This window comes from Oryctolagus cuniculus, chromosome 6 (genome assembly GCF_964237555.1).
Source record: "Oryctolagus cuniculus chromosome 6, mOryCun1.1, whole genome shotgun sequence".
Lineage (NCBI taxonomy): Eukaryota > Metazoa > Chordata > Mammalia > Lagomorpha > Leporidae > Oryctolagus > Oryctolagus cuniculus.
This window is the reverse complement of record NC_091437.1, coordinates 127,450,243-127,572,138: the sequence shown is the minus strand read 5'-3', so window position 1 is coordinate 127,572,138 and position 121,896 is coordinate 127,450,243. Positions and strand designations below refer to the sequence as shown.

The 121,896-nt window shown below is 46.6% G+C and overlaps 2 protein-coding genes and 1 pseudogene across 10 annotated transcripts in view; 2 read left to right on the top strand and 1 right to left on the bottom strand.

The window, feature by feature from the left end:
- The first annotated feature begins 1,777 nt into the window (after positions 1-1,777).
- On the top strand, positions 1,778-94,267 carry RRM2B (ribonucleotide reductase regulatory TP53 inducible subunit M2B). Of its 8 annotated transcripts, none has more exons than XR_011389281.1 (10): positions 2,162-2,549; positions 13,983-14,123; positions 17,970-18,086; positions 19,519-19,652; positions 20,116-20,210; positions 25,573-25,706; positions 30,789-30,893; positions 33,935-34,048; positions 37,342-38,847; positions 40,072-42,016. XR_011389281.1 is itself a non-coding variant. In XM_070075379.1 (9 exons), exons 2-9 carry the CDS (start codon positions 14,082-14,084, stop codon positions 37,492-37,494), a joined length of 894 nt encoding a protein of 297 aa, XP_069931480.1. In that variant the 5' UTR covers positions 1,778-2,027; positions 13,983-14,081; the 3' UTR covers positions 37,495-42,016. The 8 variants fall into 8 exon arrangements, 6 of the variants coding, with proteins under 6 accessions (XP_069931480.1, XP_008254027.1, XP_051700648.1 ...); XR_011389282.1 differs by having other exon boundaries at positions 2,400-2,544; XM_070075379.1 differs by lacking the exon at positions 2,162-2,549 and adding an exon at positions 1,778-2,027 and having other exon boundaries at positions 37,342-42,016.
- LOC138849958 (serine/threonine-protein kinase A-Raf pseudogene) lies at positions 9,198-11,691 on the bottom strand (annotated as a pseudogene).
- A 22,486-nt stretch (positions 94,268-116,753) lies between the features above and the next one.
- Positions 116,754-121,896, top strand: part of NCALD (neurocalcin delta) — a 432,942-nt gene continuing 427,799 nt past the window's right edge. For both annotated transcript variants that reach the window (XM_008255798.4, XM_070075374.1), the window contains exon 1: positions 116,754-116,892. The gene's annotated coding sequence lies outside the window, so the exon portion shown is untranslated. The remainder of the gene's footprint in view (positions 116,893-121,896) is intronic.

The window sequence follows — 121,896 nt, the reverse complement described above, 5'->3', positions numbered from 1 at the left end:
TTATGCTGTGCCCATTTTTGGAAAACATAATAACCCATATAGGCCATATGAACTTGCAGGATCCTCTTACTCTCAGGGATCTTTCAGTTACACATTTAGTGTTTTACATTTGCTCTCAATAACAAACATCTGGAGGCAGGAACTAATATATATTGTTTACTCTTATAAACAGTGTAATTTGCTTCAGTATTTAAGAATATTGTTCTAAAAATTGAGAGAAACTGGGAGCAAATAGCTTGTGAAACAATGAGATTCATAACATACATTAAATGTGAACCTGATTCTTGGCTTTGGCCTAGCCCTGGCTGTTAGAAGCATTTGGGAAGTGAACCTGTGGATAGAAGATCTCTCCCTCTCTGCCACTCTGCCTTTCAAACAAATAAATCTTTCAAAACAAAAGAGAGAGAAATCAATAAAAGTCTGTGAATGATGAGGGTTGTCAATGAGGCAACTCAGGTTCCAATTTGACAGGCAGCTAATCAATGAAACAGACACACTAATCTGGTCTCACTCTGACAATCCCTAAGCCTTCAGCCATTGCTTTCCCAAAGGCATTAACAAGGAGCTGGATCAGAACCGGAGCAGCCAGGAGTGGAACTGGGACAGGGATATGGGATTGCGGATGGTGACTTAATCCACTGCACCACAGTGTCGGCCTCAGAGGGGATGTTCTTGTGGTCACATGTAGCCGTGTGTATAAGTCTCTGTAGCTGCAGCTCAGAAACATGCTCCAAAATAGGTTGTACCTTATGTCGTAAGACTGGGGCTCCTCCTGGGGTGGAAATCTTAGTATTTACATGAAGTAAAGCGTGGCCTCAGGGTGCTCTTGACCCATCCGTGCAGGCACTGCTCTTGCAGTAGGGCCTGGACCTGTCCCGCGTGGCTGGGGACTGTATCTCCTCCGAATGTGACTGAAAACCTGAAAGGATTTGGGAGGTCATCAGGAGCTTTTTAGGGTCTTGAAATAGAGATGAGTCACAACAAAGACTGTTGAGCTGCTTGGGGCATTAGCCGCCGTTAGTTCATTTGCCATCCTATGAAATGATCTAATTTCATTGAGACTGACGTTCCTCACAAAATGTAGGTGACCATAATTTAAAAGTTAATACATAAAACTATTTCAGTCGGCATTTGACCCCTAGTAATTGCTTTAAGGAAGGCCAACTTTCTCCCTGCTCTAGGGTCGGTTTCAGGAAGAATTTTCAGTCGTTTACAAAGCTTAAGCTTTTTTTTCCTTCTTTTTTTTTCTTCTTCAGGCGGCACGCCACGAAACAGGTCCCCGGATGTCCAAGTCATGGCAAGGTCTCTCAATAATTCCGCTTCAAGCTACTGAAACAAATCTCTGTCAGCTTTGCGAGGCCAACTGGGTTTCCTTTAGTTGTAGTTCTCTTCAGATACTCCCCCTTAGGGTAACTCTGTCACCTTGAGGAGTGCACCCTCAGGCACCCTCGCCACCACGTTTGCGTCCGGACAAAGGGCACGTAGCCTGGAGGCTCCGGCGCCTGCGTCATTCCGGCCACATCCCCTCGGTGCCCGCGTCTGCGGCGTGAGGGAAACTGAATGCTGAAGATTAGATGACTTAACCCTCATAAAGCGCCTAGTGCAGTGCCAGGCACTTCGGACGGGCTCAAGAAATATCGCTGAGAGCTTAGTTGGTTGAAACAATGCCCCACGGGTTTACAAGCTCCAAGTATCTTCCTGAATGTGGTCATTCCCCCCTCGCTGCTCCTGTCAAGCACCCATCACACATCGACTCTCCCCCAACCGCTTCTCTCTGGCCGTTGAACTCGCCAACGCGACTTTCTTCTTCAGGCGCCAACACAGGCTTTCTTCCTCAATAGTTTATCTACGCTGTGGCTTCACTCCGTTACCTCACACGTCCACAGCGCTTTCTCCTCGCCTGCTCCTGTGGACTGGACGGGCTAGGACGGGCCGTGGAAGCTCCGTTCCCTGGTGACGCGCGCCGGGCTGCCGGGGAACCTCAGCCCCAGGCCCGGCCCGGCCCGGCCCGGCCCGGCCAGCACTGGGTGAGCGCCCCGGGCGAGGGGCGGGGCGAGCCGAAGAGGCGTGGCCCTGAGGAGGGGTGGGTGTGGCTCTGCCGGCGCCCCGCAGGCGCAGGAAGTGGTGTCGACGCACTGAAGGGAGGGCAGCCGGAGTGGGCGGGGCCCCGAGGCCGGTGTGCCGGGCAGACCGGGCCCGGGCGCCCACCGGGGAGGGGGTGCCGGCTCGGTGGAGTGGCACTGGGCCTGCTGGAGTGGGCGGGGCCCTGAGGCGGGGGCGGAGCCCGCTTGGCGGAGTGGGAGGGATCTGCGGGAGAGGGCGAGCCCTTGCAGGGGGGCGGGGCAAGGCCGGTGCAAGCAGAGCCGGGCCATAGGCTGACAGACAGCCGGGCCAGCGCAAGGGGCGGGGCGGGCCCGCGGCCACCTGGGTCCTGTCACAGTTAGAGGTGGCTTTCGGCGCTCAGTTCCCTGGGCACCAGCTGCACTGGCGGAGTCTGCGCGATGGGCGACCCGGAAAGGCCGGAAGCGGCCAGGCCCGAGCAGGGTGAGGTAAATGTTGCTGTCGCTTCTTTCCCCGCCCCGCAGTCACGCCTGGCCCTTCCGTTGTAAATTGCCGCGGGGAGCTGCAAGTTGGGGATACGCAGTAGGGAATTTTTGTTGGTTGACGTCAGAAGCCCCTGGGCCGGCGGGTCGTGGTTGGGAGCGCCCGGGAGGCGTCCCGGGGGAGCGGCGGGGAGGGAGCCGGGTTTCCGCTCGGCCGCTCGGCTCCGAGGCCGAGGCCCCGGGGTGAAGCGCACCCCGCGTTGGTCCGGGAAACTGAGGCGAGGAGGGCGGAATGTGGCAGGTCGACCGGGATGGTCTAAGGGAGTGGAAACTGACACAGGTGTATAGGGGAGGTGGCCGAGGGGACGGATCCTCCAAACACCATGAAGAACAAAATGAGGCGGCCAGTTGGGCGCTGGTCGTGCTACTTTGAATCTTGGGGGCGTCACTTTCTCCATTTACACAGTGGAAGTGATACTAAGCTCACAGAATAAGTAAAATACTTTATGCAAAGTGCCACGGAAGTTGTGGGTTCCTGATAAACCTGTCACTTGTCCAGGCTCAGACGTCTGTAGTTACAGTAAAGAGCAGGGCTATATGGCCCCTTAAGCTGTGGCTCCGTAATTTGCAAACTCTGTTATATTGCAAATACTTATAACCCGTTTGTGAACAAGAGAAATGCTTTTTGTGCTTAAGCGGGTTGCTCTGTGTGTTATCTTTGAGTTATTACTGTGAAGATTGGGCATTTCAGCACAGAGATTTATGCTGAGCCCTACATTTCTTTAGAAATGTTTAGAAAGTTTAAATTCCAGATTTGGGATTTGATTTGACTTGCTTTTGGTTTTGTGAACATTTAGTAACAAATCAACAAATTGCACATACCCCTCAAATGCTTCTTCCTCTTTTGATACAAATACTGTACAGTTAGTACCAATATCCTCACTCAGATGGAAAAATTTGGATTGTGCTAAAGGCACCAGTAGTTGTTCAGGCTTAACACCTGGAAGTCAACTTAAAAAAAAAAAAAAAGCTCATTTGTTTTCATCTGTTTGAAAGACACACTCCCCAAATGCCCACAATGGCGTGGCTGAAGCCAGAATCCTGGGATTCCATCCGGGACTCCCACATGGGTGGCAGGAACCAGATGACTGGGCCCTTCATTACTGCTTTCCAGATGCCTGAACAGGGAGCTGGCTGAACTGCAGAGCGGCAGGTGCTGGAATGGCTGTCGGTCTAATACGGTGTGCTCCTTAACCCAGTGCTCCTTAACCCACGCGCCCACCCCATCAGTGTGGTACAGACACAGACTGGGGCAGAATTTTGGTTTGCGAATAAATTTTACATAATGAACACCTGGAGCAAAAGCTTACTAGTTGAGGTCCTAAAGGGTGCTTAAAACACACTTTAGGTGGGATGGCTCCATTTGAGATCTGCATCGCAATCACCTGGAGTACTTTGTTAGAAATGTAAATTACTGGGTCCACACCCCAGACCTAGTAAATCAAAACCTTTTGAGATGGGTCTGAATGTGAATGCTTAACAAACACTTCAGGTGATTCTGGTGTACATCTTTTAAGAAACTCCATACATGGGCTTGAAGTGGGTTTATGATCTCTTCAAATTTTTTGTAGCTTTTCTCGAAATTAACAGTTACTTATCTAATTCATCATCCCTATTCTGCAGGTGAGAAAGTTTAGGCCAGGAAACATTAAATAACATGTCCAGGAGTCAGCAATAGAGACAGATTTAAAATCAAGTTCTTGTGCCTCTATAGTATTCCATCAACTTTGTCAGATTTGGTGGGAATGGAAGAATTGAAATTGGGACGTTTACTGAAAATTTTGAGGGTTCTGGCCGTATATTTAGATAAGAATTCTAAATATTGGCTGCTTGTAAATGAAACAAGCAACGTGGTACAGTTTTTAAGCATTTATTTAGTGAGAGAAATACGCAGAAAAGTGAGGGCTTTATTTAGGGGAGAAAGAAGTCTAGAAACTAAGTTGGGTCTATACCAGGCAGTAGCAGGCCAGGAGCCCCTTGGAGCGCGCCTGTAGTTTGGTTCAGCCACAGCTGCTGGAAGAAAAGCAGAGAAGGCTGTGGGTCGGGAGGCACAGGACTACATTGACAGGGCCCACCATGCTCCAGGCCTTTTATTCAGAATGAAAATGAGAATGAGGCCTACAAATAGTATATAGTATGACATCACAAATAGTATATACTATGACATCACAAATATTCCACTAAGTGGGGGAAGTAGAAGAGAGATACAAGCAGATGGAAGTGGTGGAACTGGGGCTGGATGGGAGGTAGGAGCCATGTAAGATGCCACATTGCCCTGGCATGCCCAGGCATGCTGCAGGGATGCCTGCAGACCAGCAGAAACTGAAGGACTATTTTAGAAAGGACAGGAATGTTGCGAAGGGATGCCCACTGGCAAACTGCATTTCAGTCTTTCACCACTTTATACCTGCACAGCAGCAACTTAACTGTCTCTCTACCTCCAGCATTACCTGTCTCAGGAAGTGACCAGTTGAGGCCGGTTTTGCAAGTGGTGAGGAGAGTTCACTAGAGCAGTGGTGCACAGAGAGAAGTGAACAGTTAGGTTTATTAAGATACGGCGAGGAAGCAGTGGGTGAGCTCACAACAGCTGCAGTGTGAACTCTGCTCTGGGAGAAATGTAGTGAAGCAGATTGTCACCTCCAGGGACTTTTCCATCACTAGTGGTTTCCTTATTGCTGGGGATTTTTACCAGGGGCTTCCTTATTGCCAGGGCCACATTACCTGTCGTCCAATCCTATTTACCATTGCCAACTCACTTCATTAAACAAGTGCTTCCATGTTAATTTCCCCAATAAAAACTTCCAAAAGGGTCTTAATAACTATTAAAAAAATGGCCAATCTCTCAGGCTGGCAAAGTCTCTTTGAAGCTGATTGCCACATCTTAAATTCAGGTCCCCTTTTGCAGCTCTAGAATTGATACTGTAGTCCCTAGCAAAATCTAGTTGTTCTCTTTTCTAATTCAGCTTCACATAGATGTCGATTATTCTTCCTGATGCCACCTCTACTCATCCTAATTCCTATGTAGAAATGCTCTATGACCATCCATAGGAACGATTTTCAAACTATGCCCCACAATGAATGCTGGCACCTGGGGTCTGGGGGGGTGAGTGGGGAACAATTGGAGTTTGAGCCTCCAGGCCCCAGATATTTGAAAATTGTTGGCCTGTAAAATTAATTCCTAATCTCTTAGCCTGAATGATATACAGAATCTAGATACTTTACAGGATTTTTTTTAAACTGGTGACCCTTTGCTTTATCCGAATCAGATCATGTCTGCCTTTCCTTTTGTTTGTCCTGCACCCATTTCAGTGTTTTCACCCCAGCTGGCTCCTTGTCTATCTGTTAATTAAACACCGGCATTCTCTAAGACTGCATCTGCAGTTGTCTAGCTTCTCTATGGATTCTCCCTACATAATCCCATCCCTTCCCTTGGCAGCCCCAGTGGGATCTCCATCACTTCTGTGTCGTTGTGGTGTATTTTCTGCTGGACACTAGATGTCTTGAAGCCAAATTATCGTTTTTACCGGCTACACTGCTTTAGGGCTTTTGTGTTTGTAACCTGCTGATGTATCTTGGGTTGCTGGAAGAAGGTGCTTCAAATTCTATTTACCATCTGATGTGAGAAAGAAATTTTTCCTGATTTATTGTTATTCTCAAGGTACTAAGACCCTTCTGTGTGCCTCTTCTTTCTTATTATGATCAAGTGCACCTGATGTCTGGAGCTGAAAATATCAAGCACATCTTAACTTGTCCTTATGTTGTTGTCCCAAATCCAACTTTTTTTAAAAAAAGATTTATTTATTTATTTGAAAGAGTTACACAGAGGAGAGGCAGAGAGAGAGAGAGGAGAGAGAGAGAGAGAGATCTTCCATCAGATGGTTCACTCCCCAGTTGGCCGCAACGGCCAGAGCTGCGCCGATCTGAAGCCAAGAGCCAGGAGCTTCTTCCGTGCAGGGGCCCAAGAACTTGGAACATCCCCTGCTGCTTTCCCAGGCACATTAGCAGGGAGCTGGATCGGAAGTGAAGCAGCTGGCACTGGAACTGGTGCCTATAGGGGATGCCGGCACTTCAGGCGGCAGCTTAACCCACTGTGCCACGGCACTGCCTCCCCCTAGTCCAAATTTTTAGCAAGAATAATTATACTCTGAATATTTCTAAACTCAGTCTCTTCTTGTATATGTTTCTACTGTTGAAATCCCAGTTCAGGCAAGAGATGGATAGTTCAATAATCTTTTTCTTTTTTTTTTAAGGCCTTATTTATTTGTTTGAGAGGTAGAGTTACAGACAGAGAGGAAGACAGAAAAGTCTTCCATCCACTGGTTCACTCCCCAAATGGCTGCAGTGGCTGGAGCTGGGCTGATCCAAGGCCAGGAGCCAGGAGCTTCTTCTGGGCCTCCCACCCAGGTGCAGCACTTGGGCCATCTTCCACTGCTTTCCTAGGCCATAGCAGATAGCTGGATAGGAAAAGGAGCAGCCAGGACTCAAACCGGTGCCCATATGAAGTGCCAGGACTGCAGGTGGCGGCTTTATCTTCGACACCACAGTGCCAGCCGCATTCCATATCTTTTAATTGTTCTGTGAACTTATAATTTCATTTCTAGCCACATTTTGACAAAAGTAATCCTAAACACAGATCTGATTATGTTACTTGCATGATCAAAACCCTGTAGCAGATCCCAATTGTCTAGAGACCAGGTGCCAAAATGTCGTATGTCAAAGTAGGCCACTTGGATCTACTCCAAAATTAAAAAAAAAAAAAAAACAAAACTTTTTTTTTGTTTTCTTTTGTCAAAATGATGACACTGAGGTAAAGAAAGTATCAAAAATGGTTATAAGAAAATTGCTATGGCAAAATTCACATTTTTACATTCAAGGCCATTCTATGGGCTTTGACACATGAGCCCATTCACCAAACAAAATTGATATTCTCCAAACCCAGCTGATGAAACCTACCTTTTTATATTTTATTAGTGTTAATGCTTATAACATTGTTTACGAAATCAATCCGTGGAATCATGAGACCATTTTGATGAACTCATTATTTATTTATTTACTTATTTATTTTTGCCCAGCAGAATTCTGTGTTTCTTGGTGAAGAAAGAGGGGAGTCCTTGAATGGCAGGGGACACACAAACAAGGGGACCCCCAAGTCCACATGGTGTGCTGGGAGCTTCAAAATCCAGTGGAAGGCACATCAGGCACAAATTCCAGAGAGGTTCTGAGTGGAATCCCTGCCACAAATCCCAGCCATTGGGGATGGAGGAGCTCCCCAAATTTACAAGTATCTCCAAAGCCAAGAGCAAAACAAATTACAGAGAAGGCAGGTGTCTCAGTAGTCTCTGGTCTCTGGGGGCAATCCCCCAATAACAGATGAACTGGAAGAGTACTTTGGGGCCCCCCTTATCTTCCAGAGTGGGGCATGGGGAATCCTGAGACAGTATTAAAGTAGAGAAGTAACACTGGTTGGTTGGTGGGTGGGCAGGGCTCCTTGCGTGGCAGGCTGAGATTGGCCCTCGCTGGCTGAGGGTGGGGCCTAAGGCACAAGGCAGCCTTCGTGGAGGAGGCAGGCAAGCTGCTGTCAGGCTGGGTGTGTGCAAGGATGGTTTGGAGGCACTCAGCTCAGCCTTGGGGAGTGACTGTTGCAGCAGTTCGACCGCCCCTCATGCTGGAACTTGAGGCAGTCAGCAGGTGCTGCATGGCCTTGGAGCAGTTGCTGGGGATTTTTGCCGAGGTTCCAGCCATGGCCCACCATAAAGATGATCTGGTCACGGCTGCCAATGTGGCTGTAAGGCAGTGAGCCAGTCCTGAGTTGGTGGAGTAAGACCCCGAAGGCACAGACAGCTGACTGGAAGCTGTAGGGTTTCAGGTCCTGCATACAGATCACCTCAGCTGCCATACGGGGCACGGAGCCCGAGGGCTGCTCCGAGAGCTGGGCCCTGACTCCCCACGTCTGCACGGTAGGCCAGGCTGGAGTTGCCCGATCACCACGGTGAGCCCTTCGTGTGGGAAGATGCTGTTAGACTTGAGATCTCGGTGGATGATGTTCTTGGCATGGAGGCAGTCTGCCGGGCCATGTCGGTGAGCTGGATCATGTCAGAGCCCACGGCAGCCACGTGTAGGTGGTGGTAGAGGCTGGAGCCCTCCCACCGCTGTGTGGTGATGGCAAAGCCTGGTTGGGTCGTGAAGCCGCAAATGGCAGTGTCTTCCTGAACACCTGCATCTCAATCAATCTCAAGGTGGCTGGGCCACCTTGAGCACATGCCACCATCCACAAAACACTGTGCCCAGTGAGCCCATCCCAGTCCTACAGCAGCTGCACCTCACTGGGGGGCACCTCCCAGTAATAGCTCGAGTCCCAGTACCCCAGGTTCTTCACTTTTTTCTTGTTGCCCGTGGATTTCCACTCCTGCCACCCTGATGGTGATTTGGAATGTGGGGACCTCCTCCCTGAAGACATGCTGACCAGGCTAGGGCTCCCACCAGGGGCTCCATCACCACCACCCCTACCACCAGCGGCATCAGTGCTGTGACTGAGCAGCGAGCTAGCTGCATGAGGCTGGACTCCGTGGGGGCTGTGGTGCAGACCATGTGGACCTTGGGAGTGGATGGGGAGCGGGGGGTGCTGACAGGGGGCATTGGCCAGGGCAGGGAAGGGGAAATGCTCTGGGTCATGGTGCTGGGTGCAAGAGCTGGGACCCGAGCGGCTCATTCAGGGGCTGATTGGAAGGAGCCTCATGCTGCCTGGAGCCTCCAGACAGATCAGTGCTGTGGTAGAGCTGTCGGCACTCCTGTCCACACACACTGTGGGGACCTTGGAGGGACAATGCTGGTGCAACTTGTAGCCACAGGTTTGGAAACCATGGGACAGAAGCTTAAGGCAGGAGTCACAGAATGCCAAGCTAAAGAACACCTTCTGTACAAAACTGCATGATCAGAGGGCCGTCTTTGAGGACCTTGACAATGAGCTCCCCTCCATCTAAGGGGGGCAATGGCTGTTTCCCAGGCGGTGGATGCCTTTCTCTCCTTGATGAGTCAGCAGACTACACAGCAGTCCTGACTGAGACCCCGCACTTGAGGGCTTGGCCTACAGGGTGCAGACACTCAAGCCACCCCGGACAGTTACCACCATGTGTTGCTTGTTGGGCAGGTACACCTTGATGATGCCCACTGCCCAGGATAGCTTGGCCCCATTGGCAGGGGGACCTCTTGGCAGCTCTTTGGAGCCTAAGACTTTGTCAAGACGGGCTGACATACTTCTGGGCAGGCACCCTGAGTCTCCTATCACACCGCTACAGCCCCCACTGCCTCCATGCTGGGCCTGTTTTGTTTTTATTTTAAATTGCACTTTAGATAATAGATGAATATTTATGTCAAGCATAGCAAACATTTTCTTTGCATATTTATAAACATTTCTTTTAATCAACTTACTACTAACCTGTTGATTTATCAGTGCTGTAAAGTATCCTGAGACACATAGGTTTTAGAAAAGCTATGGCCAGAAGCTAGTTCTAGGGGTCGGCATTGTGGTACAGTGTGTTAAGCTGCCACCTGTGATGTCTGCATCCCATATAGGCACTAGTTTGAGTCCCAGCAGCTCCACTTCTAATCTAGCTCTGTGCTCATGCATGTGGGAAAGCCATGAAGATGGCCCAACTACTTGAGCCCCTGAAACCCCTGTGGGAGGAGGAGTTCCTGGCTCCTGGCTTTGTCCTAGCCCAGCCCTGGCTGTTGCAGCCATTTGGGAGGTGAGCCAGCGGGTTGAAGATACCGCTCTCTCTCTGTCTCTAACTCTGCCTTTCAAATAAATAAATAAATCTTAAATAAAGGCTTTTCTAGGGTACTCACATACTTCTGTTCCCACCCCATTCGAGTTATACTTTAGCAGAAACAGTTGTCTTTATTTCCTATCCTATTTATACCAGTTATACATTTTACCAACTATGCTTGTAACTATTGTAATTTAATTAAATATCATGTAAACTAATAAGTATGCAAAAAAAGATGTTTCTATGAAAAGAAAGCTGTAGAAAACTCAATGAAGGTGAGTTGTTAAAGAAATTGTAGGGGCAGGCACTTGGCCTAGTGGTTAAGATGCCAGCTGCTTCCTGCATCCTATATCCAAGTACCTGAGTGTTATACCTGCCTCTCCAGACTCCAGTTTCATGCCAGTGCAGACCCTTGGAGATAGCAATGATGATGACTGCTTGAGTTCCTGCCATTCACATTGGAGACCTAGGTTGGGTTTCTGACTCCTGACTTTGGCTTGGCCCAGCCCTGGCTGTTGCAGTCATTTGGGGAGTGAATCTGCAAATGGAAGATTGTTCTCCCTATCTCTCTGTGGCTCTGCCTTTCAAATAGGTGAAAATCAATAAGTAAATAAGAATTGATATGATTGGTTACAAGCGCCCATATGGGTTGCTGACACTGCAGGCACCGGCTTTAGCTACTACGCCACAGCACCAGCCTCTAAAAACATATTTAGAAGTGAATTTTCATTGGGTGTTTGTGACATTAGAGGGACCAAAGGGTTCTGCAGAGTACATTTTTAAAAAAAGTCACTGGAACATGCTGTCTGCCACCTTTCAGGTTTTGTCTGCTTCTGTTGTCCCCCACTTATAATAAAGTCCAGATTTAGAAAATTCCAGTTCTTTTTTTTTTTTTTTTTTTTTTTTTTTTGACAGGCAGAGTGGACAGTGAGAGAGAGACAGAGAGAAAGGTCTTCCTTTGCCATTGGTTCGCCCTCCAATGGCCGCCGTGGCCAGCGCACTGCGCTGATCCGAAGGTAGGAGCCAGGTGCTTCTCCTGGTCTCCCATGGGGTGCAGGGCCCAAGGACTTGGGCCATCCTCCACTGCACTCCCAGGCCACAGCAGAGAGCTGGCCTGGAAGAGGGGCAACCGGGACAGAATCCGGTGCCCCGACCGGGACTAGAACCCGGTGTGCTGGCACCACAAGGCGGAGGATTAGCCTATTGAGCCGCAGTGCCGGCCTGAAAATTCCAGTTCTTAAAAATATCCCATGGAGGGCCACTCGCCATCTTGTGGGCCAAAGAAATAAAAGCCTCCAGTCTGCTCAAAAGAAAAAAAAAAAAAAGAAAGGAAAAAAAAAAAAACACAAAAAGTCACATGGCATTAAGTCTTTTTTTCCACATTTTCTTTCTTTGAAAATATTTGTTCTTAGCTCAGATCTGCAGAGGGTACCCTGGAAGCCCTAGAGCTGAAGAATGCATGAACTTCCTGAAATTGTGCTAAAATGTGTTTTTGTGCATTTTTCTAAGTGTTGTGAAATAAGCAATAACTTTCAGAATATTCTTCTAATCCAGCTTTTCCTGTTAGTCTGCATGTTATCAAGATAGAACAAGAAGAATGTATATGCAAATGTGACTTTCATTATAATTTATATACTAATCCAGCAATTTCATAGATCTTAACACTGATCAATTATTTATCAGCATTTAAAAACTCTGTTCAGGACCTGTGCTGTGGTGTAGTGGGTAAAGCCACCGCCTATGATGCCAACATCCCATACAGGTGCCAGTTCATGCCCTGGCTATTCCATTTCCTATCCAGATGAAGCTCCTGGCTCCTGGCTTTGGCCTGGCCCAGCATGGCCTGTTGTTGCCATCTGGGGAGTGAACCAGCAGATGAAGGATCTCTCTTCTCTCTGCCTCTCCCCTTCTCTCTGTAACTCTGCCTTTCAAATAAATAAACAAATCTTTATCAAGGGGCCTGACACTGGTACAGCAGGTTAGGTCATCGTTTGCAAGGCCGTTCCAGTCCTGGCTGCTCAGCTTCTTATCCAGCTGTCTGCTAATGCACCTGGAAATACCGCAGAAGATGGCTCAGTGCCTGGGCCCCTGCTACCCATGTGGGAAAGCAGGATGTAGTTCCTGGCTCCTGGTTCTGGCCTAGGCCAGCCATGGCTGTTGTTTGGTGAGTTAACTGGCAGTTGAGATATCTCTCTGCCTTTCAAATAAACTAAGTTAATTAATTTTAAAAAAGCCCCATTCACTTCAGGATCAGAGTACTTAGTGCTGTGATGTCTTTCCAAACTTTCAGTATGACTGATACCTAATTCTCAGTGACGAAATATGATGAAAAGAAGAAAGTGAAGATTGGGCTTCAAATGCTGCACATGATAATAAAAGCGTTTAGAGGCATCCATGGAAGAGCAATGCGGGCCGAGACAAGTTTGAAATACTCTGTTAACCATAGACCTCTGCTGTTTAGATAGAGCTTCAGTTCCAGTTCATCTCAGTTACACTGAGTATTTCCCTGCAGTTCTCTAATAATTTTGTGAGTGAAGAAGATATCGATTGATCAAATACTCATTATGATTCTTTGAATAAAGGAACAGCCTTTAAAATGCCAACTAGCTGTTGCGACCATTTGGGGAGTGAACCGCAGATGGAAAACCCATGTCTCTCTCTGCCTCTGCCTCTGCTTCTCTGTAACTCTACATTTCAAATAAATAAATAAATCTTAAAAAAAAAAAAACCACCAGAAATAGGAGTAACTATATGGAAAGGATGTGATGAGCAAGGGTTGGTTGTTGGTTCGGAGTTTCAGATAAGTAATATAGTGTTCAATTAAACTTAGAAAAATGTTGAAATAAAGTAGCTTGTGGCAGTAGCCCACTCATGCTTGCATTCTATGTCAGAGAAGCACTGAGGGGTCATTTTGTCCGTAAACTTAGAAATTTACCCACAATGATACTTAACTGGTCTATTTTTGTACTTATTCTCAAAATTATTATTATGATGTGTTTTAAAAATTTTTCATGTATTTCTTTGACAAGCAGAGGGAGGGAGGGAGAGAGTAAAAGAGAGAAAGAAAATTAGTTCCCTTCTACTTGTTCACTTCGTAAAGGCCAATAATGGCCTGGACTGAGCCTGGCCAAGGCCAAGAGCCAGGAACTCAACCCAGGTCTTCCATGTGGGTGGCAGGGACCTGGTCAGTTGAGCCATCCCTGCATCAGTAGGTCAGTAGGTAGCTGGAGTCAGGAGCCGAAGCCGGGCACTTTGAATCCAGGTACTTTGTTATGTGGTAACAGTATCTTAATCAGTAAGCCAAACGCCTTCCCCTGCAGCATTTTTTGAGTGCTTATTATACACCAGGCTTAAAGGACTTCTAATCCTCAGAAGAAACCTATGAGGCAGGTATTATTTTACCGCTGAGGTTCAGAGAAGTGAAGGCACACCCTATGGTCACCAACTATCCAAACACTATTATGGGGCAGTTCTCAGATATTCATAAGGGTCAACCTCAGACAGGTTGGCTCTGAAACCTGTGCTGTTTCCCTGACTTCCCCAGATGTACGTGTAGGTATACATGAAGAGGAAGAGTCCACGTAACATGGTCTTTGTACTTTGCTTTTTAAAGAAGTTATCTCCAGATACCAACGAAGATGAAGAGCCGCTGCTGAAGAAGAGTTCCCGCCGCTTCGTCATCTTTCCGATCCAGTACCCCGACATATGGAAAATGTACAAGCAAGCACAGGCATCCTTCTGGACTGCAGAAGAGGTACGTGGCGTGACCCACGTTGGCATTCATGTCAGCTCCTGAAACAGCCTTCTCCGGCTTTTGGGTTTAGACTGCTTTCTATGAGCATGCTTCTTTCTGCAAAAAATGGCATCTCATTCTGCCAGATGTTTACTTCTTATAATATTGTAGAACATATTCTGTTTTTAAACACACCTTTGCTTTGCTGTAACCAAATAAGACTAGCCTTTACTTATAATAAGCAGAATAAAATTGCAGTTGTAGTTAAAAAAAAAAAAGAGTAAAAGCCTGGAGGGCCCTGCTTTGAACTGAGACACTCATCTGGTTGTACAGAAGGATCTGGCACATGGAGTTTGCCCTTCCAGGCACGTAGTCACCCCCTGAGTCTGCCAGGCGGAAACCACAGTGCTCCTCTCAATCTGACCCTGCCATCGCCACATCATAGCCGACACAGCTGCCCCTAACAGGACAGCTGTAGAATGCTTTCTGTCAATGTGACAGATTCTACCTAGGAAATGAGTTGAGCAAAAGAAATTAGAATATGTTTGCTTGTTTAGTGAGGACAGTTGATCATGCAAGTGATTGATTGCTCTGTAATCTAACGGAACACACGAATAGTTATTTCATCTTTTTTTTTTTATAAAACAGACTTTTAAAATATTTTTAAAAGGTTTAGTTATTTACTTGAGAGGTAGAGTTACAGACAGAGAGAGGGAGAGACAGAAAAGTCTTCTATCCACTGGTTCATTCCCCAAATGGCTGCAGTGACTGGAGTTGGGACAATCCAAAGCCAGGAGCCATGGAGCTTCTTCCAGGTCTACCACTTGGATGCAGGGACCCAAGAACTTGGACCATCTTCTACTGCTTTCCCAGGCCATCAACAGTGAGTTGGATTGGAAAGTAGTGCAACCTGGACTCGAACCAGCACCCATATGGGATGCCAGTGCCACAGGCAGATGCTTAACCTACTAAGCCACAGCACCAGCCCCTGTCTTCATATTTAAATATGATGGATGATGCCTGCATTGCATTCTTGATCTATAGATTGTGTGGGGTGTGTGTGTGTGTGCATGTCTGTAGATATATCTATGTGGGTGGATCTATTTGCTTGTTTTTCGAGAGATTCTGTACTTTGAATTGATTTTACACTTTGAACACAAGCTGTTAACAATATAGCATCTGGAGCCTAGGTGAAAGCCTGCTGTGCCACTTACTCTAGCTATGGAATTGGAAATGTTGCTTAACCTCGTGTATCTCTTCAGTAAATTAGTCTGTACTAAATAGTACCTAGCTCATTGTGTTTTAATGAATTATTTAGAATGGTACTTGGTACTTAGTAAGTACTAAATAAATGCAAATATTATTTTATCCATAGAATGGGGAAGATTTGACTTAGAAATCAGTAAGCACTCAGTTGGAACTTTCTTTTACACTAATTTCACCACAGACCCATCTTTCATACATTGTATTGTTAGATTGTCAACATCTTTGTTATAAATGAGTTGCCAGATAGAGCGAAAAGCCAAACCCAAACCAATACCTCATGTTTTCAAAACTGGGTCATAATGCTTGGCACACCTGACTGCCTCTAACCGTCTGTGGTTTTTAGAAAGTTTTTGGTTAGCCAAGGTTCAAAAAACAAGTGGAGTACACAGGTGGCTTTTTCATTCATCATATTAAAGAGGGACTTGTAGTACTTGGATTTCTTGAAATTCATTTGGAAATGTAGTATATGTTCTATTACTAAGAATCACTCATTTTAAAACTAAAATAGGTTGATACAAATTTCATAATAAGATTCAAATATGTAGTTTCAAGGAAAGTCAAATAAATTATTAGTTCTACATATTTTTCATTAAAGCAATTGTGTAAGTTCCCATCTCATCAGCTTTAGAGTCCATTATTTTATTAGTGGTTGAGTTTAATTCCTAAATATGGCTGACCAGTAGAAACCCTGATTCAGAAGACAAAAGGTCTGGGGCTTGGTATTTTCTTCTTCTTCTTTTTCTTCTTCTTCTCTTAATTTTTTTAAAATTTACTCAGGTGATTCTGATAATAAACTAGTTTGGCACCAATATTCAGATGGCAGAATTGAGTGTTTTCTCTGATGCAATAAGATTGAGCGTGAAGGTTTACATTTCCAGAAGGGAATACAACCAATATAGTATAAAACTTGAAACTGAGCATTCAAAGAGATAAACATAATATTAAAGAGTAAGAACTTTATAATATTAAATTTTAATATTGGAGTATAATGCATAAGAAACAGGAATATGTCAATTAAGCTCTTTTTTTGTTTTTAAGAGTTTATTTATTTATTTGCTAGAGTTACAGTGAGAGGGAGAGACAGAAAGAGGTCTTCCATCCACTGGTTCACTCCCCAGATGGCTGCAACGGCCAAAGCTGGGCCGATCTGAAGCCAGGAGCCTCTTCCTGGTCTCCCATGTGGGAATAGAGTCCCAAGCGTTCGGGCCATCTTCTGCTGCTTTCCCAGGCCATAGCAGAGAGCCAGATTGGAAAAAGAGCAGCAGGGACTAGAACCGGCACTCATATGGGATGCTGGCGCCGCAGGTGGCAGATTAACCTACTGCTCCACAGCGCTGGTCTGAGTTAAGCTCTTGATAGAGCAGAACTTAATGGGACACAGTTATTTATTACAAAGGACAATTATATATTTTAAATGTTTATGAAGTTACTATGAAAAAGTAAAGAAATTTTTCTAATACAAAGTGGTATCTACAAGTATTGTGGACTAAATATATGTATCTCCCTAATATTCATACATTGAGCCCTAATCCTTACTATAATAATGTTTCAAGGAGGGACATTGGGAAATGATTAAGTCATGAGGACAGATTCCCCCATGAATGAAATGCAAGTGCCCTTGTTCTTTCCTTCATTTTTCCACTAGGACAATTTTAATATCTCTAAGTTTTTAATTTTAATTTTAATCTTTAATTTTAATATCTCTAAAGTACATCCTGGCCAACTTGTCCATTATCCAGAAATTCAGATTCCTTCATAATGTTTTTTCAGAAACTGAATCTTATTATTTATATTTAAGGGTTGCAACATGATGTTATAAGATACATATCAATGAGACCTTCAGAGAGTTCATGGAAAATGAAGTTTATTTTGATATAAAAATTTGAAATCCATGCTTAGTTTTTTCATAATATGTATTTTTTCATGAACTTTTTGAAGACTCCCTGTGTGGATGTGTGTAGTAAAATGGTTAAGAAAGTCTAAGAAATTAACATATCCGTCATCTCACAGTTTGGGCAAAATTAACTATAATCTCATTTAGCAAAAATCCTGATTATAATATATTGTTATTAGCATAATGTTTTTATTTTGTTTTGTTCTTTTGTAATGTGTGTGTGTGTGTGTTTAAGATTTATTTATTTACTTGAGAGGCAGAGTTACAGATGGAGAGAGGGAGAGACAGCGAGAGAGGTCTTCCATCCACTGGTTCATTCTCCAAATGACCACAACAACTGGAGCTAGGCTAATCCAAAGCAAGGAGCCAGAAGGTTCTACTGGGTCTCCCACGTGGGTGCAGGAACCCAAGCACTTGGGCCATCTTCTACTGCTTCCTTGGGCCATCTTCTGCTTCCTCAGGCCATCAGCAGGGATCTGGATCAGAAGTGGAGCAGCTGGGACTCTAACCAGTGCCCATATGGGATGCCAGTGCTACAGGCAGATGCTTAGACTACTATGCCACAGTGCAGGCCCCTCTTTTGCAATGTTAACATTTTTGCTCACAGTTTGCTGGTAATGGGTTCTCCCTCCTTAATTTTGGAGTGAAAGTGAATTTTTTAAGTACTTTAACTGCAAGTTAAAAATTTTGAAAATTTCTTATTCCAGGTTGACTTATCAAAGGATCTCCCTCACTGGAACAGACTTACATCAGATGAGAAATATTTTATCTCTCATGTCTTAGCCTTTTTTGCAGCCAGTGATGGAATTGTAAATGAAAATTTGGTAAGTTTTTTTTTTTAATTTTATTTTTCAGTCCATTCATTAATTATATCCGTAGAATAATTAGATTGACCCTGAGAAAAGATATCTTAGAATAGGCCAAATATTTTCAAGGATTAAGTGTCAGAGGAAAGGAATGTATAAGCATATTTCTGTCACTTGACCAGCCGAATATCATAAAATGAAGCATAAACTGTACTAATCGAGACTACTTAAAATGCATGAACATGTGTTTGATTGTTTACCCTCAGATAATGATACTAATAGAGCATCCATGCCTACATAACCTTCTGGATCTCTGCAGTAGAACACTAGATTGTAGCTCTCCATTCAAAAACTTGTATGTTGTTGGTCAGGAGATATAAGATAAGAACTTTTATCTTGAACTAGAAGAGGCTTTATTTATTTATTTATTAAGAAATCTTTTATTTAATGAATTTTATAGGTACAGCTTTAAGGATATAGTGGTTCTTCTCCCCCCACACCTGCCCTCCCACCCCTACTCCTTTCCCACCTCCTACTCCCTCTCCCATCCCATTCTTCATTAAAATTGTTTTTAATTAACTTTATATACAGAAGACCAACTCTATACTAAGTAAAGATTTCAACAATTTGCATTCACACACACACAAAACATAAAGTACTGTTTGAGACCAAGTTTTATAGTTAATTCTTATAGTACAACTCATTAATGACAAAGGCCCTACATGGGGATTAAGTGCACAGTGATTTCTGTTGTTGGTTTATCAATTAACTTATTTATGACATCAGTGATCACCTGAGGCTCTTGACATGAGTTGCTGAGGCTATGGAAGACTTTTGTGTCCACAAACTCCGTCAGTATTTAGGCAGTGCCATAAACAAAGTGGAAGTTCTCTCCTCCCTCCAGAGAAAAGTACACCCTTCTTTGATGGTCCCTTCTTTTCACTGGGGTCTCACTCACAGAGCATTTTTTGTCACAGTGTCTTGGCTTTCCATGCCTGAAATGCTCTCATGGGCTTTTCAACCAGATCCAAATGCCTAAAGGGCTGATTCTAGTGCTGTTTAGGGCAATTGTCATTATATGAGTCTGCTGTGTGGACTGCCAGAAAAGTCTTTAATAGGTCTATCTACTATTGAGAAAAAGTGACAACATGAATTCTACAAAGGAAGATCACTATTTTGGGTAGATGTTCTAAAATTTATTTGGTTTTGTAGGTGGTATTTTCACCCAAGAGACCAATTCATTTAATTGCTTAAAAATACATTTTCCCACTAATATATGGTGAAAAGTTGATAGAAAAACAGTATTGCTTAAGATACTGCTTAAGAGAATCCATAGTCTTTCTGACCTGTTTGCTGCCGTTCTGATGTCCAGATTCTAGCTGGTAGAGTTTAACGCAGGTTCAGTGGGAGTCCACAGGACTAGATGTATCTGTTTCCCTTGTTTTCTCAGGTGGAGCGCTTTAGTCAGGAGGTGCAGGTTCCAGAGGCTCGCTGTTTCTATGGCTTCCAAATCCTCATTGAGAATGTCCACTCAGAGATGTACAGTTTGCTAATAGACACTTACATCAGAGATCCCAAGAAAAGGTATTATTGCTGGAATCTTACTTACAAAGGTTTATCCTGTTGTTTTATTATGTTAAAAGCAAAATCTATTTCAAAAATAAATATTAAGAAAAGTTTATTTAAATATGGACACTTATGAATATAATATTTTCTATTGCCTAATAATGTGTTGGGTTAAAAACTTACATAGAACTAGTGCATCTTTAGTATTGTATCTTTGAAAGTTATTTATTAGCACATTCTGTTTGGAAACAGAATGTTCACATTGTTGGTTTTGTGTTAAATAATTTCTGAGTCACTGATTTTGAATTTAATTTTCATTTCTATATTTTATGGACATGAAAAAATAAACTACAAATCTGATAGTATGTGAAAGAGTTACAATTATTGTCTCTGAATTGTTAAAATGGTTGACTAGGAAAAGCAAAACAAAAAGAAAAACAAGTGAGTGACTTTGTCTGTCTTAATTCTCTTGTTTTTACAGGGAATTTTTATTTAATGCAATTGAAACAATGCCATATGTTAAGAAAAAAGCAGATTGGGCCCTGCGATGGATAGCAGATAGAAAATCTACTTTTGGTATGTTTCTCTAATTTATATATCATCAAATTTACCACAGGAGATATGATACTATTTTATATGGTATGACTGTCAGCACTAATCCAAGTCCTAAAATGGGAAAAAGAAGACAAATGTCTCAATATGTACTTTTACTTAGAATCATTATTCATAGTAGTTAATTAGAAAGTGATGGTAAAATAAAGCACTTATCTATTCTTTTTAGTAAGTCAGAAGTTGAAAAGTTAAGATATCAATGCATTATGACAAGTAAGTATCAGTCACATAGAATCTATCAGGGGTATTGTAGCAATTCAGTTTGTACCTGATTTTAAGAATATTTATTTTAGAATTTTTTTTTCTTTTTTTCCATTGGTTTTTATTTTGTTTTGTTTTTGTTCTTTAGAAATTTTAAACAAGTCAATCGTAATATTTTTGGTGGACAAATATCTAGATTCTAAAAAACTAAAGATTAGTGCACTCAACCAGAACAAGAGACATTTTGCGGTAACGGGCTTATATTTTACACACACACAAAAATTGAATTGAAGCACCTTTACAGATGTGTTGAGATCCCAGAACATTTATTTTTACTTATTATTAAAATATATATTTTATTTATTTATTATAGAGATAAAGAGAGAACAGAGAAGGAGAGTGAGTGACAGAGCTTTCATCCGTTGACTTGCTCTCAAAGCCCACAAGGGGCAAGGGTGGGCTGGGCTGAAGCCAGGAGCTAGGAACTCAATCCAGGTCCCCCATGTGGGTGGCAGAGACTCTACTACTTGAGTCATCTACTGCTGCCTCCCAGGGCACACATTAGCAGGAAGCTGGAATCGGAGCCTGGACTTGAACCCAGGTACTCCATTCGGGATGCAGGTATTCCTAGCTGGTGTCTTACCAGTCAAGCCAAATGCCTTCCACCCGTAACAGTTTTTAAAGGAAGTGATTAAGACTGTATCTATTACAAAGTAGTTGCTCAATAAATATTTAAACTTAATGAAAATATTGATATATTTCTTTGAATAAGTATGTATATTATTCTTATCTGTTTCATAAATTTTACTCTACTTCCTGGTTTTATTCATTATGTAGGGAAGCACATCTCAAAATTTTTATTCTCTAGTCTCTTTGCACTGTTAAAAGTCACTGAGAACTCCAAAGTACTTTTATTTTTATAAATTATGTCTATTGATATTTCCATATTAGAAATTAAAACTGAGATTAAAATAGTTATTGGTTTACTTTAAAATAACAATAATTAGCCCATTACATTTTAACATAAATTGTACATTTTTATTTTTGAAAACCCTACATTTTCCAAAAAGTGAGCATAGCATGCTTTTATATTTTCACAAAGCTTTTTGCTGTCTGACTTATTAGAGAAAGCTGGATTATCCTATCTGCTTTTGCATTCAGTTTGCTGCAGTTATGTTATTTTGGTTAAAGTACATGAAGAAAATTCAATTTCATTCAAATATGTAGTTAGAAAAGAGAGGAGTCTTTTAGTAAGCTTTTCAGATTATTGTGGATTTGTCATGTAGCCTGTGGAAAATAACACCAAGCACTCATGAAAGATTGGTAGTAAAATAAATACTATTCCAGTGTTATTATGAACAATTTTTTTGAAGATTTATTTATTTGAAAGGCAGAGTGAGAGCAAGAGCGAGAGCAAGAGATTTTCCATCTACAGCTTCACTCTCCAAATGGCTGCAACAGCCAGGAGTAAGGAATTCCATGTGGGTCTCCTACATGAGTGTAAGGGGTCCAAGTACTTGAGCCTCATCCACTGCCTTCCCAGGGGCATTAACTGGAGGCTAACTGAGAAGCAGGGCAGCCAAGACTCTAACCAAGATTCAGTATGGGATGCTGGCATTGCACATGGCAACTTAACTTATTGTGCCACGATGCCAGCCCCATGAAAATATTTTTGACTTCACAGATCTTCTTGTTCTGTGGCACTCAGGGACTCCTGGAGCACACCAGAGAGCCAGTGACACTGCAAGTATGGGCCAGTGTGTAGTACACCAGGGGAGAAATATGTTTGCATTGCTTTCAGTTCAAGAGTGAGAAACACAGTGGTTTTCAATGTGCATAAAAATAATTCAGAGGGGCTGGCACTGTGACCCAGCAAGTTAACCCCCTGGCCTGAAGCGTTGGCATCGCATATGGGCGCCGGTTCTAGTCCCGGCTGCTCCTCTTCCAATCCAGCTCTCTGCTATGGCCTGGGAAAGCAGTTGAGGATGGCCCAAGTCCTTGGGCCCCTGCACCCACATGGGAGACCCACAGAAGAAGCTCCTGGCTTTGGATCAGTGCAGCTCCGGCCATTGCAGCCAATTAGGGAGTGAACCATCGGATGGAAGACCTCTCTCTCTCTCTCTCTCTCTGCCTCTCTTTTCCCTGTGTAACTCTGACTTTCAAATAAAAATAAATAAATTAAAAAAAAATCATCCAGAGAATTTGTGGAAAAACCCTGGAGAATCCAGGTGGGGCTGAAGAATCTGCAGTTTACACTAAACTGGTTCTCTTGCAGATAAATGATTTGGGAAGCACACTTTGGGGAAAATGGGCTCGAGACAAAAAAAGAAGGGAAATAGGCCAGTGTTGAAAATGTTCGCATGGCTAGGCACTGGTGGGAAACCACGATGGGGCACGGGAGGCAGGTGTTCCGTGACAGCACCGGAGAAAGTCAAGGTGAAAAGAAGGAGGACAGGTAGAGCGCAGGCAGCATGCAGCCACCGGGCTTCAGTTAGCCTTGCTGCTTCATCCCCAGGCACCTCCGCTCAGGGTTCCGACTCAGGGTCTCAGAGGAGAGAACTCGCTCTGAGTAGTGACCTAGGGGAGTGGGATACGTGGGGAGCAGAGTAAGAAGGGAAGGGGAAAGGAGTGAGGAGCGCATTGGGGGTGGCGCCGAAAGCCAGTAGCGTGGAAATACCCCCTCGCTTTGCCGGTTATACTTCCTTTAAGCAGCAGGAGGAGCGGACTCATGAACCTCCCCGGCCACCTGCAGCCTTCCGGGGCCAGATCTTTGTCCTGGGACTGACGAAGGCAGCTCTTGCATCTGGCTTAGGGCTCTGCCTCTCGGTTTTGGTGACTTCTCCGTGCCTCCTACACCAAGTAGGACCCAGTAAAACAACTGCTGTTGCCTTGCATTCAGGTTCCTATAATTCTTTAGTTTTTAGCTAAAGAGAGGCCAACAATATGCATTGAAAAAAGTATTAGTTGTTTTAAAGTTTATATGTGACAGGAAGATTCAATCTCTGTAGTGCTAAAATTTTTAATTATATACTTGCATAGTTTTAAAAAATTCAGACATTCCGTTTCATTTTAAAATATCCTTAAAGAACTTTAAAACAATTGTATAGATTGAACCTTTCCATATGTAATGAAACTGCATTTGAAAACGCAAAAAAAAAAAAAAACTTGTTATGCAATGTTAGTGCCTTGCATTATAAAGAGCAGCTGTATCTTAAAAGTGCGTCTTTCCCTTTTCTAAAACAAGTCATGAGACCGTTATGTTTATTATGGTTTTTAGATGAGTTAACTGTAAGTCTGTTTTTAGTTCACATATAGGATTATTCTCAAAAAATGTGTAAAATTACCCCTTAGTAATTCTTTAACCCTCTCCAACAAAGAATAGCCTTCCATAACTATTTGTCAAAATTTTTGTTGTTTAATATTCACATGAATGCATAGAACAATTAACATAGCATTTTCCCCTTCTCACAATGTTTCTATTTTAATTATAGTCTAGTTACCTTACAGATAATTATCTAGAACATAACCTTAATGTCAAGAAATGTATCCGTTATAACTATCCACTGTTTTATTAGTAAAATGAAAACATAGTAAGGTATACGTTAAGTTGATAAAACTTTTTTATAGTTATTATATTTTCAGCTATTAATAGACAATTTGAATGACTAAGTATTTGATATAATCTATGTATCTGATAGGGTTTAAAATAATCAGGGAAAAGAAAGACAAACCAAAGCATTACTCAGAGATAACCAGAAATACTTAAACTTAGTCATCTTCCTTTTTAAATTTAAATATAATTAATTATACTTGTTCTAGAAACTATATTCAGTTTCTGTGTCAAAATTTTATAGTTTCCATAGAAATGGATTTTAATGTCTTTTATCATTTAGTTCTTACTGTATAGTTTCCATTGTGCCCTTCAGGGCACATTTGTTAAGTACCTGCAGTTACTGAGATATAAACTACCATGTCATCTGTGAAAGGTTTGTAGCTCTTACACACACTAAGCTGTCTTTATCTCACAGTCTTAGACAGACCAACTCTCTCCTTTTACATGTATAGAAGAAAAATACTTCTCTTGGGCATGTGTGGTGTGGTGACATCAGGGCCATGCAAATACTTTTGGGTTAAACTATAATCATCTAATAAAGATAGCGGTTCAGATATGATGCCAGTGTAGACGTTTTAGGGGATGGGCTTCTACAGAGTTCTCCTAACAGTGAGTAACCTTTCAAGTCGGCCGTTCTGTGTTTAGCAGGAGACAATCATTTTTTGCTTATATGATGAGACATTTTATCCAGTAGATGTCTTTGCTTGGGTTTATCTATTTTTTCAATTATAGATGCACGGCAATATTTTTTTTTTTTGACAGGCAGAGTAGACAGTGAGAGAGAGACAGAGAGAAAGGTCTTCCTTTTTGCTGTTGGTTCACCCTCCAATGGCTGCTGCAGCCGGCGCATTGCGCTGATCCGAAGGCAGGAGCCAGGTGCTTCTCTTGGTCTCCCATGCGGGTGCAGGGCCCAAGCACTTGGGCCATCCTCCACTGCACTCCCTGGCCACAGCAGAGAGCTGGTCTGGAAGAGGGGCAACCGGGACAGAATCCGGTGCCCCGACCGGGACTAGAACCCGGTGTGCCGGCGCCGCAAGGCGGAGGATTAGCCTATTGAACCACGGCGCCGGCCCGGCAATATTTTCAACTAGTCTGTAGGGTAGCATAGGTCTCTAAAAATAAGGCTCAGCAACCTTCCCTCCTCCCAGAAGCAGACATTTGTGGTAAAGTCTGCCTTTTACTTTCCACTCTTAGACACAATATGTATGTGCACACACATGTATGTCCTTGCACCCACAGGCATGTGTGGTACGCAGGCTAGCCTCTTCTTTCAGAGTATGCAGGGCCATTTGTTATCCGGACACCGAGTCTACAGGACCCCACTTCCCGCTGTGTTAGGGAGAGGTGGAACAGTGCCTCCTCTGAAGACTCTTGGCCATGGAACTAACTTACTAATTTTGTCTCTTAGCAAAATAGCTGTGGTATTGTGCAAATAAAGCTGTAGCTCTATAAACCTGCAAATGTCTGTCGTATATGATATTTCAGAAAGTGCAACTATTTCATGTCTCCCAGGGGAAAGGGTGGTGGCCTTTGCTGCTGTAGAAGGGATTTTCTTCTCGGGATCTTTTGCTGCTATATTCTGGCTAAAGAAGAGAGGTCTGATGCCTGGACTCACTTTTTCCAATGAGCTCATCAGCAGAGATGAAGTAAGGGTGAAGTGTTTTTTTTCTGTTATTGTTATGTTTGAATTCATATTTGGTGTTCATTTATTTATCTTTCCCCTGGAAAATGCTTATGGTGATACAAGTATCCTGGTAATTAAAAGAAAATTGAAGACACTGCATTTTCCTCCTGTGTCTCTAACCATTCTTCCTCAGTCTCCTCTGCTCACCCTTATCTCTCTGTGTCCTCCTGAATTCCTGCCTTGGCTTCACTCCTTTTCTGTGTGTAACCTTCTGGCTGATCTTATTTATCCCATGGAATAAACTGTTATCTAAATGCTTACAGCTTTCCCAAATTTGACTTTCTTTAAAAAAAGAAAAGATTTATTTATCTACTTGAAAGTCAGAGTCACAGAGAAGAAGAGGGAGAGGGAGAGGGAGAGAGAAAGAGAGAGAGAGGTCTTTCATCCATTGTCCATTGGACCACTCCCCAAATGGCTGCAATGGCTGGGGCTGGGCCAGGCCAAAGTCAGGAGCCAAGAGCTTCCTCCGGGTCGCCCGTGTGGGTGCAGGGGCCCAAGCACTTGGACCATCTTCCACTGCTTTTCCCAGGCCATTAGCAGGGAGCTGGAAGTGGAGCAGCTATGACATGAACTGGTGCCCATATAGGATGCCAGCACTGCAGGCAGAGGCTTCACCTGTTATGTCACAGTGCTGGCACACCCAAATTTGTCTTTATCCCAAGTATTTTTTCCCAAACTCCAAATCCATATTGGTATATCCAAGTGCATGTTAGACTTTTTCTCCTGGAAGGCCTAAGAAACCTAGTATTTCAGAAATCAAACTTACCATGTAAAACCCAAGACATGTTTTTCCTTCTGTTTTCCCTGTCTCTTGGGATTATTCATTTATCCAGTCATCCAGTTTGAAATCTGGGAGTCGTTTTAGATTGGTTCTTTAATGGAAAGCCAAGATACTGTGGCCAAAAAAAATGTCCTCCAGGAAGGATCTCCGTGAATGAGACCCCAGTGGAAAGAAGTGGCCATCAAAGAAGGAGGTACTTTTCTCTGAAGGGAGGAGAGAACTTCCACTTTGCGTATGGCCCTGCCTAAATACTGACGAAGTTTGTGGACTCAAAAGGTTTCCATAGCCTAGGCAGCTCATGGCAAGAGCCTTGGGTGGTCACTGACATCATACATAAGATTGTTAATTGTTAAATTAACAGCAGGAGTCACTGCGCACTTACTCCCCATGCAGGACCTCTGTCCTCAATGAATCATACTATGAGATTTAACTGTAAAACTTCTTCTCAAGCAGTTTTTATATTTGTGTGTATGTGTGTGTGCATGCAAATAGTTGAAATCTTTACTTAGTATAGAGTTGGTCTTCTGTGTATAAAGTTAATCGAAAATGAATGGAGAATGAGACTGTAAATGGGAAAGGGAGGAGGAAGTAGGGCTAGGAGGGCAGGTATGGTGGGAAGAATCACTGTATTCTTAAAGATGTACTCATAAAATTTATACTTACTAAATAGAATGTTTCTAAAAAAAGAGAGGGAGAAAAATAGATTGGTCCTTTTTTTTTTAAAAAAGAAATATTTATTTATGTATTTGAAAGAGTTACAGAGAAAGGGACAGACAGATCTTCATCTGCTGGTTCACTCCCCAGATGGCCACAATGGCTAGGGCTGGACCAGGCCAAAGCCAGAAGCCAGGAACTTCATCCAGGTTTCCCATGTGGATGTCAGAGGCCCCAGCACTTGGGCCATCTGCTGCTGCTTTTCTCAGGCTATTAATTTGGAAGTGGAGCAGCCAGGATATGCACCAGCACTCATATGGGATGCTGGCCTAACAGGCGGTGGCTTTACCTGGTGCACTGGCTCCACTTCTTTTCTTTTTCAGCCACATCCATCAATAACTAAATATTGTTTCCTGTGTTAATCCATTTTGTGTTGCTATAACAGAACACTCAAGGTTGGGTAATATATATTACAAGAGGTTTATTTGGCTTATGATTTTGGTGCCTGGGAGTCCACACAGCCTGGTGCCAGCCTGCAGCAAGGACCTCCCTTGCTTGTGGAGGAGCAGAAAGGGAACCGCCATGTGCAGAGGAAACCAAGCACGCAGGATGGCTTTACAGTTTCACAGCATGCTCTTTAGTTAACTGTTTCAGTCACGGAGACCTGACCCACTTCTGCCAGACAGCACTAATCCATTCATGAGTGTGGGACCTCCATGACCTAATTACCTTCCACTAGGCCGCATCTCTCAAAGGTTCCACCGCCTGCACATCACCACACTGGGCACCCAGCCTCCAGCGCAGGAACCTGTGGCAGACAGACCACATGCAGTGCACAGCATGCTCGCTGCCGCGTGCCCTCCCTGTCTTCCCTTCATTTTTCCCCACGAAAGGCAATTCAGAACTCTTCAGACACAAGTAGATAAAATGCCCCACTCTTTCTTTTATGTTTCTGATTGAAAATGAAAACTCTTTAGCCCATGATATATATTGCAGTTCGCTTGCTCTCCTCTTTGCTAGATCCTGTGCTCCTCAGAGCAGAGACTTGGTCTATCTTACCTTTCTGTTCTCATTGGTTTAGCCCATTACAGCCAATCAGTTCACATTGATTGTACTAATGATCTTGACTCCTCAACTTATTTCTAAGAGAGAGGGACACACACACACACACACACACACACACGCATGCACACATGCATACACACACAGATCTTCCATATGCTGGTTCACTCCCCAAGTGGCTTCAGCAGCCAGCACTGGGCCAAGCTGAAGCCAGGAGCCAGAAACTCCATCCAGGTCTCCCATGTTGGTGCAGGGGCCCAACAACTTGGGCCATCTTTTGCTGCTTTTCCTGGTGCATTATCAGGGAGCTGGATTGGAAATGGAGCAGCCAAGACTCAAATGGTGCCCATATGTGTACTGGCTTTGCAGGCAGAGGCTTAACCCATTGCACCACCACACTGGTCCCTGCACTGTCCTCTTTATTAAATGTAAAAGTCTTACTGTTCTAAAATCTGTTATATGCTATTTCTCCTGCCTCGTGGCCTGTCAGATTTTGTGCTGTAACAAACTATTTTAATTGCTGCAGTTTTATGTTTTAATAATTGTTAGGATAAATTTCAAAACTTTCCTTTTTAAATTGTTCCTACAAGGTTCTGCTCAATTATTATTCCAGTTTGATTTTTGAATCAAAAACAATCTTACTGAGGTTTTGATTGAAAATTCTTTAAAACTTAAATTAATTTTATTCATTTATTGATTTAACAATGATTCATGCCTACCTTTTCTGTGGATTAGGTAGCTCTCTGTTGATTCTTTTTTTTTTCTTTTAAAGATTTATTTATTTGAAAGTCAGAGTTACACAGAGAGAGGAGAGGCAGAGAGAGAGAGAGAGATCTTCCATCCGCTGGTTCACTTTGACTGCAACAGCCGGAGCTGTGCTGATCCAAAGCCAGGAGCCAGGAGCTTCCGCCGGGTCTCTCACGCAGGTGCAGGTGCCCGTGCCCAAGGCATTGGACCATCTTCTACTGCTTTCCAGACCATAGCAGAGAGCTGGATCAGAAGTGGAGCAGCCGGGACTGGAACCAGTGCCCATATGGGGTGCCGGCACTGCAGGCGGTGGCTTTACCTGCTGCGCCACACTGCTGGCCTCTCTCTGTTGATTCTAATCAACACTTTCTTTAACATCTTTCAGCGGTTTATTTGACATTCTGCCGTTGGTAATTTGAATTGTACCCTGGAGACAAATCTTGGAAAAATGGTTCATTAGCAAACTTTTTTGCATTAGCTGTTCAAAGAGAGTTTTTTAAAATGAATTTTAGGTAAATAATCTTTTCAATACAATCTTTAATTTGAGGATCTTCTCTTTGAATCCTCTTTTGGTTTTTGTTAATTCATTTAGAAAAACCCAAGTAATTCTGATTTGTGATCCTTTAAACTGTACTTTCCGCACTCTTCCCTTTGGTTACCTATAAAAGGATTTGTTTTTCTTTGTAGTTCAGAAATATTAATTAACTCTACCATGACGTGAGTCTATGTTAATTTTCTTGGGAATCCCATCATCTTATATCTGGCCTCATTATCTTTTTTGTTTTGAATTTTTGAAAATTTTCTTCTGTCCTTTTGATTTTCAGCTTTATATCATCTGTTCTATGCTTTGGAGTCCTGGTTACTGTAGGTTGAATCTGCCTGGCCTGTTTTCTAGTTACTTAATATTCTGTAGCATTTATTAAATTTGCATCACTATTTTTTTCTCAGGGGTCTTTGTGGCTGAGTTGTCTGCAATGCCATGTCTGTTGTATATGGACTCAGATGGTGCTGAATTCATTTTTATCTTGAGCTATTCTTATTTAATATAAATACTATCTTTTTAAAATCTCTGACCTTTTTAAAAAAATCTCTGTCCTTTTAATACTACCTAATATTTGTCAGTCATTCTTTAATTTTTTTGGCATTTAAAAATTGATGAGTTTTTGGGACCCCCATTGTGGTATAATGAGTAAAGCTGCCACCTGTGTCACGGGCATCCTACCAGGGTACTGGTTCATGTCCCTGCTGCTCCACTTCTGATCCAACTCCCTACTAATGGCCTGGGAAAAGTAGAAGATAGCCCAAGTGTTTGGGCCTCTGCCACCCATGCGTGAGACCTGGGTGAAGCACCTGGCTCCTTCCTTCAGCCTGGCCCAGTGCTGGCTGTTGTGGCCGTCTGAGGAGTGAACCAGTGAATGGAAGAACTCACTCTCTTTGTCTCTCTTTTTCTCTCTGTAACTCTGAGTTTCAAAAATAAAAAAAATAAATCTTTTAAAAAAATTGATGAGTTTTTATTTTGGCTCTTCTTTCTTTGTTTTCCTTTTCAAAATGCTTTTGTTTGTAGGTTTTTGTTTGTAAGTTAATTCTTCTTTAATATTGATGAACCAAGATTTGTTGGCATTAGGTTGGCATTTAATGATATTTGAAGGAAATAAGTTCTTAACCCTATTAATTCTTGTTTCATTTTAAGAAATTCTATGACACATTCCTAGAAACAAATTTTTATAATGTTCTATACATGATTGTGTGCAAATGGATGGTTAAAAGTTCATTGGCAGTGTCATTTGTTTTCTGTTTTAGGGACTTCACTGTGACTTTGCTTGCCTGATGTTTCAGTATTTAGTAAATAAGCCTTCAGAAGAGAGGGTCAGAGAGATCATTGTTAATGCTGTCGAAATTGAGCAGGTAAGCAAAGTCCCTGCAGGTAGCACGTTTTTGTTTGTTTGTTTTTCCCCTGATATTTGTACCATTGTGTTAGGTTAATCAGGAAATTGTCATTTTGTAGCAATTTTATTTTATTTTTTTCTGGGCAAGCCCTTTAATGAATGAATACTGTTATGGACAATGTCAAAAGTCCTTGTTATGTAGAAGTACTGCTCTATGTCGAGAGAGCAATTCTCCAGTTGGCCACAGTATACTCCTGCTGACTCTCTCGGGGTTACAGTCCCCTGCTGATGGCTCGCGGGGACTTTGGTGAACCTGCTTGTACTCAGTCTAATGCCTCTTTCCCCGAGAATGTCTAGAAGCTGAGTTGAAGAGAGGCTACTCGAAAGGAGGGGGGTGAGACTGGGGACCCTGTTCAGAAAGCATCCCCTGGGATCCCTGAGCCGGGGCTTAGAACGTGCAGGGACCGTGGGGCCAGTACTCAGGCAGCTTCCTGCACAGTGCTTGTCGAAGCTCAGTGGTACCACAGCCTCCATGGCTCGGATCTTGGCAGTGTGCTCCCTGTACAGGAGCTGCATTGCGGCCAGGCCTCTCGGTAGGGGGCCCTACCAACCCATGGGTGTTGTTGCGTAGCTGGTGGTTGGTGCACTTGTAGTCATCTGGGCGTGCCGGGACCAGCTGCTGCCACGCCGTCGCTCTTCTCTGTGCTGCTCAGTGGAAGTGTGGCCAGCTCCTCGGTGATTTCCATACTGCTCAGGTTGCATTCCACCTCCCCATCTGGCTGACTCCATCGCTGCCTCCTCCTCTTTGGGTGGAGTTTGGCCTTTTCCTTCCTTTCTCCCTCCCTCCCCCCCTTCTCTTCCTCCTGATTTATTTATTTATTTATTCGTTTATTTATTTATTTATTTGAGAGGTGGAGAAAGAGAAAGGTCTTGCATCCACTGGTTCACTCCCCAACTGGCTGCATTGGCCAGAGCTGTGCCAGTCCAAAGCCAGGAGCCAGGAGCTTCTTCTAGTCTCCCAGGTGGTTGCAGAGGCCCAAGCACTTGGACCATCTTCTGCTGCTTTCCCAGGCATTGGCAGAAAGCTGGATCGGAAGTGAAGCAGCTGGGACTTGAACTGGCATCCATATGGGATGCTGGCGCCACAGGCTTCAGCTTTACCCACTGGGCCATGGCCTCAGCCCCTTGGTCCTTTTAGGCAGCTGGATCCCACGACTGTCATGTGGAAGCTGCCCACACCTTGTACAATGTGAGTAAGTGCCATGGAAGTCCTGTGAGGCCATTCGATGGTCACACAAGAGCTGAGGACACTCAGCCTCACTGTCATTGGTGCTTTGTGGCTGAAACCCAGGAGCAAAGTACCACAGGGAACTGAAATAGGAACGCCTTCTGGTGGCCTCGCCTCCAGGCCATCACCTGATGAAGATGGTGCCAGTACCTTGCACATACCGGATGACAGTACCACAAACTGGTAGCTTTCGATGCTGACACCTCTGTGAAAGTCCAAATGGGTACTGAAACTCGTGGGCCTGCTGCTTGCAGGTCGGGGCAGTGAGCAAGCAGCATTACTTTTCCATGGGGAAACTAAAGGGGAAACTGGCAATTTTATATGGTTAGCCTTGATGGTACGAATATGTGATGTATTGCAATTACTGTAAGTCAGTTTATAATTTGGTTTGTAAGTCAGCCTTTTTTCCCAAACTTTATATTTTATTTATTTATTTTTGAGATAATTTTTTATAAGTCAGTCTATTATATGATTATATTAAGGTTTTAAGTACACTAAAATCTGTCCCAGGCCTGTTTTTCTGTCTCGTTGATCTATCTGTCAAATTTCATGCCATAACAAACTTTATTGTATCTTTACATTTTTAGGTTTTTAGCTAATAGAGGGCAGTGATATTTTTGCTTGTTTATTTTGTATTCTCAGTAACCTAACAGGTACCTAGCTGAAGCATGCACAAAATGTTTACAGAACAAATAAGTAGGGGCTGGCGCTGTGGTGTAGTGGTAAAGCCGCTGCCTGCAGTGCCAGCATCCCATATGGGTGCCAATTTGAGACCCAGCTGCTCCACTTCCCATCCAGCTCTCTTCTATGGCCTAGGAAAACTATAGAAGATGGCCCAAGTCCACGATGGGCCCCTTGCACCCACGTGGGAGACTTGGAAGAAGCTCCTGGCTCCTGGCTTCAGATCAGCATGGCTCCAGCTTTTTGGCCAATTGGGGAATGAACCAGCAGATGGAAGATTCTCTGTCTCTTTCTCTCTCTCTGCCTCTGCCTCTCTATAGCTCTGCCTTTCAAACAAATAAATAAACCTTTAAAAAAAAAAAAAGAACAAATAAGTAACTGGATTAGTGACTAGAAAGGGCTAGGTGCTCTACTCAGGTTGTGTTTTTAATCATTCTAAAGTACTAGTTTGGAAATAGAATATTTTTTAAACACTGCATAGTTTAACATTACTGCATTGTTTTTCATATTGATGGGGGAATGGCATAAGATACATTTTGGAATCTTTAATTGTTTTAAAAACTAAATCCAAATAATTAATATGGTTTTATTTTTCCTCTATTAACACTTTATCACTGTCTTTCAGGGTAGTTGGAGTTTCATTTACCTCCCAACCCCCAGATCTGCTCTTTTTGTTTGTTTATTTTGGTCCTGTCTTTGTTAATTGAGCTTTCTCAACTCCTTTCCTTAGTGATGTTCCCCATGCTGATGAACTTTAGTGAATCTTTGTAAATTTTTCAAGATAAAACATCTTTTTCTAATGAAAAAAAAAATGAATCCAGGTCCTACATGCACTACTTTTAAAAATCCAGTAATTCGGTAGTTTCTATTTATTTTGGCTCTTTGAGAATGTGAAAGAATATGCATAGTAATATCCCATATATTTTTAAGCAAATGGACCTCATGTGCCACATCGAAACAGTTTATCCATAGTGCTTTCCTTGAACAAGATCAGTGTCTTAGAAAATAAAAGCAAAATCTTTCTTTTTGGAAAATGCGTACTTATTATTTTTTTATCTCTATACTTTACTCTGTTTTTGTTTCCCTTTCAGGAGTTTTTAACAGAAGCCTTGCCGGTTGGCCTCATTGGAATGAACTGTATTTTGATGAAGCAGTACATTGAGTTTGTAGCTGACAGGTTACTCATGGAACTTGGATTCTCAAAGGTAAGATTTTTATAACTGTGTTACTACTAATTAAATGTTATAGCCAGGTAATACCCCTAGGATATATTTTACAAAAAGCATTTGCAGTACTTTTTTACATATAATTTTTTAACATTAATTTTTTACTCATTTATTTCTTTTTGTTGTTTTTAAAAGGTTTATTTTAATGTCATAAAATTAGAAATTCATAGCAAAATTGCCAAATTTAGACTACTTAGAAGTTGAGAAAACCTTTAAAATGAGATTAAAAATAAAATATAACTTACTGAAAGTATAAACTAAATTACAGTGGTCTTACTATATATCGGAACCTTTAGAATACAGTTAGAGAGATCCTCGGCAATTATGGCCTTGAATGTGTGCGTAAGAAAACAAGACAGAATCGATCCAACTCTCTGCTGTGGCCTGGGAAAGCAATAGAAGATGGCCCTGCACCCATGTTGGAGGCCCGGAAGAAGCTCCTGACTCCTGGCTTCAGACTGGCCCAGCTCCAGCTATTACAGCTGTTTGGGGAGTGAACCAGCGGATGGAAGACCTTTTTCTCTGTCTCTTTCTCTCTCTGTCTGTAACTCTACCTCTCAAGTAAATAAATAAATAAATAAATAAATGTGTTAAAAAAAAAAGATGGCAATTTAAAATATTTGAACTGAACTTTAAACCCAAGGAGCTAGGAAAAGAATTATTGCTATGATATGTTTCGCTAAACAGATTATTTAAATTTTACAGATTCTTAAATAGGACTCACATTAATGATGTCATCAGCTTCTCTTTGGCTTTGAGATTAGTCAGTATGCATTTGAGTGCTCTTAGGTTTCAGGCACAAGCTACTTAATTCAATTTGGTCTTGATTTCCTTGCCTGTGCTGCACATGATTGGGATCTGATTTTTCTGAAAGATCTATTGTTCCGAAATCCAGTGATTCTATGGCTGTTGGCCCAGAGCTCTTTCCATTGTATCTTGTAAAATGTAGTTCAGATTTTCAGTCATTCTTAACACATAGTTTCTAACAATTTCACTGAGTTCCAGAACTCCGCCATATACAGCATATGAACTTTTCCTTTGGAGATAGTCATATATCTCTAAAGCTTTTTTGTTTAAAAGTTATTTATTTATTTGAACATCAGAGTTACACAGAGAGAGAAATAGAGGCAGAGAGAGACAGAAAAAGATAGGTCTTCCATCCACTGGTTCACTCCCCATATGGCCACAATGGCCAGAGCTGTGCGGATCCAAAGCCAGGAGCCAGGAGCTTCTTGCAGGTCTCCCACATGGGTGCAGAGGCCCAAGGACTTGAGCCATCTTCCACTGCTTTCCCAGGCCATAGCAGAGTGCTGGATCAGATGTGGAGCAGCCAGGACTCGAACCAGCACCCAAATGGGATGCCAGCACTGCATATGGTGGCTTTACCCACTACACCACAGCACTGGCCCCTATATTTAAAGCTTTATTAAGAAAGAAATCACATAGGATGCAATTTGCCCAGTAAAAATGTACAGTTCATTGGTTTTTACAAAAGTTCACAAAGTTGTTGAACATAGTAAACCAACTGTTTCTGAAAATTTTTATCACTCTGAAAGGAAATTCTCTGTTGTCACTCACTCCTCTTTTCCTTTCACTCCTCCCATCCCTAGGCAGCTACTAATCTAATTTCAGTCTCTATGGATTTGCCTGGTCTTTATATTTTCCATATCATAAAAATGGAATCATATAATAGCATTGTCTTTTGTGGCTTTCTTCCTTCTTGAGTATGTTTTCAGGGCTCATTCACGTTGTAGCATGCTTTAGTATTTTTTTAATACAGATTTTTAAAATTTGTTTTGAGAGAATTACAAAGAGAGAGGGAGAGAGAGAGAGAGACAGAGACAGCAGAGAGATCTTTCATCTGCTGGTGTACTCCTGAAATAGCTGCGGTGGCTGGGGCTGGGCCAGGCCAAAACTAGGAGTCAGGGGCTTCATTGTGGTCTCCCATGTGGCTGCACAGGCTCATTACCAGGGAGCTAGATCGGAAGTGGAGCAGCCGAGGCACAGACTGGCACCCGTATGGGATGCCTGCAGCCCAGGCAGAGCTTTACTCTCTATACCACAGTGACGGCCCCAGCCCCGGTGTTTTTTTCATGGCTAAATAATACTCTCTTGTATGGGTATACCAAAATTTATTTATGCATTCATCAATTGCTGGACATTTGGGTTATTTCCACTTTTAGGCTATTATGAATAATCCTGCTATGAACTTCAGTGTACAAGTTTTTGTGTGGGCGGCTGTTTTCATTTTTCTTGGCCATGGATCTAAGTTGAAATTGCAGGGTCACATAGTAACTCCATGTTTAATCTCTAGAAGAACAGCCAGACTGTCTTCCAAAGTGGCTGCACGATTTTACATTGCCACTGGTTTGTGAAGGCCCCAACTTCACATTCGTACCAACACCTGTTATAGCCACAGTGGGTGTAAGTGGCATCACAATTTAATCTTGCTTTGCATTTTCCTCCTGGCTAATGCTATTAAGCACTTTTCCTGTGCCTGTTGACCTTGTGTGTGAGTATATCTTCGTTGAAGGAGTGTCTGTCTGTTTGGATCTTCTGCGATTTTAAAAATCAGGTTATTAGAACAGATTCTTAGCTGGAGTGTTCATAATTCCTGCTGGGATCCTCGTAAATTCAGCAGATCTCTTTCAGTGCCCCTCTGTTAATCACGGAAATATTCCACAGTTTCCATCAAGCTGTACCGTCAGATCTGCGGCTGGAGTTCAGAAGCAGTAAGAAAGCTTGTTGGCCTTTGCCCCGCATTTGCTTGGAGACATGTAGTCACTCTGGGCAGCGTGATCATGGCCCCTTAGTGACCGTTTGTTGATTATTCTCTAATGAATGAGGAAGCATATTTAGGAGCACAGGACATTGTCTGTAGTTCAATGTTTTGTGATATTATAGATCCGTGACTACCTAATAGTAATAAACATGAAAAATGCCTGTAGTCTCTGTGGTCTAGTGGATTTCTCACGGTGTGAAAACATTTTCATTTGGTTAATATTAAATATTTCTTTTCTTGAAAAAATGCTCTTCATTCTGTTTCTTCGAGGACCCGAGATGCTAGTGTAGCTTCTTGTGGGGGTGACCATGTAGGTAACCACGTCATGTAGACTGCATCTGCCTTGAGTGCCGGTAAGGCCTGATGCAGGCCTGTGGGTGACCAGATAGGTGTCAGGAGACCTGAGCTCCGTGTTTTGTGGTCTTTGTTCTCCTTGTGGGATACTTTTTGGCTTCTTTAGATTGTCCAATAATCTCTCTTTTCTTTTCAGGTTTTCCAGGCAGAAAATCCTTTTGATTTCATGGAAAACATTTCTTTAGAAGGGAAAACAAATTTCTTTGAGAAACGAGTTTCAGAGTATCAGCGTTTTGCAGTTATGGCGGAAACCACAGATAATGTCTTCACCTTAGACGCAGATTTTTAAAACCCTCTCCTATTTTAAAACTCTGAATCCATCATTGGTAAACAGCACCCTGGTTCCCTCTGCTCCCCACCCCCCCCAACCAAACCTGAAATATCTCCTTTAAGGGGGTGGGGATTTGCTTAAAAAGGAAATGCAAACCAAACTTCAGTCATGTTTGCTTTATATCAAGACACTTGTGATCTTCCTGTGTAACAGCAAGGATGTGACCTATATTCACCGGAATATAAGATGGCATTGTATGGTGATTGACAGCATGGGGTGAAGGGTCAGATATGCATTTGAAATCCTGTCCTTATTCCTTTGTGTGACCCTTGGCAAGTCAGTTTTTCTGTCTCAGTGTTTTTATCTTTTAAATGGGTCTAATAGTAGGTCTTAAAAGTGCAATGTGGATATGAGAATTAAGATGGAAAAATACCACAACCACCACCATTTCTCATTATTGTGGTTATTAATAGTGTTAATTACAGTAATGTTGTGACAAAATGCTCTTATCTCCTTAAAGTAGTTGTGGTCTAAGATCTAAGATTTAGTGGACCTTTGCATTTTCAATATTTGGGAGAAGAGTATAAGGATTTCCTTAAAAGGAAGGTAATTCTCATTAATGTGAGAAATAACTTCTTTGAATTTCCCAGAAAGAAATTAAGTTCTCTGTTGCTTTGGGAAGGATACTTTCAAAGAATCCATAAGGTTTTCATGGCAATTGGCCTTATAAACAAAATAATTCTTTGGAAATTATAAATGTTCACTATTGGCAGACTTAGCTCTGTGATGTTTAGTCCTGGGATGCATCGGCTAGAACAGTGTTTCCTAGAGTATTCTCAGAGCTATTAGCCCTTCTGGATACTTTGTGGGAAATAAAGGAATTTAGTGGTCAAATGAGTTTGCAAATGCTATGTGCGCCATTCCAGTTCAATGTACAATTAGTACATTAAAGACTGAGAAATTCTGCAGTAAACGTATGTTAACCTGCTATTCCAGACTTTCTTAACACAGATATGCTTTTCACCTGTTAACATCTTATCCTGCTGGTGTTGTTCAGAACGTAGGATGGGGAACGCTGATCAAGCACCCATTATACATAGAGGAAGGGCTTATGGACCAAGAAAGAAAGAACACGGTAGGGGTTATTAAACTGTTCCAAATTTTATGCCAAGCTGAGGAATGTGCCTGTGATTGGCTTTGGCTTTGTTTCTTAGTTTATCTCCTTAAAACTCTTTTACACTGTTAAAAGAGAGTTTTTCTTTTTATTTTTTTAAAAAGATTTATTTATTTATATGAAAGAGTTACAGAGAGAAAAAGAGAGGGAGAGACAGACAGAGAGAGAGATCTTCCATCCTCTGGTTCACTCCCCAGGTGGCCAAATGACCAAGGCTGGGCCAGGCTGAAGCTAGGAGCCAGGAGCTTCTTCCAGGCCTCCCATGTAGATAGCAGGAACCCAAGTACTTTGGCCATCTTCTGTTGCTTTTCCCAGGCTGTTAAGCAGGGAGCTGGATCAGAAGTGGAACAGTCGGGACTCAAACTGGTCTCTTTGTGGGATGCCCTCGCTGCAGGCGGTGACTTTTTCCCCTATGCCACAGTGTTGGCCCAAGAGAGTTTTTCTAGTGGAACTATGCGTGTTGCTGGGTAGCAGATGGTAAGGGTGATAGGGGTCTCTCGAAGAGACTGAGGGGAGGCCAGGAACCAAGGTTTCTGAGAAGTCTGTCCCTCTTTAATTTTAGGAAGTATGATGAGGTCCCATTAAGCAAGGATTCCCCACTTGCAGCAAACTCTACTTTATAAAGTTCTGGAAGTTAAAATGTAGAGGTTTTCTCTTGGTGAGAGGTTTTTTTTTTTTTTTTTCATTTTTTCTGCAATTATCTAATTGACCAAAACTGGGAATTCTCAAGTGAATGCGAAAGGAGAGCCTACCTAGTTATTAGAGAAAATATCAGAAACCAGCACTGTTTGGTGTACGATTGCACTGTCTGTGTGTTCAGGGCTGGTGTTTTTACATTTCACTTTCTCTCACAATAGCCTTATGAACCTGAAGAACAGCTCTTGTCACAATATCACAGATGGAGAGAGTGAGGCTCACAGAAGTTAAAGGACTTGGCCAAGATCTCGTAGTTACTGCCCCTGCTGTATAATTTTGTGTTGAGGTTGTCATGTCTTATCTAGTTAGTTCTTTGCCATCCATCTTGATTTGATTTTTGGCTATTCCCTCATTAATTAGAATATCATATAGTATCACAGCATTAATGTATATGAAACTTTAAAGTATCAAAATACACAGAAACTTTTTGAATTATATCCAGGTGATAAGTTCAAAGATACTTATCTACTGCCATACAAAAACTTAACATTTAAAATTGATGATATCCAAGGGCAGGCGTCTGACACAGCAGTTATGATGCTGCTTAGAACACCTGCATCCCATATCAGAGTGCCTGGTTCAGGTCCCTGCTCTGCCTCCAATCCAGCTTCCTGCTACTACCTATCCTGGGAGGGCAGCAGACGGTGACTTAAGTACTTAGATTGCTGCCGTGCATATTAGAGAGCTGAATTGAGTTCCTGGCTCCTGGCTTTGGCCTGGTCCAGCCCTGACTGTTGTGGGCATTTGGTGAGTGAACCAGTGGACAGTAGAGGTATTTGTCTGTCAATCTTTCTTGCTTTGTCTTTCAAGTAAAAAAAAAAAAAAAAAAAGCATGTTAAAAAAAAAACAACTCTGCCAATTTCTGTAATAAGATCACAATGGAAGAAAAATTTTATAGAGCATATTCCTTTTGTTTTGAATCTAAATCTGTCTCATAGATCATGACAGGTGCCTTAATGTGAGGCTTATTTATAGTAGTGATAAACCTAACTGCATTTGGATGAAGACGTCTTAATATAAAATACTGGATTTTAATACACTGGTTTGTTACGGTTAGTGTTCTCTACCTTTTCTGGGCTTCCAGGTTGCACATTTATTTATGATGTTTGACACTGTAATTCTTAGTTCTTAATCAGCTGTGGAATCTCTTTTTAATATTATCTCACAGGTAAAGAAAAAAAAAGCATGTGTACAACTGTTTTCTCTTTTTTTTTGACAGGCAGAGTGGACAGTGAGAGAGAGAGAGACAGAGAAAAAGGTCTTCCTTTGCTGTTGGTTCACCCTCCAATGGCCGCCGCAGCCGGTGCGCTGCGGCCGGCGCACCGCGCTGATCCGATGGCAGGAGCCAGGAGCCAGGTGCTTTTCCTGGTCTCCCATGGGGTGCAGGGCCCAAGCACCTGGGCCATCCTCCACTGCACTCCCTGGCCACAGCAGAGGGCTGGCCTGGAAGAGGGGCAACCAGGACAGAATCCGGCGCCCTGACCGGGACTAGAACTCGGTGTGCCGGCGCCGCTAGGCGGAGGATTAGCCTAGTGAGCCGCAGCACCGGCCTGTTTTCTCTTTTTTAAGCACTCATATTTAAATCATTGCTATAGTAACTAAGGTTAATTATATAGAAATATAAGAACTTACAGTTCCATGATAGGCTCCATTTGCTAAAATTTTTCTATTGTAGCTCATAGAATTATGGCCTGGGAGGACTTGGGAAGACAGCTTGATACAGTGCTGGGTTTTTCTGTCCAATTATATACAATAATAATTATTCTTGCAGTGTAAGCTGATCCTAGCCAGGTGCCGATATATGAAACTTTTATAGTTGTCTCATTTTGGAGCATCTAGGGCTTTCTGCTTTATTTTTCCTTTGTGCATGGAGAAGGTGATGATTGAGAAGACATGGCAGTTTACATCTGTAACAACGTATTTAATATTCAGAATTTTGCATTTTTACACTTTAGCAATCACTGTCATAGAATTCCCACATTTCCTTTGTAGTAGGTGAAGCTGGAGGCTGCCTGGCCCAGCTGGTTTTCCATGATGACGCTGCTGATGGGCTGCGTGAAGGCCCAGCAGTCCTATAGTCAGGGATTGTGTTTTGAACCCAGCCGAGGGACCTGTCTGCCGCCTCAGGGAATCTTCCCCAGCAGAATCTCGGATGGTGACACAGAAGTGAAATCTATTGTCTTTGTTCCTCACCATTTCCTTTTATTCTATTTTTGTTATGGTTTGTTTTTATTTTTTCCTTTTCCCTTTAAATGGTTCTGCTATTTTGTAAACAGCTACTGATCTGAAGGAGGATCTTAGAAGAAAGAAGTTAGTTCTTCAAATACAGATGTTCTGTTAAAGAAAATGTGAAAAATGGAGGGCTGAGAATGGCTTTTTATTCTTAGGTGCAGTAAAGATTCCCAATACTGTTAACTTGTGTACTTAACTCTTTTGAGGCAACATTTTGATTTTTTCAAATATCTGGTTATTTAACAAAATTATTTGTTATCCACTGTATATGTGAAAAGCTTATTTAGGTGTGATGTAGCTAAATGCTTTTTTTGTTAAAATATCTAATTAGTCAAGCCTACTCTGCTTGTACAGAATTTGGGTTTCATCCAAAGAAAGGAGTTGTTTTGTTATTTTTTGGCTTAATATGTTGAAATAAACTATTTCATAGCTACATAATTTTTTTCTATGTCCTCTTTGAGCAAAAATGTTTCTTTATAAGTATGGGAGTTACCATAATCAAAAAATGTATATATAAGGGGTCTTTAAAATGTTCTTGTAAAATTTGTTATAAAAAAACTATGCATGTATTTAATTTTTCTAAAGATTTATTTATTTGAAAGGCAGAGTTACAGAGAGAGGTTGAGAAAGAAAGATCTTCCATTTGCTGGTTCATTCTCCAGAAGGCCACAACGTCCGGGCCAGGCTGAAGCCAGGAGCTAAGAGCTTCGTCCGGGTCTCCCAAGTAGGTACAGGGACTCAAGGACTTGCGCCAACTTCCAATCCTTTCCCAGATGCTTTAGCAGAGGGCTGGATCAGAAGTGGAGCAGATGGGTACTTGAACCGGCCCCCGTATGGGATGCTGGTATACAAGGCAGCTGTTTAACCCATTACACTACAATGATGGCCCCTAAAATTTTTTTATATGAAGAAAAAAAAAATCCTTATCTTTTACTTTTGTTTTTGTATGATTTTTTTTCTTTTCATGTATCCAAAGGACAGATTATATATAAATATATATTGTATATATGTGTGTGTGTGTATATATATATGTGTATATATATATAGAGAGAGAGAGAGAGAGAGAGAGAGAGCGCAAGCTGGGGGACTAGGCCAGGTGGAAGTCAGGAGTCAGGAACTGAATCCAGGGCTCTCTTGGGCACCAGGGAACCACCACTGGAGCCCTTACCTGCTGCTTCCGGGGTGTGCATTGTCAAGCAGGAAGCTGGAACTGGGAGTGGAGCTGGGACTCAAACATAGGCCCTTTGATATGAGCTACAGGTGTCTCAAGTGGCGTCTTTACTGCCAGGCCAAATGTCTGCCCCTCCATGAACTTTTTTTTTTAAGGTTTATTTATTTAGTTGAGTTATAGAGAGAGAGGGGGGGAGAGAGAAATCTATCCGCTGGTTCACTCCCCACCTGGCTGCAGTGGCTGGAGCTGGGCCAATCCGGAGCCAGGAGCCAGGAGCCTCCTCCAGGTCTTCACGCAGGTGCAGGGGCCCAAGGACTTGGGCCATCCTCTGCTGCCTTCCCAGGCCATCAACTGGGAGCTGGATCAGAAGTGGAGCAGCCAGGGCTCAAATCGGCGCCCATATGGGATGCCGGCACTGCAGGCAATGGCTTTACCTGCTATGCCACAGTGCTGGCTCCTCCATGAACTTTTTGAAATGTCTTCCTACAAGTATTTGCTATGTATGTGTACAGATAAACACACACTTGTACAGTTTTGTTCAACCCTTCCCTGTACCATGAGTCTTTGGCTCCATTAGGACCCCTAGTCCTCCTACTTCTCTACTTTCTCCCAATCTATGAGTCTGTGTCTCTTTTTGTCTACTAGTAATAGCACTTATATCAATACCCTACACTCTCGCACTTGCATTTTACTGTGCATAGGAAAATCCCCAACTCTGGAATGTGGCAGTCCAGCTTTTCCATGGTTGGACTCCAGCAGCCAAGTGCTGTTGGAGGGGAAGTCCAGCAATAAGGCAGCTCGGAGCCTGTGTGAGTTCCTGATGGCCTACTTCACACTGACAGTCCTACTATCTCCTGGTAAGCTTGATTTCCGTTCTCCACAATCACTTCTCCACATTTCCTCTTCTCAGTCTGTACCCTCATTCCCCAGGGATATGATGATCATCCTCTTCGTAGGATTTTGGACACACAGAGATAGTCCACAGGGACCCCAAATCAAGAACCCAAGATTGGAAGTAGAATGCAACATACATACATACATACATACATATATATATATATTAAGATTTAAAAAGAAATTCATTTGAGGGGCCACCTGCAATGCAGGGATCCCATATGGGCACCAGTTCAAATCCTGGTTGCTCCACTTCCATTCCAGCTCCCTGTAAATGTGCCTGGCAGACCCAGATGGAGTACCTGCCTCCTGGCTTCAGCTGGCCTGGCCCCAGCTGTTGTGGCCATATGTGGGGAGTGACCCAGCAGATGGAAGATCTCTTGAGAGATATCTGAAAGATTTGCAGCCTAAAGGACCCTAGTTAAAATAAATTGGTCCCTTAAAGTTAAAAAAAGGGGCGGGGGGAGGACTAGAAGGAAAAGTGACTAGAAAAAATTCAGAATATTCATGTGTTTGTCAGGATAGCAATTAATTAGATTATTTGAGAGGGCTTCAGAGGACAATCTGGGAGCTCTGAGCAGGAAACTGTAGAGATGGGGTAGTACATTGGGCTACAGGCTCAGGGTTGGCACTGTACCTACATTCAGTGAGTTAAGATCTCAGGAGCAGTTTCTTAGGATTTTTTTTTTTTTTTTGACAGGCAGAGTGGACAGTGAGAGAGAGAAAGAGAGAAAGGTCTTCCTTTGCTGTTGGTTCACCCTCCAATGGCCGTCGCGGCTGGTGCGCTGCGGCTGGCGCACCACGCTGGTCCAATGGCAGGAGCCAGGTACTTTTCCTGGTCTCCCATGGGGTGCAGGGCCCAATGACTTGGGCCATCCTCCACTGCACTCCCTGGCCACAGCAGAGAGCTGGGCTGGAAGAGGGGCAACCGGGACAGAATCCGGCGCCCCGACCGGGACTAGAACCCGGTGTGCCAGCGCCACAAGGCAGAGGATTAGCCTAGTGAGCCGCGGCGCCGGCCCTAAGGAGCAGTTTCTTAAACCAGAAAAGAATTGTGGAGAGAAGGTGGCCGTATAGCATGCTTCAGTTTGAGGGAGGCAGCAAGCTCGGGGCAGCTTTGCTGGGAAGGAGCTAGGGAATAAATACCTCAGCGTCGTCGTCTTTGCCTTGTCCTTCCAGGGATCCCCATTAGGCAAGGCAGCTGTGAGCAATCCCTATATGTAGACCTCCTGGCCTGGGTGGAGAGCGGATCCGAGGGGGAACATCTGTCATGAAGAGTTTGGAAATCACTGGGGCTCTCATCAAGGTATTACGAGAAAGAAATGAGCCCAAGAAAGAACGGGCTGGCTTGCAAGAAAAACCAAAAGGGAGGTGAGAGACTCCAGAAATTCAGTATCCAGTAGGGCTGGAAAAGCAGGCTGATTGGAAGGCCCCAAAGTAAGAGTTTTAGACTGCAAATCTCTTCAAGTAAGGACTCACTGAGACGAAGCCTTGGTGAAGATCCGAGCAGAGGTGTGAGCAGGCAATGGGAGCCCCCTGAGCAGGTGTGGACATTAGCACAGGTGGAAGGATGTTTCTTCCAGGTAACAGGAGGAAGCGGGTAGGAGGGGTACGTCTGTGCTTGGTACACTGACGTAGACATGCCTCTGTTGCCTCCATTTCCCTCGGATTGAACTCCTTGGAGAGTGGGTGTAGGGGCAGAGGGGAGAAGGTGTGGAAGACGGAGATCGCAGTGGATCCACTTGACCTTGTTTATGACATCTTCTCTAGCATCTGTGGCTGTGGGGCTGTGAAAACTGGAAAAAACTGGATTGTTCCAGGCAGACCAGGGCTGGGGGTTTCCCTGGAATTTTCTATGTGGGGTTAGGATGCGGATGAGGAGCAGTTCTGGTTACTGATCTGAGTGTTACTAGTAGTCACGTGATGAATTATGGACTCTGAGCTGAATACTAAGGCACACAGAGATGCTCATGGATTGGGAGGAAGTAGGAATTCGAGGACTGAGGGCACTGGGTTAGAACTGGGGGCGGTGGGGGGTTGCTGTGGTTTGAATGTGATTTGTTTCCCCAGTCATGCAGGAAGTTAGACCTCAGAGTCTTCTGTCCAAAGTATTAAAAGGGTGGAAGCTTCCTCCCACCATTTTAAAAAAGATTTATTTAATTATTTGAAAGAGAAAGGGAGAGACATGGGGAGAGAGATCTTCCATCTGCTGGTTCACTCCCCAAATGGCTGTATCAGCTTGGGGTGGGCCAGGCCAAAGCCAGGAGCCCGGAGCTTCTCCTGTGTCTCCCACACGGGTGTAGAGACCCAAGCACTTGGGGCATTTTCTGTTTCCCAGGCACATTAGCAGGGAGCTGGATTGGAAGTGGAGCAGCCGGGTCAGGGACCGGCGCCCATATGACTCCCACCATGTTTAGAGGTGGGGAATTGGAAGTGGTTCCATTAGCATCGGTCATTAGGGCGGAGCCTTCATAGTGGAATCCAGGTGGCTTTATAAGGAGAGAGAGGGCCCAGCACACACACATGTGCACTCCTTTTCCCTTGCCCTGTGATGCTTTGACTGCCTTGGGATCCTTAGCCATCACCAGATGAGGCCCTCGACCTCCCAACCGGGCATCTCCAAAACCGTAAGCCAAAACCAAACCTCATTGCTTTATCAAGTTCGTCTGCCTCAGATACTTCAGTATAGTAATGACTGATGGAGGGGGTGGGTCCTTGAACAGGTGTCCGGAAGGAGAGGGCATTGTGGTGCTCAGAGGAGATGTTGCACGTGGGAATTCGGGACCTGGAACATGTTGGGGGGGGCGGTGAAGAGGATGGGAGAAGGCAGTTGAGGCGCAGTGGCAGAGTCCCCGGGTGATGAGGACATCAGGATTTTGCACCGCGGGTGGCCCCTGAGGTCTTCAGGAGAGAGGTACTGTCTGGAGGACAGGGCAGAAGTAGGACAGGGCAGTGTAGCTGAAGTGCAAGTCCCCGAGGGGCAGGATCGTTGCTGAGGAGTGAGGTGCCCACAGCCTGGAGGCCCCCAGCCGTGCTCTCCCTCTGGGATCTCTGTGGTCCGTGCCCGCATGAGATAGCGACGCTCGCTTGGATCTACGTCCCCTCCAGCCTCGAGGCAGCACTGGCCTCTGGTTTCTGCTGTTTGGTGTGGGTCTCAGGGTTTGGAGCCTAACGTCTCAGAGGACCTGGACTATGCTTTGTTGGGTCTCTGAGAGACGGGGTCTAACCAGTTGAAAGCACCATGCAGATGCAATCCGCGTTCCCATCTCTGGGAGGCCTCTAAAAGTCTCTTCTAAGCCTGTCCCACAGGTGCACACACTCAGCTCCAGAGCCCCAGCTTTGCCAACGGGCCTCAGGGCTTCAACTTGCTAAGTCATTTTCCCTCCCGGAGGTCTCCCCTGCTCCTGCCTTCTCTCCTGGCTCGACTCTGTGTGCTCATGACCTCCTGTGCTTGTGGCCGTTGTCGCACACACTCTATTGAAATGGTAACTGAGCAACTTTTTTTTTTTTTTTAAGATTTTATTTATTTGAGAGGTAGAGTTACAGACAGTGTGAGGGAGAGGCAGAGATCTTCCATCCACTGGTTCACTCCCCAGATGGCCGCAATGGCTGGAGCTGGGCTTCATCCAAAGCCAGAGCCAGGAGCTTCTTCCGGGTCTCCCATGTGGGTGCAGGGACCCAAACATTTGGACATCCTCCACTGCTTTCCCAGGCCATAGCAGAGAGCTGGATTGGAAGAGGAGCAGCCGGGACTAGAACCGGTGCCCATATGGGATGCTGGTGCCGCAGGCAGAGGCTTAGCCCGTTATGCCACAGCACCGGCCCCAGCCGAGCAACTTTCAGGGAGGGAGCCCGCTGTTTATTCCTGTAGCGCCCTGTCCTGCGTGACGAGCAGCGGTGCCCAGGGAATCTTTCTTCAACGAGGAATGACGGCCATAGCTAGCTGAACCGTGAAGCCTGGTTTCGTGTAATCAGAAGCTGGAGCTGGAAACCGTCATTACAGGGCCCATGTGAGCCACCCGTGTACGCGTCCTCTCATTTAAGGCTCTGGGTAATCCTGCTGGGAAGATACTTTTTCCCTCCTCCCTCCACAAATATTTCTGTGTTGCTGGGTGCTGGGCACTGTGCTAGCTGCTGGCAATGAAGCCATAAACCAGGCAGAGTTGACCTTCGCCTTGGAGCAGAGTGGACTCCCTAAACAAGCGGAGTCTGTAGGATGTTTCCCTCGGATGCAAGGTAAGCTTCAGAGGGCTGCTACTCCTCCCTTAAAGTGAGACCGATGGAGCCAGGATTCTGTTCCAGTTCGAATCGATAGCAAAGTTCATGGCTTTCCCCAGAGTCTCCCAAACAAGATGCTGGGGCGGCTTTGATGCATATAGGGTCCCAACCCACCTCAGAGTGCTGGTGGCCTGGGGAGGGGTTGGTGAGAGCTGGCAGATGCAGGAGCAGCTTCTGCCCCACGGGCAAGGACCAGAGGGCTAGCTGCGGCTGGCAGGCAGGTCTATTGCCCTGGGTGGGGTGGGAGGGATCCGGTGGGCGGGCCTGATGAAGAAATTTAGCAAAACTGATTGCTTCTAGTTATCTGAAGGGGAAGAATTGTTTCAGCGCCTTGTCAATTGTAGAGCTGAGAGGCACCAAACTCCATGTGCCTGGCATAGACCTGGGAGAAAACCAGAGGCCGCTGTGGCCTGCTGCCCTCCCTGGGGCATAATGCAGCAAAAGGGAGACAGCGTCAAGCCCCCCTACCCCCCGACAGGTCAGAGCTACACCTGACTGTTCCACGGGTCCCCTGTAGCCCCTGTCTGCCCTTGGGCTTCCTCAGGCCCACCTGCTTTAGGAGATGCAGAACGCGTCTGGTGAGGCCTCATTTCCCAGACTTCCACAAGGTGGAGCCCTTGAGCCACTGGCGTCTCGGCTCAGGAACTGTTCCCTCATTGCAGGAACCCAGGAGGTAGATTTTAAAGAAGGAAGGTTCCGGGCAGGAGCAAGGCCTCTGCAAACAGAAGACATCCACGCTCAGCCCTTTAGAATGCATGTGCCCAGCATGATGAGCCCTGGGGCAGTTGCACCCCTGGCTGGCTGTGCAGAGATCAAAGTCTAGGCTGGCCGTGTCACTTGCATTTGGGTACCAGTGGGAACCGGAAGAGCCCCTTTGTGTGGATGGATCCTAAGTCGTTATGAAACAACTGGCCTAACCGTACTTCTCTGTGGGTGCCTGGAGGCCTGGGCTGGTCAGATTCGACTGAGGTCTTTGTGTTTGCTTTGTTGGGTGAAGAGGGGGTGCTGAGTAATGGCAGACGCGTGGCACTCGCCCTGCAGCCCAGGAGTTGAGGGTGGGGGCACGCACTCATCCCTGGCTGCTGTGCCACAGTGAATTCCTCTGGTCCTGGACACCCAAACAAAGCCATCCGTCTTAGTTAGATGACAAGACAGGTTAGGGCATTTTCACATTCCAGATCTGGGGCCCAGGTTTCCAGCGAGCCGGGGGCGTCGGTGATGCTGTATCCTCTAAACCCTGGGCCTGTGATTCCCGTGCAACCACAGAAAGGAGCTGGAACACGGGACCCTGCACTGTGAGGTGTGGACAAGTACAGGCTTTGTTGGGTTCAAATCCTGGTGCTACTACTTCCCACTTGGGAGACTGTGGCAAGTTACCTGCCTTCTTTGTGCCTCAGCTTCTCTCTCTGAGCTGGGAAGAACAATAGCATGGACTTCTTGTTGCGTAAACATGCAGAACACATAACATAGCGCCCAAACTTGCAGTGAGCGCTGTTGCATGAGGGTTTCTACCTAGCATTAACATTCAACTCTATGCTGGAGTGATCCTGCTAGCCTAGAGAGACCTTAATGTCAACAGTTCCTTTAGGGCTGAGCTATTGGCCTCCTGCTATGTTAGCTTTAATGATTGATTTCTTCATTGTGTCTTTATTTCATCTTGCAGACCAGCTGTGCAATTTATTTGAAACTCAGAGTTACACATTGAGAGCGACACACACACACACACACACAGAGAGAGAGAGAGAGAGAGACAGAGAGAGACAGAGAGCTGCTGGTTCAGTCCCCACATGGCCCAATGACCAGGGCTGAGCCAGGCCAAAGCCAGGAGCCAGGAGCTTCGTCCAGGTCTCCCATGTAGGTGCAGGGACCCAAGGACTTGAGCCATCTTCCACTGCTTTTTCCAGGCAATTAGCAGAGAACTGGATCAAAAGTGGAGCGGCTGGGTCACAAACCAGCACCCGTATGAGATACTGGTGTTGCAGGCAGCAGCGTTACTCGCTATGCCACAGTACCGGCCCCTGGCCATTTTTTAGCATAAATTTCTAAGTGATCTTAGTTTCTAGTATCTAGCTGGGAAATACTTTCTTATACTTCCTTAACAAATAAGAGAGCATTAGGAACAAGTGAATTCGGTTCACCTTAATTATCTGTGCAGGCTTAATATCCTTTGCTGCTATTACTGGGTACATTTCCTTTTTTAAAAAAAGATTATTTTATTTGAAAGAATTATACAGAGAGTAGGAGAGGCAGAGAGAGAGGTCTTCGATCTGCTGGTTCTCTCCCCAATTGGCCACAACGGTTGGAGCTGTGCCAATTCAGAGCCAGGCGCTTCCTCGGGGTCTCCCATGCAGGTGCAGGGGCTCAAGGACTTGGGCCATCTTCTACTGCTTTCCCAGGCCACAGTAGAGAGCTGGACTGGAAGTGGAGCAGATGGGACTCGAACTGGTGCCCATATGGGATGCTGGCATTGCAGGTGGCAGCTTTACCCACTATGCCACAGCATCAGCCCCTGCCTGCATATCATTTCAAAGGTGGCACCCTTCCTTCCTGGGCCGAGGGCCACTGTGGTGGGACCTTGGTGCTGCTGCCTTTCCCCTGGGACCATGTTAGACATGCTTAGCACTCAAGCCAGCCTTTGTCCTGAAAACATGACGTTAGGCGCTCCAGCCCGCGATGCGGAGAACTCGGTGATTTCTTGAGACTGGATGACAGCTGGGATTGTTTTCCCTACTGCAGGTATGTTTGGACTGAGCAAAATGTTTGATTGCATTACTCCCGAGTGACTGGTTTCCTGTTGTGATTTTAGCTAATATTCAAGTTTCCTGTGACAGGAATAAATTACAGGGTTTATTCCATCCTGTAGCCCACATCTTTCCCAGAGAGCTTCCTGGGAGACAGTGGGACTGTGCACTCTTGCCCAGGGGCTGGGTTGGGAAGGGGCAGGTGGGCTGATGCCCCTCTTCTGGCTGAAGGGGCAGGGATGCATGGTCAGGGATCAGATGGAGGTATTGACAGGCGCACTTGGCAGGGACTAGGGTTTAAAGTGTGTGGTGTGTCAAAAAGAGTATTGAGTTGGGAGTTAACGCAGAGTAACAAAATAGTGGCCAGTCGAGATACTGTGGTCAGACAGAGGAGCAGAATCTGGGCTCCTCTATTTATAAGGTTACTTCAAAATGTTTGCAGAGAAATGTGACTAAAGGGTGTTTATTTTGATCCTCAAAGTTTTGAAATCCATGCATCAAAGGGTCTTTGGAGAGTTAATGGAAAACACATAGCATCAAAACCCGTGCACAGATTCCAGAAACTTTTTGCACCTACATAAACTATATTTTAATTCCATTTGTCCACAAACTGTATTTTCATTTCATTTTATTTGAAGTGCAGAGAGGCAGAGCCAAGAGACAGATCTTCCAGCTGCTGACTCATTCTCCAGATGCTGGCAACAGCTGGGGCTGTTCCAGGCGGACGCCAGGAACTGGGAATTCATTCTGGGTCTCTCGTGAGGGATCTGAGCACTTGAGCTGTCAGCTGCTGCCTTCCCAGGCACATCAGTGGGGAGCTGGGTTGGAAGCAGAGCAGCCGGGTCTCGAACTCGTGCTCTTCCGGGATGCTGGCTCTGCGGGTGTCTTAACTCACTGCACCACAGCGCAGGCCCTGGTAATCAGTTTGAACTCTAAATCCTGCTTGGTAACTTGGATTTTAAAAGTCTAAGGTTGGTTATGGTCAGAATGAGGTTAACAGGAGTAAATTATAGGCATCCCTCTCTTCTGTGCCTTTCCCCTCTCCTCACCCTCTGACCCTCACAGACAGGAGTCTCACCCGCAGTTAGCCCCACACTCAGTGGTGAACCACTGGAACCTTTCTCCCTAAGCTCCGGAACAAGACCGCTCTGCATGGTACCGCAGGTCCTAGCCAGGGCATCACAGGCAGGCAAACTTGATGTATTTCACACTTGGTTCTTTAGCCCTGGTAAATTCTGGGCCAGGAGTGTAGTGGGTGTCTGGGAGAATCCCAAGCCGACCTTCAGCCTGGCTGCCCCGGGGTCCCTTGGGCTTCTGGACAGAGCTTCCCCCTCCATGAGCCACAAAGCTGTCTTCCTGTTGAATCTAAAGGGATGAATTTCTTTGGACAAAAACGTTGTCCTGTTGTGATCCCTGCCCCCAATCCTCCAGGGAGAGGGGAGGGACTGCCGGGGGAGACTTTGGAGACCTTGTGTGTGCTCCTGGCAGTTGAAAAACAAAGGGGCATCTATGTCCACAACGGAGAATCCTTGAGTGCTGTGGCCGCAGGGGATGCCGGGGTAGACTTGCAAGGATTTCCCTAGACTAGGGAGAAAGAGCTGACCCAAACCTGCCTGAGTTCTGACCAGGGGGGGCTTTGGCCCGAGGGAAGGGCACCCCGGAAGTGTGAGTATGTGTGGGCGAATCGCCAGCAAAATGGCAGCTGCTGGACAGAGGAGAGCTGGCGTCACCCCCGAGCACCAGGGAAACCCTCGCCGAATCTCTAGGCCGGCCCCTAGCCCTGCGCATGCGCACACACAAAGCCTCCTTGCCAGCCAGCCAGCCCAGAGAGCGCGCATCTAGCTGAGGGAGGCACTGGTTCTTGGAAGCTGTTTGCTGTGTCTGACGCCGGCCTCTGCCCCACTGTTAGACTCAGGAGCAGCGGGCGAGGCGGGGAAGAAGCTGAGACGTGCCCCACCAAATAGCCGCTTGTGAAAATTAGGAAGGGGTCCGTGAATGAGAATGGTGGCCTTCTTCCACTCTCTTGGAGTTGTGCAGTGTCCAGCTTGCCCAACTGTGCACAATGGTCCTGAGACAAATCCAACCACATAGCTTTTTGCTACCCTGAGAAAGTAGGTTTGAACTGGAGAAGTATATATCTAATGCTAAATCAGGTTTGAAGTTTGGACTGAATATTGAAATCACAACTGGTCTGTATTTGCAATTTGTGGACCTCAGGAGAGTCTATAATCTTTTTTTTTTTAATATTTATTTATTTATTTGAAAGGCAGAGTTAGAGAGGTCTTCCCTCTGCTAGTTCACTCCCCCATGTGGCTGCAATGGCTGAAGCTGTCCAGATCCAAAGCCAGGCACCAGGAGCTTCTTCTGGTTCCCTGACCTGATAGACTTGGGCCATCCTCTACTGCTTTTGCAGAGAGCTGGATCGGAAGTTGAGCAGCTGGGACTCAAACTGGTGCCCACATGGGATGCCAGCACTGCAGGCGGGACTTTACCCGCTACATCATAGTGCCGGCCCAGAGTGTGTAATCTAAGAGTGAGCAGAACAGGCCACTGTACCTACCAAGCTATCATCCAGGGGGCAGGGAGTTAATTAAGTCAGTGGATGGCAAAAATAAAATTTTATCTTAATTATAATTTAATTTGAGACCATTTAACATATAAAAGAGGGAGGAAAGGAGAGATTCTAAAATGTTGAGTGGGTTTGACAGAATGGACTTCTGTTATAGATCAGAACAAAATTCTCTGTATGGGAAGAAGTAACAGGTTTAATTCATATATAATAGTAGGGCTTTTATTTATTTTTATTATTTATTGATTTGAAAGAGCTATAGAGAGATCTTCCATCTACTGCTTCACTCTCTAAATGGCTTCAATGGCCAGAAGTGGGCCAGGCCAAAGCCAGGAGCCAGGAGCTTTATCTGGGTCTCCCGTTTGGGCCCCCTTCCACTGCTTTTCCTAGGCCACTAGCAGGGAAATCGGCACCCTTATGGGATTCTGGCATCACGGCAGTGGCTTAGCCCGCTATGCCACAGTGCTGGCCCCTGGGGCTTCTTTATGTTGGAAGGTCACTAGCAGTCAAGGATTATAGGGAGTGCAGGATGGGAGATGCATTGGAGACTCTGGAAAGAGCCCGTCGAGGCTGCTGGGAGAGTGAAGAGGGGTCCTCTGGGAACTGGAACGGTGACACTAACGTCACAGAGAGCATAGCACACGCCACCATCTTCACTGCAGGAAGCAGCCAGGGGCAGGGTTTGGGGGAAAGTCTGGAAAAAAAACTAGATCGCTCCTTTGTTGCAGGCAAACAGACCCTGAAATCCCTTGCCAAGTCCTGGGAATGCGACTAATCTGGCTCGGGGAAGTCCTTATGGAAAACATGCAGCCCAGGTGCTTGGCTGCGTCTTCCCAAAGCTCACTGCTCTGGACTGGTTTATGAAGATGTATTTCAAGGCTCTAGTCTCTAGAAGCAACAAGGAGAACCAGCTGAGAGCAGAAATATACCTATGGGTGAGTGATGCTAAAAACAAAAAGTGTTGACTTCCATGTGAATGATGAATGTAATGCGCATGGCAGGTGTGTTCTCACTAACTTCCAGCTCCTTCTCAGGATTTTGGCAAAAGTCTTCTAGCTGAGATGGACTGATTTCAGATTGGATTCTAGCCCAGTTTTCCAAGTCCTGTTCTTCCAAATTGAAGAGTTCACGTTGGCCTTTTACGTCTCTGGTGCCTGAGTATCTCCTGAGGCGTTGTGAGATGTTTGCAGCCATGCTGTGACGTGTTCTTTTGCAGGTGCTCTGGCTTTGCCTTCTCTTGGCTCTGGGCTGTCCAGGCTGAGCTTGCTTTCATTAAACATCATCTTCTAAATTTTGCCCTCTAAAGAGCCTCTGAAGGATTTTCCTAGGCACCTGCCTATGAAAGACAAACAGCTAGACCCAGAACTCTAAAGCGGTGTTTCCCAAACGTTCACCCATCAAGACAGATGGAGAAAATATTTTTGTTATCCACCATGACAAAGATTCAGAGCCCTGACAGTGGGAATTGGGTGTGGGGTGACCATCCCAGGGCTCCAGCCATTGAATGAGCAGGGAGTCCCTGTCTTGGACTTGTAGAGAGGCTGACTCACTGTGTGTTTTTTTTTTTTTTTAATTTACTTGAAAGTCAGAGTTACACGGAGAGAGAAGGAGAGGCAGAGAGAGAGAGAGAGAGAGAGAGAGAGAGAGAGAGGTCTTCCATCTTCTGGATCACTCCCCAGATGGCCACAGTGGCCAGAGCTGTGCTGATCCAGGGCCAGGAGCCAGGAGCTTCTTCTGGGTCTCCTGCGGTGCAGGTGCCCAAGGACTTGGGCCATCTTCCACTGCTTTCCCAGGCCACAGCAGAGAGCTGGATGGGAAGTGGAGCAGCCGGGTCTCGAACCGGTGCCCATATGGGATGCTGGCACAGTAGGTGGCAGCTTTACCTGCTATGCCACAGCGCAGGCCCCACAGTTTATATGTTGATTGCCTTTCCCTACGCTTCTCTTCCTTGGAAGCACAGTAATACAGCTTCTTTTTGGCAAAGAAAAGCAGTAAACAAGCGTGAGTCTCCCTTCCAGAAGGAAATCGGTCTTTATAGGGAAGTTTTGGAGGAGACATTCAAATCCTTGCTTTCTGTTTCTATTTGCTGATGAGAAAAGCTAAAGGATTCAGTATGGTCTTGACATTCAGGAGCTAAATATTTATCATTAATCAGATGAGCTCTGCTCTGCCAGGTGGTCAAGCGCTTTGCCATGCGGTGCAGAGTAGCACAGACAGGACTCCTGTGGTGGCAGGTTGTTTTATTGAGAGAACCTATTTTTACTCGTGTGATCTATAAACTTACCGTGTGTTTGTGACCTTCAAGAACTGTGAAATAGAGTTGAAATAATTATGAGAAGACATAAAACATGACTGGTATAGGAGGTAATAACGGGTCCTAAACTGTTAGTCAATTCAGACGTAGCTGAGCTTAAAATAGACCCTGGAGAGTTTTAAATTCTGCTCCTGTCAAAAGCTCAGCTCCCTGTTCTAACGCTGTAAAAGCTACATCCTAATTTCTGGTACGTGAAACGCCCGCCCTCCGCCTGCCCTTGGGGACTGGTGAAAACAGACACCGAACCTCTGTTTATTCTGTAGTTCTGCGTTCGCAGCCAGCGCTCCTATCAACTCTGGCAGAGTTAGAGCGTTGTGGAGAGACTGTCCCTCCTGCCACCGACCAGACTCTGAATTTATTATCATTTACTTTTCCCCCTTGTAAACTCCCCCCTGGCTGTTCATAACCGGTGTTTCAGAGCCATATGCTGCTCTCTATGAACAAGAGAAATTATGCTCCTGACTAAAGAAATACCTTAGGCTATTTTTAAAAGTTCTATGACTCATGCCATCCTGCTGGGGTTAGGTAACTTGTACCCTTCCTTTAGGGAATTCTGGAGGTATGTACCTATGCTAGTGGGTGAGAGAATACGGGCTTAGCATTAGCATGGTCGTTCAGAAGGAAACCAGGTTTGGAGCCAGGGTCTGGACTGGACGCCTCTGTGGACATAAGTGCCTGTATCTTGTGGAGGGGCCAGGCCGGAAGTCCTCCATCAGGAACCTCTGTCAGTCTCTCAGTGAACACTGGGGCGTCTGGTTCCTCTCCAGGTTTTAGACTTCTGCCGGGTTGACAGGAGACTGGTTCTGAATGCAGTGATGCTTCACGCTGCCTTCTTGGTGGCTACATGGTGAGGCGGGAAGGAGGAGGAATTTGGGACAAACCTCTGGCGTGGGATCCCCGTTCTACCACCTGTTCTGTGGCCCCGGGGGAATCGATTAACTTCTGTGCCTCAGTTTCTGCATTTGTTGTGTGGGCTAAAGCACCTGTTTGGGAGGACCAAGCACTACTGGTAAGGATAAGAATGTGACGTGCCTAGGACGACGCCTGGCTGGATTGAAAGCTGTTACTGTTAGCCCTCCTCGCCCTCTCGTCTGGCCCCTCCTCTTGCTCCTTGGCCCTGGAGAGCTCGACAGCAGCTTCGGCGCTGGATGGCCCTTGTCTCCTCTGTCACCCTTACAGAGTGGTTTCTTGTTTCTGCCGCATTCACTGCTCACCCCAGGAGCTTGGCAGTGATTCCCAGATGCCCCTTCTCTCTCCTAAACTCCACATCTACACTCCCGTTGGCTCACTGGGGAGTCTACGGAGGCAGATGCCTTTCAGATCAACTCATTAGCTTTCCTGTCACTTGCAACATCATAGACAAGGTCTTTTTCATGACTGTAGCTTCTTGTTTAGGTTCTATGATCTTTTTGCTGGAAGAGATTGCTTCTTATTTGCTTTTAATGCTTAGTGTTCAGGATCGCTTTGTTTCTTGTGTAACTCTTTACTTCTGTGTTTGAAAGTTATTTTTGCTCCTTGTAGAAATCTGAGTTAGAGCCTACCCCCTCTAAGCACTTTAAAGATATGTCTCTGTTGTCTTTTGGCCTGCATGGGGTCTGGCAAGACCTCTCTGTAATGTACCTTGGTTTCTCTGCATGCATTCTGTTCTTTTTCTCTGGCTGCCTTCAATATCCTCTTTGTGGTCTGCATATTGATATTTCAATATGATGCATCGCTGTCCTTTTGGAGAGATGTCTGTCTTCTTTGGGTTCCCTGAGATTTTTAGATCTATGATTTGACGTATTTCATCAATTTTGGAAAATTCTCATTCTCTCTCTTTTTAAAAAATATTTATTTATTTGAAAGTCAGAGTCACACAGAGATAGAAGGAGAGGCAGAGAGAGAGAGAGAGGGAGGGAGAGGGAGAGGGAGAGAGAGAGGTCTTCCATCCATTGGTTCATCCCCCAATTGGCCACAACGGCTGGAGCTGAGCCGATCTGAAACCAGGAGCTTATTCTGGGTCTCCCACATGGGTACAGGGGCCCAAGGACTTGGGCCATCTTCTACTGCTTTCCCAGGCCATAGCAGAGAGCTGGATCGAAAGTGGAACAGCTGGGACTAGAACCGCCGCCCATATGGGATGTCGGCACTGCAAGCCAAGGCTTTAACCTGCTGCGCCACAGCGCCATCCCAGCCCCAGTCATTCTCTTACAGCGTTTCCATTCTCGTTCTCTTCTCCTTCTGGGTATTTAATTACATGTCTACTAGACCACTGGCCTTGGATGCTCTGTTCCGTTGTTTCATTCTTTTCCTTCTCACATTTCTGTGTAGGTAATTGTTACTGATGTACCTTTAAGCTCTTTTCCCCCCTTTTCTCAACTGAATCAGTTCTACTGATGATACCACAGAAAATATTCTTCATTTTTGTTACGGTGTGTTAAAATTTCTAAGCATTTTTTTTTGACAGGCAGAGTAGACAGTGAGAGAGAGAGAGAGAGAGAGAGAGAGAGAAGGTCTTCCTTTTGCCATTGGTTCACCCTCCAATGGCCGCCACGGCCAGCGCTCTGTGGCCGGCGCACCACGCTGATTCGATGGCAGGAGCCAGGTGCTTCTCCTGGTCTCCCATGGGGTGCAGGGCCCAAGCACCTGGGCCATCCTCCACTGCACTCCCTGGCCACAGCAGAGAGCTGGGCTGGAAGAGGGGCAACCGGGACAGAATCTGGCGCCCCGACCAGGACTAGAACCTGGTGTGCCGGCGCCGCAAGGTGGAGGATTAGCCTATTGAACCGCGGCACTGGCCCAAGCATTTCTTCTTGAATTTTCTCTGTGCTGACATTTCATGCATGTTATCCAGTCTTTCACTGGAGCATTTAGTATGTACATCACATTAAATTTATATCCTCTGTCTGATGGTTCCAACACCTGGGTCATCTCTTAGTCTGGGACTGTTTGTTGATTTGTCTTTCAGCAGTGTGTGTTTTTCCTTGTTTTTGGGTGGGTGTACTTGTGGGCCTTATGGTTTTTTACTGAATGCTGTCCATTGTACATAGAATACTAGAGCATAAGGTCTGTCATAGCTGTGCCTAGAAATGGGTGTAGAATTTCTTCCGCGAGGCTATTAGTGTGTATATGTGGTGCTGGTGGGTGAGAGAGGGTGAGTCAGTTGAATAAGGAGGAGCTGAGCTGGATTTGGGTGCTGCTGTTTCCGTGGTTATGTTCTGTCTACTACCAACTTCAAAATCCCCTGGTGTGAACCTTTCTAGAATGGTGCCAGAGAATTTTCCTTAACATTCCTGTTTCATCCTGAGCTGTCCACATTCCCCGTGCACCTGTTCCACAAAAGTGTCTCCCCATACTCTTACCTTGCCCTTGGCGATAGACTATTGTTGCTTTCTTCCTTGGCACTTGCAAGTCTGGTGGCAAAGGTCAGGGTGTTTTCTCTGGTATCTGGTGTAGCCCTGGTCTTAGGTCTTCTGTGAGAGGGTTTTAGGGTGGAGAGTCTCTCAGTCATCCTGCCTCTCCTCCTCACAGAAACCAAACTCTGTCCTATGTATTTGGCAGATCTTGTGCTCCTTGCCCAGTGGTAGAGACTTTAATTGTGTTGGGATAATGTCTGGGCCCAGAAATGTCTTTTGCTTGCTCCTCAGCTGCGGTGTACCTGTACTTACTCCATGAAAGCAAGAGAATTGGCCACTGCACATTTAGTGATTCTAGGCTTTTGGTTTGTAGATGAGAAGGGGCTGGGTAGGCTTTCCTGTTTTTCATGTTAGAGTCTCAGCGTCAGAGCTGGGGTGGGTGTGTGGTGCTAGGTAGTACCCCGACTTCTCTGTTTTGCTCACCCACCAATCTCTCATTCGTGTTTCCCATGATCAGAACCCACCAGGTTCTGAAGGCAGCTGACTGTGGCCCCTGGAAGATGCAGTCCACAGGAATCAGTCTTCCAGGGCCATTGCAGGACAGAGAGGAGTGGGCATTGGAACTGCATATGGCAGGATGGACACTAACCAGTCCACATGCGCCCGTTTTTATGATAGTATGAAAGTAAAAATAAAAGTCAAATGGCGAGAGGGTTTGAAAGGGTGGATCTGGCTTGTTTTGCAAACACATGGACACAGGAAGTCTCTGATGTAGGAGATAAAGCAGAGATCCAGACCTTGGAAGCCTCGGTGAGGGAGAAAGTGGATGAGATTGGATTGAAGGTGTGACAGAGCAGAAAGCATCAAACGCCGTGCTGAGGGAAGATGGGATGAGGATTTTTGAGACACGGTCAGAATACAGAGAAGAGCCATAGATAAAGATGGTTGAAGTGAGTGTCCAGGGATTTGTGAAGCCAGCATATTGAATGGAGAATTGGCTTAGACTTCGCTGAAACCAGGGACATTGATGGGACAGAACTGGAGAGTGGAGCTTTAACATCTGACATTGTCCTCAAGGAAGGAGGGAATGGAAAGAAGAGATTTGATTCTAGTTACAAGGAGAGGAGGTGACAGCTGTGGTCATGAAGTTGGAGCTTAAAAAGAACTGTTTTTAGATTATTATTGCACTACTTTAATAACTCCTATAATTATTACATTTGGGTCAATTTTCTGATGCCAGTATGGGTTTTGCAATCTGAAAGCATTAGTAGAGCCAAAGAATTTTAAGCTGTCTCTCCTGGTTTGGTGGTTCAGCTATCTCAAGTACTTGACACAGTATACTTCTGCCATATTGAGCTTGTAATTCGCAGATGGTGGCCAATAAATTGTTCCACATTTTTCAATGTTGTAATCAATAGCTTTTTTGTGTATCTAGCAGTAGATGACATTTATTGTCAGGCTATGTGGTGGACTCTAAGATAGCACCCATAATTTCCAACTCCTGGCACTCATGGCTTTAGGGAACACCTGTCTTCGAGTGTTGGTAAGACTTGGGGCTTGCTTCCAACCTAGAATATGATGAAGGTGTGGTATGTCACTCTTCTGATAATGCTACATTATATAAGACAGTCTTTTTCAGATTTATTTTATTTATTTGAAAGAAAGAAATACAGACACACAGAGAGATGGTTCCATCCAATGGTTCACTCCCCAAATGGCTGCAATGGCCGGAGTTGAGCTGATCTGAAGCCAGGAGCCAGGAGCTTCTTCTGGGTCTCCTACATGGGTGCAGGGCCCTAAGGACTTGGGCCATCTTCTACTGCTTTTCTATGCACATTAACAGGGAGCTAGATTGGAAGTAGAGCAGCTGGGACTCAAACTGGCTTTAACCTGCTGTACCACAGCTTCCATCCCATAAGACAAACTTACTAGCAGACTCACTGTAGAGACCTTCTCTTTTGCTAAAACTCAAGAAGTAAGAAGCTTTTAGGAGGTGAGCAGAGCCTCCATTCAAGAACCAGCAGTGCACCTTCTTTAGCTGAGCCTGTGGATGAGAATCCAGTGCTGTTGACACCATGATTGCAGCCTTGAAGAGGGCCCAGACTCCCAACCGCAGGCACTGTGAAGTGAGAAATGTGTTGTGTTGGCGCTGGTGTTTGAGGTGCAGGGGGTTGCTGCCAGCAAGGCTGGTATCCCAAATGAGTGCCAGTTGGAGTCCTGATTCCAGTCCTGGCTGCTCTGCTTTCAGTCTAGATTCCTGCTCACGTACCTGGGAAGGCAGCAGACGATTCTCAAGTTCTTGGGCTCTTGCCACCCCCGTGGGAGACCCAGATAAAGATCATGGCTCTCTCTCTCTCTCTCAGCCTCTCAAATGAGAAATAAATTTTTTAAAAAAGCTTTATTTTATTTATTTGAAAGTTACACAGAGAAGTAGAGACAGAGAGAGACAGAGAGAGAGAGGTTCTCCATCTACTGGTTCACTCCCCAAATGACCACAGTGGCCACAGCTGAGCTGATCCGAAGCCAGGAGCTAGGAGCTTCTTCCAGATCTTCCATGAAGGTGCAGGGGCCCAAAGATTTGGGCCTCCTCCTCCTTCTCCCTCCTCTCTCCTTCCTTCTTCCTTCCTTTGTCCTTCTTCCTTCCTTCTTTTTTTTTTTAAGGAAAGCTTTCATTTAATTAATACAAATTTCATAGATTCAACTTTAGGAATATAGCAGTTCCCCCCATACCTGCTCTCCCACCTCCTACTCCCTCTCTCATCCCATTCTTCATTTGAGATATATATATATATATATTTATAGATATCTTTATATATATATTTGACAGATAGAGTTAGATAGTGAGAGAGAGAGACAGAGAGAAGGTCTTCCTTCTGTTGGTTCACCCCCCAGATGGCTGCAATGGACGGAGCTATGCCGATCCGAAGCCAGGAGCCAGGTGCTTCTTCCTGGTCTCCCACATGGGTGCAGGGGCCCAAGCACTTGGGCCATTCTCCACTACCCTCCCGGGCCACAGCAGAGAGCTGGACTGGAAAAGGAGCAACTGGGACTAGAACCTGGCGCCCACATGGGATGCTGGCGCCACAGGAGGAGGATTAACCAAGTGAGCCACAGCACCAGCCCCTCATCCCATTCTTCATTAAGATTCATTTTTAATTAACTTTATACACAGAAGACCAACTCTATATTAAGTAAATATTTCAACAGTTTGCATTCACACACACATACAAATTATAAAGTACTGTTTGAGAACAAGTTCTACAGTTAATTCTTATAGTACAACTCATTAAGGAGAGAGGTTCTACATGAGGAGTAAGTGCACAGTAACTCTTATCGTTGATTTAACAGTAGACACTCTTATTTATGACATCAGTGATAACCTGAGGCTCTTGACTGAGTTGCCAAGGCTATGGAAGCCTTATGAGTCTACAAACTCCATCAGTATTTAGGCAGTGCCATAAGCAAAGTGGAAGGTCTCTCTTCCCTTCAGAGGAAATACCTCATCCTTTGATGGATTAGGCCATCTTCTACTGCTTTCCCAGGCCATAGCAGAGAGCTGTATTGGAAGTGGAGCAGCTGGGTCTTGAACTGGTGCCCCTATGGGATGTGGGCCTTGCAGGCTGAGGCTTTAACCCACTGTGCCACAGTGCCAGCCCCAGAAATAAATCTTTTTTAAAAACAAAATGTATATCACTTCAAGCTGCTAAATATGTGATGTTTTCCCCCACTGTGATATCCTAAAAACCACTATCCCCACAAAGCATGCTTCATCTAGGAATGATCTGAATATGCAAATAAAAGGGTTTGGTAGCAGTTAAGTTTAGAAGGGAATTTTTTTTTTTGGTGGATTTAAATTTGTCTTTTGCTTGAAGCATCCCCTTAAAGCTAGCAAATCTGCATATTTATCTGAGGAGTAATGTGATTTCTGTGCTAATTTTCCCATGGCATTGTTATTTGGAAGCAGAACTCTGTTTCTGAAAGAGGACCAAGAACCATTTTGGTGACTGAAATCGGAAATGTCATCAGACATTTCTCAGTGCAGATGCAAATAGTTCAGTTATGAAGACACTCCTTTTCGTGGTGCTGTGCCCGCTGCTGAAATGTAATGGGGAACAACAGGACTGTAATAGTCAGACTTTTCTAAAGCCTTTTAAGTAAAGCATTAAATCACTAGTCAGTTAATGAATGAGATCACAATGCTTTTGAAATCAGCAGTCTAGAACATGTCCTTATACCATGAACTTAGATGTGAGAATAAACATGACTTCCACCATTCTGTGGAATGTTTCCTGTCCGAGCTGTATTTGGACCTTCCTAATTCCTTCCGGAGATCGGCCCATGATGCTGAGGGTGAAGAAGATGACGAAGCCGCCGCTGCTGCTGGGTGACAGTGACGTCTCTGAGGGCGTGTTGTGTGCCAGGCAGATTTCCTTACTTAGTCCTCCTCACCACCACGTGAATAAAGGCCACGGCCGTCTGCGTTTCACAGATGGGGAGATACAGGCTCAGGGAGATTAGGTTGCTCAAGGTTCCAGCCTGGTGAGTGGCAGACAGGGTGCAGACTCGGTGTGCTGGACTCCAAAGGCCAGTAGCTCCAGGGCAAATCATGCCAATGCTTCAGGCAGAGCTGAGCCTTGATTCTAGTGGACAAGGCTGAGACAGGATCATGGGCAAAGACCTTCATATTCCTCTGCCTTATCAGATTCACCTTTTAGACATTTTTCTGACACTATCTATCTATCTATCTTCCAGTGTCAGAAAAAATATATATGTGGGTCTGCCTTAGGCTGTGGAAACTCTAATTCTACTGAAATGCTTATAAATTGGAAAGTCTTTTTAGCTCAAGTATGTCTGTATTATTAGAAGTTGCAGGTGTCTTTCCATGACTCAAATGTTGCCTTTACTTGGGAAGATAATAAAAAACCAGTTATTTACCCCAGAGCGGTGCACCTCTCGACGAGTATAAATGTGGTCATGTTTGCGTGGAGTTACTGGGTTGTACAAAATACACTTGCCCAGGACTGTGGGGATTCTCTGCAGCAGAGGTCCTCTGTGAACCACGGGAGCTGTCCATGGTGTTAGGGAGCCACACACGTTCCATGTGGTGCTGAATTTCCAGTTTTCAGTCTCTGCCCTCCTCCGCACCCTTCCTACCAGTTGAACTCAGGAGCGGCTGTGTGATTTGCTTTGTGGGCCACTTTTGAGCAGAAACTGCTAAGAACCAGCATAAGTGGTTCACAATCCCACCACGACTGGCAATGTTCCCAACTGAGCCTGCTCCCTTAGCCTCAGTCCCCAGTTGAAAATTAATGGGATCCCAGCAGCAGCCGACCCTCCCTGGATACATAGAATAAGTAGTCCTAAGCCGTAGAGTGTTGAGAGCCATTTATTGTCAGGATACAACCTCGCCTATCCTGACTGATACCCTATCCTCTTCCATTTGCTGCCATAAAACCGTCTAGGGAAAAGGCAGCCATGAAATCAAGTCTTGTGGCCATACACAGTATTCTTTGAATTTAATGTAATAAAACCCATGTGAATTACAAAACTCTTTGCCTTCTCACCTCTCCTTCTTTTGCTGCCTAGAAGCACTTGGTTTCTGGAATGTTCCACGTAGCACTCTGAGCTGTCTGGAAGGTACTTGTGAGTGTCTAAGATGTGGAGGCAGCTGTGCTATTCCAGGCCCCATGCACAATATTTCTCTTCAAAACTAACAAAGTTGTCTAAAATCAAAACGAAAGTCCAGCTGTACCCAGTGCTAACCTGAAATTAAAGTAATTCCTTCTTTTCCTTTCCATTGTATTTACTTTCTTAGAATGAGTGGAAGATTTAGATCTTATATTGGGTTCCCCTGGAAACAGAATATAAAACAGAATTATGTGCAGAAGGATTTTTTTGAAAGGGTTGCTTTTTGGATGTGTTCCTGTAAGGACATGATGAAGGCAGGGTTGGTTAGAGTGAGAAGCTGACCAGCAATGTGGTTGCAGCACTTTACAAGGAGACCTAGAGGTGAGGAAGTTGGGTCCACATGGAAGCAAAAGGGCCTGGACTTCACAGCCTTGCCTCAACCAGTCAGGGCTATGGGCTGCCCTCCAGAAAGGGGCATAATCTTTTTTTTTAAGATGTATTTATTTGAAAGGCAGAGTTACAGAGAGGCAGAGAGAGAGAGAGAAGAGGGAATCTTCCATCCACTGGTTCACTCCTAAGTTGACCACAACAGCCAGGAGCCAGGAGCTTCTTCCAGGTCTCCCACGTGGGTGCAGGGGCCCAAGCACTTGGGCCATCTTCCTCTGCTTTCTCAGGCCATAGCAGAGAGCTGGATGGGAAGTGGAGCAGCCTGGACTTGAACCAGCACTCTTATTGGTTGCTGGCACTACAGGCGGTGACTTTACCCACTACACCACAGCGCTGGCCCCAAGGGGCATAATTTTGAGCAAGATATAACCTTGTGGGGTGAAGATGATGTTCAGTGAGGGGTGTAGCTGTGAGCTGTTAGTGGCTGATATTCTGAGGAATATATACATTGGCCTTGAAGAGGAGGTCTGGGTGGGGTTCCATAGAATCCATTCCAGAAAACCCTGGGCCATTCAGACTGACTTGGTTCTGAACCCAGGGTGCCCACTGTGAGCAATCGTGGGCCTGGATTCCGTCTACTACCTTCTCTCCACGTGCTCCCCCACCCCTCAGGGAACACCCAGGGCAGCCGAGTTCCTGAGTGTCAATCTCAGAATAGGAAGCCTTGGAAAAATCTGGGTCAGCTCCCTTCTCCCCTTCCTAGCTATCTAAGTAAAGCCCTTCGAGATAGAACCTGGGGGACCACGACCAAAACCACGTGCTGTGAGGCTGCCTGCTCTTGGTCATGGTGACTCATTCAGACATGAGCTAATGATGTGCAATGCGATAACAGAAACCCCGGGGGAAACACATGCTGTCTCCCTGCCAGACGTGAAGGAGAGAGCATGGAGTTGCTCAAACTGCCACTATCACATGGGGCCAGAAATTGGAACCAACGCTGAGGACAGAGAGGGAATGGGATCATATCCTGGATACAGGTCCTGGGTGTTGCACCTGAGCCACACTGCAGTGAGTCACTACCTTCCCTTGTCTTAAACCAGTTCGAGTTTTGCTCACTGTTTTAACTGGTACGTTGAGGGAAGCAGCATTTGTGGGCAAGCAGGAAAGAATTTCCTGTGGCTTTTTTTTTTTTTTTTTTTTTTTTTTTTGTGTTCAGCCAGGGCAATGGCTGGGTTGCAGATAAGATCATCTAGCAGAGTAACCTAGGGAGCTTTTCAAATCACTCTGGCTGTCTCTCTGTATTGGGACCCATTCTGGGGTTGTTTGGGGGTATATATGTGTATGCATCTGCACACACACACACACACACACACACGAGTGTGATAAAAGTCATCTTCAGGGGATTTGGGTGCAACACAGCCCAACCTCTGGGCCCCTCAGGCTGAGTAGAACCAGACCCCTACCCCGAACACAGTGCCTTGTAAATTCCATGGGACCAGCGTGACACTGAGGCCCCCAAGTAGGAGTCCACTGATTAACTTTATTCAAGGTATTGACTATTGAACTCACAGTTGGCCTTGTGTGATGCTAAGAAAACTGCCTCCCACCCCCTGGTTCTCACTTTCATTTTATCTCCCTCTCTGCTCTTTGGACTTTCTTCAGATGGATCTTTTAGGTTCCAGGCACTCATCTAGTCACAGAACTGAGGAATTCCAGGTGTGAATTCACAGTGCAGTTCCCACTGACAGGAACTGGTCACGAGGATGCGGAAGCAGCAAAGAGCAGCTATTTAAAGCACTGAGTGGGAGGTGCACGCTGGAAAACAGGGCTTGGAAGCCTGGAGGTTTGGCTAATTCCAGCCCCTACCCCGCCCACCTTTTGTTTTCTATCAAACGGAACCAGCTCCCCTGAAGATGTCGTAGGATGGGAAGCCAGGTAGTTACCCCTGCACTTAAGCTGGCCCTTCAGAAACAAAACATGGTTTAAACAGACACAAGGAACATGTTCTTGAATTTCTCAGATGCTTTGGTTATCACAGAAGCACAGGGGGAATGAATCAAAAAACAAAACCATGAACACAGTAGTCTTGGCGGAAATCAAAATAAATCAATCAGGCAGGCTCTCTCTAAAGAACTGCCTCCCACAAGGCATGGCTGGCTGGAGGAAGAAAGTGAGGGGGAAGGCCCTAAGAGAGTAGTGATCCCAGGGAGCCATGTTTCAGCCTCTCTGGAGAGAAAAGCCTCTGGAGCCCCAGAAAGTCCCATTTTGGTATTCAAGAAAGACTTCAGAAGGGCCCCTGAGGTGACCCAGCCCTGGGCATGGCCCTCTCCGTGAGAGATGCTGTGAGATTATTTTCAAGAATGATCCTTGGCAGGCCTGGCTGAAGTTCCTTCACCCCCAGGGGCTGCCAGGTGGGCTAGGTTACAGAGAAGCAGGAGGCACCTGCTCAATGGCTTCCCCCAGAGATGGAAGCGCATGCGTAGGGTCAATGAGTACACATGGTGGACACTGCTGGACACCGTATGTTAGTAACAGGCATCATGAGAGGCAAGATGTTCTTAGCAAAGCCGTGTGACCAGAGTCAGCGCCATTGATATTTCTTGGCTCTTCTTCTTTACTGGGTCAGCCACGGTTCAGCATCCACTTCAGGAACCAGCCTAGGCACAGGTTTTTCTTCCTGAGGTATGACCACTGTTGGAACCTTCTCTGTTAACTATACTGAATGTTTAGGAGGGTGGAAGGCTGGCAGGCAGTTTGCCCCATCTGTATACATCTTGGGAAGGATCTTCTAGAAATATTTAATCCTGGTAGTGTGCAGGTCATGGCTTTAATGTGTATTGCTCTTAGTATGTAGATGTTAAGTACCAAAGCACTAGCCTTTTTTTTTTTTTTTTTGACAGGCAGAGTTAGATTGAGAGAGAGATAAAGACAGAGAGAAAGGTCTTCCTTCCATTAGTTCACCCCCAAAACGACCGCTACGGCTGGCACGCTGCGCTGATCCGAAGGCAGGAGCCAGGTGCTTCCTCCTGGTCTCCCATGTGGGTGCAGGGCCCAAGCACTTGGGTCATCCTCCACTGCCTTCCCAGGCCACAGCAGAGAGCTGGCCTGGAAGAGGAGCAACCGGGACAGAATCCGGTGCCCCAACCAGGACTAGAACCTGGGGTGCCAGTGCCGCAGGCGGAGGATTAGCCAAGTGAGCCATGGTGCCAGCCCAAAGCACTAGTCTTTTGAAAGTTGAAATTGTATTTCTCTCTTCCATTTGTCCATTTTTGAATTTTACGTAATTTTCATTTTGGTATTACATGTACTTTCAAATCTTTCTACAACGTATGCATTTGAGTGCATATTTGAAAGAGTAGAGACATTATAAATTATTTGATCAAATACCATGAGTTTCATGCCATAAAAGCTATTCCTTTAGGATGTATAATTCAATAATTTTTAGTATATTCACTAAGTTTTGCAGCCATAACACTGTCTAATTTGGAGACATTTTTATCACCCCCAAGAGAAACCCTGTACCCATTGGCAGTCATTCCCTCATCCCCATTAGCAGCATGGGACACCAGGTTCAGGCTACCAAAGGCGCACGTCTCAGCGAGTCAGACTTTTCTGGTTACCCCTTGACTCTGCACCTATTACAGTACCCAGTCTACCTTGCCTTTGGTAACCAGTTACCACCATTTGGCTACCACTTTCTCCATCTCGCTGGTTGGCTTGGTATGATGGAGGAATGGCCTTTTGAAGGCTCATTTGTGGCACTGGCCAGTGGCAGCACCTGACAGGGCAGGGACAGTGTTCCCCAAGTTGTTGTATATGCTCCACACCAGCATGGCCATTATGGTGTTGTTTCTCTCATAGCCAGAGCTAGTGAATCTGGGAGTCAAAGGGGGGAGAAATAGAAATGTCTAACTGTCTTCTAGCAAAATGTCTGCTTCCCAGCCCTACTTCCTTAAGCTCTGCTGAGCTGGAGGCTTTAGTTCCAAAGGGTGAACTCTTCCTATCAAGATGTACTGTAGGATCACCACAAAACACACCAAACACCAGAGTTAAAAGAAAGGTTTACTGTCAGGTAGGGGAAACCCAACAGGCCAGAGGGAAAGGGTGAAGAAGGCGAGAGAGAGGGGAGTCGAGAGAGATCAGGAGAGAGAGCACGTGTGTGAGAAGCAGGTCCTGTTATGCTCTCGAGGGGGGTGGGGAAGTGGGAGCGGTGAATCCTATTAGGGTCGGGGTGGAGCTGATGCTTGTGGTTGGGCCATTGGGTTTAGGACCAAAACTGACTGTGCAAGGTGACAACAGGGGCCAGAGTCCAAGATGGCATCTGGGGCATAGATGGTGCTTCAGATAAGACGACACCATTTTACTAACATACTGGAGGTTGAGACCGCTGCTTGGCCACTCTGGGCTCCTCGTGCCTCTGACTCAGCAGAGAAAGAAGAATTCCTCTGTAGGCCGGGGTGATTATCTGGACTACCAATGAAAACTTGACCCCTGCTTCATAGCAGAGGTAAGGGAGAGTGTGTCTGGAATACAGGCCATTCCTCTGAACATCCTAGTACTACTATGCCTTGTGATTAAAGTCAGTGGAAAACTAATACCCTAGATCCTTTAGGAATACAGGCTTGGATCAGTCCACCATGTAAAGAACCACGCTCAGATGAGGTGCTTGCTAAGGACAAAGGGAGGACTTAGTTACAAGTACCAGTTGCAAAAATGAGGACTGTAGTTGTGTTTCTTCTTTATGTTCCGATGAATGTTTATATAATAAGATATTCTCACTTTTATCCCCTTATCATCTAACATAAGCTGTATTACCAATAGTTAATTTTTTATCCAATATTTAAGTTACAGCATATCAAAAGGTGAAGACATGGCATCCATTGATTTTGGGAAAGTATTAATTTGATTTGAGTTGTGCACAGTAGGCAGAAGTATGATGGTTGTTATCTTTATTTGGAGATTAAGTATGGCTTGAGGAGGTGTATTTGAGGATCAGGTTGACACAGGGTGGATGGTCCTTAGACATGTCATCTTCATTGGGCTAAACTCCAGTTACTCAATCAAACACTCATCGTTGCTGTGAAGGTATCTCTTTAGATAAGATTAAGGTCCTAATCAACTGGCTTTAAGGGAGGCTTTCTTGGGTAACCTGGGTGGGCTTGATTCAGTTCAAAGGCCTCTACAAGTAGAGCTGGGGTTTCCCTGAAGGAGAAATTCTGCCCAAATCCAGCTGCTTCCACTTGTGCCCCAGAGTTCCTTAGCCCCACCCTTCGTGGTGGCCTGTCCTGCCGACGTCAGACTTGTGTAGCCAGCCCCAGGGTTGTGTAAACCGATTCTGTGCAACGAATCTATTAATACGAAAGGGGGCTTTATAATGTCCATGGGGAAATGGGGTTAAAAGAGAATTTGAATTTTCAGTGAATTTTTGATGTCCCCTCATATGTCTCCTGCAGATTCTCTGGTTGAACCGTGACCAGATGAGTCTGGCTAACATGATGCTTATAAAACGTCAACAATAATTATTTCTTAGGACTTTAGGTGATACATTTTACTTTCTTCTTTGTTCTTTTCTATATAGTTCCAGTGTTTTAAAAGAGCATTTTTAGGCTGGCGCCGTGGCTCACTAGGCTAATCCTCCACCTTGCAGCGCCGGCACACCGGGTTCAGGTCCCGGTCGGGGCTCTGGATTCTGTCCCGGTTGCCCCTCTTCCAAGCCAGCTCTCTGCTGTGGCCCGGGAGTGCAGTGGAGGATGGCCCAAGTCCTTGGGCCCTGCACCCCATGGGAGACCAGGAGAAGCACCTGGCTCCTGCCTTCGGATCAGCGCGGTGCGCCGGCCACAGTGGCCATTGGAGGGTGAACCAACGGCAAAAGGAAGACCTTTCTCTCTCTCTCTCTCTCTCTCACTGTCCACTCTGCCTGTCAAAAAAAATATATTTTTTTAAACAAACAATAGTAAGAAAGCAACATTGTTTTTTTTCTGAAGAGAGAATCTTCTATCCACTGGTTCACTCCCCAGATGGTCACAATGGCCAGGACTGTGCCATAGAGAAGCCTGGAGCTTCTTTGGGAGTCTCTCACATGGGTGCAGAGGTCCAAGCAACTTGGGCCATCTGCTGCTGCCTTCCCAGGTGCATTAGCAGGGAGCTGGATGGGAAGTGGAAAAGCTGGGACTTGAACCAGTGCCCATATGGGATGCCAGTGTCACAGTTGGCAGCTTAACCCACTGCACCACAACACCAGCCTTCCCCATCAGCATTGTAAAAAAAGATTTTATTGTTTATTGGAAAGGCAGAGTTGCAGAGAGAGAGCCAGAGAGATCTTCCATCCACTGGTGCATTTTTCATAAGGACCACAATGGTTAGGGCTGGGCCAGACCGAAGTCAACAGCCAGGAGCTTTATCTGGGTCTCCCATGTGCATGTGTGTCCCCAAGCACTTGGCTGTCTTCCACTGCTTTCCCAGGCACATTAGCAGGGAGCTGGATCAGAAGCAGAGTAGCTGGTCTCCAACCAGTGCCCATATGGGATGCAGGCATCTCAGGAAGTGGCTTAACCCATTATGCCACAATACCGGCCCCTATACCCCCAATCAGCATTTTTAACAAAAACAATAAACATCAATAATCTCACACTATTACCTAATGCCTAATTCTATTAAAAATGTTTCACAATATGTTAGCAAGTATTTATAAAATTTAGTATTTCTAAAACACAATTTAAAAGTGCTCTTTAGTCTCTTCCACAGAATTGGACAAAAAATTCTTTTATATGAGGGATCTTCAAAAATTCACAGGAAATGCATATGATGAAAAAAACTATCCTGGGTTTCAGGCTTTTTTGCACTGAAATAAACTTATCTTTTAATTCCATTTTCCACAAACAGTAGACTGCTTGGGCTGTAATCCCTATGCCCCTTTGGTTTCTTGGATGCTCATTAAGCCCAGGTGCCCTCCGTTGTTATTCGGTTTTCCTCACTGGATGCGTACACTGTAGGTGCCTGTCAATTTAATAGACACGTCTCATATACATGAACATGCATATTTACATTTCACTTTGCCTTAAGTCACTTTTTAAAAAATCAGTTGCCACAATCTCTCCTTCACCTTTTAAAAAGCTGGCTATTCAATGCCCGAGAAGATCCTCAACATTAAATTGTTACATCCACATCGTCTTTATTTTATCAACAACAGTATAAGACTATTTATTTTTCTGTGGTTGAAATGGCTATGCACTTGCCATTTGTCCTGTGCTCTTTTATTAATAATATTTCAGGCCCACATAACCCAGAGTCAACACAACCCATAAAGCTGTCTTTTTAATGATGATGGCACAGTCCATCTTGTAAATATGCCACAGTTAGCTCATCCAGTGCTCTATTTTGGGACATTTGGGTTGTCTCCAGTTTCTCTCTATTACAAATTATGCGACTGTGAAGGCTTGTTTAGATCAATGGCTTCTAAAATTTTCTTTTTGAGGTCATTTCCTTGGGTCAACAGCCCTAAATATGAGATATTTGGAAAAAAAAAAAAAAAGACGTGAACATCTTTCTACCTGTCGCCAAGTTGCTTGCAGTCAGAAAGGCTGAAACCGTTTCCAGCCTCGTCAACTGTTTATCTCCCAGAAGCTACGCGCACGGTGGATCTCTATCCTGGTTATTTATTTTTGCTGGCTTATAAGGAATACGACGGCATCAAAGTTGTTTGACATGTGCATTCCCTTCATTGTTAGCAAGGATGTTTTCCTCCATCTGGAGCCACTCTGTCTGTGTGTGCATCTCTGCCAACTGTTCTTTATACTCTGAATGTGGTGTTCGTGAAAGGAAGGGTTTACACAATTTTTAAATGTGTTTTGATAGGAAGAATAGTGACTACCCCAAGATATCCACCTCCTGCTCCCCAGGCGCTGTGAACAGGTTACTTGACCTGGCAAAATGCACCTTGCTTATGTGGTTAAAGGCATGGGAGGCTTATCCTGGATTATCTGGGTGGGTCACATCTAACCACACGAGTCTTGCAAAGCAGAACAGCTTTTCCAGTGCATTTGGAGAGGAAAGGGATGACAGAAGGAGGTTCGAAGCCTGCCGTGCTGCTGGCTTTGGAGGTGTGAGGACAAGGCCAGGAACCAAGGAATGGAGGCAGCCTGCAGACGTTGGAAAAGGGCAGGAAGTGGGTTCTGCCAGAGAGCCTCCAGAAAGAAAAAAAAAAAAGCAGCAGCAGCAGCAGTAGCCTGAGTGCTACCTTGTCTGCAGTTCAGCGAGCCTGCCCTTGGACTTCTGACTGACCCGAGGGTGGAAGGAGAAGTATTGGTGAAAGCCAATCTGTTCATGGTCATTTGTTAGAACAGCAGTAGGAAATGGATGGCTTTAGACACACATTCAAGAAGTTCTGCGGTAAAGGGGAGGGAAGCATTGTAACGTGTTTTTCTTAAACCTTGGACTTGCAAATCTCCCAGCTCTCCTGTTTGCACGTTGTGTCTTGGCACTTCTCGGTGAAGAGTGTGCCTGCCTGGGAACTGAGTCTGTCATTCCTGCACCTCCGCAGCCGTTCGTCTGGTGCTGGACACCAAGGAGTGGAGTCATGGGGGCTGCGAGAGGCAGGCGCACCTCGGCTTGCGCTGGGGGTGGCAGCGCAGCAGCCGTCACATGGTGTGCCTTTACCCCAGCACCGCGCTCCTGCAGCTGTGGGCACGCCGCCCGGCTCTGTGTTGAGTTATGCTCATGTTTGACACCTATGGTCATCCTTCCAGCTGCTGGATTGTAGTGGAATGAGAAGGTGAGAAGGTCATGCCAAGATGGCCACTGACAACAGAAACTGCCTGGCAACAGGCCGTGATTGGATGGCTTCGGAAACCACATGACAACAGAGCCTGACTGACAACAGGCCATGATTGGATGGTTTCAGAAACTGCTTGGCAACAGAGCCCGACTGGCAACAGGCTGTGATTGGATGGCTTTGGAGCCTACCTGGCAACAGGCTGTGATTGGTTAGGGCATAGACCGCCCCTTGACTGGATTGGCTGCCTTGGCTATATAAGCAGCTGTAGCAACTGAAATAAACGAGTCTGAGGGCTGCTCTCCTCAGGCCTGCTTTCGCCCGACTCCCTCCTCGGGGTCTGTGTGGTGACTCCGCGCCTCTTGCCCCCACCACGCTCCTCCTCTCAGAACGAATCCTCTTAGAAATGAATCCACTGCAACACTGGATCACCTTACTGTCCTGTGCCCCGAAATACGTGTGCTCTGTCTCTAAGGTGGGGAGAATCACATTCCCTAAGGGAGCCCTCCTGGGATCAAAGACAGCTTCAGTTGAGGTAAAGAAGTCATGGGACGAGAGTGCTGAATTCCTTCCGTTCTCTCTACGCACAGAGGTAGAGTTGCCAATGTCTGGTCCCGGCCAGTCTGACAGTGGGGATGAGTGGACTGTTCTAGAGCCAGATGCGGACAGATGACTCGCTTTGGCCAAAGTGACTTGTGTTACTTCTGGATGGGAGCTTTTAATAGTGAATGCAGGGGCTGGCGCTGTGGTGTAGCGGGTAAAGCCACCGCCTGCAGTGCTGCCATCCCATGTGGGTGCTGCACCGAGTCCTGGCTGCTGCACTTCCAATCCAGCTCTCTGCTATGGCCTGGGAAAGCAGTAGAAGATGGCCCAAGTCCTTGGGCTCTAGTACCCACGTGGGAAGACCTGGAAAAAGCTCCTGGCTTCAGGTTGGCTCAGCTCTAGCTGTTGTAGCCAACTGGGGAGTGAACCAGCGGATGGAAGACCTCTCTCTCTCTCTCTCTCTCTCTCTCTCTCTGCCTCTCCTTCTCTCTGTGTGTAATTCTGACTTTCAAATAAATAAATCAATGTTTAATAAAAAGTAGTGGATTCAATTCTCCTCGGTGCTCTTCCCCTACCTCTTGGCTTGGGAAAGGCCCTGGTTCCCCGCACCTTTCTGTTTGATTATTGTTTTGTAGCCCTTGCCTTTATTCCCACCCCACTAGGGTCTTTGTACTCTTTGGTTGTTGAACTCTATTTAGTGGAGCACCAAGCCTTTGACTCATGGAAATTAAAAATATGTTATCTCACAAAAATCAAAGTTCTAAGTGCCTCACTGAAAAACGCAATAACCTTTCAGAATTTAGCTCATGTGGTATTTGGGGAAGCCATGCTGAGGCCCCTCTTCCCCCACCTCATTTGGGTTTCTCAGTGGCCTTAATGTACAATACTAGTCCCATCCCCTGCAGAGGGCTGAGCTGAAATGCAATCACTTGACATATATTTCACTGCATCTTCAGACTGCTTACATGTTTACTGGATACTCTCTTTGGAGTTATTTTCTATCTTTTACTTCTCTTAACATTTGCTTTTGTCACACCTTTGCTATGAAGAGTCACTATTTCCAACTGTCTTAATAACTTTGCTAAAAGGGGTTTAACATCTGGCACAGCAGACATCAGTAGCCATAAAAAACAGATGACCTGGAGGTGAGTAGTTTGGGAGGAAATAGCAACAAAGGCAGGCAGATAAGGCGAGGAAGCCAACCAAGGGTGCATCAGAAAGCCAGTAACCTGTTGGCTACTAGACTTGGAGCTCCTGGAGACAGTATCACTTCAGTTGTTCCATCTTAGACTGGGGTGCCTATCGACCAGTTTCCTATCTGTTGCTCATTGAAAGCTGCTTCCGGGCGGGACAGTGTTCTACCATCGCCAGTGTTATCTGTAAGCATGCTCCTGCGAAGGGTCATGGGTGTTTGAAGAAAGCAGCCATTGGCAGGTTAAGGTCAATGTCAGTGAGAGAGTTGTTTCAAGAATGCTTGCTATACACTGCTTATCATGAAAGTGCAAGTTGCTAGGGTGGTATTGAACCATCATGGAGGATGGACAGCTGCCTGAGATGCTTATCCAGACAGGCAGCAGAGTTTTTTTTTTTTTTTTTTTTTTTTTTTGACAGGCAGAGTGGACAGTGAGAGAGAGACAGAGAGAAAGGTCTTCCTTTGCCGTTGGTTCACCCTCCAATGGCCGCCGCTGCAGCCGGCGCACCGCGCTGATCCGATGGCAGGAGCCAGGATCCAGGTGCTTCTCCTGGTCTCCCATGGGGTGCAGGGCCCAAGCACTTGGGCCATCCTCCACTGCACTCCCGGGCCACAGCAGAGAGCTGGCCTGGAAGAGGGGCAACCGGGACAGAATCCGGCGCCCCGACCGGGACTAGAACCCGGTGTGCCGGCACCGCAAGGTGGAGGATTAGCCTATTGAGCCACGGCGCCGGCTAGCAGCAGAGTTTTTGAGAGAAGTAAGCCATGGAGATGTGGAGTACTTGTGATTATAGCACAATGTGGTGTAGTCCTGACTGTTACAAAGCATGCGTCGAGTGTTCTCAGGCACACAGGGCTTCAAGAGCATTTCTTGGTATCTCAGAGTTTCTAAGAAAAAGATTCATGCATCCATGCTCTGTGTAACAGACAGATGTAGACCTCCTTTCAGGTCAGTAAAGACCCTTCGAGGTTGTAAAGAGCCCTGGCACGCACAGGTTTCCTCGTGTGACTACACAGGGGAGCAATGAAGACAGAGTGGTTGCGTGTCTGGGACTTTCACAAGAGGAACTTCTCCTTCAGAATACAATTTAGTTTCAGCAACCGACCTAGTTGGTTTTCCTCTAAGAAGCAAACTCTCTTGCTCTCTACTCTTCTACTCTACCATTACAGTATCTCGGCCACTCTCAGTCATCCCTGCCACTTCTCGAGATGACCGGCTCCCCACTTGTTCTCCTTCTGATCTCGGCTCTGTGCCTTGTGCTTTGCTGCCTCATGGATTCTATTACCTCTAACCTTGATGGCTCCCTGAGCAATGCGACTTCATGGCTTTTGCTTACGTGAATGTGGGTTACACCCTTTCACTCTACCACCAGCCACTGACTTATGCTGTGTAATTCACATTAAAAATCATCACTAGAGGCTCTGATAGCTTTAGTTGTCACTATTGCCTATGCCCAAAGCTCTGCTCTTTGTGTGTTCTGGGATCTGCAGTGAGGTCAGTTGTTTATATCTGGCCTGATTAGCTTTGCTGGGGAGACAGCGGTATTGGAAGCCTTTTCTCAGAAAGGGTTTTGCAAGTGGGAAGGCACTGTCACTCATTATCAACTGATTCCTGAACTTCTATGTTCTCTCTACTATTCTAGGCATTGTGGTTTGTTGTAGTTATCTATTGCTCTATCGCAAACCATTGCAACATCTAGTAGCTTAAAAAATATCTTATCTCCCAAAACTTTTGGAGTTGACTAGACTCAACTTGAAGATTCTTCTGCATGTGGTGTTAGCAGGGGCAGAGTCAGCTGGGCTGGAACATCCAAGATGGCTCCCTTGTGGCTGGCTGTTACTGGCTCTTGGCTGAGACTGTCAACCAGGACACTTCAGTTGGTCTCCACGTGGCTTTTCCATGCGGCTTGAGCTTCCATAGGAAGACACCCCAAGGACAGGGGAAATGACCCTACATTTTGATGGAGTGGGATATGCATACAAGTAGAGAGAGACTCAATGATGATGATCTTCAGATGATATCTACCACAGCCAGCCCTGTGGGCAAAGCAATGAATGTCTCCCCTACATGCAAAATTATATCTATCTCTTGCCCAAAGTCACATTCCTTTATGGCATTCTTGGAAAATCTAGGAGCATGTTATGTAAGTCAAGTTCAAATGTGAAGAGCTTTTTGAGTGCGGTTCCTTCGGTGCAGTTCTTAGGGTGGGGGTCCTCGGGTCCAGAGATTTTTGAATAAGACAAGTTCTTTATTTGCTGAATGTGCAGTGCTGAAAAAGTCGCAGGGGAACCACAACAGACATCCCTCATCCAAAAGGAGGCGAGTGCGCGTCTGGCAGGTGGAGCGAGCAGACCAGGGCACCTCCTGTGGGAAGGGCCAGTGTGAGGAGAGAGAAGATTGTGAACACTGTGGTGGCGAATGGGGGCTGAGAGGGGTGAAGCTACAAGAACGAACCTGGAAGAGCAGGGTGGGACTCGTTAGTGAGAGGAACATAATGAGATGAGATGGCGACTGACTTTGCTCATGGATGCGATGTGAAATGAGTGGAGGTGCCCGGCTGTCTATAGACATGATCAGCTACACTTTAGTGTGAAGACAGAACTAGGGAAGGGCAGGTTGTCAAGACTTCAGACACAGAGGAAGTACAGAGAGGGACTTTTCTAGGCGACTTGAATTCTTTGTCTTCATGACTCTGTTCAGTAGAGGAAATACAAGGTTGTGGCTAAGAGGTTGGCTCTGGAGTTAGCTAGACCTCGGTTCAAAGCTCACTTTTTTATTTTATTTTTGACAGAGTGGACAGTGTGAGAGAGAGACAGAGAGAAAGGTCTTCCTTTGCCGTTGGTTTACCCTGCAGTGGCCGCTGCAGCCAGCGTGCTGCGGCCGGCGCACCGCGCTGATCCGATGGCAGGAGCCAGGTACTTATCCTGGTCTCCCATGGGGTGCAGGACCCAAGGACCTGACCCATCCTCCACTGCACTCCCGGGCCACAGCAGAGAGCTGGCCTGGAAGAGGGGCAACCGGGACAGAAACCGGCGCCCCGAATGGGACTAGAACCTGGTATGCTGGCGCCGCAAGGCGAAGGATTAGCCTAGTGAGCCACAGCGCTGGCCCAAAGCTCACTTTTGCTTCTACTTTATTTTGGTAACGGGGCAAGCACTCTTCAATCTGCTGACCTCAATTTCTTCTTTGAGAATCATGGTGCTCTGGGGCCAGCACTATGGTGTAGTGGGTAAAGCTACTTCCTGTGATGCTGGCATGCCATAAGGGGACCAGTTTATGTCCTGGCTGCTCCACTTCTTATCCAGCTCCCTGCTAATGGCCTAGGAAAGCAGCAGAAGATGGCCCAAGTGTTTGATCCTCTGCCACCCATGTGGGAGACCCAAATGCAGCTCCTGGCTTTGGCAGGCTCAGTCCTGGCCATGGTGGCCGTCTGGGGTATGAACACTTGAATGGAGAAGATGTTAAGTCTCAACACTCGTTCACTAGCAGAGTCGCTTTGGAGAAGACTACTTCTGTGAGCCGACTTCTTTGGTGCAAAGTGAGGCCCTGATGCCTGCACACTGTTAAGAGGGTCGAGGGAGGACGAGATGTGCACGCCTTTCGTAAACCACGAAGCTCCTTGCACACACAGTATTTACCTAGTTCTCCCCATAACCACCATCCAGCATGACTCCATGCCTTGCTTCGTTACTTCTGGGATGTCATTTAAGTTCTAAGACTACCAAACCTCCAGAGACGAGTTTCACTACCCAGGAAAGTAGCACTCAACCAGCGCTGAAGTCTGCTGCAAACCCTTGGTGTGTCCTCGGAGGAGGTGGCAGTGGCACACCTCCCATCCCAGGGTCGCGGGGCAGGCACGCTCCCACCCAGATGAGGACAGGGCGTGTGTGGTTGCCTTGGGGAACCCCAGAGAGGGCCAAAAGGAACAGAAGTTGCACTCCCTGATGAGCCCAGAGCTGGCCACTGAGCTTTCAAAGGACAGACTTGGGTACTCTCTGCTCCCTGTGTGCAATGGAAACTGTGATAGGCAGAGACAGGCTACACTTTAATGTTTGAGAATTTGCATCAGAATAGCTACTCTGGTAGTTTGTACCCCAGAGTGGCTGCCCAAGACTCACTTAGGGAGAGCGTAAGCACTTATATTCAATCAACAAACATTTATGATGTCACTAACGCACTAATATGGATGTGTATTCTAGATACCAGGATGTGGCCATGAGCAAAACAAAGTTCCAGTTCACATGGAGCTTATGCTTGAGTGTGGGGAGATAACACACACACACACACACACACATACACACACACACACAATGTCAGGGTCACAAGTGCTGTGAACCAAAATAAAGCCAGACGAGAGGCCTGGCGGTGTTGAAACTGGTGATGTTGCTTTAGACAAGTAACCCAGAGCCCCTCTGTGGTGAGGAGACAGACGCAGAGCTGCAGGAGGTCAGAGGACAAGGTGTAGGGGCGTGTGGGCAAGGAGCCATTGAGCAGAAGGCATGGCATGTGCCAAGTCCAGAGCATGCTTGGTTCCTTCTGTTCTCCATCAAGAAACAGCAGTGAAGCTGGTGCTAAAGACCAGTGCATTGTGGGTAGGGATGGGGAGCTGGGGGCTGGGAGCTGGGAACAGATTATGGGGTTGCGGAAAGGATTGAAGATGCTGCACTGTCGGGGAGGGGAAGACAGGGAAAGCTTCGAGCGGATGAGTGACATGTTTCATGTGGGCTTTAAAAGGTCACTTTGGGGCCTGGCGCTGTGGCACAGTGGGTTAAAGCCCTGGCCTAAAGTGCTGGCATCCCAGATGGGCACTGGTTTGAGACCCGGCTGCTCCACTTCTGATCCAGCTCTCTGCTATGGCCTGGGAAAGCAGTGGAAGATGGCCCAAGGCCTTGGGCCCCTGCACCCACATGGGAGACCCAGAAGAAGCTCCTGGCTCCTGGCTCGGATCAGTGCAGCTCCAGGTGTTGTGGCCATCTGGAGAGTGAAGCAGTGGATTGAAGACCTCTCTTTCTCTCTCTCTCTGCCTCTCCTCTCTCTGTGTAACTCTGACTTTCAAGTAAATAAATAAATAAATCTTTAAGAGAAAAAAAGGTCACTTTGGCTGTCTTGGGGAAGAGAGGGACAGAGAAGCAGGGAGACAAGTGAGACCTGCCCTCCCTCAGGGGCAGGCAGCGCAGGAGCTCCAAGCACGTGCGTTATGGCCGTCTCTCGTGCCACTCCAGTTCTGACATAGTAGATCCAGGATGGGACCCGGGAACCTGTACTGTTTAACAGCCTCCCTAGGTGGGTCTGCAGCCGCCTACTCTCCCCATGGGTGATTTCGGATGAAAAAGCACCGGCTTCCTGTCCTCCGCTGTCTCCCCCACCTGCATCTGCACCTGCCTCTTCCACTGGCCCCAGGCCCGTTCTGCACGCTCTGCTGCCCTCATTGTCCCCCTTTATCCCAGCTTCCTCCGTGCTATTCCCAACCTGCCAAGCCCTGGGGGACTGCCCACGCCTGCGCCCGCGCTGGAGGCCAAACCCCTGGTGCAGCTGGAGCTCCCTGCCCCGGTGCCCTTCCCTTTCGTCCTGCCATTCCCCTGCTGGACCGCCTCCTAGAGCAGGTCCAGCCCCCGAGCCCATGCCTGCCTCGTCCCAGTCAATCATCCGGAGATGCCCGTGCCTGTCCAAAAATCGTTCCCAGGGGCCAACTTGATTTATATGCCCTGTTTCAGAAGCAGCACGGGTTCCCCTGTCTCTCGCTCTATTTGATTTATTTCATCAGCATAGCTGATCTCTTTCTCCTCTGCTATACCAGATGCTACCAGCACTGCAAGGTACTGCACAAGTTGTTGCTAAAATTAGACTTTAATAATGTTTGAATCCTTCATACCTGCACATGGTTCAAAGTCTTACAAAGATACATATATTTTTTAAAAGATTTATTTATTTATTTGAAAGTCAGAGTTACACCACACAGACAGAAGGGTAGGAGCGGGGTGGGGAGGGGGTCTTCTATCCACGGGTTCACTCCCCAAGTGGCCTCAACAGCCGGAGCTGTGCTAATCTGAAGCCAGGAGCCAGGAGCTTCTTCCAAGTCTCCCACGTGGGTGCAGGGCCCAAGCACTTGGGCCATCCTCCACTGCACTCTCGGGCCACAGCAGAGAGCTGGACAGGAAGAGGAGTGACCGGGAAAGAATCCGGCGCCCTGACTGGGACTAGAACCCAGGGTGTTGATGCTGCAGGTGGAGGATTAGCCTATTGAGCTGCGGCGTCGGCCCCATACATCTATTTGTGAATACTGGGGTTGCTTGCACCTTCTGGCTCTTGTGAACAATGCCGTTATAAATGCAACATGTGCAAATATCTGAGTCCCTACCTGTCTTCTTCTGGGTGTACATCTGAAGTGGAATCACTGGATCATACAGGTCTCCTACGTTTAAATTTTGGGGAAACCACCATAGTGATTTTCCATAGCGCCTTACTTTTAGTAATGGCTGCTTTGTATTCTAATACGTGGCTGCACTATAATTTATTTAACCAGTCCTGTATTAACACATGTTGAGAATGCTTGTAGACTTCTACTGTAAACATATTACAAAACAATTCCTCGGCAAAGTTTGTACATAGAGAGGTAGATCTGTAAGATCAATTCTTGATTCAATTTCTGGGTCAGAGAGAGCATGGGTTTTTAATTTTGACATCCATTGCAGATTTTTCTCCAATGTAAACTGCTAGTTCCTAGCAGGCAGGAAGCGGGCCTGGCTGAAATCTGCGTTGAGGAAGCTGACTTTTAATACACATGGTCTCATAGTAACCAGGCTGGGTTTGTGCTACTTACTGGTACCTGCATTCTGCGAAAGAGCCAAGCCTCGGGTAAGGTTATCCGGGCGGGTATGAAATCCCCATCAAAAACAGCGGCACTGCATTTGTGTCCTGTCCGTGTTCACCCTGCAAGCAGGTGGTGTTATTAGCAGCTGAACGTCCTCCCAGGGCCTTGGGAACCGGGAAGCCTCCAGCTCCGTCTGGAGCTCGCCATGCTGCCTCTGCTTTGCTCTCTGTAGATTCCCATGCCCTCTGCCATCATAGAAACTTCCTGTGATCTCACCGTGTTTGAGTCGGGATAGTCCAGGCTGGGACACAGGAGGGGACTTGAGGAGGTGTGTGGAAGGGACCTGTGTTGTGCAGCAGTGGGCTACACTGCTGCTTGTGATGCCAGCATCCCACATCCAAGTGCTGTTTTGAGCCCCAGCTGTTCTGTTTCTGGTCCAGTTCCCTGCTAATGTGCCTGGGAAAACAGTGAAAGATGGCCCAAGTGTTTGGGTTCCTGCCACTCATGTCAGGGACCTGGATGGAGCTCCTGGCTCCTGGCTTCGGTGTGGCCCAGCCATGGCTATTTAGGGAGTAAACCAGCAATGGAAGATTCTCTCTCTCTCTCTGTCTTTTAAAGAAATAAATCTTTATTGAAAAAAAAGTTTCTGTAAAAATAGAATTAAAAGAGGTTCATTTTGGTGCAAACATTTGCATACTTTCATAACATGCATTTCCATGATCTTTTTGAAGACTCCTCATACACACGATCTCAGTTGTTTTTTGCACCAAAACCAACTTGTCTTTTAATTCCATTTTCCACAAGCTTTTTGAAATCCTCTTGTGAAACCAGCCCCAGGTTGTATGATGGCTCCAACAAAGCAGAAGTTTGTTTCTGCTCTCACGACAGTGTGAGGCGAGTGTTCCTGGTCGTCAGGTGGTTCTTCTCCATGCAGGGACGCTGGAGCCTAGGCTGCTGCCCCTCATGCTGCTCCCCGGGGCTTCCTCCTCACCCGCGTCCCTTCAGGGCCGTTGATCTCTCCTGGGTAACCTCGCACCCTCCCGCTGCTCCCGCTGGTACCTCTGCCCTCTCCTATAGTTGTATCAGCATCTACACCTGCAAGCTGGAGACAACTCTTTATTTTAGAGGGGAGTGGAAGAGAGAGAGAGAGAGAGAGAGAGTGAGTCTTCCATCTGATGGTTCACTCCCTAGATGGCTGCAACAGCCGGAGCTGGGCTGATCTGAAGCCAGGAGCCAGAAGCTTCTTCTGGGTCTCCCCTATGGGTGGCAGGGACCTCAGGACTTGAGCCGTCTTCTGCTGCCTTCCCAGGTGTGTTGGCAGGGAGCTGGAGTTGAAGCAGAGCAGCAGGGACTCAGACCCCCACTCCCATATGGGATGCCGGTGTCACAAGGAGTGGCTACACCTGCTGTGCCAAAACACCGGCCCCCGCCTCCTGTGCTCTGCATAAAGGGACAAGCAGGGTTTTGTTTGGCCTCTAGCCATCTTTGCCACAGTCTGTGGTCATCTTTTCATCATAATAATGTCCTGTTGTCCTGGGTACACAGTCCCCTGTCTGAATTAGCTGTTAAGATAAAGGCCCTAGACTCCAGTTTCCTTAACTGCACCTTTCAGCTTAACAGTTTCCTCTTCCTCTGTGTCTAACTAGTGGCTCAAGCCCTCTAAAGGATTCCTAAGTTCAGCTGTACGTTTGGTAGGTCGGGAACCTCTATTTCCTCTTTTCAGTTCCATCATTTTAAAGCTCTTGTCCCATTACCATCACTTCAATCTTATTCCTTTCACACATTGCATGTTCTGACTTTATATTCAGCGTATGATAATTTCCATTTCTGTGATCTTTGTGGTCTTTATTTATTTGTTCCTGGGCTGATTCCTTCCAGATAATTACTTCCCTGGTGCATGTCTGTGTGAAACCTTACTGAACTTGGAGCTCTATTTTTTTTTATTTTTCAAATTTATTTATTTATTAGAAAGTAAGATTGGATGTTCCACCTGCTGAGTTACTCCCTAAATGGCCCAAATTGCGTCCAGGTCAGGAGCCAGGAGCTTGGAACTCCACCCAGGTCTCCCACGTGGGTACCAGGAACCCAACTACTGGAGCCATCACTGGTGCTTGCCAGAGTCGGGATAGGACTCTGCAAGTCCTATCTGCAGATAGGATGCAGTTGTCAACTGCTTGGCCAAACAGCTGCCCAGCACTTCATTCTAGGAGGCCGGAATTCAGAGCACATCTCCCCCCAGGAGCTGGCCGTGCTGTTTCCAGGCCCTTGGCAGTCCTAAGGATGCATCAGGAACTACATTAAAATACACCCGCAGCTTGGGTTTGTCTGGCTGCACAGAAGGGGAGAGTGTAGCCCCAAACCTATGAGAGGGTGAACCTGTGGTTGGGGATTCTTAAAGGAGAAGTAAGACTTCGTGGTTGAGGAAGGAAGGCAAGAGCCCAGGCAAGCTGCCCCACCACCTGCCTCTGTGGCACATCTTTTATTTGGGGGGTGGGGGTTAACTCTCCCACCGTTGGTGTCACCTTTTGGGGGTGCTAGTCTGATGCAAAGATAAGATTCGATTTTTCCCTTTGTGTGGGCTCTGGACTTTTTTCTCCATGTGAGCCATTAAAACTGAAACGCTCAGCACTGGCTCCCTTCGTAGTTTTTGGCCTCCGGGAATGTCTGTCTTTTTTTTTTTTTTTTTTTAAACTACCTTAACAGTATAGCAAATAGATTTTAAAATGTTTCCGCTCCCATTTTGGGAATGGGTCAAAGATATCTGACAATTAGTAGCAGATATCGGGGGGCATGAAATCACACCTAAAATGCGTTGTGATCCTAAATGTGCTGCAGTCTTTGGGCGGCCTTCCTGTAGAATCTTAAAAAGGAAAAAAGTGGAACTGCAGACATTGCTTGCTTGGCCTTCTACATTCTCAGGGAATTCTGTTGAATTTCGCTTTTATGTGTTTGGACGTTTTGTAACTCTCCTTTTTTAAGTCATTGATGAACAATGGAGAGCGGTAGCTATGAGGCTATCCCTGTCTCCTTTCTGCTTTGTTCCTTTGCGTCTTTAATGGAAATCTGGCTGCTTTTCCCTGTGAAGCAGGCACCAAGGTGGAGAGCGCCTCCTTAGGAATTTGGGCCGCTGGTCTTGGGACGCTCTGCCCCGGTTGGTCAGAGTACCGCTCTTTCGTGAGCTCTGGGGCGTCTTGGCTTTACAATTCCCTGTTGCTTAATGTTTACAGTTTCATGTTTATAGCTTCTGCCCCGTGCGTGCCTAACCCAGTGCTCATCAAAGACGCAAGCAGACCACTAAGCCGATTTCTGGGTCTTCTTGTAGTTTTCTCTCCTGAAGATCCACGCGCACCGGCGGCCTCAGTCTCCCCAGACGCTGATCTGCATTCAACTCACTGCAGTGAGAGCACCCAGGAGCCAGAAGTTGACTTCAGGCACAAGGCTAGGGTCAGTGTAGGGTCCAGCTGTTTGCTTCTCCACTCTCCTGGCTCCTGGACTTGGGCTGCAGGCTGCCAGTGTCCGGAAGTCATGGCTTCATATACTGTGTTCAGGTTCCTGATCAAGGAAAGGCAAATCTAGTCCTTGTACTCCATCTGGATTGGAAATAGAAGCTTTTGGCTTTGCATTTCTAACCACAATTACCTTTATTTTTTAAAAAAGGTTTATTTGAGAGGCAGAGTTATAAAGAGAGGGAGAGGGAGAGGGACAGGGAAGGAGGGTGGGAGGAAGGGGGGAGAGAGAGAGAGAGAAAGAGAGAGAGATTGATCGATCGATCCATCTGCCATTTGCTGGTTCACTCCCCAAATGGCCACAGTTGTCAAGGCTGGGCCAGGCTGAAGCCAGAAGCCGGAAGCCTAGAACTCCATCTGGTTCTTCCACGTGGGTGCAGGGGTCCAAGCAATTGGGCCATCTCCTGCTGCTTTTCCAGGCACATTAGCAGGGAGCTGGATTAGAAGTGGAACAGCTGGGACTTGAATCAGTGGGATTCATCATATGGGATGCTGGCATTGCAGGTGGTGGCTTACTCTGTTATGCCACAATGCTAGCCCCATTGCCTTTATTTTTTTTTTTTTAAATATTGATTTCAAAGGCACAGTGGGAAAGGGAGGGGGAGAGGGAGAGAGGGAGAGGGAAGAGAGGGAGAAGGATTTAGGGAGAGGAGAGAGAGAGAATGATCTTCCATTTGCTGTTTCACTCTCCAAATGCCCACAACAGCCAGGGCTGGGCCAGGCTGAGGCCAGGAGCCTGGAACTCCGTCTGTGTCTCCCACATGGATGGCAGGCACCTTGGCTGTTTTCCCAGGCACATTAACAGGTAGCTGCATTGGAAGTGGAACAACTGGGATTCGAGCCAGGGCCCTAATATGGGATGATGGGGTCGCAAGCGGTGGCTTAACCTGCTGTACCACAATGGTGGTCCCAACCCTTAATTCATTTATTGCTTGCTCTAGGATTCCATCTTGGATCTTTAGCTTACCACGTTATACTGAATCGCTTCAGGAAAAAAGTGTGGAAACCTTGTAAGAGTACAGTGGCATTTCCTACCTTCCTTTTTTTTTTTTTTTCTATTTTTCATGTTCCATCTATTTCTATTTTTGAAAATAATTGAGGTGCTATATAGTCTATACAATTCCCCTTTTACATGTATAGTTCAGTGGTTGACAAAGTTGTACCACCACCAGGACATTGCATCCAGAACGTCTTCTCCACCCTCAAAGAAATCCCATCCCCGTTAGCAGTCTTTCCAGCGCTCTCTCCCCTGAGCCCTAGGCACCTTGAGTATGTTTTCCAGTCACCTTTTCTAGATCCTTCATATAAATGGTATCATAGAATTGCTGTATAGATCTTAACCCCAGGAATACCGTGTCATTTCCAGTAGATGCGAGTTTGGTGTGCTTTCCCTTGGTCCTGAAGAGCGTCCCCTCACACTGTTTGTAGTGTTCCTTCTCTGGCGGGGGGCCATGTCATCCATGCTGTATGACAAAGTCACAGCCGGAGGAGGGGAACTCCGCAAAGCAGGAAGCCCCTGACTGAACTGAAGCCATCTTCTCTGTTGTTTTTATTAGGCTTAATAATGATGTAGGCATTGGGTTTCGGTGTGGGGATCATGGATATCAATGTAAGCGAAATTGTTGTTCCTTGTAAAAAAAAATTGAGTTACAAGAGGTGACTGGAGAAATAATAGAGGAATCTCCTAAAATTCGTCTAGAGCAAAATGTTATTAGGAACATGAGTCATGAGGACTTTTATGAGAAAATAGAACAGAAAGAGCATGCAGGTGCTTGTTCCCACAGACGACCCCACCTCCCCCCGCCTTACACAGCAGTGTATGAAGAGAATGGTCGGCACCTAGTTAATATCACAGCAAGTGGACTGATGCGCAAGCTCTGCCTTTCTTACTAAGGTTAGGGCGTTATGCCCCTGCTTGGAAATGTAGAACAAAGGAACAAGGAACTCTCACATGAGGCAATGGAACAGATCCTATAAAAAACACAGCTCTTGGGGGTGTACCTTACCTTTAGAAAAACAGGATCGAATCATTAGAACTTGCTCTATACACTTTTAACCTTTTAAAATAAATCGATTAACCTATGAAACCTTAGACTTTTTGTCTAGCACCTTTAGATAAGTTAAGCAGGTTTCGTATGGCTGATGCATCCACTATGAAGAGAGAAAAGATTAATAGGGAGGTTACGATGAGTCCGTGAAAGGAAAATGAAACAAGATTAATAGAGAAAGGTTATGCATAGACGATCGCTTGTGATGTGTTCTTTCTCAGAAAGGATAGAGGCTTAGGAGGAAGAAGGCTTAATGAAAAGTGTGTGTAAAAGAGTATAAAATAAAGCTCTGAGAAGGAACGGCAGAGTGATGCTGTCCTTGCTTCCTAAACCCCGTCTCCTCATCTCCCTTCTTCGCTGACGCCTCCCCTCCTTTGGGACCCCTGGACCTGCCGAGGCTGGACCGCGGCACTTCTCCATATCAGATTCCAAACAGGGAGCCAGGGAGCTGCTGTCATAGACAAATGGCACTGCTTGATAAGTTGAGTTTTACAGGAAATTTGTCTATTTTCTCTAAATTACTGAATATATTGCTGTCAAGTTGTTCATATTATTCCCTTAGTTTGCTTTAGATGCTGTGGTTTCTGTAGTCGCATCCCCTCTTTCTGTGTGGATACTGATGATTTGTGTTTTCTCTTGATTAGGTTTGCTAGCAGTTTATAGTTGCAATCTATTCAGAGTTGAGATTTTATTTTATTAATTTTCTATATTGTCTATTTTTTATTTAATCAATTTCTATTGTATATTTTATTCATTTTTCTACTTATTTCAGGTTTAATTTGCTATTTTTTGTAACTTCTTTAGCTATCAACTTATGTCATTGATTTTATTTCTTTTTTTTTTAAAGAATTATTTTATTTATTTGAAAGATAGAGTTACAAAGAGAGGTAGAGCCAGAGAGAGAGGGCTTCCATTCTGCTGCTTCACTCCCCAAATGACTGCAACAGCCAGGGCTGAGCTGATCCGAAGCCAGGAGCCAGGAGCTTCTTCTAGGTCTCCCACATGGGTGCCATGGCCCAAGCACTTGGGCCATCTTCTACTGCTTTCACAGGCCTTAGGAGAGAGCTGGATCAGAAGAGGAGCAGCTGGGACTCAAACTGGAGCTGGGATGCTGGTGCTGCAGGCTGGGGCTTTAACCCACTGCACCATAGCGCTGGCCCCGATTTTATGTATTTTTAAAGATTTATTTATTTATTTGAAAGTCAGTGCTACACATAGAGAGAACAAGAGGCAGAGAGAGAGAGAGAGAGGTCTTCTATCCGCTGGTTCACTTCCCAATTGGCTGCAACAACCAGAGCTGTGCCAATCCAGAATCAGGAGCCAGGTGCTTCCGTCAGGTCTCCCACACAGGTGCAGGAGCACAAGCACTTGGGCCATCTTCTACTGCTTTCCCAGGCCATAGCAGAGAGCTGGATCAGAAGTGGAGCAGCCAGGACTCGAACCGGCGCCCATATGGGATGCCGGTGCTGCAGGCAGCGACTTTATTCACTATGCCACAGTGGCCACCCCTATGTCATTGATTTTAAACTTTTCTCCTCTCTATAAACATTTAAGGTTATGACTTTTCCTTCATTATAGTATTAGTTGCAACCCCCAATTTTTTTTTAAGATTTATTTATTTATTTATTTGTAAGACAAAGTTACAGAGAGAGAGAGAGAGAGAGAGAGAGATCTTCCATCTCTAGGTTCACTCCCCAAATGGCCACAATGGCTGGAGCTGGGCCTGTCCAAAGCCGTGAGCCAGGCACTTCTTCCAGGTCTCCCCTGTGGGTGCAGGGGCCCAAGGACTTGGGCCTTCTTCTGCTTCTTTCCCTGGCTCTTTAGCATGGAGCAGGTTTGGAAGTGGAGCAGCCAGGACTTGAACCAGTGCCCACATGGGATGCCAACACTGCAGGCACAGGCTTAACCTTCTACTCCACAGTGCCGGCCCGCAAACCCAAATTTTTGTGTATTGCTTGTTCATTGTTATTCTGTTCCAGGTGTTTTCTAATTTTCCTTATGATCCCTCCTCTCCTCCCTTTGACCCACGGGGTATTTACCAGTATACTGTTTCGTTTCTGAATATTTGGGACTTTTCTAGCTATCAGTGAGTTCTTTCCGATCTGGCTTTCCCAAATCCCTTTGATCTTTGCAGGACCTTGTTGAGTCTCACCATGCACATGTACTGCCCAAGTTTGGTAAACTGACATCTCAAGTGGCCTCAGTGGTCTCCCACCTCCTGGTACCCACACCCCGTAGAGTCCTCTGCCTTTGAGTGTGGGGTGGTCCTACTGACTCACTTCAGACCCACGGAATCCAGCAGAGGTAGTGGCCCGCTGCATCTGTGGGGAGGTCACTAAATACCACGCACTCTGTCTTGTTGGCAGAATCTCTGGCTTAGAGGTCCCTGTGGCAAGGAACGGAAGACAGTCTCAGGCCAACAGGCAACAGATGAGCACACACCCAGGGCAGTACATTTGGAAGTGGTCACGCCCCGGCTGAGCCTTCAGATGAGACACAGCCTTGGCTGACTATAGCTTTGTAAAAGTACCGGAAGGAGAGGTCTCAGCTAGGCTGTGAGAGGATTCCTGAGCCATAGAAACTGTCAGATAAGAAATGTGTGTTATTCTAAGAGGGAAACTTTAGGTAGTTTGTTGACCAGCACCAGATAACCAAAGAAAGTACAGCAAATCCTCAGACACGCTTCTGCAGCTCCTTCTTCCTGGGGACCAGGCTCTGAAAGTGCTGGTGGCTTTATTTTTCCCCCTTAAAGGAAAGCTTTATTGACTTGTGATGAGTAGACAGCAGGAAGGAATGGCTCCCAAAGTCCTGATGGCTCCGATGGCACAGCACTCAGATCTCCATGTGTGTCCAGATATTTTAAGGACAAGCATTGAGTTATCAAGTTCTTTGTGTCTTGAGCAAGTTTAACTTAATACCAGATTTCTAATGAGTGTTTCTTTAGTATTTGTCGGCCTATACATTTTCCAGCTCAAACTACACCCATGCAACCTTGACCAGGGAAGTGTCTCAGAGGGAGGAAGGGAGAGCCTTTGCAGGGCCCCTGTGTTGAAGCTCTGGGTCTCCATGGATGCTTCTTCCTCCCCTTCCACACCAGGGAGGGATGGCAGCATCCTCTGTGGCTGCTGGGTTTACTGATGACACCACCTGCAAGTGCAGGGGAGGGGGCTGGTGTTGTGGCATAGCAGGTAAAGCCATGGCCTGTGATGCTGGAGTCCCACATGGGCACCAGTTTAAGTCCAGGCTGCTCTACTTTCTTTCTTTCTTTTTCTTTTTCTTTTTTTTTCTTTTTTTTTTTTTTTTTTGGACAGGCAGAGTTAGACAGTGAGAGAGAGAGAGAGAAAGGTCTTCCTTTGCCGTTGGTTCACCCCCCAAGTGGCCACTATGGCCAGCATGTTGTGGCCGGTGCGCTGCATGGATCCGAAGCCAAGAGCCAGGCGCTTCCTCCTGGTCTCCCATGTGGGTGCAGGGCCCAAGGACCTGGGCCATCCTCCACTGCCCTCCCGGGCCACAGCAGAGAGCTGGACTGGAAGAGGAGCAACCAGGACAGAATCCGGTGCTCCAACCAGGTTTAGAACCGGGGTGCTGGTGCCGCCGGTGGAAGATTAGCCTAGTGAGCTGCGGTGCTGGCCTAGGCTGCTCTACTTTCAACCCAGCTCCCTATTAATGTGTCTAGGAATTCAGTGGAACATGGCCCAATTGCTTGGGCCCCTGCGTCCACGTGGGAGACCCAGATAAAGCTCCTGGCTCCTGGCTTCAGCCTGGCCTAGCCCTGGCTGTTGTAGCTATTTGGGGAGTGAACCAACACATGGAAGACCCCCCCCCCGCCCCACCTTTTTCTCTGGAATTCCGACTTTCAAATAAATAAGATAAAAAAAAAAAGTGCAGGAGAATTAGCTGCCCGTGGAGTAAACCTTATCCAGTAGGAATTGGAAGATAGGCACAAAGTGGGCAGATAAATCCCATTTGCTCTCTCTGTTCTGTAGGCCTTTCTGAGGCCCCCCCCAGAAAAATCTCGTAGCCCCAGCAAATGCGTCACTCAATGACCAGCTACATTTCTTCACATCTCGTGGTAAGGAATGACCACCCAATAGTGGCTCACCGGCCCTGCTGTGCCTCTTCCTTTGCTGTGCCTACACTTTGCTTTCAATGTCCATCTCGGTCAAGGATTCCTGAGGAGCACACCTCGCAGAACCGACGGAGCCATGCCTCACTTTTCCAGTCGCAAGGCTGGTTTCCCGTGTTGTCATGTGTCCTGGCTATCCGGCTCCAGTTCTGTCAAACTCAATGCGAATGGTAGTGGATATAAGAACTGACTGATTTAGGAAAGAATCCATTTGAAGGAAACTTGACTTAATGTGGACTTTGCAGTGTGCTCCCAGGTTTCCTAATGACTGGACAGAGTGAGCTAAAACATTTTTAGACAATGAACAGTTTCCTAACTTTCCCAGTGAAATTCAATTATACTCTGGGAAAAACTTTCGCCTGCGTCCCAAGTCACTGTGTTGCCAAGCTTCTTACAATTTGTGCCATCACTCTTTCCAGCAAAAATAGGAGAGTACTTCAAACACATTTACAGGAAAATAGACCCAAAATATCAGTTTATTTTCATGTAAAAATGTTTGAAACCCATGCATGATGATTTTTTCATAATACGCATTTTCTATAAACCTTTTGAAGACCTGTTGTATAGAGGGATTTTTTTTTTTCTCGAAAGGGCAACCCAGAGACAAAGAAAGGCACAGACCATTCTCTTCTCTCACCAGTTCTGATTTTCAGCAGCGCACTAGGGAGAAGTAAAAACTCAGACATGTTGGAAGGTTTTAAATAAATGGAAGCCCACAAATAAAATAATTGCAGATGCGTGCCAGTTCCTCTCCTTCCACAATACTGCATGCAATCAGATAAAAGCTTTCCTCCTCAGCCTCTGTCTTCATGTAAATTCGGTGCAATTTATTTTCCCTTTAGCCTCAAAGCTTGATAAGTACAGCCCGACCAAAGGCTGTTAATGAAAGCAGCCCCTAGATATTAAGAAAAAGTGTGTTTCGCCGGTTGCTGCTCATTATTTCCAAGCAGCAAATTACAGGCTCTTTCATTAGTGCACGTGGAGCTCAGGAGACGGTGTCTGAGAGACGGCACAACCTCGTTTCCTCCCAACACTCATTTCCTCGCGTGGACTGTGGCTCCTCCGTGCTTTAATGGAGCTCATCAGAGCCTGGAGCTGCCCCGGTCATTTAACAATCAAACAGCTCCATGGTGGGTATGGAGAGAGCTCTGGTCCCCATCCGCGTGAGGCATTACGGCACGTCGATGGGAAGCCCCTTGTTTAGCTTTGGGGTGGGATAGGGTTGAGGGAAAATTGAGGGGGCACTTTTCCAACATGGAGTCAGTTCTTGAGGGCTCAGTGGGATCCACATGAACTCATGGGGTGGGGGAGTTGTAGACATTAAAAAATGTGTTCTGAGCTGATTTTTGCTTTTAGCAAACAACCATGGCGGGTAGTCATTCTTTGGGTACCGAGCTCACTCTGGGCCTCAGAGGCTTTCCTCTGAATGGCAATGGGGATGTGCACCCAACAGGAATGAAATATGACAGCCTGTGTTACTCCAGAGCTGGGTAAATAGGAGAGTGTAAACATAAAATAAAGCTCTACTTAAATTATCTCCTGAATAATTTCCTACTGAGTAACTCCCTCTCAGTCTATAAATATACTCAAGGTATCCCTTAGCAAGGAACGAAACCCCTAGAATATTCAACCCTAACTGATTGACTAAAAAGGGAATTTATAGACTTTTTTAAAGATTTATTTAATTTGAAAGTCAGAATTACACAGAAAGAGAAGGAGAGGCAGAGAGAGAGAGTTAGAAAGTCCTCCATCTGCTGGTTCACTCCCCAATTGGCCACAATGGCTGGAGCTGCGCCGATCCAAAGCCAGGAGCCAGGTGCTTCTTCCAGGTCTCCCACGTGGGTGCAGGGGCCCAAGGACTTGGGCCATCTCCCACTGCTTTCCCAGGGCACAACACAGAACTAGATGGGAAGTGGAGCAGCCGGGACTTGAACTGGTGCCCATATGGGATGCTGGCACTACAGGTGGCTTTACCCACTACATCACAGTGCTGGCCCAGGAATTTATAGTTACAGGAGAGGCCAGCCACAGGGAAGATGGATTTGGTGGCTCAGGTAGTGCCACCAGGGCCTGGCTTCTCACCATGCCACAGCTCTGATTTCTGCTCTGTTGATTTCATTCTCTGCTAGGCTCTCTACTTACTGGGCAAGATGATCGCAAAACCCCAAACTGCGTCTCAGTCCTGCAACATCAGCATAACTCTCTGAGAGTGCAAATGAAAATCACAGAATGAAGCCTGGATGCCTTGGATTTCAAAGGTCTCGGGTCATTTCCCCATCCATGTCAGTTATTGGTTATTTGTTAAACAATTGCAAGGAGAATGCTAGTGCTACTGCTGTATGGACTGAAGTTAATAAAGAAATATTAAGTAAAAATTTGGTATCCGGTTAGGCCCTTTGCAGGACACAAAGTTTATACTTTTTGATTACCCGTCTACCTGTGGGTTACCTGCAAGGGATGTGAGGAAGGTTGAGAAGGTGCACTATCCCTGTAATAGTTCTTCTATAAGTGTTACCAAAAAGAAGGTGCCAAGTGACCCAAGCAATCTTATGCTGTCTCCCGAATTGCTTGTGTTGCTTTCTTATCAAGCTAGTGCCCTATTTACCTTACTGTTGTGTGACCTGGCAAGTTTCCCAGCCTCAGTTTCTCCTTCTCTGCTGTGTGGGCAATCACATCTCACAGGGTTCCCACGAGAACACAGTAAAGTAGTGCACGGAACGGAACCCAGCCAACCTCCTGGCCTGTAGGAAGCTGCAGGCAAAGATTTGTTCCTTTGTGCTGTGGTTTGCATTGAGTTTGCGGGTGCGCCCCGGGGTTCATGTGTTGGGAGCTCTGTCCTCAGTATGATGATGTTAAGAGGTGGTGGGGCCTGCTGGAGGGTCATCAGGTCCAGGAGCATGGCAGGCTAGGAGGGGATTAAGACAGTTCTCATGGGGCCCTGAATTTGTTCTTACTACATGTTTGTTATACAAAGGGGGAGGCCTGGCCCTTCCTCTCTCTCTGGTTTCCTGTCTGCTGGTGTCACCTCTCCCTCTCACGTGCACTCCTACCGTTGTGATGCTGTCCCCTATGAGGTCCTCACTAGAGCTGCTGCCATGTCCTCGACTCTTCAAACTGCGAGCTGGAGCCAGTGCCGTGGCTCACTTGGTTAATCCTCCGCCTGCGGCACCGGCATCCCATATGGGTGCCGGTTCTAGTCCTGGTTGCTCCTCTTCCAGTCCAGCTCTCTGTTATGGCCAGGGAGGGCAGTGGAGGATGGCCCAAGTCCTTGGGCTTCTGCACCTGCATGGGAGACCAGGAAGAAGCACCTGGCTCCTGGCTTCGGATCAGCGCAGCAATGGCCGTAGCAGCCATTTGGGGGGTGAACCAACAGAAGGAAGACCTTTCTCTCTCTCTCTCTCTCTCTCTCTCTCACTGTCTAACTCTATCTGTCGAAAAAAAAAAAAAAACCCTGCGAGCTAGACAAACCTCTTTTCTTTATATAGTGCTCAGCCTTGGGCGTTTCGTTATAGTAATAGAAAAATGGATAAGATATTTTGCTTTGTCAGTATCTTTATCCCCTTTACTTTGCTGCTAAATTTTGTCTATATCTACCTCTCTGTAATTTCTCACCTCTCATTTATTCATTTACTTTTATAAAGATTGATTGACTTAAAAGGCAGAGTGAGTGAGAGAGGGGGAGGAAGAGCCATCTGCTGGCTCACTTCCCAAGCAGTGGCAACAGCAGGGGCTGGTCTGGGTCAAAGCCAGGGGTCTGGAGCTCCATTGGTGCTTCCTGTGTGAGTAGCAGGGGCCCAAGTACTGGGATGACCCTCCACTGCCTTCCCTAGCACACTAGCAGGGAGCTGCGGGAGGGTGCAATGAAGACAGAAGCCACTGCATCTGTTATAACACACTCTCCCTCCGAAGACTTAATTTTCAACATGTTTCCTTTTTGTATTGTCTAGTTTTTTTTTTTTTTTTTTTAAACTGTAAACAGAGCAGCTGGAACTAGAGCCGGTGCTCTCATATGGGATGGTGGAGTTGCAGGCAGCAGCCTAGCTCCCTGCACCACAATGCTGGCCCCCTCCTCGAGGTCTTGATGCTCTAATCCAACTTTGGCCCTAACCATCCTCTTGGATGGCTTCTGGATCATCTAGCACGTCTTCAGTCTTATCTTGTTAGGTCTCTGTAGCATCCGACGCTCCTGACTGCTGCCTCCTTTCTAAACCTCTCCTCCTTTCACATGGATGCTATGCTTCTCCTCTTGGTCTGAGCCTGCCGTGGGGCTGGGCTACTCCATCCTCCCAGCCCGCTTTTTATTCCAGCCTCTGCCTCCCCCATGCTAGCCTGGGTTCACAGCAGCCACTCTACGTGTTCTCTCTAAGGGCCATGGTCACATCCATTGTTTATTTGCTGTCTCCTTCTGAATCTGAAACTCCACCCCTAATTTCTTTTCCCTAGAGATCATGATGCAAATAGATATTTGAGGAAGCCGGGGCTCCCTGTATGTTGGGTACTGTGTTGGGTTCTGAGGCTACATTTGTCTTTAAGATACGTTTGAACCTTCCCACAGTGTTCAGCAGTGTGTAGAGAAGTGAAAGTGTGTTATAACAGACACTGTGGCCTCTGTCTTCATTGCACATAGACACACACACACACACACACGCACACCCAGATCACTCACTCTGGGGAAGGCATCAGTGAACAGCCCTTATAGGAAGTAGCTGAGGCCTCCAGCCCACAGTCCCATGACAGAGCCTGGAAGTGGGTTCTCCAGACCACAGCCTCGTCTAATAGCTTGTCTGTGACCTCACAGGAGACCCAAAGCCAGAACCAAAAGATTCACTGCTCTCAGCTTCCTGACTCCCAGGAACTGTGGGGGTAAGAAATGCTATTTTAGCTGCTGATTTTCATGCAGCAGTGGGTAACCGAAGCAGAGCTGAAGGAGTCGGTCATTCAGTGAGGAATAGAGACAATTAAAGGAGCGCTGGCAGAACAGCTCAGCACTTCACCGCTATGATCTGGTCAGCCTTTTGCACGTTGCTATCAGGTGCTTACTTGTCCAGGTAACCGACGGTACAGTGAGTCTCCCTGGCCACTGCTCTGGTCACTTTGGCTCCTGCTGCCTCTGCTCTGCCCTCTGAGCTCAATGGCCCACTTGAAGCACAGGTCTCTGTTCACGACCAGGTTCCCTGGGGCGGTCATGACCATGACAGCTTCCTAAACCCAAAAGCTTCTTGCCCGGAATCTTACTCCTGCTGTAGGCCCACAGGTGTCCCTAACTTCTGGTCCCGCTCTGAAGACTTTATTTCCAACATGTTCCCTTTTGTATTGTCTAATTTTTTTTTAAACCATATGCAAGCATTTTTCAGTTTAAAATAATCGACATGACTCCCACTTCTGGTCATGGTCAAGGAACAAACAAGTAGAAAATACATGAAACAATAGTTTTCCAGATCTATGACCAGGAGCACAGGAGCATGATCTTTGAGAGAAGGCAAACCAACAAGATGGGTTACTGCCTGCCCCAGTGTACTGCCAGAGAGGGGGAGCCCAGGTAGAGCTCAGTGGTTTCCCTGAGTTAAAGAGACAGATTTGGGGGCCGGCACTGTGGCACAGCAGGTTAATGCCCTGGCCTGAAGCACCGGCATCCCATATGGTCGCCAGTTCAAGACCCAGCTGCTCCACTTCCGGTCCAGCTCTCTGCTATGGCCTGGGAAAGCAGTAGAAGATGCCCAAGTCCTTGGGCCCCTGCACCCATGTGGGAGACCCAGAAGAAGCTCCTGGCTCCTGGCTTTGGATCAGCACAGCTCCAGCTATTGCGGCTATCTGGGGAGTGAACGAGCAGATGGAAGACCTTTCTTTCTCTGCCTCTCCTCTCTTTGTGTAATTCTGACTTTCAAATATATAAGTAATTTTTTTTTTTTAAAAAGAGTTGAGAATTTGACGAGGTATAGATGGTTACAATTTTTAAGGCCACAAACCTGAAAGCAGAGGGCATCCTAAAAGGGGAACTCAAGAGATCTGTGGAGAGTCCCCCTTGAGACTTCAGCTTAAAGCATAAATGTAAGGAAAACAGGGCTGGGCAAAGAACTATCAGCGAAAGACGGGTGGGAAAATCACCATCATTCAGATAGACCTGGGAACAGTGCCTGCTCTCCAAGCTACAGCAGAAAGACCTTCCAGTACACGGGCCCAGGGCAGCCAGAGTTAACTTCAGTAATGTGGAAAACTTTAGACCTGGAATAAAAGCTACTCTTGTCCAGCCAAACAAATTTGAAAGGAAAAGGAGCAAAGTGCTACCAAATGACTTAATTGTATCCCAAAATAAAGCTCTAGAATAAAGGAGTATCAAGAGATTTAGCATCCAAAATAGTAAAATTCACAATACCTTTCATCCAATAACAATGATCAAGCATGTGAAGAAGCAGGAAAATATAACTCATATTAAGGTTAAAAATTAATGCAAACACTTAGAAATGATATAGATAATGGACCTAGTAGACAAGAGCATTTATATAATCACAAATATATTTCAACATGTTTGAAATATAGACAAAATAATATTTATATTAAGGAGAGACATGGAAAATATAAGAAAACCCAAAGTGAAATTTTGGCAATGAAAAATGCACTGCATGGGATTAAAAACAGATTAGATACTGCAGAAGGAATGATGACTGAACTTGAAGACATAGTGATAGGAAATAACCAGAAAAAGAAACAGTGGGAAAAAACAGAACATCAGTGAGCTGTGATACAACTTTCAATAGTCTAATACATGTGTATTTTGAGTTCCTAAACTAGGTGTCTGAGTGAGTGATATTTGAAGAAATAATGGTAAACATTTCCAAATATGATGGAGGAAAAAAACCCACAGATTGAAGACACAGAATGTACTGCAAGCATAAGAAACATGAAGAAAACTACATAGTGGCACATCTAAATCAAATTCCTTGACACAAGTGGTAAATATGTAAAAATTAGCTATAGAGAGATGGTGCTGTGGCATAGTGGGTTAAGCTACCATCTGCAGCACCAGCATCCCATATGGGCACTGGTTCAGATCCTGGCTGCTCCACTTCCCATCCAGCTCCCTACTTAAATGCTTAGGAAGGAGCAGAGGATGGCCCAAGTTCTTGAGACCCTGTGCCCATATGGGAGACCCAGTTGAAGCTCCTGGTTCCTGGCTTTGGCCTGGCCCAGTCCTGGCCATTGTGGCCCTTTAGGGAATGAACCAGCAGATGGAAGATATATCTCTCTCTCACTCTCACTCTCACTCTAACTTTCAAATGAATAAATGAATCTTTGAAAATCAATAAATTAAAAAATTAGCTATAGAAGAAAGATACATAATGGAAAGAGGAACAAGCTAAGAATGAAAGGAGACTTCTTAGTGAAGAGTTTAAATCAGGAGACAGTTTTCAGACATACAATTTGAAAGAATTTATTAACAACAGAACTTCACTATAAAAAATAAGAAAAGTTTGCCAAGAAAACAAATGGCCCCAGATGGAAATCTGGATCTGCTTAAAGGAAGAAGAGCACCAGAAGGGAAAAATATTAGAGTAAATATAAAATATGAAAATATATTAAAATTAAAAATATATAATTAGCTATTTAAATAAAAATACCATTAAATTGTGGCATTTATAACATGTAGAGGTAAAATGTATGAAAAAGTAGAGCTTTGGCCGGCTCCATGGCTCACTTGGCTAATCCTCCGCCTGCGGCACCGGCACACCGGGTTCTAGTCCCAGTTGGGGCGGCAGTTCTGTCCCGGTTGCTCCTCTTCCAGTCCAGCTCTCTGCTGTGGCCCGGGAGTGCAGTGGAGGATGGCCCAAGTGCTTGGGCCCTGCACCTGCATGGGAGACCAGGAGGAAGCACCTGGCTCCTGGCTTCAGATCAGCGGGGTGCACTGGCTGCAGCAGCCATTGGAGGGTGAACCAACAGCAAAAGGAAGACCTTTCTCTCTGTCTCTCTCTCTCATTGTCCACTCTGCCTGTCAAAAAAAAAAAAAAAAAAAGACGTTCATGGAAATGTGTATTATGAATAAACCAGAAATGGACTTCAAAAAATTTTTACACAAAAATTTATCTTTTAAATCCATGTTCAATAAACTTTTTGAGGTACCCTTTAGCTAATGAGTCAACTAAGGAGATAAAATGAAATAGTATCAAAATAAAGAGGAGTAGGCGTGTGATGCGGTGGTTAAGATACTGGTTGGGGTGCCCACATCTTAGAGTGCCTGAATCTGAGACCCATCTCCTCCTTCGAGTCCAGCTTCCCGCTGTTGCACACCCTAGGAGGCAGGAGGTGATGGCGCAAGTGTTTGGACCACAGCTACTCTTGTAGGAGACCTGGTCTGAATTCTGGGCTCTTGGCTTTGGTGTGGCCCTGTATTAGCTTTTGGAGGCATTTGGAGAGTAAAGCAAAGCATGGAAGATCTTTTTCTGTTTATATCTGTCTCTTTATCTTTCTGCCTTTCAAATAAACCAAAATAAATTAATTTAAAAAATCAAAAATAACAAGGGCAGAAAACAAGGAAGACAATAAGACCTGAGGTAACAAATAGCAAACAAGTTGAAAAATAGTAGATTTAGACCCACACCTATCTGTTATTATCACATTGAATCAGGAGTGGGTGGTTAGGCTAGTGGCTAAGATGTCTAGAAGGCCTATTGGAGGGTCTGGGTTTGATTCCTTGCTCTGTCTGCTGGCTCCAGTTGTTGAGTTGATCTCCACAAGATAACTGTGGTAGATATTTCTGGACTATGTTAATTACTTCAAGTTCAGTTGAAATGCCATCTGGATGTTTTATTACCTAAAGATGAGTTGTACTGGGGCTGGTACTGTGGCTCAGTGGGTTAACGCCCTGGCCTGAAGCGCCGGCATCCCATGTGGGCGCCGGTTCTAGTCCCGGCTGCTCCGCTTCCGGTCCAACTCTCTGCTATGGCCTGGGAAAGCAGTGGAGGATGGCCCAAGTCCTTGGGCCCCTGCACCCGTGTGGGAGACTGGGAAGAAGCTCCTGGCTTCAGATTGGTGCAGTTTCGGCCATTGAGGCCATCTGGAGTGAAGCAATGGATGGAAGACCTCTCTCTCTCTGCCTCTACATCTCTATAACAAAATCTGTCAAATAAACAAAATAAATCTTTAAAAAAAAGAAAAAGGGCCGGAGCCACAGCTCACTAGGCTAATCCTCCACCTTGCAGCGCCAGCACACTGGGTTCTAGTCCTGGTTGGGGCTCCGGATTCTGTCCCGGTTGCCCCTCTTCCAGGCCAGCTCTCTGCTGTGGCCCAGGAGTGCAGTGGAGGATGGGCCAAGTGCTTGGGCCCTGCACCCCATGGGAGACCAGGAGAAGTACCTGGCTCCTGCCATCCGATCAGCACGGTGCGCTGACTGCAGTGCGCCGGCCGCGGCGGCCATCGGAGGGTGAACCAACGGCAAAGGAAGACCTTTCTCTATGTCTCTCTCTCTCACTGTCCACTCTGCCTGTCAAAAAATAAAAAATAAATAAATAAATAAATAAGAAAGAAAAAGATGAGTTGTAAAGTTAACCACAATCATCATCTCTTTATATTCGAAAGTAAAGGAAATGAGAAGGGTAGAGAAATTATAAATAAGTTTACTGATACCTAATTAAATAATAATTAGAATCCATACTAATTTTATATATAGTATTCATACAAGGAATCTTCAAAAAGTTTATGGGAGTATGCACTATCAAAAAACTCTACTTGGGATCCAACACTGTGATGTGGTGGGTAAAGCCAACTCCTGCAGTGCCAGCATCCCATATGGGCGCCGCTTCCAATCCAGCTCTCTGCTATGGCCTGGGAAAGCAGTGTCTCCCCGCTGCTGTTGACTGTAGAAATGCTCACAGGGGCTAGAGCCAGGAGCTGGGAGCTCAGCCAGGGTCCCCCGCGTGGGTCACAGGGACTCGAGCGCTGCAGCCGTCACTTGCTGTACCACACATGCACTGGAATTGGAAGTGGAGCCAGAACTGGAACCCAGACGCTCTGATCAGTGATGTGGGCATCCCAAGCAGTGTCTTCACTGCTGTCTAGATCAAATGTCTGCTCCTATAATTTTATCTTTAATCCATTTTTTCATGAACTTTTTGGAGTACCCGCATATACAGATTACTGTATCCAAGAGGACTTTAAAAAGTTCACAGAAAATGAATATTTAGTTTGAAAAAAACTATGCTTGGATTTCAAAATTTTTACATAAAATCAGGCTTACATTTTAATTCTATTTTCCATGATTTTTTTGAAGTCTCCTCATATGTATGCACACACATTTTATGTAAATACACACACAAAATACACATAATAAGGAAGGACATGTATAACTATTACCATCTTCATATCTATAAATAGTTGCAAGACAGCTGTTGAACTTCCTTTTTCCGCTGTTATTTCATGTTTTCTTTTTTTTTTTCTTTTTTTTTTTTTTGACAGGCAGAGTAGACAGTGAGAGAGAGAGAGAGACAGAGAGAAAGGTCTTCCTTTGCCGTTGGTTCACCCTCCGATGGCCGCCGCGGCCGGCGCACTGCAGCCAGCGCACCGCGCTGATCGGATGGCAGGAGCCAGGTGCTTCTCCTGGTCTCCCATGGGGTGCAGGGCCCAAGTACTCGGGCCATCCTCCACTGCACTCCCTGGCCACAGCAGAGAGCTGGCCTGGAAGAGGGGCAACCGGGACAGAATCTGGCGCCCCGACCGGGACTAGAACCTGGTGTGCTGGTGCCGCTAGGCGGAGGATTAGCCTATTGAGCTGCGGCGCCGGCTTATTTCATGTTTTCTTGCCCTCAGCCAGAATCTTAACCAGTCAGAGTTTTTTACCTGATGGAGTTACTCAAACTTTCATTCCCAAGGAGTCTGCATTTTAGTAGTCCTATATATATATATATATATATATATATATATTTTTTTTTTTTTGTGGCTTTTCATTGACTTTTAGTCTTGGCTATAGGAGTATTCAGAAACACCTCTGGGGCGGGCTTTGTGGCCTGGCAGTTGAAACCATTACTTGGAACAGATGCTCGCATCCCGTGTCAGAGCACCTGGACTTGAGTTCTGCCTTTGCCCCTGATCCAGCTTCCTGCTAATGTGTGCCCTGGGGGTTGGGCTGGGCAGCACATGCTGGTTCAAGTGCTAGGGCCCCTGTCATCCATGTGGGGGACTGGGATGGAGGTCTAATACTGGCCCAATTCCTGTTGTGGCCAATTGGGGAATGAACCAGTGGGTGGAAGATCCTCTCTCCCTGCCTTTCAAATAAAAGTAGATAGAAAACATTACAAAGAAACAGCTCAGGGTGTTGCCCATGTCCTTGACATGATCCTCCCTACCTCTCTACCAGCTGTGTAGCAAGAACACCACCTCCCCTTGGTAGTTAGGATAAGTCAGGCCAGCCAGAAGAGTAACCCTATTCTTCACCTATTGGTTCAGGCACACAAGGAATCCCCAGTGGCCAGGTGGCGTCTGGACTTCCAGTTTAGTGGGTCTTTAGTCTCCAGTCAAATCATTTCTGCCCTAAGAATCAGGACCTCTAAACTTGCAGAGCGCAACGTGGCGTAGCTGCGCAGCCAACTTTCTGTGAGTTCTTGGGTGTCTTAGTGACAGACAGTACCACCATCTCCTTCTCCTGACTGCTGAACCAACCTGGGTTTCTGCTCCTGCTGCTTTGTCTCGGCTGCTCACTCACAGCCTCGCTGCGTCCTGCCTTCGCCGTCCAGGGTGTTGTCTCCCAGCAGTTGTGGTAATGGGGTTGTTAGCAGGCCATCATGCCGGCTGCTTTCTGGGCGATCCTCCGTGTAGCTGGCACAGACTTGAGTCTGCTGCTCCACTTCTTATTCCTGGAAGCACAGATGAAGGCGTCTGATGAATGGCAGCACCAGCAGTAGAGCTTGTGCGGCTTGCCGGGACGAGAGAGTCCCGGGGATATCATGATCTTCAATTCCTGCAGTTGGCATCATTGTGTCAGACTCTTTGCTTCCAGGCTCTCGACTAAGAAATGAAAAACAGTGACCAAATCTCATTGTCACTGAACTCCAGATTACTCTGTTCATTGGAGCTTCTCCAAACAGAAGGGCTTTCAGATGAAGGGGACTTCTCTCCATACAACTTTACCCTGGGATTTGCGGGAGCCAGGGCTCAGCGTCCGACACCACGCAAGGATTAGTCAACAGTTCGGTTTCTGAATCTTTGTGGCTCTAAGGGTTCCCCAAAACCAATAATGAGAAAATGTAACGAGCTCCGATCAGGCCACGACAGCTATGGGTGTGTGAGGAGGACCTTTTAAAGGAAAACCAAGAATGGGATCTGAAGGAAGCCTGTATTCAAATCACCAGGGGCCACTGGGGTCAGGGTTCTCTTTTTGATTAGAAAGGAATTGCTAGCAGGAACCAGACCTGTCAGAGGAAGAGTGCAACATACAGCGTCCGAGCTTTGCATTTTAGCAAGTACCTTTTTGAATGCAGTTCAGAATGCTTTACAGCCACTCCACTGATTTCAATTCACTCTTAAAATTACTGTCCCAGAAACTGAAGGCAATACTTTCCTACCTAGGTTTAATACATTTTTTCCCATTTCCATTTTTTTAAACATAGCCATGATACAGTTTTGTTGCCTTTTTTTTTTTTTTTTTTTTGACAGGCAGAGTGGACAGTGAGAGAGAGAGACAGAGAGAAAGGTCTTCCTTTTGCTGTTGGTTCACCCTCCAATGGCTGCTGCGGCCGGCGCACCACGCTGATCCAAAGGCAGGAGCCAGGTGCTTCTCCTGGTCTCCCATGGGGTGCAGGGCCCAAGCACTTGGGCCATCCTCCACTGCACTCCCGGGCCACAGCAGAGAGCTGGCCTGGAAGAGGGGCAACCGGGACAGAATCCGGCGCCCTGACCGGGACTAGAACCCGGTGTGCCAGCGCTGCAAGGCAGAGGATTAGCCTAGTGAGCCGCGGCGCCGGCCATTTGCTGCCTTTCAACATCATCATCAAAGTACTTTACAAATATACCTATGTAATGTATGGAAAGAGAAAGGATCTGTATTTCAGACATATTCTTAAAAGAATGGATATTTGCTCTGAAAATCTGTGTGGTACAGGTATCTGAATCTCTTGGGAGCTTATTTAACAAGGTGAAAAAGACATGCTTATAAACAAGAGAAACACAAAGAAACGTTAACTGTCATGTAGAAGGGATGAAGTTGGAGCTGGGACCCACCTTCTTTCAGAGCGCAAGCAGGTGCGAGAGCTCCAGGCAGGGCTGCTCTGGGTGACAGGAGGTGGGAGGACACCTAGTGTCCTAGTGAACACTCCTCCTCGCCCCACCCCTCTCCAAGCAGCGCCAGAAGAGGGTTGGTAGCACTCAGTTTTGCAATCACCCTTAAGGAAAGAAAAACATGTTTCTCTTTCCTTGAATCGTAGGTTCTGAGTATGTAGCCGGGCAGTAGTGACTCTGTTCATCCGGGATTTTGGGGGCAACCTTGCCCCTGTTGTCTTTTTGTTCCCTGGTTCCTGTCGCCGTGCTTATCCCTGCATGCCTGTACTCTGGATCTTCTGCCTCCCAAATCCTACCCAGCCTGGAGGTTCGCCGAAAATCCTCTCTCTTCTCTAAAGTCTTCCCCGACTTTTCCAGTTGGATGTAACCTCCGCTTTCTGTGAGGTCCAGCTACTGCACGATTAATTCGTGTGGGATGAATGAAGTATTTTCTGCTGAATTCACCTGCGTGGTGACAGATGTTAGAGATAAGGTGGTGAGTGAGGTGGGTAGGGCCCTGCCCTGCAGAGAGCCTATCTGGTGGCATGAGGTAGCGATAGAGCCAGTCCACAAAACATCAGCAGAGAACAGGAGCCTCGATTGCGATGCGATCAGAGCACTTGGATCTCCAGGTGCAGGGGTGGCGCTGCAGTGCAGGGAGGGAGGTCGATGGAAGAGGCTGGCGCTGAGCGCAGAGCTGTAAGAACTCAGGGACGCCGGCGCCGCGGCTCACTAAGCTAATCCTCCGCCTTGCGGCGCCGGCACACCGGGTTCTAGTCCCCGTCGGGGCGCCAGATTCTGTCCCGGTTGCCCCTCTTCCAGGCCAGCTCTCTGCTGTGGCCAGGGAGTGCAGTGGAGGATGGCCCAAGTGCTTGGGCCCTGCACCCCATGGGAGAACAGGAGAAGCACCTGGCTCCTGGCTCCTGCCATTGGATCAGCGCGGTGCGCCGGCCGCAGCGCGCCGGCTGCGGCGGCCATTGGAGGGTGAACCAACGGCAAAGGAAGACCTTTCTCTCTGTCTCTCTCTCTCACTGTCCACTCTGCCTGTCAAAAAACAAAACAAAACAAAAACAAACAAACAAACAAACAAAAAACCAAAAAACCTCAGGGGTGTGGGAAAGAGCAAACCTGGACATGCAATTATAAATTCCAGAGGCCGGAGGACCACAGCACAGAGGCTACAGAGCAGGACAAGTAGGGGTCATGAGATGCCGAAATGCTAAAGATGGAACTGGCAGCGGGGACCAGAGAAAGCCATCTTGGTATAACTCCTGAATGAGAGCCAGGGGCCGGGAGACTCTCCCGGAGTTCCTCACACTTGCAAGCTCTTCTAGGAGAAGACCCACGTCTCATCCATCTTTACATCTCTCACAGCCACTGGCACAGGTTTTTTTCTTTTTAAGATTTATTTATTGATTTGAAGGGCAGAGTTACAGAGAGGGAGGGAGAGAGGAAGAGAGAGAGAAAGATCTTGTACCTGCTGGTTCATTCCCCAAGTGGCCGCAGTGGCTGGGGCTGGGCCAGGCTGAAGCCAGGAGCCTGGAATTCCAGCTAGATCTTGGGTGGCAGGGCCCACGCACTCGGGCCATGTTCTGCTGTGGGACTCAATTGGCACTCATATGGGATGCTGGTGTCACAGGCGGTAGCAACCTGCTGTACCGCAATGCTGGCCCCTGGTGTATGGTTTTGCCCAGAGAAGGTATGGAATAGTTGGTAAAACAGAATAAAGGCCCAATTAACTGCTTCCTGAGGAGCCCTCTGATCTTAACCAAGTAACCTTTCTCCCCTCTGAATGCCAGTGAGAGTGTCCACCCCACCAGTGTAACAGACTGTGGCTGTGTCTGCTTTACAGTAGGGCTCTCTGGCGATGGAGCCTGCTACTGCAGGATACCTGTGTGATAGGCAGCACTGGCCAATCCACTTTTTAACAAAGATTTATTTATTTGAAAGACAGTTACAGAGAGATGTAGAACCAGAAAGAGAAAGAGGTCTGCTGGTTCACTCCCCAATTGACTGCAACAGCCAGAGCTGTGCTGATCTGAAGCCAGGAGCCAGGAGCTGCTTCTGGGTCTCCCACATGGTGCAGGGGCCCAAGGACTTGGGCCTTCTGCTGCTGCTTTCCCAGGCCATAGCAGAGAGCTGGATAGGAAGTGGAGCAGCCAGGACACGAACTGGTGCCCACATGGGATGCCGGTGCTGCAGGCCAGGGCTTTAACCTGCTGCGCCACAGCGCTGGCCCCATTTTAATGAGCACCTTCCTTCCCCATCTCCTGCCCACAATGAGAGGAACTTGGTGGGGAAAGCTGACATACCCTGGGTTAGCTCGTGGGCACGGGTATAATTAAGTGAAGATATATTATTAAAAACACAAGTAGGAGGAAAACAACTTGATCTGGATGTGGGGTGTAAAGATATGATCATCTCTGATTGGAGATGAAGGGAGGGACATTTCAAAGAAACAGGATCCTTTTATAGAAATTGTAAATTGAAGGGGAAAAAAGAGACATGAGGGAAAATTAAGACATCCTAATTAAGATGACAGACTCAAATTATCCCAAAGGGAGTCTAAACATTCCGAGGCTCTGCAACCAGGAGGAAGACTCCTCTCTGTGAGCGAAAACCAGAAAAGAGTGGCCTTGAGGTGGGCCGTGAGGGCTACAGCTTTGATCTGAGAAAGAAACAGCGGAGTCAGTTACAGCTCAGAGGCTCTCCTCTAAGGATCCAGGAGACTAACAGAGAGTAGGAGAAGCAACTTTGCGCCTCAAGGGAACATTTGCCTTGCATTCTAACACGGGCTTGCTTGTGAACCTCCTCTGGGAGGTCTTGGCGGGGGTGAGAGCCCATACTGAGCTTTAATTCCTATCTACAGAGATCCGCAAACTCTCTCTCGCATACAGAAATCAGTGGGTGCGTATCTGTGTCGAATAAAGGAGCTTGTCCAGAATTTAAGACCCAGAAGGATGCAAAGATGTCTTCCAGACTGGTGGTCTCCAAATCTATCTGAGCCCCAGAATCCCCTGCGAGGCCAGAGTGGGGTGCTTTTTAAGAATATCACTCCACACACACACACACAACACACCTCTTACCTCCAAGACAGACGACCCAACACAACTTCCCAATCAGCCTCAGGGAAGGTCCCTGAATTCCAGCCCTCTGTCTCACCCTAGCCCCTAGCCTGCCATCTCATGTCATTCTGATGGAAGTTTGGCTCAGTATTTTCAAATCTCCAGTATGTGGCTTTTGCAACTGGCAGAACATATTCAAAAAATGGCTGGGCCCTTTTCCTAGTGAGCAGCACCGACCCCTGACCCCGGCTTTTCCTCTGTTACAGAGATTTTGGCTTGCTGCCCTAAAAGAAAAATGTCTCCAGTGTCTTTTGTGACGTGAAATGTGGTTGTGGGGCAGGTAGTGTTGGCCTTACCTTGTGAGACGCGCAGCACCTTAGTTCCGCCCGGGGCTCGCCAGGTGGCACCTGCCGTGTGACAAGGCCTCCGGGTGCTTCTCCGGCAGCCAGCGGATTGAGCAGCATTGTCCTGAGCTGGAGCAAACAGCAGAGTGTGGCTTGAAAACGCCTTGTGTATAGTTATTTGATAACTGCACCTTATAGTTATTTTATAGTTATATTTTTTGAAAATAGCATCAGTGAGGTACAATTTGCATCCCAAACAATTCGCTCATTTAAATTGTATAACTCAGTGGCCTTTATAATATTCAGAATTCTGAAATGATCCCCACAATCCATTTTAGAACATTTTCACCACCCCTAAAAGAAGCCCATCACCCATGGCAGTCATTTTGCATTTCCACTCAAACCCCACCACCCCATCCCTTGGGAATTATGGATTTATTTTCTGTCACTGTGGATTTGCCTGTTCTGAGCATTTCCTATAAATGGAATCATGGAACACATGTGGCCTTTTGTGACTGGTTGCTGTCATTAAGTGTGATGCTTTTAAGGTTCACCCACAAGGTATTATCAGCACTTTGTTCTTTTTATGCTTATATGGTATTCTATTATAAAGGACATACCACGTTTTATTTATGCATTCATTAGTTGCTGTATATTTGGATGACTTCCATCTGTTGGCTGTTATGAATAATACTGCTATGAACATCTGTATGTGTGTTTTTGTGTGGGTGTATGCTTTCATTTCTCTTGGCCATACACCTGGGAGTGGAATATTGCATTGCATTGTAACCCTGTGTTTAACATTCTGAGGACCTGTCAAGTGGTTTTCCAAAGCAGTTATACCAATTTACAATCTCATCAGCAATGCGTGAGGGTTCCAAGTTCTTCGAATTGATGGCTAGTCAGTCATATCAGAAGGTTACTTGAGTCTCCAGGAATGAAGAATGAGCAACAAAATGGTAGATAAAATTCACATGGAAACCTACAAGATAATCCTGAATAGTTAAAGAAATCATGAGTAAAAGAACAAAGCTAGGGGCATCAGCTGACCTGATTTCACTGGCGTAAAAATAAATGTTAACAAGGGAAGAGAATGGGGATTCCAGAAATGAGCCCAGACAAGGACGGTGAACTGAGTTTTGACAAAGGTGCCAAGAATACATAGTGGGACAAGGACAGTCTCTTCAATAGATAGTGCTGTGAAAACTAGATGTCCACATACAGAAGAATTAAATCAGATCCCTATTTCACACCACATACAAAAAAACAATTCAAAATCGACTAGAGACACGGATGTAAAATCTAAGGCTATAAAGAAGAAGGCTACTTAGAAGAAAACTCTCCAACACTGGTCTGGTCAGTGATCTTTTTGGTTGTTTTGATTTGACTCCCAAAGCCTAGGCAGCAAAGCAAGAAGAGACAAATGGGATCGCAGCCACCTGAAAAGTTCCACCCAGCAAAGGAAGCAACTGCGTGAAGAGATAACCTAAAAACTGGGAGAAAATATTTGCAAGCCATTGATTATCTGATGAGGGGTGAATATCCAAAATGTACTGAGAACCCAGAAATCAATAATGAGAGAGCAAGTAAAATAACTCCATTTTAAAAATGGGCAAGGGATCTGAATGGACATGGCTCACAATTGTTCATTGTACAAATGTCCACGAGACACATGAAAAAATGCTCAACCACCACCAATCGTTAGGAAAACGCAAATTAAAACCACAGAGATATTGCTTCACACCTGTCAGAATGGTTATCACCAAAAAGACAAAAAAGAACAAGGGTTGGGGAGAAAGTGGGGAAAAGGGGAACTTGCATATTGTTGGTCAGAATATAAAATAGTGCAGTCATTATGGAAAACTCTATGGAAGTTACTTAAACAACAAAAAGCACAATTACTGGATGATCTAGCAACCCCTTTTTTGAATATGTACCGATTTGAAGTCAATGTGTTGAAGAGACATCAGCTCACTGTGTTCACTGAAGCACTACTCGCTATGACCAAGTTACAGAATCAACCTCAGGGCCCATCAATGGTAGACACATCAAGAAAGTGTGATGTGTCTACACAATGGAATCCAGTTCAGCCTTAAAGAGGAAGGAGATTCTTCCATGTGCTACAGCATGGGTGGAATTGGAGGACCCTATGCTAAGTGACATAACGAGGCACAGAAAACAAATAGGGCCTGTTCTCGTTTATATGTGCACCTAAAACAATGGGATTCAAGGAGGCACGGAGTAGACTGGTGATTTCAGAGGCTGGGAGTGAGGCTTGGGGGGATACTGATGGAAGGAAAGAGTCAGCTACCAGGGGGAATAAGTTCTTCTGAGATTTATTGAACAGTGTGGTGGATCAATACTAGTGTAGTGTACATTTCAAAACTGCCAAGAGAATAAAAGTTAATCTTGCCACAAAATGATAAGTTGAGGGAATGGCTATGTTGATTAGCTTGGTTAAATTATTCCTTATTGTATTAATAAATCATAATGTCACACTGTATGCCATAACTATATACAACTATAAAATATCAAGTGCAGTAAAATTAAAATAAAGAATGCCTGGAACTCTCATCTATTGCTGTTGGGAATGCAATTTTAGAAATTGGTTTGAAAGTTTCCTAAATACACTTAAAACAGACTCACTGTGCAATCCAGCAATGCCAGACCCACGTGTTTGCCTAAGTGAAAAAAAATGGCTTCTTCCATCTACAAACAACTGTAGGCAAATATTTATAGTAGCTTTATTAATAATTGCCCCCAACTGGAAATAACCTAAATTTCCTTCAACTGAAGAGTGGAAAAATGGCCTGCGGTGCACTTACACGGCAACAAGAAATGAAGCTTCGATGCAATTAGCAACACAGAGGAATCTCAGGAGCTTCAGGCTCAGTGGGAGAAGGCAGGCGTGACAGGGTGCACACCAGCCTCCTGCTATGCTCTTCTCGAAGGAAGAAACTAGAGGCAACGAACACGGCAGTGCTTGCCAGGGCTTAGCTCTGTGGGGAAGGCCTGGCAGCTAGGGGCAGCCACCTTATGGAAGCCATGGCTCTTTGCATTTTATAGCGGGGATGGCTGCAGAACTATGCAATTCCTATAGCTTGCAGAACTGCTCTTCCAAAAAACAAATTGTAATGGATGTCCCTTAAAAATCAAAAAGAGCCTTCAGTGGGTTTGGATTGTTCTTAGAATAAGTTCAAAACTGGAATAAATTTTATATTCTTTTTTAAAAAGATTTATTTATTTGAAAGGCAGAGTTACAGAGAGAGAGAGAGGAAGAGAGGCAGAGAGGGATCTTCCATCTGCTGGTTTACTCCCCAGATGGTTGCACCAGCCAGGGCTGGGCCAGGCTGAAGCCAGGAGCCAGGAGCTTTTTCTGGGCCTCCCATGTGGATTCAGGGGCCCAAAGACTTGGGCCTCTGCTGCCTTTTCAGGCACATTAGCAGGGACCTGGATTGGAAGTGGGGCAGCCGAGACTCGAACTGGCAGCCTTGTGTGATGCCAGCAGTGCAGGCAGTTGCTTAACCCACTCTACCACAGCGCCAGCCTCAATTTTATATTCTTGATCTTGACTTGCGAAGCAGTACATTGGGCTGGCCCTGCCACTCTCTTACCACATCTTTGTCTCACTCTTCCCCTTGCCTACTGCTCTAAACCCATTGTGTGTACTGCATCAGCTCGATGATAACGCGTCACTTTCTAGACAAGCCTGGCAATGGTTTGCACTGCTCCTGTGTTCATGGAGCCAGGTTGCTGCTACGCTGTCACTGCCCCAGATTGAGGAGCTCACTGCGACTGCTGCTCCGTCTTTCCAGCTGTCTCGGGTCTTGCCCAATAGTGCCTCCCTTCCTGGCATATGCCTTTGACTTTGCCCCCTGGGAGTTCTCTGATACTGTCCAGACCCCTACTTGGTGACCCCTCCCATGCAACCCAGCAGTACTGAAAAGTGACCTCTGCCCAAGGGGAGGAAGCAGCCTGCTAACCACTTTTCTGTCTTCCTAGCATACCAGTATTCTTCCTCCCACCCTCGACAGATGAATGGAGCTTCCGAAGCATTCCACTGCTTCCCTGAAGACCAGACACCAGCACTTCTCTCTCGGGTTTTTCCCAGCCTCTGCAGTAAGGCCTCAGTACTGGCTCCTACCACACGATGGTGCCTCTGCAGACTCTGGTGGCGATGGCCAGCTGTGTAGCACACTTCCTTATGTAGTCATGCTTCGCTTAGCTGAGAGATGCGCTGTTAGGCAATTGCATTGTGCAAACATCATAGAGTGTGCATACACACACTTTGGTGGTGTAGCCTGCGCTATACCCAGTATGACTAACTGGATGTGCTATACTTTTATACAACTGGCAGGGCAGCAAGTTCGCTCACACCAACATCAGCACAAACATGTGGGTGATGCATCGTGCGGTCACATCACAAGGGCTTTGATGACTCCCGGGAGTAGGAACTCCTCTCTCCATTTTAAGCGTATGGGCCCATGGCAATGTGGCCCGTCATGGATGGAAACCTTGCTGCGTGGTAGATGATGGCAGCTGTCTCTCCTCTTTTCCTGACTCCCTTCCTTTGTTCTCTCAATCTCCTCTGCGATTTCACTTCCCTACCAGGAGGTGCCACCTAACCTTTCACGCAGACTGTGCTCTCTAGGGAGTTCAGCCACAGAGCCCCGCTGAGCTCCAGCCACATTCGATTTCTTTGTGTTCCCAGCATGACCTATGCCTTTGCCCGTCCGAACTGGAGCCTTTGCACTGTGTCCTCTCTGCCGCTCTCCTTGCTGGTTGTGAATCCTTGACAGAAGCATGCATGTGATGCGTATCCTGTGTGCTCTCCCTGTCTGTCTGCCTGCTTATTTTTCCAACCTTGCCTGGCTTCCTTGATTCTATATTCTGAGAGCGTGGAGCCCTTCCAAGCACATGGGAGGAGGTTCTTAGGAAATATTTTCAAGTGAATGAAAAACTACTTTCCATTGTTGGCCTACTGAGTCCAAAGTGTATACACACTCCAAATGCACTCCCTTGGCAAACATTTGCCATCCAGTGCCCAGAGCTGAGCAGATGAGGTGTTGAAAGGGCTGGCCCAGCAGCTTATACAAGTGGGAAACTTTGGCCACAGACTCACAGCCAGTTGTTTCAATATTCCCGGTTTCCAACATCACACACTAAAAATCACTTAAAAAAATAAGGCCCATTATTCATCAATCTTTGTGACGCTGAATTACGCAAAATTTTTACAATATGAAGCCCAAAGTTCAAACAGTAAAAGGAAATACAGAAACTTTGTTTCATTAAAAATTTAAAAATTCACACTTCAAAGAATAGCCCCAAGGAAATGCAGCAACAGCCCACAGAAATGGAGGACATATTGAGAAGTCGATATCCAGCAGGGACTTACATCCGGGACCTAGACAAAGAACACCTGCATCTGGAGAGTGGAAAGTTCAACAACCAGAAGTGAGCAAAACACTCAGACGTTTCTCTGGAGGAGAAACAGAAGTGGCCACTAAGCGCCTGAAGCTCAGCAGTGCTAGCCGTTGGGAACACGTAGATTAAAGCCGTCATGAGATACCACTTCACGCCTATTAGGATGGTATGATTTTTTTCAAAATGGCAAATAAAAGTGTTGATGAGGATGTGGAGAAATCGGAAGCCTCGCGTGCTGCTGGGGGAAGTGTCAGATGGTCAGCTGCTTTGGAAATCCCTGGCAGGTACTCAGAACGTGAACAATGGAGCTATGATGGGCCCTGCCAGTGCCATTCCTGCTTAGACGGCCAGGAGAAACGCAACACTTGGGCAAGATGGTCGGCGGCAGCATGATCCTCAGTAACTCTGAGAAGTGGGAACAACTCCAGATCCAGCACCTGACAGATGAAAAACAGGACATACAACTGCACAGGATTCGTTCATAAGAAGGAACGTTGCATCGATACATTCTATAACGTGGAAGAACTAAGCGAAAGAAGCTGATCACAAAAGTCCTCTTATTCTATGATTCCATTTGTACACAATGTCCAGAGTCAGTCAGGCGGTTCATGGGCGGGGCTGGGGGCTGGGGGAAAAGAAGGGAGGGAGGCTCACAGGTGCGGAGCTTTCTTTGGGGATGATAAAGTCAGGGCTAAAATTGATTGATGTGTGGTGATGGTGATACAACTCTGTGAATACACTAAAAATACTCAAATGCAGACTTTAAATGAGTGCATACCATTGTACTTGTGAATCATATATTAATAAAACTTTTTTCTTTAAGCAGAGAGCACTAAAGCAAAGGGCAAAGTAGGTAAGTGGGTATTCAAGTCACCTCTCTCTGGCGAGGAATCCTTGGTGCCAGCATTGACACCTTCCTGTCACCTCCGACCCAGACCACAGCGATGAACTGATGACCGGGGGACATTCTGTGGCTTACGAACTCTTCTTCCTTGCCTTCTAGAGCATGTAAATATCTTGAAAGTGAGTGACTAATATTTCAAACAGAGCTGACATGAAATGTGGGTTTCTGGCTTCTCTGGAAAAAAAATACAAACAACCCAAACCAAAATAAAATACGGAATTCCAATTGGGTGGCCACACCAATTTCCCACATGGAAAATGAGGCTGACCTCTTTAGGGCCATGGTGCCTGCATTTGTTTTCTGTTGCTATAACAGAGTGCCTGAGACTGGGTCATTTATAAAGAAAAAGGCTTTATTTTGGCTCATGGTTCTGGAAGCTGGAAGGTCCAAGTTTGGTCAGCTGCGTGCAGTGAGGGCCACATGCTGCTTTAACTCATGGTGGAAAAAACGGAAGGGAAACAGTGCCTGGGAAAGAGAGAAAGCACCTGGCTACCCTCGCTTTATAGGAACCCTGGCACCAGCTCACTGCCTGGAGAGAGGCATCAATACACCCAAGAGCACTCCGCCCCTACGTCCCAAACACGGGCCCCACCTCCCACCACCACTGCTGCGCTGAGGGATTAAGGTTCTGCCTGGGAGCTTTGGGGAGACCGCCTGCCTGGACCTTCCCATGCTTCCAAACTTCAGGTTCACGCTCCTAGTTCCTCCAGCTCTCTTGAGGACCGGCTCACCCCAGGGTGATTTCCAACTCTGGCTGCTCATCAGAATCTGCTGGGACCTAGGTAGAAGGCCCTCATTCATGCATGGCTGCAGCCCTGAACAGTGCAGCGAAATGAGAATCTCTGGGGATGAGACCCAGGCGTCATATTTAACACACACACACACCAAACAAAACCAACATCCCCAGGAGATTCAGTTGTGTGTCCAGGCAGGCAAAGCACCAGGCTCACCTGCTATGGCTTTCAGCTCTGATGATTCGGTCTAGTGACTTGTGAGATAATTGCTGTTTTCCAGTTGATGTCAGCCAGCAGAGGTAGGGAAGGGCAGTTTTGGGTAGATAAACCTTTTAGTTGACGCTCAGATTAGGGTTGGTGGCCGTTTGGACTCACCTGTCAATTCTACGACAGGTCCCATGAAAAGATTTTTGCAATCATTCTAAAAGCGTGGTCATGGTGCCTTTATAGCTGCCACTTCGTAAGTGGATGAAGATGAGTGGCCATGGAGTCCTTCTGAGGGTTCTGGAAATGTCTCTGGGGTCGAGGCGCACAGGTTGCAGTGGCTTTTTGAGAGGCTGAGCCTGGCAGACACCTAGGCCAGGAGCACGCGCTGGCCGCCTGCAGGCACTCAGTACACACTGGCGAAGAAACCGTGAAGACACTGGCTTCTCATCAGTCCCAGTCGAGGTGAAAAGTGCCACACTCCGCAGTGGGCAATGGGGACAGGGGAGCGGACCCCTCGGACGGGTGGTGAAACACTGGTTAGAGCAGAGCAGCCCCCTTCTAGCTTGCGGGCTTGGTGGTGCAGGGGACGGTGCGGAAGAGGCTTTTGCGTTGTGTTCCAAGATCACCTAGAACTTCACCGCGGGGTGTCAAGCCCCCTCCCCCCCAGTTTCCGAAGCTCCGAAGGGGATGCTCTAGGTTGACCGCCCCACGACCCCAGCAGGCAAGCCGATGGCACCCTTGGAAAGCACCGCTGCAGCCTGACCAAAAGCCTGGGCGGTGGGCTGCGATCAGGCGGCACATGCAGCATAAGCCGGTGGCTGCACCGTGGCACAGTGGGGAGTCCACGGCACCTGCGATCCCCGCGTCTCGGCTTGGCACCCCCTTGCAGCCCGGGGCGTGCCTCCTGCAGAGCCTCAGTGGGGAGGGGACGGCGGCGGACAGGAGGGAGGTGGCGAGCCGAGCTGGGGCTGGGGGCGCGGCTGGCGGCCGCGCTGTCCAGGGGGAGGCGGGCGGAGGGAAGGCGCTGCCGCTGCGGCCGCCGCCTCGCCCGCGGCGACACAGACGCCGGGAGCGGCGGACGCGGTGAGTCGCAGGGCTTCCCTCCGCCGCTCGGGAGCCCGAGCCGAGTCGGAGCTGCGGCCGGGGCGGGGGCACCGGGGGCGGCGGCGCGGGGAGCCGCTGCTGGGGTGGGATCCGCGCGCGCTCCCCGCGGGCGCAGGGGTGGGCGCTGGGAGCGCGCGGAGCTGGGAGCCCTCCCGGGTGCAGCTCACCCTGGCGAGTCCCGTGTCTGTCTGCTCACCCTCGAGTGCCTGGGAGGGAAAGCATAGCGCAACCAGAGCACCGGCCGCGGCACGGGCAGAGCAACTTTGCCGGGGCTCGCGGGGCAGGCGGGGCGGGGGCGCGTGGGGTCGGAAGGGGGCGTCGGTGAGCCCGGTGGTCCGCGGCCCTCCGAAGCATCCCTTCCGTGCGGCTGATGGGGGGTGTTGAGGGTCGTGGGCAGCCGCTGGATTCCGGGCTCGGCCCCGGGAAGCCGCGGGACGCAGGCGCGAGGGGTGGGCGTGTGGGGAGGGGGCTTTGGGAGCGGCCGACAGGCGCTGGCTGAACCCGGTGAAGGCAAAGATCTGCATTCGGGACTTGGGACCGGAAAGACCTGCGTCGGTGGCCCGGGGGGGCCTCGGCGAGGGTGTGCCGGCGAGATGTGTCGGAGTGTTTTGCAGTGCATACCGATGTATTTTTAGCTCCGAGAGAAGCAGGATGTGCAAAGTGGGTTGTATCCGCGCGGGAGGGGCAGGAGGTCTCCCTGCGCGCAGGAAATCGCACACAAGTTTCTTGCTGCCCGATGCCTGCTGGAACTTGGCGGCCGCCTGCGGGCCTCCGGGGCCGGCTCGGGGTCTTCCTGCGGGTGGGTGGGGAGTCCGCGGCCACGCGCGCGGCTGTCAGCCGCAGACGGAAGCGCGCGCTCCGATCGGTGCGGTGGCGGGCGAGTCTTGGCCGTCTGAGACGGACACCACGCGGGCTTGCTTTTAGGTTTTCCCAGTTCGGACTCATTGGAAAAATAACAGACCCAAGCCCCTGAGTTAGCGAGAGCGGGGCTCGCCGGCAGGGATGGTTCCGACCTCTCCGGCGCTCACCGGCCAGGCCCCCGGAGGGTTTCCCTCCGATGGGAAGGTGCCTGTGTTTTTATGGCGCGGGGCAGAGATGCCAGGACTACCAAGGGGGAGGGGAGGGGGCCGAGGACGGATGTGGGGAGGAGCCGCAGAGGAGGCGGCCCAGGAAACTGAAACGCAGGTGTTCAGGTACCCAAGCCAGGGCCCTGGACGTTCCTTGGAGGCTCCCCTGTGAGCCGCTCTGTGAAGACCTCTTGTCCATGCCCGTGGGGAGAGTCGCTAGGGTGGCCGCTGGGGATGTGGGCGCTGCTTGCGGGGAGCTGCCAGACCCCCTGGTGCTTCCTTCCTGACCCTCTTTTGTCTCCTGCTCTGTGGCGGGAGGTCCTGGAGAGGTGCCCGCCCCGCATCTCTGCCGCCCCAGGGGGTTGTGAGGATTAAACGAGTTAATACACCCGAAAGCACCAAACCTCATGCGCTGTCTTTAGAAGGTGCTGCCGCGGTGCCAGCGAGCGAGCCTTTCTTCTTACTATTTCCATTTTTACTTATCTGAAAGGCAGCGAGACAGGAACAAAGAGAGATCTTCTCTGTCAGCTGATTCCCTCCCCAAATGTCTGCAACAGCCAGGGCTGGGGTCAGGCTGCAGCCAGAAGCCCAGAACTCCATCTGGGTCAACCACATGGACAGCAGGAGATCAAGTACTGGAGGCACCGCCCGCTGCCTCCCAGGGCTCGCATTAGCAGGAAGCTGGAGTCAGAACCCGAGCTAGGGCTCAAAGGCAGACACTCCACGTGGGACGCATGCGTCTTAACACTGCACCAGATGCCTGCTCTCTTGATTGTTATCTTTGCTGCTGTCCTGTGTTCCTGTCCGGCCAGTTCCTGCTGTCAGCGGGCTGGTTCCTAGCCTCATCATCGCCTGCATTGCTGCCACTGCCTTCAACAGGCCTCGTGGCTCCCACGTCCTGGCCCCATCTATTGCATGACACTTGTTCTGAAAGCAAAATCCAGGCCTATCATGGCGCCTGGTTTCCTTTCCAGGTTTTTGGTGCCGATCCCGGGCTCGCCTCCTCCTCGGCCTCGCCTCCCGTTTCTCCCCACGGGGAGCCTCCTGCTCAAGCTGCAGACTCTCAGAACCTGTCGTCTCTTGGGCATCTCAGTTGCAGCAATGTCACCTTCCAGCAGATCCCCGGGCTTGCTCCTCCCCAGCCAGCTGAGTTGTCCCCAACCTCACATAGCCATGGTGTTTCACGCACAGCTCCCTGCATTGCCATCTGTCAATCGTCCAACCTGCATGTGCTTTGAGTGACGGCTTCTGTTGTGGGTAAATGTTTGTTGAGTGAATAAGTGATTATCAGTCAGAGTGTTCCATCGTTTTCACTAAAGCCAGAATCAAACATGAAGAATAATAGAGCAGGCAGTAAAGGAGGCGAGAAATACTCAGGGCTCAAGGGTTGGCCCGAAGAAATGAGGCTCCTCTCTTGGAGCTAATTCCGGGGTGGCCCTTTAACCGTGCGGGGCAGACTAAAACAATGGAGAATGTAGTGACTGGCACCTGCCTCTTTCCTTCCTTCCCTCATAAAAAGGCAGTGCAGCTTGGCTGGGGGCCGGGGGTGGAGCTGCAGCCCTTGAAGGGGTTTGTGCGGTGAACTTGGTGTGGAAGCGCTGGGCAAGGTCACAACACCCACAGGGCAAGTCACAGCAACACCCACAGGCTCCATAGCTCTTCCTTGGCTTGTCGCTTCCCCGAGCGTAGCTCTCAGCCGTGTCGCCAGGACAGCGAGCCTCTGTGGTCAGTGCTCCCCTGCTTCTTTTCAGGTCTTGGTGTGTGTTCCGCGGGTGCTTCTCTGGCCCGGGTGGTGTTTCCAAGCCGCTCCATGCCTGGGCTCCCAGGTGCTCTGCAGAGAGGATGAGAGGGTGCCCGGCACCCCCAGACAGCCCCAGGGTCTGGTTTCAAGCCTCTAGAGCAGGTTGTTTTGTTTTATTTTTGTTTAAAACATCTTTAAAGGGTTGTAAACAAAACACAAAGGAGAGTGAGTGATAGGAAATACGCCCATTGAACTACCTAATTCTTCGTGGAAAAACTGCTAACTGCTGTGCCGGAGCACAGATTGGTTTCATTTTGCTTGTCCTATCTGATTGATTGGTAGTGACTGCCTGGAAAGCTGGGTTGAATAGGAATCCAAGGCTGGGTTCAGACTCAAGGAAAGAGTGCTGTGATCAATTAGTGATGTCTGTCAAGGTATGGGATTAAGACGTGCTGGCAGATGGATTTTGTCCTCACCATTCCTCTTCTGGATGGAAATGAAATGAAGACAGAAACCGGGGACAGAGCCCAGGAGTTAAAAGTGTCTGGAAGGAGGTGGGAAATTTCTACCACCACACAATATGCAAGGACTACTGTTAATTTAGTAATTGCCAGCTAATGAGTATATAGTTTGTGCCCTAGCTTACATGGGGTGCCTCATTTAATCTTTGCAACAACTGTTTAGGAGACTCTTATTTTAATTAAGGCTCAGTTCTCTTACAAATGTCAGCATCTCCCAAACAGAAACTGTTTTAGCAAAAAAAAAAAAAAAAAAAGAATATTGTTTTTGCTCCAACTCCTTTTGCTCCAACTCCTTAATCCAGAGGATGGCACTTCTGGTATGGCTTACTCCAAGGTCCAGACGTTGTTAGGGGGACCTGATTTCTCCCTCCCTCCCTTTTTTTTTTTTCTTGGTTTGCTTTCTTGGAATTGGCACCAGTTTTAGACTCCCTGGTGCTGTGGGACGGCTGGACCTTACATAGTCTGGGGATTTAAATCCTGGTTAGTCTTGAAGCCAGCATTGCATGTGGTGACTTGGTTTCTTCCTGTGGCCGTGTGCCTCCTGTTACAAGGCCCAGGCTTGGTCACGTCTTTCAGCCCTGAGCCATCCGCTGAGGAGGAGGAGCAGAGCGTCTCTGTAGCAGCAATGGTTGCACTGTCGCCGGGAGGTGGGCCTCTCGGTTCCAGCTTGCAAAACAGCAGATGTTCACTGTGGGGCTGTGAGCTCTCCCACCTCACAGATAAGCACTCTGTAACTTGCCCAAGGTCGCCTGGCCAGTACACAGTGGAGTTCTGATTTGAAATCCACAATTTCTGCACTCTGCAGGCAGAATTACCTGTGAACACAATGTTTAAAGGGAGTTTAGTGTGAAGCTTTATTATATTTCTGAAAATGTAACTCAGCAACTTCAAGAAATGTTAGAGAAAAGGGGACGTAAGACATATCTGGTTGAATTTTGGGGTCAATTTCTATAAGCTCAACATTCTATTAGGTTCTAGGGATACAGGCTGAGCAAGATCTCACCCCTGTCTTTCAGGAATCAATACAGTGAGCAGATTGGCTAGAATGTGCAGTATGTGGGGGAAGTGCAGGAGCTGAGACAGTAACTTTCCATTTTATTCACAGATGTAACCCTAGTACAGGTTATTCTTGAATATATTAAAAATGTGGTTGAGTATGTACAACATAAAATATACCATTTGAGTCATTTTTAAGTATAGTTTTGTGGTGTTAAGTACGTTCACATTATTATTTTTTTATTTTTATTTTTATTTTTTTGACAGGCAGAGTGGACAGTGAGAGAGAGAGAGAGAGAGAAAGGTCTTCCTTTGCCGTTGGTTCACCCTCCAATGGCCGCCGCGGCCAGCGCGCTGTGGCCAGCGCACTGCGCTGATCCGATGGCAGGAGCCAGGTGCTTCTCCTGGTCTCCCATGGGGTGCAGGGCCCAAGTACTTGGGCCATCCTCCACTGCACTCCCTGGCCACAGCAGAGAGCTGGCCTGGAAGAGGGGCAACCGGGACAGAATCTGGCGCCCCGACCAGGACTAGAACCCGGTGTGCCGGTGCCGCAAGGTGGAGGATTAGCCTCATGAGCCGCAGCGCCGGCCTGTTCACATTATTTTACAACCATAATCACTCTATTAGTCGGCTTTATGTCCCTGTAACTAGAATACCT

What these genes read in the sequence shown, in the direction of transcription:
- RRM2B (XM_051844687.2), top strand. Translation starts at nt 2,502, where the DNA reads ATGGGCGACCCGGAAAGGCCGGAAGCGGCCAGGCCCGAGCAGGGTGAG. An exon ending in ATCAGAGATCCCAAGAAAAG is followed by an intron (nt 19,653 to 20,115) that starts GTATTATTGCTG and finishes TTGTTTTTACAG; the next exon opens with GGAATTTTTATTTAATGCAA. An exon ending in AGCTCATCAGCAGAGATGAA is followed by an intron (nt 25,707 to 30,788) that starts GTAAGGGTGAAG and finishes TTTCTGTTTTAG; the next exon opens with GGACTTCACTGTGACTTTGC.